This window comes from Elaeis guineensis, chromosome 2 (genome assembly GCF_000442705.2).
Source record: "Elaeis guineensis isolate ETL-2024a chromosome 2, EG11, whole genome shotgun sequence".
Classification (NCBI taxonomy): Eukaryota; Viridiplantae; Streptophyta; class Magnoliopsida; order Arecales; family Arecaceae; genus Elaeis; species Elaeis guineensis.
The window spans coordinates 101,753,387-101,897,565 of NC_025994.2; the positions used below are offsets into that span (position 1 = coordinate 101,753,387).

The 144,179-nt window shown below is 37.6% G+C and overlaps 6 protein-coding genes, 1 long non-coding RNA gene and 2 pseudogenes across 9 annotated transcripts; 2 read left to right on the forward strand and 7 right to left on the reverse strand.

Moving 5' to 3' along the window:
• Window positions 1-4,608: 4,608 nt before the first annotated feature.
• Window positions 4,609-8,686, reverse strand: LOC105032198 (sugar transport protein MST3). The gene is made up of 4 exons (XM_010906580.4): window positions 8,431-8,686; window positions 7,998-8,320; window positions 5,682-6,311; window positions 4,609-5,292 (listed from the first exon to the last, which is right to left on the reverse strand). The coding sequence occupies exons 1-4, from the start codon at window positions 8,561-8,563 to the stop codon at window positions 4,816-4,818; spliced, it is 1,563 nt and encodes a 520-aa protein (XP_010904882.1). The 5' UTR covers window positions 8,564-8,686; the 3' UTR covers window positions 4,609-4,815.
• Window positions 8,687-17,930: 9,244 nt separating this feature from the next.
• Window positions 17,931-38,475, reverse strand: LOC105032204 (sugar transport protein MST3-like; annotated as a pseudogene).
• LOC105032804 (sugar transport protein MST6-like) lies at window positions 32,759-33,319 on the forward strand (annotated as a pseudogene).
• Window positions 38,476-55,676: 17,201 nt separating the features above from the next.
• LOC105032211 (uncharacterized) lies at window positions 55,677-64,141 on the reverse strand. 3 transcript variants are annotated; one of them, XM_029260882.2, is made up of 3 exons: window positions 63,828-64,141; window positions 56,557-58,323; window positions 55,677-55,985 (listed from the first exon to the last, which is right to left on the reverse strand). In XM_029260882.2, exons 1-3 carry the CDS (start codon window positions 64,139-64,141, stop codon window positions 55,955-55,957), a joined length of 2,112 nt encoding a protein of 703 aa, XP_029116715.1. In that variant the 3' UTR covers window positions 55,677-55,954. The 3 variants fall into 3 exon arrangements, with proteins under 3 accessions (XP_029116715.1, XP_073108503.1, XP_010904903.2); XM_073252402.1 differs by lacking the exon at window positions 55,677-55,985 and adding an exon at window positions 56,006-56,211; XM_010906601.4 differs by lacking the exon at window positions 55,677-55,985 and adding an exon at window positions 56,294-56,433.
• Window positions 64,142-64,277: 136 nt separating this feature from the next.
• Window positions 64,278-64,823, forward strand: LOC105032225 (uncharacterized). The gene is made up of 2 exons (XM_010906613.3): window positions 64,278-64,415; window positions 64,519-64,823. The coding sequence occupies exons 1-2, from the start codon at window positions 64,278-64,280 to the stop codon at window positions 64,708-64,710; spliced, it is 330 nt and encodes a 109-aa protein (XP_010904915.3). The 3' UTR covers window positions 64,711-64,823.
• A 4,266-nt stretch (window positions 64,824-69,089) lies between these two features.
• Window positions 69,090-69,637, reverse strand: LOC105032818 (uncharacterized). Its single transcript, XR_012138921.1, has 2 exons — window positions 69,507-69,637; window positions 69,090-69,387 (listed from the first exon to the last, which is right to left on the reverse strand). It is a non-coding gene; the product is annotated as an uncharacterized lncRNA (long non-coding RNA).
• Window positions 69,638-100,698: 31,061 nt separating this feature from the next.
• Window positions 100,699-106,252, reverse strand: LOC105032236 (cyclic nucleotide-gated ion channel 4). Its single transcript, XM_010906620.3, has 7 exons — window positions 105,650-106,252; window positions 104,446-104,661; window positions 103,199-103,512; window positions 102,373-102,481; window positions 102,057-102,293; window positions 101,485-101,571; window positions 100,699-101,397 (listed from the first exon to the last, which is right to left on the reverse strand). The coding sequence occupies exons 1-7, from the start codon at window positions 106,133-106,135 to the stop codon at window positions 100,882-100,884; spliced, it is 1,965 nt and encodes a 654-aa protein (XP_010904922.3). The 5' UTR covers window positions 106,136-106,252; the 3' UTR covers window positions 100,699-100,881.
• An 8,170-nt stretch (window positions 106,253-114,422) lies between these two features.
• On the reverse strand, window positions 114,423-119,380 carry LOC105032244 (cyclic nucleotide-gated ion channel 4). Its single transcript, XM_010906631.4, has 7 exons — window positions 118,686-119,380; window positions 117,726-117,941; window positions 116,968-117,281; window positions 116,294-116,405; window positions 115,974-116,210; window positions 115,214-115,300; window positions 114,423-115,132 (listed from the first exon to the last, which is right to left on the reverse strand). Exons 1-7 carry the CDS (start codon window positions 119,190-119,192, stop codon window positions 114,620-114,622), a joined length of 1,986 nt encoding a protein of 661 aa, XP_010904933.2. The 5' UTR covers window positions 119,193-119,380; the 3' UTR covers window positions 114,423-114,619.
• Window positions 119,381-124,260: 4,880 nt separating this feature from the next.
• Window positions 124,261-134,359, reverse strand: LOC105032252 (external alternative NAD(P)H-ubiquinone oxidoreductase B3, mitochondrial). The gene is made up of 10 exons (XM_010906643.4): window positions 134,102-134,359; window positions 131,223-131,487; window positions 130,794-130,997; window positions 129,999-130,249; window positions 128,087-128,303; window positions 127,856-127,960; window positions 126,201-126,473; window positions 125,959-126,080; window positions 124,785-124,904; window positions 124,261-124,603 (listed from the first exon to the last, which is right to left on the reverse strand). The coding sequence occupies exons 1-10, from the start codon at window positions 134,191-134,193 to the stop codon at window positions 124,516-124,518; spliced, it is 1,737 nt and encodes a 578-aa protein (XP_010904945.1). The 5' UTR covers window positions 134,194-134,359; the 3' UTR covers window positions 124,261-124,515.
• Window positions 134,360-144,179: the final 9,820 nt, after the last annotated feature.

Below are 144,179 nucleotides of genomic sequence, written 5' to 3' on the forward strand. Positions count from 1 at the left end.
AGAGGAAGGAGGAACAGGGTTTACCTTAAGCTTCAGCAGCGTCATTGGCTCCAATTTTCGGCGAGCACGAGTATGAGAGGTCATGGCTTCAACGGAAGAAATCAAGAGATCAAGCTCGAAGATCGCCAGTGGAGAGTCTTAAGGGAGGGAAGGAGAATTTTATAGGGGAGCTATCCTACCCTAAGCCGGACTCCATGGGTCCGATTTCACCGGGGTCGGAGAGGAAGAAGACTCTGGTTAGGAGTCTTCCTCCTCCTCCCGTCGGGCTCTGCTTGGGGCTCTTGGGCTTGGTCCAGGGCCCAAATGGGCCGGATGTTACAACCAATAAATCCAAATATCACTTTTCAGCTATTTTTTTTAGATAAGATCCAGGATCATTATTATTCCATCATCAAGAATTTTTTTCTTTCAATTAAAAATTTACACTCTAGAGCCTTTACGCATCATACAACATCAGAAGATTACGTCATCTGGTCCCACACCTTCCCATCCACTTAAGTCGCACCATGTAAATCAGCACCTTCTAGTCCTCCACTAACAAAGCCCATTCACTAAAGTCACACCATCCAGTCCAACACCTTATAGTCGGCCATCAAGAACGCAATGCGCAAGCTCATCACTAGTGCTCGCAAATCCCGCACCTCCTACGCCATGACAAAGACTTGACCGCACAAAACCCGGTCATTTTTGGTGGCTTGGACAAATCCCTCACTCATAACCTCCTCCTAGAAGATTAAGACTTGTTCTATATTTGCAATTGCCATGCAATCACAGATTGTCAGTAGATCCTCAAGCCATAAGTCAGGTGTGGGCCCAATGGTAAACTCTTAAAGTTTCATGTTCTAATGCAAGTCTGCTCATCAAGATTTACCGGACTTAATTCAACAATGTGTTATCATCTTAGCGTCTAAGTTTGATTTTAATGTCTTGGTGCAATTTGCACTCAACAACTCGATATTTTAATCGGTAGAATTATCTTTAGATCCCTAAGATTGTCTGTAAAACTTATTATTACATGTATCTTGAAGTTAGATTATTAATAAATAGTTTTAAAGGCATACAAAAGTTTGAGCTTTCCAAATGATGGTACCATTTTTATGTTTAGATTAATTAGTCCATCTGAACCATATCCAATCAAATCCAAACTTGAGTTTTCCTCGATCTAATCTCTACCTAATCCTATCGGACCAGACTTGATGCAAATCTTGGATAAATGGGTTTTGGTTTAACCTGTAGTCTGGTTCCCTCTGATGGGTCAAGTCCACGTCCAACCCAATTCAATAGGGCCCATAGAAAGTAGAAAATGCATGATTTTTTTTTTTTTTTTTTTTTGTAGTAAATAATGCACGTCTTTTTTAAAGATTGAAATTGGCAAATCTACTTTTCCATCGTTTAGCATTTATTTATATTATTCTGATCTTAAAACAGCTAGATCAGCAAAGTGACTTATACATTGTTTTTTTCCTGATTTATACGTCATTGTTTCTAAGTTTTAAAAGATATTCTTGAAATTTTCTACGAACCGTGCCGATGGACTTTCCATATTTTAAGCTGGCAAGCTACTATCAGATGAAGAGTAAATATATCTTGATGTCATCAAACTTGTTAAATAAACAAAGCAATTCTCTAGCAGATTTTTCACCAACCAGCCATTGCTTAGCTGATTCGCATCCCTTTCTGCTAAGAGACATTTATATCTCAAGACCCACCTCATTTTTTTATTTTTTCAAGCCGAACCACAATCATTTTATCACTAAAGATACCTGAACGAATATCATAATAAAATTCTATGCTAATCATCTTCATGTACCTTTGCCAATAATTTTGGATTAAAAAAAAAAAAAAAAACTCTTCCCGTTGCAATTGCATTTATCCCCAAAAGGCACATATATCAGCATCCTAACCTTGGTATCTCCAGAACTTCAACCTAATCATGGCAGCACCATAGATGTACATCAACAAAACAATAACGTTTGCAGTTTTTTCTTCTTCTTCTTCTTTTAATTTTTATTTTTTATATTTAGTTGAATCATGCAATGCGGTCTCCAGCAATCCTTTACTCCTATCTACAGGCACAAAGATCTCTCCTGCGTTAATTCTCACAACATCATGGGCAAAAAAATTCAACAGTCCCCAACCAAAATTAGACCAAAGAGATTATGTGGACAAACGGTGCAAATCGTGGCCTGTTAGCAAGCAGTAATTATACAAGGCTCGAAGCATCATCATTCATCTGGAAGGTATGGAGTAGTAATGACATCCTCATTAGATGCTGCCGATGTTTCACGAGGTGATGCCGGACTTTTTCAAGTTCAACTTTTACGTGATTGCAATGCATTTCCACGTCATTACATCTTATCCATTTTGCTATCCACACCATATATCCACAATCCAACTGGATTTGGGGAGGACAAGCCAAGCAAGCACTTTATACTGAACCTTTGCTCCCACGCAACTTTTTCTCCCTGTTCTCATTGGAAATGCGTGACAAACAACTCGACCATCATAGGCTTTTCATGAGCTTATACGTAAATATTAATCCATGCACATAACTTTCGGTTCGACATGTGAAACTTGGGGCCCTCCAGATCTGGTGTATGGCGACGTTTGTTTTAGTTAAAAAGGACGTCATGGCCTTCACAAGCTCTCTTCTAGACCATCTGTGGCGAATCCGAACCTCCTTAGCGAGAACCTTATCTTTCCATCAGATATAAAGGTTATCAAGAGGGAGTGTGGAATCAAAAAAGGGAAAAATAAAGGAAAGCAGCCAAAGTTGGATGAAGAAAAGAAAAGTGCAAAGGTTTCCATCAGAACACGAGGAATTCGATTCCATTTATGAGGAGAAAGATGGCTAAAAGACTCCTTATGGATAGGTTTGTAATAAGGTGACTACTTCAAATGTGGATTAAGTTTGCTCGCTGTTGTGCGGCATGTCATCACCCACTGGCTATTCATGCCCCATGTTTTACGTAATACATGAGTAGAAGGGAGGTAATTAAGTACTACCCGGCCTTTATTCCATTAAAGATGGTCATGGAAGATATCATGCACCATCACGGGATCATGTCATATGTGTGATCGTGTGGCTATACATCAAACCAATCAGTTCGAGACATTTCAATGATGCGGCTTAATGATTCTTTTAGTTTCAATAATTGCAGGAGCCACCTCCAAGTTATGAATGTGTGAGGGAAGTTTCAGATTACAAGGTCAAGCACATTGGCATTGCCTGGGGGTCCAAAGTTTCTCTCAGAAAGATAAAAATCTTGAGAAAGGGTCGGCATAGAGGAACAAATTGGTCATACCAACAATGTCCAAAACTAAATCCATCCTGGTGAAGGGGGATTGCACCACTTTTTGATATGTTTTCATTTAAGCCTGCAAAAGTCTAGAGAATGAATTTTTAAGTAATGATCTGCCGTGAAGATATAGAGGCATTTATTTCATGTTAAGAAGGTACATAACATCCACAAAATATAGTCATTGCATTTATATTTGTTATGATATGCATGACAGTATTCACTGTATTAACTGCTTACTTTTTTATGTAGTATTGGTAAGGTAAATCTAAAAAAAATATGTAATTACAGAGTTTGCAATAATTTTATAGTTCCATGGTTGCAAGCCATTTTCTCTTGTGGCCCTTACAACAAAATGGTACAACATTCAGAAAATTTTAAGCCAAGCAATGATTATTAGTGATTGCTGAATAAATGGTATACGGATCATTGCCACATTGAACATGGCCATTCTAATATAGCCATAAAGTGTCAGTAAACCATGATCCAGACACTTTTGTGATCTTAAAAATTGATAGTGCGAATGGTGAGCAAAATGCAAGGAAATATATATATATATATATATATATATATATATATATATATATATATATATATATATATATGTATGTTGGAAGTTAATGGTGAGGACAGCACGCATGACAGCACATGCTCTGTATTTTGGACCGTTTGGTGGTGGTCTTGACAAATTCCCTATTTCATGATATCCAGGTTTCTTAATGCTAAAGAAAGCTAACATGATATTTGAATGATTAGGATGTATACCTATAAAATCATATATATTGGATAGCTAAGAAAATATGAGAAGAAATTTATGGGAACTTAAAGATGCAAAAGTAGAATATCTAGAAATACCTAATGAAATGAGGGATTGTTAGCCATTGGTTGGCTAAAAATATATATATATTTGGGCCGTCAATATGAAATTTTCAAAAGAATGTAATTATGAAGAATCTCTGCTAAGAAAAGGTTATGATGACAATTAGTATTCTTCTTACCTTCCAGGCTTTTTCCTAATATTGTTGAATGAAGCCTAAGGGAGAGAGGGTGTCAAATATTGGACTTCAAAATTTTTGCTGAATCTAGCGAAGAAAAACTTCTGTTCTTGCTGCATATTGATGTAGAAAATTTGTATTTTATTTATTTAAAGTTTCCTATATTTTATTGGTACTAAATTCAGAACGCTACCTAACTACAACTACAACATCTAATCCATCAGCAAGAATTTTTCCATGTGCAACAGCATCTGCAATGGTTCAGCCAAAAGAAAAAGATACAAAAAAAAAAAAAACAGCAAATTCACTTCCGATTACAGAAACCACTTCTTATCATTGCTTGAAATCTTATACACGATCAATAAGAAAACATAGTCCCAAAAGCAAACAACAAAAGTTTCAGTTGACAGAACCAAACCATTAAATACCATTTACAACCTATGTACCACAACTGGCTTTTAATCAAGATCCAATCCATACCCTTGATCACTTATCAAAGGATGTGCTTGATTTCAGATCCATCACACGGACCCAGCCTTTGACTTACCATGGCCCATCTCAATGTTGCCAACATGTATGTCTTCATCAGCAATGAACTTGCCCCAGAACCAGTGAGCCTTCCAGACCAGAATCATCTCTTCAATTGGCACATTCTTAGTCTCCGGAAGAAAGAGGGCGACAAAAATTGTCATGATCACAACCCATCCACCGAAGAAGTAGAACAAGCCAAATTTCATGTGGCAAAGCATCGTGAGGAAAGCTTGGGCAATGATGAAAGTGAAAAGCATGTTAACAGAGACATTGATACTTTGCCCAGCTGACCGAATCTCTAATGGGAATATCTCACTGGGCACCAGCCAACCCAAGGGGCCCCAAGACCATGCGAAACCAGCAACATAGATACAAATGAAGAGCACCACAAAAGCTGCATAGGTCTTTGAAAGATTTGCCTCACCATTGGTCCCAAATTTGATTGCAATCAGTGTCCCCACAATGATCTGCGCAAGAAACAATAATGCATCAGCATTTGCATCAAGAACAGATAACATGTGAGAACTAATTTGCCTACTTGTGGAATAAATGCTAAGATTATGTTTTCTTTGCACAAATAAAATAAAATAAAAATACTGTCTTTCTGAAAAATTTAACCCAATAGGAATTATGCTTGGAAGATCATAGTAGCCATTTTCGAGAAAGAATTTAGGAAAAACAATAATCTAGAACTGATGAGATGATAGGAGGAAAAAAAAACTACCTTCGTAGAAAATTTAATCTTAAAAAAAAAAAGGATACTTTTTAAATTTGGATAATGGACATTCCTAATAGTAAGGTTGACAACAAACTTTTAAATCCATTTCCAGGTTTCAAGAATAGGTTGCTAATATACCTGGCAAACAAGCATCTGAGATCCGCCTTGCAGGAAAAGCTTTCGTCGGCCAAGCTTGTCGACAGTAAAGACAGAGACCAAGGTAGCAAACACATTAACTAGCCCTGTGATGACAGATGACATAAGTGATGCATCGGTTGCAAATCCAATCGTCTTGAAGAGCACGGGAGCGTAGAACATGATGACGTTAATGCCAGTTAGTTGCTGGAAGAAGGGAATGAGGATGGCCATGGTGAGTTGAGCACGGTACTTTCTCTGAATAATGTTTCTCCATGGGTGCACTACGAGCTTCGACTCCTCACTGGCAGCAACAAGATCATTGTACTCCTCATGGATGTCATCAACTCCACGAATGCGGCGGAGCATGTTCTTGGCCTTCTCATCATAGCCACGCTCAATGAGGGAGTTGGGAGTGTCGGGGAGAAATAGAGAGCCGAGAGTGATGATGCCAGCAGGGACAGCGGCAAGTGCAAGGCTCACGCGCCAGCCCCATCCACCCTTGATCTTGGATGTTCCATAGTTAATGAGATTGGCTGCAAAGATACCGATGGTGATCATCAATTGGAAGCCAATGTTGAGCATCCCTCGCAGGCGAGCAGGGGCCATCTCTGAGAGGTACACTGGAACGGACTGTAATCACCATCAAAACAAGAAGGGAATCTAGTCATTTCATTCATGCCAAGATGCATTAAAGAAATTAAAATATTATAATTTTGAAGAAAGAAAAGACTTGAGAATCTAATTCTTGTCGCCATCTGTGTCAAAAGAGATTAAAGAAGCGTCCTCTAAACTCTACAGCAGGAATCTTTTGGATGCAAATGATGTGATTGTAATTTTTGAGGATAATGCACGAAGTGTTAATATCCATAAAAGTGACCAAAAGATTGGAAAAAATTGGAATTTAGAAGATGTAACGACAGTAGTAATAAGATAACCATTTCTTGTTAACGTAACCAGTTGCATCGGAGGGCATTTTAGTCATCGTCTAAAAAGGGGTCGCTATGTCGCTTCTGGGCTTCTGGCATTTGGAAGCCCGTTATTCTCACGGCGACAAGGGATCGAAAAGGTACCATTCATCTGGGGGTAGAAGCTGTCTCTAGACATACGACAACAATAAAGCCCTCTTTAACAAATATATTTCAATAAAGAGTAAAGGATACTAAGACAAAGCAAAAAGATTGTAGCTTTATTCCAAAAAAAAGGTTATGGTAAGTGTAACGTCTTAAGAATTAAAAGACAAGATTCTTAAAACAGCATAAAATTAGTTAACGACACAAAAACAAATAAAAAAAAGATTATAGCTTCATCCAAAAAAGGTTAGGATTATAAACGTAATATCCCAGGAATTAAGAGACGAGGTTCTTCAAAATTGGGCTAAAAAGAGCCCTAGATTTGAATTGCAAAGCCCGATTGACAGATTCGACTCCAAAATAGATGGGATCCCTTTTTTATCGTTTGGGATTTGGGCTCCATTTTGGAATGGAGAATATGTAGGAAAGCAGCCAACCATGAATCGAACACGAAGAAATTCAAGCGGGTCCCATCAGATATTGCTCTGAAGAGAGCTGCATCCATTTGCTAGAAGAGTATTGGATGTTCGATATAAAATATCAGATCCCTGGCTAAACGAGTCAAGTAATGCGACAACGCTGCCTAGAGCGATATTTCTATGATGAAATGATGACAGCGCTACCATTAGAATTCAAGGAGTTGGTCACTAAATATAATAAAAAAAAATAATACAAAACCCTTGACTTATTTCTTTGTTACGGTATTATAATAGAATTCAAGTATGTGACGATACCGAGATGACTATTTGAACCCACTCTCTAGTCTCTCGCTTGAGTCGTTTTTATTTTAATTATTATTCTTAATTAAAAAATAGTTATTGTAACAGGTGTATCTCTTATCCAGTTAGAACAATAAAACTCTGCCAATATAAAACCGGTTTCGTGAGCTCGTTTTGCTTGCGACAAGGGACGAGCGATGCAAAATTTTTTTTTGTCAAGTACGCCAAGTATTTCCTTAACTATATCCCAAAAGAAAATTCCCAACATTTCTACGCTTCAAATCACGAACCGGAGCATTGTTTGTTACTCTAATGTCGTCAAATATATATAAAAACAAAAATAAATCAAAGAAAAAGCTTCGTAAACTGAAAGAATTTTACTGCGGAAAAATAAGATTATAGAAAGGGGAAATTGTGACGTCTGCAAAATCCCGGAACATTTTATTTGCCGAAGGGAAAAGATTCCAAGAAGTACTTTTGCTTCCGTTGCTGTTTATTTTTACATTTTTCGTTTTCTCGAATAATACCTGATTGGCGAAGCCGACGCCGATGCCGAGGAGGATGCGGCCGAGGATGAGCATGAGGACGTTCTTGGCGAGGCCGTTGAGGGCGGCGCCGATCAGGAAGGTGATCCCGCCGCCGAACATGGACCATTTCCTGCCGAACATCCTCGTCACCGCCGACGCGAAGAAGGACGCGATCAGCGCCGCCACGTACAGGGACGACGTGAACAACTGCAGCACCTGGCTGTCGAACTTGCAGTACTGATTCGTGCTCTGGTCCTCCTTCTCCTGCCGATACACCGTCGGAAAGAACTTTTTAAGAAACGAATCCATGGAAGTCACTCCACCTACCAAAAGAAATTAAAACGCCCAAATCTCGTCAGATCCAGCCACACAAACCCCCCAAATATCCCAAAAAAATATCCCAAAAGAAGAGAGCATATTTTTTTTCTTCTACCGGAGATTCCGATATCATAGCCGAAGATGAGCCCCCCGGTGGCCGCGACGACGCAGGTGAAGAAAACGAAGGCGGTCAGCTTCCCGGGGTAATCCTTCGTCACCCCGGTGCTCACAATCGCTCCTCCCGCCATTGCCGAACACCTCCAACCTCTTTAGACTACACGAGCCCGAACCCAAAACCTAACCCTCGTTTAGACAGAGAAAGAAAGATCGAGAGAGAAGAATGAGAGAGAGAGTGGAGAATGGAAGAGAAGCGGAGGGGAGGCACGGGTATTTATAGCGGGAGTTAAAAGCGAGGTAGAAGATTACGATGAGCTGGCGGGTCTATCCGGTAATGGCCTACGGAAACGCTGATTCAGGAATGTGTGCGGTGACCGTCGGTTGAGATCATTCAGTTATTCCGTCGACCCGCTATTAAGGCAATAAACGATAGTGTCGATAATATAATGCATTAATTGATACGATACGGGGCATACCCCTCCTTATCGTAATTTGCCGACTTGCTAACTTTAAGTGGTCGGTGACTCGCGACATTTGAAGTTTCTTAAAATGGCCTCTTTGTAATTACTTTTTCTGCGACTCTACCCAAAATAATAATTATTTTTCATTTATGGATAAAAAAAATTTAAAAATTTATATTTTTTAAATAAATATTTTATAGATAATATTTAGATAAAAAAATAAATTCTCATATCTTTTTACATATGATAAAGTGACTTTGAAATGTATTATCTAAATTTTTTTATATTACTATTTTTTGAATAAATTATTAAAATTTATTCATATTTTTTATAATATTTTTTTAATTTTGGAGAAAATGAATGATTGAATTATTGGATATTGAATGATGGAGGTATTGGAAATAAAGATGAAATATTTTAGGTATAAAATTAAATACCTATTTTATTGACAATGATTTAGCTACTCCGTAAATGGATGAGATTTTTTTTATTTTATGAATAAATATTATCTATGAAAAATAATTTATTCATCTTAAAAAATATAAGAATATATTTATCTACAAAAGAGTGGATTTTTATTCTTCCAAAATTATTACAGCAATACTCGCAAACCTTAAATTATAAATCATATCACAGGAACCTCCAATTGTATATCATATCACGACCGTCCATCTGATAATCCCTCCTCTCGTGTGACGATTCTAAATGCTTAGCTTTGTGTTGGTTTGAATATCCTGTGTGACAAGTCGTTGCATAAATTTATTCTACAACAGCTGATGGCGCTTGTTTTTATGTTTGATTATTGATTGTATTTGACTTGGTTTTGGGTGGAATTGTATATTGAATTCTGCAATTAAACAAACTTTGCTGACAAAGGTTAGATTGAACCAAATTTAAAGAAAGAATTTGCCAATAACTTATGATTAAAATAAAGAGATGTAAGGAATTTATCGTACAAAAGTATGCAGAGAGAAGAAGTTTCCCATGTTCACATGATGTCCATGCAACATTAGCTGGAGACAATGGAGCATGATAGAAACCCAACAATCCTGTGGACAAAAGCCTTGAGAGCTACTTTGAGTTTAGAGTCTAGACCCCGATTTAGACTCTAGGGTCCCGGGATAGAGTTAGGGTCAAGGAAAACTGGCTTCCTCGAATACCTTCCATGGGTCACCGAATCATGATCATATCCTTCTCCCATTGCGAGGATAGGTGAGGCATTTTGGGAATCAATCTTGCCCATTATAACGTAGGGATGCAATTCTAAAGTATAGCGGCGCATTTTGGGAAAGCTACAAAGCAGAATCCTTTGATACATGGTAGAGTCATGTAAAAGGAAAGCAGAATCCTTCAATCGACCAGAAGAAAAGAAAAAAAAAAAAATGGAGGAAGAAGAATCATCTTTTCTCCACCTCTATGGTTACTTTGCACAGTCAGTTTCGAAAGAAAAGATGGACACAGATTTTTGTGGGTTCAATAATTTTTTTTAGACATCAACCATTGGATAGCATCTTGCACAGATTTTAGAGCACTTCAACTCCTTCCTTTCATCTCGAAGCCTTCATTATGCTATCTGATGGTTGGTGTTCAAAAAGAAGGTGAATGCTTATTTTGGGCGAAAGAAACAACCTGTACCCATATTTTTTTCACTCGGATCTTTCCTTTCCAATTTGGAATTGATCACAAGCTTCTTTTCCTCCTAAACTTTAGTTGCACTGAAAAAGACAAAATAGAGAAAAAAGAAATCAAGCATAGAAAGAAAGATATCAAATTCTTTTGAGCAAGGGTGGTGTATCAGAGCCGATGAAGATTTTTCATGAAATAATTACATGGTATTTGGTGGGCTTGACATAGAGTTTACCATTTTCAGTGTTTGGGCTCGAAAACACCACCGCGTTTGAATACAACAATTGATCCTTCGATTGGTTCTGTCACCGTCCTTGAAAAAAGTTATTAGAAGGAGCTCAGCCTATGGGCCGATGCGATCGTACAGGTTCATAGCAAAACTTCTACATCAACTAGATGTAATGTAAAACGAGAATTCCGTAAGATGACCGTCATCGAAGCGAGGGAGAAAAAGAAACGAGAAAAATCCAAAACAGATGAGTCAAGCCCATAAATAACGTAGAAACTTGACTCCCTGCTTTTTAGTAAATAGTATCTTATCTAATTCCTCTTTTTTCCTTTTTGAACATAAACATTTAAATAAACTACATCAAATTGAAAAACAAAGAGTTAAATCTTTCTATACATTTTACCAAAAACTCTTGCTAAACAAATCCGGAATCCCAAAACAATTGGAACCTTAACTGGCGCTCTTCTTTCTTTAAGAATATAGAGAGTCCTCTTCCAACTTCCGACTCTGAACACTTTTCATCCCATTTTCCCTTTCTTTTGTTGAGTTAAAATAATTTTGAATTGAGTAATCATGGTGGAAAGGAAAGGTTTGGCCAACACTTGGTTTGAGAGGATTGATTAACTTGCAAGAATTTAATTGGGTCATAAATTGCAAGGTCCATATTAGTGGTTTCAAAAAATTTTCATATGCACATCTTGCAACTTCTCTTTTTTTTTTGATACTTAGAAGGGAGAATCCCAATGATCTATTTTGCATTTCACTTGCATCACAAATACTATTGAAAATGTCAGTTATGGATGGCTGATTAATATCCTAATGCAAGATCATGTGTCATGTTGCATATTGTCTCCAAATTGAAGTCATTATTAGCATCGAATGATCAACTGTGTATTAAGATCTAATTATCAGCATCGTGTTGATAGCATTCTTAAATCACATAACGCAACTATCACATGCATGAGTAGATTTTTATTTGGGAAAAGGAAAGGGCGAAGCCCACTTGATTCATGGAGACAAATGCACAATGTGTTGCTTACTAAAGTACAGTAGAAGTGATTAGGAAGTCGAAATCACGCCGAGGGACCACCATTAGATTCAAGATGTCGAGGACCACATGAACCTTAGCATCAAAGTTTGGATCCGTAGTAACATTTTCAGCATTATTGGGGTGTCTCCCGTCATCTTGGACGATTACATGTAGTACAGGGAGTTTACATGGGCCCTCCGCAGCACAAGCCTAGTCCCATTAGGTCAAACAGGGTGGCAATCAATTTTGGGATTCCCAATAGGGATGGCAAAATATGATTCGATTCGTCAATCCGATCCATATTCAATCTATCATAAATAAATTTGGATTTAGGCTAAACAAGTTTGGATTGTAAACATATCGATCCATTTGCTTTGTTTAATAAACGGATTGGGTTCATATTTCAAATGGCTGACCTCTTTAACCCGTTTAACCCGTTTGATAAATGTGTTGGAATAGATCAGATCGAGTCGGGTTATAACTCATAAATTCGCATAGCTTAAATCCTTTAGGCTTCCACATATATTTGATATTTTTCTCTCTTTTGGTTTCGGTCTCTCAATCTCTCAGGCGATTTTTTTTTCGGCCTTTCAACTCTTTCGGTCTTTCCACATCCCATCCTCCGGTCCGTCTTATAGGGTTTAGTTTTTTGATTTCTTCCTTCACTCCTCCATAGCTCCACTCCTCCTTTGATGCTTTCAGCCTCCGACGATCGAGACTCTTCTACTCCTCCTTGGCTCCTTCGATAGCCACCTAGCCGATGCTCCCGGCTTTCTTCCAATGGTGATTGATTTTTTCCTTCGGTTCTTCTTCATTGCCCATCCTTGAGAGAAGAGCTTGTCGGTACTTGGTCGTCATCGATCCTCCTCCATCACCGATTCTCGAGATCTAGAGTTTTTCTCCTCCCTCTATTTTTCTCTTTCGGTGGCTGATGCTTTTTTTCCCAACCAAAAATTTGAACATCTTTTCAAATAAAAATCTTACATGTTGTTGATCTATTTTTTTTTAGATTTTTTTTTATCATCTTATATCTCTTTATTTTTTCTGACCGTTGCTTTCTATAGTTTAATAGTTTGCTTTAAGGTTTGTATATGGAGGCTATGATAATTTTGAGATATCTTTTTGCTGATTCAACTATTTCTAGCAGCAATAATTTTGAATGGCCTTCTTCTATAGACAATCAATTATTGTTGTTATAATTTAGTTGCAGATTAAATACTAAATCTGAGTCTCTTCTTTCTCTTTCTTTTTTGATGTTCAACTGTCACAGCTTGTTTGGCTCAACTCTGCTGTGGAACATTTTGCTATACTCAAAGAACTCTATTCTGTGCCACTATATAGAACATTGTATTTTCTTATAATTTTGGTCTTTGTATTTTTTAATTGAGTTGTTGTGTATATTTTGGTTTGCTTTTTGTATAATTTATACATGGTTAAGTGAATGAAATTACAGTTTCCTACTAAAAAAATTTATTTATTTTTTTATGTCTGATTTTGATATTTATATTTAAGTTTGTTGTTAAGATTAAATCAAATAGATCAAAATTTAAATAGTATTGGGTCAAAAACAATCAATTTTTTTCAACAATCAGTTTAAACAGATCGGATCGGATTGGACTTAGTAAAGAGGTTATGTATTTAATAAACGGATTAAATGGGTTGGATCGGATCGGTAAACAGATTATCTGTTTAATAAATAGGTTAAATGGATTGGATCGGATGATCTGTTTATTAAACAGATCAGATTCAGATTTAAAAATTTGATCTATTTAATAAACAGATCAAATTTAAATTTAATATTTTCTGATTCGATCCATATCTAATCCACTTATAATCTGATCTGATTCAGTTGTCACCTCTAATTTTTACGCAATCAAGACAGAGGGACTGTGTTCGCTGGCTTTACTGATGCACGGTTTCAAACTAGCAGGTGGGTCTCATCCGTTCTTTACTGCTGTTGTGGTCTTCCCAGGGTTCCCAAAACATGGATGTGGAGACCGGCCGTCGACCTCGACTCGTCTCATTCACACGCACATCATCTATCTTGGCTAACTTGGCTCGGCACATAGCAGGGACTCACGGGCAGTTCCAAGGGACTTTATTGCGCCCACGGCACCCACACCACCAAGATACGTACAAGCTTACTTCGCTGTCTTGTTGCATTCAACATTATTGTATGAGCAAGTCACTTATACTACTCTTCCAATCGGTCAGAATCCATAGTTGGATCCATGTAGATGATTTTCTGTATCTGGTATCTTAAAGATGCATTTGTTTTGTAATTGTAATCAAAATCAAAATTAAAATAAATTTAAATAAAAATTAAAATGATCATATTTTTTGATATATTTGATTTGTATTGAAATTAAAATTAAAATGGATGATTAGAATTTTAGAAAAGAGTCGAAATTGAATTTTAGAAGTGATCGGACTATTTCTATTTCTTTTTATAATCTAAATCGGAATAAAATTTTTTTTTAACCAAATGACTGGAGTGAAAACCATCTATTTCTATTTCCTCTCTAGATCTCGACTCTCTCTATCCAAACATATCCTAAGCTTATTCTTATTTTCTAACATATTAATTTATTTTCTTCTTTTCAAATATGAGAAACTATCCACGGATAGTAATACAGTAAATTCACTTAACTTTTAAAGCTGCCAAATTTCTCAAAGAAGAAAAAAAACTCTAAAACAGGGTATTGTTTCAAAGAAACTTTGGACCACAAAGGAAGCCTGACATACTTTATTTGCACATTACAAGCATAAATCAACGGCAAAGCAGAAACCTCCATGAAAGAAAAATAAATTGATAAGCAAATAAATAAAACAAATAGATCAATAATAGTTTGACTTGTTAAGGTCAAGTTGGGGTCCAGGAAGTTTGATGGATGCAACCCGAACAGGTTGCTTTCTCTACTGGACCTGCCAACTAGCTTTGTGACCCTACAAAAAGTCAAAGAAAAACCTATTCAATTAAGTGCAAGCTCATGTACAGCAAATGATATTGCTAAATGGATCACAATTCACACACTTGCTTGGTTCCACACACAGCCAGGGAGAACATCTTCCCTTCAAAGCCATGTATTTAGGTGGCCATCCATAAATATATAGCTCTGACTCATACCTGATGTGGCCAAGAACTCATCTACAAGGCATGCTGCCGCATCAAGTAGCATATCATTTTCTCTTCCTTATCCTCATTCTTGACTACCTATATTGTAGTATTTTTCTTTTGGTGGTTTCCCATCACCCTCTCAACCTTCTATTGACAACAACCCATGTGTGAGACTCATCCAAGGTGGCCTGCTTGGTAGCAAACATGATGAAGAGAACTTGCCTTCTAAGTCTCTGGCTTAGCCGACCAAAACAAACTTACATACACCGCTATGGATAATTCAAATCATCCACCCTCATATTATTTGGGCAACAGGATAACATACATCTCTTTATCGAATAAGATGACCTACATTGGTCATAGCAGTTACGACTTATGACATGTTCACTATAACAGGTTACAAGCAAAGACAAAACTCAAAGATGACAGCTGCATTTTTCTAATTTAAGTAAATCACAAAAATATTTCTGATATTTTCATTTATTATGCTTGCATCTAATAGTTTTGTAAAATGTGCACATACACCTAGTTAAATTAACAATATCAATGGAACCATTTATATCTCATATAAATAGTTGAAATTATTCCTGAGTGGAGAGAAATATACACATATTTAGTTATACAACAGCCAGGCCTGGGCAAAAACCACCAGCTCCAGGCCATTGACCTGCCATGAACAAACTGAACCCGGCCCAAAGATGGACTTATTAGGCCAGCCATGGTTCGGAGGCAGGCAAATTAGTTCTTCTTACAATTATGAACATGACTTAACTCACTTGCCTAGCATAAGAATAATCTAATGGAGCCAAATTTCTCCGGTGCATATCTCCATTCTGATCAGACTGGCCCAGCCCATTGATACCGCATATGGTATATAGGGCCCAACTCATTGTCACAATGATAATAACAAAGTTGACACAGTAAATAGAATCACATTAGGCATATATATCGAGAGACGAATATAGCAGTTGAGTGGATAACTATATTTATCGCAAGAGAACCCCAATTCTTTTTGGAATATTCTGATGTTTGATTATTATGATTGTATTTATATCAGAACGATTTGATTGATCAGTCTGATAAAAATAAATAAATAAATAAATAAATAAGAACTACTTGTTGATACCGCTTGCATTGGTGGGCAGTCCACTCCTCCCGTTACCAGAAGGTTATCCGCCTCCACGTAGCTTGGGGAGAAAAACAAAGATCAAACTAGTGGGCAGTATATTCTAAATTTCAAAACTTCTGTTAACCTGAAAAGTATTTGTTTACAATATAGACAAGTGGGAAATGGGGATCCAACAATCCGCAAACTACAACTAAATGAATCTGGAGAAAGAGAGATGTCAATAATTTACGAGCTGCATACGTAGAGGTGATGTTTAGGAATATCGTTCATGCGGAACGTACACGAGACAGTGACATGCGACCAGCGCCAGTTATCAATTTTCTCGAGCGCAGAGATTGCTGCCCTGCAAACTGAGGTGTCTCTCTCTCATTCTAATCATCTCATCCACTTCTTGGCACCATTCAGCTACGATGGGTGGTGGGAAGACCTCCTTGCTTATCAGGTACAACGACATGGGAATATTATTTCCCTAAAAAGGGGGGAACAAAACTTGGGCATATAATTATTGGCTCTAGTGTCATTTAGCTACGAGAAGAACCACCTGATAAGTTAAAATATCACTGTCAGGTCCTGCAATAGAAAAGAAAGAAAAAAGACCTGCAGCCTTTCTTCCTTTCTTATTTTGTCAGAGCCCATGAACTATAAAAAAGTAGAACATTGACAAAAAAATTTGAAGAGCTCTCCTCTCCCTCTGTGTAACCATTCTCATATTTTTCCCCACCACATGATCAAACACAGTGCCGTAACCATGCTATCTCACTCTATGTTGAACAACTCCTTGGACGCTCATGAACCTCCACCCCAACTACAATGTCTTTCATTACAATCCACCGGAAATGACGCAATGTTTGATTTTCAAAGGAGAACGCATCACACTCCAAATACGGGTAGACAGAGGAAGAAGTCAAAAGTGTAATACTATTCAGTCTCCTTAAATTTTACTTGCAAGCATTTTTTCTATTTATAGACATATTTTTCTCTAAATTAATGGAAAAGCAAATCAAGAATTTATTAGTCAAAATTATAATATTATTTGCCAAGTGTCTAGTTCGATTTTTCTAGTAAGCATTTGGTTGAATCCAAACAAAAGCAGAACAAAGATAAAGAAAGAGGTAAAAAGTATAATATTATTTTCAGTCTATTTAATTTTTAGTAATAAGTATTTTGCTCGACAACAACCCAAACGGTAACTTCACTTGCATTTACCCGGAGTTGAATGCGGGTCTGTTGCTCCGTAGTTTTTTTTTTTTAAATATACTAAAAAAAAGTAAAACACTTCTAGGGATAGTAAAATAGATCTGACCTGATGAGTATACATCCTATCCAAATTCGGTCAAACTCGAAAAATAAGATTTGATCGGATTTGGATTCAAATTTGGATAAAATCTGAAAACCATAGTACGGATATGGATATAGATAAGATATAGATAGTACTGTTTTTTATCCAAATTTAAATTCGAACCCGATCCGAATCTATGGATATAGGCAATACTCGAATCCATACTCGAATATATATATTTATAATTTTATTTTTATTGATAATATGCATTAAATTATTTTGATTGTTTATATATTCTATGTTAACTTGTAATTCTATTTCTATGTTAGATTTTTATAAATCTGAACTTATAAATTATGCTCTATGTTGAATTGGTAATTCTGTTTTGATTAATAATATGCATAAAATTATTTTGATTATTTATTTTTTTAGATATGAGATGGATATGAGACGGATATGAGTTGGATATGGAAAAATAGATTACTCGTGAGTATCTCCGAACCCATTGACTATGGAGATGGATATCTCTTTTCTTATCGGATCGGATATTAAGTAGAATTTGGATATAGGATATTAAGTTCGGATTTGGAGATAGATAGTATAATATCCGATCCAAACTCTATCCGTTGCCATCCCTAGGTACTTTCCCAAAATTAATCTAATGTAATGATTATATACAAGGAGAGATGTTGTATGATTGCGTTGGACTAATGTGCACCGAAACGTACCACCGGTGAGAGAGCTGTAAATCCTCCTATGACCATCGATCACCTTCTCATTAAAACGATTCTCCCAGTGATGAAAGGTTTGCTGACAATATTGTGGAGATGGAGCTATTTCTTCTTAAAAGGATTCTCGCATTCTATTCTTGCCAAATTTCCCAGCTTTATAGCAATCATTAGCTGGTGTCATGCTCTTCTTAAGGGTGGCTGGAAGTTTATCCTCTTCGTATGAAGGTTGGATAGCCCTGCTCTCGAGGTACGTGAAGGTTAGACCAAATGCTTCCTGCAAATGGGCATTTACTAAATAGATGGGCAATAGACTCCACTTTGGATCCATATAAGGAGCAATCAGAACTAACCATCCAACTTTCTCTAAGCCTCCCTTATGTACAATTTGTTCTCCAAGGCCAATCATAGGAGTAATTCAGCTTTCTCTAGCAACGTAACTTCCCATATATATAAATTTGTAGTGAGGACAAACGGGGCCACCATTATTGATAATCTGCAGTAGAAGTCAACCGAGAAGGTGTCATTCTAGATGAGCTTCCAAACTGAGACGTCAACCATCCTTGATGGCCTAAAAAATGAGAGAATTGCTTGATAGGCTTCCTAACCGATTGAATTGATCGTGAGTGGTCCATATAGTCAGACCTTCCACATCATATATATCTCCAACTTCATTGAGAGGCAACAAAAATAATGTCGACTCTCAACACAGATCCTCAAAAAGATAGAAGAGTGGTGCTGAGCTGATCCAAGAGTTCTAAAATCTGATATTAGAACCATTCCCCATAATGAAGTACAGTTCCAAAAGGCGTCCAGTTCCTTGCTGACAGAGGAGAAAAATTGATAGGGCAGTGCTTCCTCTCAATCCAAATTTTCTTTCAGAACATTAAGTCCTTCTGATCTATTTTTGTCCACGGGGCATCAGGTCTTTTGATCAATTCCCAATCCCATTTACGAAGGACAGCCCGATTCATGCTGTTAATATAATTTAGGCCCACTTCTCTCCTTCCTTTTGCCGGCAAACACCATCCCAAGGAAATCTACAGATAGAGCCCTTCCAATTCCAAAAATGCTAATCTCATTTGATTAATTCTGTTGGCTATCCATCTTGATACTGTTAGGACTGCATTTGGTCTAACTGGAATGAAACAAAAAAAAAAAAAAAAAAATTAAAAAAAAAAAAATGAAAGAGTGAAAAGATAGAGGAAAGTAAAACGAGACAACACCAGCCCAAACCGAAGCTTCATTTGCATTTGCCAAGAGTTGAACCGGGTCTGTTGCTTGAAGGCAATTGTCCCAACTACATAACTGTAAAAGATAAAATAAAAGGAGAGAGCACTAACCACAATAGAAACTTCATTTGTGTTATCGTAACCGTTGGACTACAAAGCATTTGGTCCATCCTGGATTGGGAAAATAAATAAATAAATAAAAAAAGAACACCAACCAAACTGGAACTTCATTTGCACTTGCTGGGAGTGGAGCACGGGTTTATTGCTTGGAAGGTAATTATCAACGAACTATAGGTGAAAACATATTAAAGAAGATTATACACATACAAATGTATATATACATATCATATATATCAATTTTACTTATACATCTTTAAGTTAAAAAAAATAAAAAAATAATGGCATTTTAGAACTTATTTTCATATTTATACTTGATTTTAACTAAATTATATTTTTCTTAAATCTTTAATATATAATTATCATCTATAATCATCAAAGTACCTGTTGTTCATAATTCTAACTTGTGTAATATTTATTGGATGTTTTATTGACAACTTTTTCAAACCATGGATTATTTATTTAGCTTCAATAACCCTCCGATATGTAACATATGATATCAATCAGGTACCTGGATCTGATCTCATCCTTCAATGGATTGTGGAACAAAAGTTATATTCGAAACTTAAAAGGGTGCGGATATGGGTTTGGCAAAACCCGGGCCCTACCTGACCTGATGGCACCTCTAATAGCAGAACGACGGCGTTCTGTGCTGCAGGTCTTTTGGGCGACCCATCTGGTGACCACCTTTGTATAACAACTACTGTGATTAAGGTGAAATGAACGGAGGAACTTTAATAATGCAAAATGAATCTTGCATAAACACTTTCAATATGGTCATTTGCATCCAAACTTGGCATAATACAGTATCAATGTCTAAGTATATGCTGCTTGAAAGTGAATGTCTTCATGCTGACATGGCCGCTTGTAAAGAGTGCTTTCCAAAATTTTGACAGTACTTTTTTATCTAAATATTTCACTAAATCTTAAGATGATTTATTTTCTTGCTGGTTGCTAAGATATTTTAGTTTTCTATGACAGATTTTAATTTTAAAACAAACAGATGCACCAAATAACTCTTTATACCATATGTAAAACCAAAGGGTGGAGTGCAAATGACATGCTCTGCTTTGTTAATAGGGATGGATGCCCAAATATCATATGTATTTCATTCTGACTGCAAGTTGCATCCATAAAAATTGAAGAATCTGTTGGATGGTGAGCTCAGTTTTTCTAGATGCATGTGTAGGATGCGCATTCTATATATATGAAATTCTGTCACTATTGCTGATAAAAGTTATCCACATGATTATATAGGAGTCATGTATTTTCTGTTTTGCTTATTAATCTTCAACAATAACAATAATTTTATATATAGTGATTATAGTTATTATTTTTAGTTTATATCAAATAGAAATAGATGCATGTGGGTCCTTTATGTTCACAGTCATCCTGCTATGGATTCTTACCTTGCAGAATACCTATGTAAAGCTTGGATGTACACAAGGATGGTTTTGTGCCTCTCAGATCTCTACCTGCGAGGAGTATTTTGTGAGTGTTATGTTAGTGCTATCTTCTCAAAGCAAATAATTAAGGACAAGGATTAGCTGCCTAAGCTAATTAAACAAACGTAACATTTGGATCTCACATTATATGGAACTAAATATTGGAAAGCAACTTTAAAAAGGCTAACCCACTTAATGTAAAATGACACAAGCACAATCATGGCTTGAAAAATTATTAAATATTTTGCATCTGTTAGCAGTTAATCAGAAATGAAACACCGCTGGAGGTAATTAGTAGTTTCGGTCTTTCAGAGTTTCCTCGACCCATTTGAATGAATGATTGTTGTTTCTGCTGAAGCATTCTTCTAAAGCACAAATTGGATGTTACTCTTTCAATACAATCATGTGGAAGCTGGCTTCTGCCGAATGTCATGCATGTCAGACTAAGGTTACTTTCATCACCAATCTCATGTGCAAAAATAAGTACTCTCATTCCCATGGTGGAAGTAGAGACTTAGTTGGAGGGAACTCTAGATAAAGCTCAACGGCATGCCCACCAGATGTATAGCAGCATATCAAACTAAACATTACCATATCCATCAAGCCTTGTGCCAATTACTTGGGATCTGCGCTATAGATCCTGATTTGCCACATATCCTATTTAGGATACCTATGATATTATTTTAAAATCTCCCAAATCCTTGTCAATCAACTCATGTTATTTTAGGTATTCCCCTTATCTCCCTAGATCCTTCAACAAAGATTGAAGGGCCTCATCCTAGTGGAGCCACTTCACGTTTTCGTTTTCATCATACATGCCCGTACAATCTAGCTCAGAATTCTCTTACTTTGTCCTTGATTGATGCAATTCCTGCAACTCCTCTAATACACTTCTTCCTTGCTATGTCCTTCCTAGTTTTACTGCAAATTCATCATGACATTCTCATTTCTGCTGTGATGAATTTATATTCTTAGATCCTCAATAATGCCCAAGTCATGCAGCAGAAGAAATTGGTGCATCAGAGAAGAATTTGTCTATAAGCATCTTTTGTCAATCAGGCACTCATCTATTTGCCCTGCTGTCACGCCCCGAACCCAACACCCAGGTCGGATACGTGATGGCCGCACACTCCTTAGAGCAAACCCTAAAGAATATGCAAGGCCAAATTAAATCCTTACAATCTTATCAACCATAACAATTAATTTCAATAATGATTCATAAAACTTGCATAATTACAATTAACATTCCTTCAATCCTCTGATCAGGTATCAACGGTACTCTATCTATGCATCCGCTCACTCACAAATTCATACCATAGCCAACCATGGACATCTTGTAACTCTGAGAAGAAAAAGAAAATGAAGGGGTGTGAGCTTTACAGCCCAGTAAGAATTTCCATATCACACCAATATAATAATATAATCTGAAAATAATGATAGGCAATATCACATAAAAGTCGATGTTCACTGTCCAGAATACTGCAAACATTTATAGATTATCTGTTTTATCAAAAGAGATGTATCATCATATGTTAAATAAGTGAAACAATTTTATTCAACGATTGTTTCATGTCTTATCTTTCCATTTTCTTCTATTATCACATCATCTTTAATCCTTTCTTTTTGGTTTTAGCTTAAGCTTTGGCTTTGGCTTTGGCTTTGGACTACCAGGATCATGCGACGATCTTTTATTCGGATCGATTTCTGTGATCTTCCTCGGATCGAAATATTCATGATCTTTCTCGGATCAAAGTGGCCATGATCTTTCTCGGATCAAATCATTCATGATCTTTCTCGGATCAGATTCTTCATGATCTTTCTCGGATCATATTCTTCCACACATAAGCCTGTGGGGGCTGTCCTAGGCATAAGCTCCTGGCAAGCTATTCCACATGACAAGGTCAGTCCAAACCATATTTTTCTTTCTCTTTATATTTTCATGAAACTATAATATTTGACTTCATTAATCAATTCAAATTTTGCAGTGTAATATTTCATACCCATATAATCATACCATCAATCGCTGATACATATGTATTGATATAACATACTCATGCTCAAAATCACATAAATAAATAACAGTGTCTCAGATATAACAAATTCATCGATCTCAAATCCAACGATGCAAAACCAACGATGCAAGACCAACAGTAAAATAGCACATATATAATAGTGATCATGTACAGAGATTCTTACCTTTACCGGTGACTGATCCAAGCACAGAAATCAATGTTCTTCTTTGATTTATAAATTTCTCTAATAAGATATTCCACTCGATATCTTATGCAGATAATCGTATCTCTTCATGACCCTGATCAAATATAAAAATCATATATAGAGAAAATTACCGATAATTGATCCTAATACACAAATCGAGGATCTCTCTTAGGATTAATCAAAATTAGGATTTATCTAATTATCTAGATCCTCCACTGATCCATAAGACTTTTAGAAAGAGAAAATCCATGAAGAGAGAGAAAATTCTAGAGAGAGAAAGTAGAGAGAGAAAGTGGAGAGAGAATCTTCGTATTCTTTCGATGAGGCAATCATGATCGAGATCATCAAAGGTCCTACCAGGGTGACTCAATATGAATCAAGTGTTACAAATTTCGAATAGGATCGGACTGAGATCAGATCTACCGCACGAATTTCGGAGCAATCTCAAATCATCTTATTTTCATCTTCAAGTTTATTCTAGGGTTCATGATAAAATCAGAGAGGAAGAAAAGATCCTAGAGAGACAAAATCCGTAAAGAGAGAGAAAAGTCTAGAGAGAGAAAATATAGAGAGAGAAGATAGAGAGAGGAGAGAGAAAAAAAAGAGAGAAAAAGGAGAGAGAAAGGAGAGAGAGAAAAATTCTCTCCTTCTTCTTCTTTTTATTTTATTTTATTTTATTTTTTATTTTTATTTTTCTCTTTTTCTTTTCTTTTCTTTTTCTTTTTCCTTTTTCTTTTTCCTTTTTCTTTTCTTTTTCTTTTCTTCTTCTTCTTCCTTTCTTCTTTTCTTCCCGCGGGTTCCGTTGGGCCAAAACAGGGGAGGAAATAGAGGGTGGCTCGGGCTCCGACGACTTGACCGGAGATCCGGCAACGACGGCCGACAACCGAGAGCAAGGAATCGCCGGCGGCAAGACTTGACCGGCGGGAGAGGAGGTTTCTAAAAAAAAAACAGGGGACCGCCCCTTTTTTTCTTGAATTTCTTCGGTCATTGGCCGATCATCGGCGGCCATGACCTTCGAAAAACATAGGCAGAGAAGTGGGGGTCCAAACCTAGAGGTGCGGCACCATGGATAGCGGCGCTGGTGGCTGAAAAAGGGAGGGAAGAGTCCGGCCGAAACAGAGCAAAAACAGGGGTCATCTTATTCATGGATTTTCCGGCGATCCTGACGGCCGGCGAGGGTGCACGAAGCCGTGGAAAAGAGAGGAAGGGGAAGACGGGTTTACTTCCGACTCCGGTGAGGTCTCCGGCGAGTATTTGAGATGAACACGATGAGGACATCCACGGCTTCAACGAAAAAATTTGAGAAAAATAAAAGAAAAATCCGGTGCTCGTCGTGACCAACCTTAGAGGGAAGGAGAGGGGATTTTATAGGGTGTAGGGGAGGTCGAATCCGCCTCGGATTCAACCTCTCTACCGGTGATTTGGGTGGAAGAAGACTCCCAGCGGGAATCTTCTTCATTCTTTTTTTTTTTTTTTGTTTGGGTTTTGGGCTTGATTCTGGGCCGGGATGTTACACCTGCACACTTAGAGCAACATGACACAATTATTGCAAACTATCAATGTGTAAAACATAATGCAGAAATACCAAATATGCATAGATCGTCATGTATAAACAACAAATCTAATGAATAGTGCTGTCTCTAACACCGATGCTCAAATTTAATTTGGAATACATGTGAAGTCCAAAATCAAAATTGCAACTCATTAAATAAATAATAGTCTATTAATGGGAAGAAGGATCACAAGAAGGGTAATGTAGCAGGACCCATATGACTAGAACAAGAGGTGGAGCAATTATAATGATGAGTCCAACATGGTGAGCCAACATTTGGAATAAGCACATCACACGAATGCACCAACCTGGTTGAGAAGGTGATAACAAGGTGCTGAGGTGAATTGGGGTTTATCCTAATGGTTGTACGTCTTTGCTTAGAAACCAAGGTTCCATGGGCGCCAACTTGTGCAATTAGTAAGTTATTGGGCTATGGTACCCAATGACCTGGATTTGAATGACAACACCCGGGTGTCCGTGTGGGGGAAACCCCTTCCTCCCCTTTTCTCCTGACTCCTCAAAAAAAAAAAAAAAAAAAAAAGAAGAAGAGAGAGAGAGAGGGAGAGAGAAGAAGAAGAAGAAGAAGAAGAAAAAAGGTTCTAGGATTTGAGTCTTGGGTGGTGCATCTCTAAGAATTTGGGCATCAATAATTATTATGCAAGTGGGCGTCCCTCCATTTATCTCAAAAAAGACTAAGGTGCTGCGGCAAATTCAGTCTAAGATGGCACCAAAGAAAGATGCATGAGACAAGAAAATGACCATGGTTGCAACATCATGATAATGGCCAAGTGGCGAAATGTTATTAAGTTAACATTATAGAAAGCAAAATCCAACCACGGTAATAGCCTCAAGCTATGGTGTCAATGTTTGGAGATCACTGAAGGACAACATTGATAACAAAGAATCACAACTGATATTTGTTACATAAAATAGTAACAGGATGAGTTTACCATGTAAAGTAGATTTGAAGCTTAGTGGAATGCTCCAGTGCTTCTCCACTTAACATTCTCCTGTGTTACCCCTATAAATTATCCTTAGTAGTGTACTTTAACCGGTAGCTCTTTATTTCAACAAATAGGAAGGATGAAGCAGAGAAATAATATTTACTTGAACAATCAATAGGCTCCAACAAGTAGGTTGCATTAATACCACTTTATACTTAGGTTAAAGCTCAAATAATCCTTTTCAAAATGTAAATGAAGTCAAAACCCAAATTTGGTCTCAGTTTTGATTTCCATGGAGTTTTGATTTCAGTGATTGCAGAAGTTTCACTCTAGGTTTTGGAGTTTCAGTTGAAAAAAAAAATTCAAAAGAAGAAAAACTAAAAGAAAATGGAGAAAAGTTATGACATGATAATTTGAAGTATTTTGCATTATACAGGATCTTTATTTTTTGCAGTTTCAACAATTATAGGCTGAAGTTGACATTGCATTCAAGAGATATTCATCAAGTATACTGACACATACATAAAAACACATCAAGCACAATGACATCATACATACATACATTGGTACACACGTACATACATATGTACGTACATACATTACATACTTACATACATACTTACCTACATGCATTCAGCCACTTAGCCTCAGTCTGTGTTGAAAGTAAGCTATCATATCTGCAGAACTCCATATTACTGGCCTCCCTTAGTGAAATTGGATATTACTATTAAGTTGTTTCTTCCTCAGCCAAATCTCGGCTCCTTCCTTATCGTGGCACTGTAAGTTTCAGAGTTCCAATTTTCATGATGTTAGAAGTTTCACTCGAAGTTTTGAAGTTTCAGTAAACAGAACAAGAAAAAAAAAATCAAAAAGCAAAAAATAGAAGAAAAATAGAAGACAGCATGAAAGGTTATCATATAATATTTAAAAGTCTTCTGTGTTGTATAGGCTCCTTAATTTTGTAGTTTCAACAAATCTAGGCTAAAGTTGATATTCCATACAAGAGAATTTCATCAAAGTCTAAGGCCTCAGTTGGCAAAACTGGATACTAATTTATTTCATCCTAAGCAAAATATCGGCTCCTTTCCTATCATATCACCCACTTCAAACAATCTATAGCCTTCAGAACTTGGTAAATATTAAACCAAGCTTGCGTTATAAAGCTTTTAATCTCTACCATATGGTCTAACTCAATCATTTATCTGGGCCTCCTCAGACTCACTCTACCTTCCAACCATAAAACTGAATGAGCCAAAAATGAAAGTAACGCATAGTACAATTCATTATATTTAGCAGATATGAAGCTTTTTAGTGCCTAGTACATTAAAACTTTTATTCATTTTTTTATTAGCACCAACAAATATGTTGAATTTAAGCATTTATTTTTCACATATTTGAGGTTAAGAGACTATTTAATCAAATGCATGCAGCTATGAATCTTACATTTATTTTATATATAAAAATATTATTTTTGTGAAAAGTATTGTATTAGTTGCTTATGGTAATCTTTGTATAGTAAAGGCGTTGTCCCATAAAGGGTTATAATTATTGCATATCCCCTCTTTCTAACTCAGGGAAAAGGAAAGAAAACACATTAATTATATAGCCTATGCACTTAAACAAATGAGGTGATGGCTACAATATGACATCAAACTGTAAAATAGAGCTTTAAAATAGCATCTATAGATTATAATTTCCACTGCAATTGACTGAAACCAATGAAATTTGTCCAAATCGGTCAGTTCTGATACTAAAACAGACCAAAATATTGAAACAAACCGAAAACCTGAAACTGGAGGTCAACAATTTCGTCTAGGCCAAAACTGATAAGTTTACATTTTAGCCAAAATGGATTGGTTCTGGCTGAAACTTAAAAACTCGATAAATGAAACATTAGAATGTTGCAAATAATACTCTCTTCGATTTTCTACCTCTGAATCTAGATCTTCTAAATCCTAGTTCTATAAATCATATGACTAAAATCCTTCTCACTTCCCCATATGCTACTCACTCATTTCCCTAAATTACAAATTTTTACCTTCCCTGCTTGATTTTAAACAAAAAAAATATCATGCACGCATAAGAAAAACAAAAAACCTATGTGCTTTCATGTACAAATCCTTGGCTGAAGACTCGTCACTATGGTTGCATGATGCTGGAATTGAGCAATTATGGTTACAGCATCTTAAGTGATATTCACAACATTAATAAATGCCCCCAAATGCCAAAGTGCTTCAACTCAAATAACAATTGTTTGATTGCAGGTTGGTTGGCAGTTGAGCTTACTCTTGAAGCTAAGTTACATATGAGTTTGAGCTTTCAAAAAGCAATAGCTGAAATCACCACCTGCAAGTAACTGAGCTTACATGTCGTATAATTACTTTCAATCAAAAGAGCATAAAGTAAATCTAAAATTTCTGGAAAAATAGGTACATAAACAACAGTTCTAAAGCCTAAAAAATATGTTATAGTCTATTGGAGCACCAATATTAATATGAAATAATATGGATGAATAGGAGACTATCTTACCATATTGAGCCTGTATCTGAAACACGATGAAACACATGCAGTGAATATGACAACTCCAGATGAGCAATTGGATCACAAGAACTCTGCTACGAAGCTCACTTTCACATGATGATATCATCCAGCTGAGGTACGAAATCGTTATCAATTAAAGAATTTTTCGCCTCTAAAATTAAAATGTCATAAAAGAGTGCACGCTTACTCTTGCCTTACTTATCCTTTACCAGATTCTGCAAATTCAAACCAATGAAAATGAAAAAAAAAAAAAAGAGCTTCTATGAAAACAAAGAAAATGAGATAACATATCTAACGAACATTTATAGTTCTCATCCTAAAAAGCAGGTCTCACAAGGTGCTCTACCTATCAATTTTCATTTCTCTTTCTTTCATCATTTCCTCTCGAAAAGATTTCACAGACTGGCCATCGGTGCCAGGATTCTTCTTACCCTGCGATGTAGAAGAGTGCATTTTATGAATGAAAAATAACACAAAATTCAAGAATGAGTGCCCTAATATGAATTGAACTCTTTCCTAGTCTGACAAGAATTAAGCAGTATATCTTGTTATAAGTTTGGATAGCAAACTCCAAAAATCCTCATTATTCTGGTCCAAAGTGTTCATATGGAAAGAACCTTATTTTCATATAATTGCACAAAAACACAAAAATATTTAAAGATGAATGTGTGTGTGTGTGCAGGCAAGAATCTGGATGTGTAGTGCATATGCATGTGGTCTGTCAATGACCTTGCAAACATCCATAATAGCATTCTGCACGCACTCTGCCCATGTTTCTAATTACAAAACGGATGCTTGAGGAGAAGCTGCAAGAGTAACAGAACGGGGAAAGGCATGGTTATTGTGGGACAACTCACAATGATGTGGGCCTACAAGTTCCCCCTTCTCCCACAATTATTATCTAGATTCTAGAGGCTACATTCTTGGAGTTTCAGCTTCACATGGTCAGTTCCAAGAGTTGCCATCATAAATAGTAGATTCCTGGATCATCATGAGCCTTGGTCTGAAAATAGCCCTAAATGAAAATGGAAGGTTGTTTCCAGTTCCTAAAAGCACAACCAGTTTGAGATCGCAAACTACTCCAAGAGACCAGCTTGTTGTACCATCACTACATGCAACCTAATGAAATACCTGTATGTCAAATATTAAACTAGCAGGACTGGAAATTTCAGATATATTACCAGTACATAAAGGATCAAGGAGGGATGTTTTCTTAATTTTATTTTGAACCCTTTTACTCACTATCAGTTTCAATGTCCTCTCAATTTCAGCAGCAAGACTCTCTCCCTCAGGCTTGAGTTTTTGCAAATTGCAATAAAGCTTGTGCAGCACCTTATCTGATGCTTCCTCTCTCAAATCCAAAACCTGAAAATTATACAATTTAAATAGAACCCACGCATTCTGAATGCATTTTCTTAGTCTACATTAGACACAAATTAGTTTTAAGTTTAAAATATGATCATATGAGAAAATATTTGAAGTAACAATCTTCTGTATATGAATGGTACCCATACTCTGTTGAGAAGTGCATGATATGTTGCAATCAAATCACCTGCAATTTGACCACTGCTTTTGGTGTTGATAAAAACTATCACAGGATAACTGGGAAAGATGCCCTACTCATAACTCTGGTAGCAGTATATATTTGGGGACATAAAACTCCTTCAGCAGCTGATCAGTCCCAGAACTGCAATTACAAATTCTGGTAACCACCTCCTACATTTGCATTATATCATATTTGAGGTGAATAAGATCAAAAGCTGCAAAAAAGCTGTTATTTGCACCATTGATTATGAAATGCATTGAAAGTAACAGATGTATCCAAGCTAATTTGCCAATATATAATGCAGCTAGTGCAGGATTAATCTATCTATAAAAATGGGTGAGGAAAGAAATGTAAAGGAAGTTTGAGGATGGCAACTTCTTATATGTTCCTCAGCCTGCACCCAAACACAAACTTTAGCAATAAGATGCCATTTATGCATACAGGCTTAGCCCAATGCCCTATCTGGGGCCACATTCATGTTGTTTTAGACAAAGACATGGTTTGACCCAACAGAAAATTTTGAATATGTCCAAGACTATCCTGTTCACATCCTACTTGTTTGTAAGCAGGGCCATACACCAATAATCATGGTGGTCCACAACCACCTTCAAACATATACGAGCATGCACACATGCATGTACATGCACAGAAAAAGGAAAAAGAAAAAGATAAAACCATCAAATGAAGCCCTCCCTCTAAACAAATACATGACCATATAGGATTCTCTTGTTTCTGCTGTATCAAAATTCTATATATACCAGAGAAAAGGAAGAGAAGTGATCCTCAAACCCACCTTCAACTGACCCTGTAGCATGCCAAAAGAAAACATATTCAAAATCTAAATACTTGGAATTCAAGGATTACTTATGAAAGAAATGATCAGCAGATTCCACCACATGCTTATACAGAATGTATCACTTTAACAGCTTAATGACATGGTTACTAAGAAAATCGAAGGCTAACAACAGTACATGCTCAAGATCATTTCATTAAGATGAAGGACTCAGTCTAAAGAAGTGCAAACAATTTACAATTTATGGAAAGAAACACAAAATCTTCTTGAGAGAAAATAATAAGCAAAACAAGAAATATCACAGGGCAGGATTTCAAGTCTGTTTGTAGCCCATAGTGAAAAATCTGGAATATGTTCGGTATCATCAAATACACAGATATTTCAAGTCTGTTTTTATTTGAGCATTATGTTCTAACATAGTCAATTCTATAAGTTCTAATATATCTCAGAAATTGTGGGGGAAATATTCTTTCTTATCGGTCTGCCTTATAAAAGACATAAATAGGATTAAGGTCTTAGAGTGAGGGAGATGGGGTTTAACCTATAAAGGACCTTCCAGCAATGGGAACCCAATCTCTGTGATAGAAGATCCCTTAAAGGAAGTTCCATGTGATAATAACAAATTGATTGGTTGGTTAGGGAGCACATGTGATTTATCTGGTATATGAGCCTTACACTCCAGCCCATCCCTATAGTGATTAGTGTTCCTACGTAGTAGTTAGAAAAAGTTTATTTTTGAATAAGATCTAATAGATATTCCTCGAGATATGACACTACACACATCCCTAGAGGGGCTCACCTATATGAGAGTATTCGTATTTGGCTGCGGTTAGGGATGTAGGCAATCTCTAGAAACTCTTATAAAATAATCAAGATACCTGCACACAGCCATTAATGTTCAAACCGTGACAAGAGCTTCTATGTTGTGTGTATAATACTAGAAATCTGATTTAAAAAAATGTAGTTCAAGATGTGATTCACTCCGTACCCTTCAGATTGATATTATTAATACTAAGTGAAATTAAGTCATGAAAGATACTTTACCTATTGCACAGTATATATACTTGATAGAAAATTATTTTTTAAGTTTTAAATTATTTTAAAAATTTTAAATTTTGAGGAGGATTGTTGGTGTTTTGAAGGAAATTGAAAACTCAAAATTTTCTCTAACCAATTCCAACCAAACCTTTACGATGTTTAGTCCCATATTTTATTTTTCCTTTATTTATTTTTCTTTTAATGATTATTACCATTTTTTTTATTTAATTCAGGATAAATACCGTATGATTAATGTTTTGTCCGTTGGACCAATTAATGCTTTTATACCCCTTAAAACCATGTTTAATGTGTGATTTAATGTTGCATAGAAGCCCAAAGGCCCCAAATGGCTAATCCATGGGCCTATAAATTGGGCTCATGATAGAGGGGTTGAGTGTGTAAGAAAATACTCTCTTTTCTAATCTAAGATATTTCTCTCTTCTAAGCCTTCTTCCAATCTTTTTTTAAAATATTTCTGTGATATTTCATCTACTGGGTTCAAGCTTTTGTCCTCCTTTCTACAGTCGTGCCTGCAGAAAAGGTATCCGATTGTATCTTGGGATGGATTTCTCCAGTATAATCATGCAGGAGGGTCAGAAATCACCTTAAGACAGTCCATTGCATGCCTCTGATCTGTAAATTTTTAAGTTTAGTTTAATATCAATTTTTCAATAGTATTTGATTGTTAGTTCATTTGGATCGTACTCTGCTCTCATGGGAAACGGATTTTATCATGGATCCCCAACAGATGTTTGGCAGGAAGTAGTCCATGTTCGGCGGCGGGATCACCTTCTTGGTCGGTGCCGCCGTCAATGGCTTCTCCAGGAACGTCCTCATGCTCATCCTAAGCTGCATCCTCCTCGATGTCAGCTTCACCAATCAGGTATTATTTGAGGAAAAAAAATTAGTAAATAACACAGAAGCAGAAGTACTTCTTTGAATCTCGTATTTTACTAGTGCTTCTATTTTTCATGTAATGATTTCTTCATGGAGAAAACAAACCAAAACTCCCAAAAGTAATCACACTGCAAAAAAATGTGATATGTTGTCTCCCCATTTTCGCTACATAGGGGGCACCGACAGGGCAACTCCAGCCCCTTCTTGATTAGGTTAGCGGATGTTAATATTCTGTCAAAGTAACACCACATAGAGATGTTGGAAGCATTGTACCAGAAAAAGCAATTGAGAAAAATTGTAACATAATTTCTTTGATGTGTCTTTTCACGAATGAAGTAACTAGATTGTCTAGTTCTTAATTATTTTGATGGCGATTACAGTCCACTCCGGTGTATCTCTCGGAGATGGCCCCGACTCACCTGCGAGGCATGCTAAACATTGGCTTCCAATTAATGATCACCATCGGCATCTTCACCACCAATGTCATAAACTATGAAACAGCCAAGAGGGCGGATGGGGCTGGTGTGTAAGCCTTGCGCTTGCCATTGTCCCTGCTGGCATCATCACTCTTGGCTCTCTATTCCTCTCCGACACCCCCAACTCCCTCATCAAGCATGGCCATAATGATGAGGCCAGGAATGTGCTCCATTGCATTAGTGGAGTTGATGAAATCCTTGAGTATAATGATCTTGTTGTTGCCAACGATGAGTCAAAGCAACCCTAGAGAAACATTATTCAGAGGAAGTACTGTGCTCAACTCACTATGGCCGTCCTCATTCCCTCCTTCAAGCAGCTTACGGGCATTAATGTCTTTATGTTCTACGCTCCTATACTCTTCAAGAACATTAGATTTGTAGGCAAGGCATCACTTAGGTCATCTGTTATCACAGCCAGTTAATATGTTTGCTACCTTAGTCTCCATATTTACTGTCGACAAGCTTGGCCGACAGAAGCTTTTCCTATAGCAAAGATCTCATATGCTTGTTTACCAGGTATATCAACTCTCCATTCCTAAAACCTAGTGATGGATTGCTTAAAAGTTTGTCGGCAATCGTTTATTAAGGTTGCTGCATCATGAGAAACATCCATTATCATAATTCAAAGAGTAGCCTTACTTTTAGGGTTAGATTTTCTGAGAAGGCGATAATTTTTCTATTGTCCTTTTCATCTCATCAGTTCTGAACTATTGTTTTTCACAAATTCTCTATAAAGATGGCTACCATGATCTTCAAAGCTTAATTCCAATCCTTGTTTTGCTATCTAGGTTATGTATAAACTATTTCGTGAGAAACCATAAGTCATCATCAAGCCCATCTTATTTGCACTAACCCATATCATCTACTGTTGATGCAAATGCTAAGGCATCCTTGTTTTCTTTTGTGCAGATCATCGTAGGGACACGGATTGCAATCAAATTTGCGACTAATGAAGCAGAAAAGCATATTAATAGAGACAGTAATATTTTGCCCAACTGACCGGATCTTCAGTGAGAATGTCTCACTGGACACCAACCACCCCAACAGGCCCCATACCATGCAAAACCAGTAATGTAGATGCAGTTACATTGCTGGTTTCACATGGTCTTGGGGTCAATTGGGGTGGCTAATACCAAGCAAGATATTCCCACTAGAGATCCAGTTAGCTGGACAAAGTATTACCATCTCCATTAATATATTTTTTTGCTTCATTATTGGCCAGGTTTTCTAATTATGCTATGCGACATAAAATTTGGCTTATTCTATTTTCTTGCGGCATGAGTGTTGGTAATGACAATTTTTATTGCCCTCTTTTTGAAGACTGTGTCAATTGAAGAGATGGTTCTAGTCCAGAAGACTCACTAGTTCTGAGGCAAGTTCATCACTAATGAAGATGCATATACTAGCAACATTGAGATGCATAGTGGCATGCCAATGGGTAGGTTCGTATGATGCTTCTGAAATCAGTTAGATCCACTGATAAGTGATCATGGGTCCTGAGAAGATCCTAATTAAAAGTCGGGGTTTATATGTAGGTTAGATGGTATTTAATCATCTGGTTCTAACAAAATATACCCTGTATGGATTCTTACATTGAGTTTGTACTCAGAGTCCTATAGAGATATGGACATAAAAGGCATTAATTTGATTTAGTATGATATCCCTTACTGTAACTAATTTGACATGAAGCTATTTGACTCATTTATAAGAATGTACTAAAACCTCAACTATGGATTCCTCAAACCTTCGCCTCATCGGTTGAATCATTGTAGGAAAAAATTTGCAATCATTGTAGGAGAAGATTTGTATTGCTGTCGAATGATTTAATCGATGAGGTGAAGGTTTGAGGAATCCATAGTTGAGGGTTTAGTACATTCTTATAAATAAGTCAAATAGCTAAATGTCGAATTAATTATAGTAAAGGATATCATATTAAATCAAATTAATGCCTTTATGTCTATATCTCTACAAGACTCTGGGTGCAAACTCAATGTAAGGATTCATGCAAGGTATATTTTGTTAGAACCAAATGATTGAATATAATCTAACCTACATATGAATCCCGACTTTTAATTAGGATCTCTTCAGGACCCATGATCACTTGTTAATGGATCTGACTGATTTTAGAAGCATCATATGAACCTATCAATTGGCATGCCACTACACATCTCAATGTTGCCAGCATATGCGTCTTTATCAGCGATGAACTTGCCTCAGAACCAGCGAGTCTTTCAGACTAGAACCATCTATTCAATTGGCACATTCTTCAGAAAGAGGGCAATAAAAATTATCATTATCAGCACTCATGCCGCAAGAAAATAGAATAAGCCAAATTTCATGTCGCACAGCATAATTAGAAAAACCTGACCAATAATGAAGCAAAAAAACATATTAATGGAGATGATAATACTTTGCCTAGCTGACCGAATCTCTAGTGAGAATATCTGGCTGGACACCAGCCACCCTAATGGACCCCAAGACCATGTGAAACCAGCAATGTGACTGCATCTACATTACTGGTTTTGCATGGTATTGGAGCCCGTTGGGGTGGTTGGTGTCTAGTAAGACATTCTTACTGAAGATCCGATCAGTTGGGCAAAATATTACCGTCCCCATTAATATGCTTTTCTACTTCATTAGTCGCAAATTTGATTGCAACCCGTGTCCCTACGATGATCTGCACAAAAAAAAACAAGGATGCCTTAGCATTTGCATCAACAACAGATGATATGGGTTAGTGCAAATAAGATGGACTTGATGATGACTAACTTATGGTTTCTCACAAAATATTTATACATAAACTAGATCGCAAAACAAGGATTAGAATTAAGCTTTGAAAATCATGATAGCCATCTTTATAAAGAATTTATGAAAAACAACAGTTCAAAACTGATGAGATGAAAAGGACAATAGAAAAATTATTGTCTTTCCAGAAAATCTAATCCTAAAAGTAAGGCTACTCTTTGAATTATGATAATGGTCGTTCCTAATGGTGCAACAACTTTAATAAAAGATTGCCGACAAACTTTTAAGCAATCTGTCATTAGGTTTCAGGAATAGAGAGTTGATATACTTGGCAAACAAGCATTTGGGATCCACGCTGTAGGAAAAGCTTCCACCGACTAAGCTCGCCGACAGTAAAGATGGAGATTAAGGTAGCAAACATATTAACTAGCCATGATAATAGATGACCTAAGTGATGCCTCACCTACAAATCCAATGTTCTTGAAGAGTATGGGAGCGTAGAACATAAAGATGTTAATGCCAGTAAGCTGCTTGAAGAAGAAAATGAGGATGGCCATGGTGAGTTGAGCACGGTACTTCTTCTGAATAATGTTTCTCTAGGGTTGCATTGACTCCTCACGGGCAACAATAAGATTATTATACTCAAGGATTTCATCAACTCCATGGATGCGACGTAGCATGTTTTGGGCCTCGTCATTATGGCCACTCTCGACAAGGGAGTTGGGGGTGTTGGGGAGAATTAGAGAGCCAAGAGTAATGATGGACAGCGACAAGCACAAGACTTATGCACCAACCTATCTGCCCTTGATCTTGGCTGTTTCATAGTTTATGACATTGGTGGTGAAGATGCCGATGGTGGTCATTAGTTGGAAGCCAATGTTCAGCATGCCTCACCAGTGGGTAGAGGCCATCTTCGAGAGGTACACCGGAGCAAATTGTAATCATCATCAAAATAATTAAGAAGACAATCTAGTTACTTCATTCGTGTGAAGATACATCAAAGAAATTAAGTTATAATTTTTCTCAGTTGCTTTTCTGGTACAATGTTTCCGACATCCATATTGTCTGTCTTCTTTTGCATTTTGTTGAACTTTATTCCTTCTCATATATTATTTCAAGAAGGGTGGCTGTTGTTTGGACTGTTTTATTTGTTTGTTTGTTTGCTTGCTTTTTGTAGAAGTAGGTGGAACTTTACTCATAAATCAAATGTGATGGACACAGTTTACAACTAAAGGAGCTTGCGCTATAAAGACAGAAGTAGTGCCAACACTCCATGCGAAAGGAAATATAAGATAGACATGGAATACAGCAACAGTATGGTAGAATATAAGAAGAGTACATATGAATCTTAAGACGTGAGACAGGTAATGGGAAGAAGTAACAACCCTATACCATAAGACAAAGTTCCAAACGGCAAGAGAACAGAATAAGAAGCTAAAGTACGAATGATAAAGTAGATATGGTGGAAAATATAAAACAACAAGAAATCCAGTGGCAGTCTCCTTAAATCCCACAATATACAGCTTATGGGTGATAAAGCCAAATCAAGAACCAATGAATCTTGTGACAGTCTGCTGTTGTGACTTATTGAAACAAAGCCCTGCTGAGATGACCGAAGACAAGTATGGATTGAAACATGCTGGAAAGCCTTATTGTTGTGACTGTTTTGTTTGGTTTTTAGTGTGGTAGGATTGAAGTGCGTTTGTTATGATATTGCTGGACACAGTTATCATTATTCCTTCTCTTATTATGCTTTGTGGGGCATCTTGTTTATATTTGTGTATTGAGCTACCGTATGTTTGTTTGGGTAGCAAGATAGTTTTCTCGTTTTGTAACGATGGGCTAACTGATGCTACGCTATCAATGTTAGAATGCGTTATATATAGGGGAAAAAAAAAAGTACAGAGTACCAACAGGAAGAGACCAAACCAGCTCTACTTGGAAAGCAAAAATGCAGCCACCTAACGGGGACCTGTGATACATTACTACAACATGAGGAGGATAAAATAAGAAAAACAGGTAGGAGGTGTTTAGTTTACGATCGGAATCGAAATCGGAATGGATTGAAATCAAAATCAGAATAGTCTAATCCCGTGAAGCATTTGGTTTGTGTCCGAAATCGGAATGGATGATTCCTATTATTGCTGTTTGATTCATTTAAAGGAATCGAATTCAAAAATATTATTTTTTAAAAAATAATATTTTATTTATTATTATTTTATTTTATTTTATTTTATTTTTATAAGATAAAGAGGTGAAGGGGGATTTATTTATTTTTCTCCTTTCATCTTCCTCTCTCTTCCTATGGCATCACCGCACCCAACCCCCCCAACCTCCGTCAGCGCGAACCGCGTCTCCTCTGCACTGCCCCCCGCACCTTCCGCCCGACCCCCCACGTCTCCTTCGCACCACATCCCGATCCCCCTCGCACCTCCTCCACTTCTTTGTGCGCCCCCCCAACCCCCACCCGCAGCCCACAGCTCCTCCAAGCCACCACCACCAGCCCCCCCTGACCCCCCGCGCCACCCCCTCCCCCACCCCCGCGGGACCAGCACCTTCTCCGAACCAGCCCCCCAAACCCTTGGTGGTCTGCAGCTCTCCCACGCCGTACCCTCCCTGATGGCCCGCACCTCCTTCGAGCCACCACCACCCCTCCAAACCCCCTGATGGTCCGCGGCTCCTCCATCCTCTTCCCTCGCATCCGACGCTGGCGCCTCCTCTCTGCTCTCGGTCCCATCTCCCCACTCACCTCTCCGACGAAGCCCGATGCCGTTCTCGACTTCCTCCGCCGTCACGCCGGCCTCTCCATCCCTTAACTCCGCCGCTTCGTCTGCTGCCGCCCCTCCATTGTCACTGCCGACGTCCCCTCCAACCTCCTTCCCAAGCTCTCCCTCTTCCATTCCCTCCCCTGGCCACGGCGCATGCACCCCACATCTCACGCCTAATGAGTTTTTTTTTTTAATCTCATTTCAGTGGAATGAGATTTTGACTCCCTTGAGGTCAGACTAGATTGGGCTACAGAAAGGAATAGATTATTCTCATTCCTCTCTAGAATAGGAATCGGAATAAGATTCCCCCCAATCAAACACTTGGAATAGGAGTCATCCATTCAGATTCTCATTCCAGACCTTAATTATCCCAACCAAATACCCCCATAATGTGCAATCAAAATATAATATAAGAAAGCTATGAGAGGTAGTAGAGCAACCACAGAAGAAGATGGAAGGAAGAAGATGGAAGGTGTAAACAATTTGGGCTCACAAAATATGCTGAATATCTATGAAAGCTGTAGAGCCCGGTGTTACTTCGACAGAAAATTAACATCAAGGGGCTGGAGTTGCCTGTCGATGCCCCTATGTAGTGAAAATGGAGAGACAACCGATCACATTTTTTTTGCAGTGTGATTACTCCAGGGAGTTTTGATTTGTTTTCTCCATGAAGAAATGATGAACAATAGTTGCACTAGTAAAATACAGAATTCAAAGAAGTATTTTTGTTTTCCGTGTTATTTACTAATTTTTCTATTCTCAAATAATACCTGACTGACGAAACCGACGCTGACGCCGAGGAAGATGTGGCTGAGGATGAGTATGAGGACGTTTGAAGCCGTTAAGGGCGGCGTTGACCAAGCCGTGAACAACTGCAGCACCTCGCTGGCGAACTTGCAGTACGGATCCTGGTCAGCTCCTCCTCTTTTCGATACACCGACGGAGAGTCCATCGAAGTCAGCCATCCATCAAAGAAAATAAAACGCTCAAATATTGTCAGATGCAGCAACACAAACCCCAAAATATCCCCAAAAGATCTAGAGAGAAAATGGAGAGCGGAAAACAAGCAGAGGCGAGGCATGGGAATTTATAGGCGAAAGGGGACGGGCTGGTGGATGTATCCTGTCGCCTACGGATCGCGATTTGGAAGATTTACAGGCGAACGAGAACGAGCTCGCGGATTTATCCTCTCGCCTACGGATCGCCATTTGAATGCATGAAAATCGCGTTTAGGTTCCCTCCCTACACCTGTCTTCTTGAGAGTGGGTAGAAGAAGTAAAGAGGGGATAGAAACATGCGAGCAACAAATGTACCGTAGACAAGAGTGGTGGGCCATGAGAAATTTCCAGACTTTGGAAATGTGAGCATTTAAGAGGGGTGGAAAGCGGAAGTGGACCCCGGAGGAGAAATTGTTGCATGCACCAGATCGGTTGATGTCAACCAGGACAAATATAGGAGCATGTGAACTGTGGATAGCGCGCAATCGAAAATTGCTGAAAATACAAGGGATCACGTGGAGTGTTATCAACCGTGGGATTTGGCACAATTAATTGGACCAAGTACTACTTAGACGGGCTATGTGATCTTACTGTCCACCAACTTATAAAGTGAATATGATCGTAGAGATGGTAAGACCGATTCGATCTGATAGATATACATCCTATTCAAATCGGATCAAATTCAAAAAATAAAATTTGATTGGGTTTAAATTCAAATTTGGATAAAATCCGAAAACTGTAGTATGGATATAGATAGGATATGAATAGTACTATTTTCTATCCAAACTCGAATCCGATCCGAACCTACGGGTATGGATAATATCCCGAATCCATATCCGAATATATATGTTTATAATTTTATTTTGGTTGATAATATGCATAAAATTATTTTAATTATTTATATATTTTATGTGGAATTGTAATTCTATTTTTATGTTTGATTTCTATAAATTTAGATTTATAAATTATGTTCTATATTAAATTGATAATTTTATTTTGATTGATAATATGAATAAAATTATTTTGGTTGTTTATTTTTTTTAGGTATGGGATATGCATGGGACGGGTATGGGTTGGATATGGAAAAATGAATTATCTATGGGTATCTCTGAACCCGTTGGATATGGGGACGGGTATCTCTTTTCTTATCCGATCGGATATCGGGTAGGATTTGGGTATAGGGTATTAAGTTCGGATTTGAGGATGGATAGTACAATATCTGATCCAAATCCTATCCATTGCCATCCCTACATAGTTGAACCAAATATTATTTTAATTTATAAATAAAATAATAAAATATAATTAATTTATATCATAAGCTCTATTTTTTATTTTATTGATAAGACTGGTCATTCACCGGCATAATCAACCTGACCACTTACTCCTTCTAGCATACGCTCTATCTAATCATCCTACACGGCCCGGCAGGAATAAGGTTTTCTGTTCCGCAAATCTTCTCCTTTTTTTTTCTTTGCAAAGTTTCAGTGAAGTTAGCTCACGCATATGGGTTCTCACATTCTCCTCTCCTTAATAAAATTTTATTTTCAAAATTTAAAAAATCAAGATCTCTTGAAGTTAAAGATGCCTAATCTAAAACTTATATATACCACTTTGTCCTCACTTGATATTTTTTTCAGATTAAATGCATAATCACCTGATTAAAATGCTCGCAAGCAATTCGACCCCTCGGTTAACTATAATAATGCTCATGCATATTTTTATACCAAAGTACAGAATTTTCCCAAGAATGTTTCAAAATTCGGCACCTTCATGTTAATTATGGAATTTTGCCCTTTTATTATACAACCAAAGGTTTCATCTTTCCTCGATCAAAGTCAATGCGATCAAAAGCTAGATATTGTATTTAAGATTAAGATATAGACTAATAAGATGAGCATTAATTGAGTGACTAAGACTCTGAGATTAAAATAAATGCATATTCATTTAAGATTGAGTTTAGATTAATTAAATACAAAACTCTTACAGTAAGATTGATTATCAAAATCAATTATATTTGGAATAGAGCTTGAAATAAATTCGGTACAAACACTATGATGAAGTTTTAATCCCATAAAAAGTAGTGACCCATCTTAACTAAAATCAAATAATCAGATGGCTATGAAAGTGATAATAATTATATAGTAATAGCTTTAAACAATAATGATCCATCATTAATTATAGAAATGATCTCAAAATTGAATCATAGTAATTAAATTTGAGAAGATAAAATATCGATATCATGATCCATATATTTGAGTTGAGATCATAAGGAGAGAATGAATCACAATAAATTTATTTAAATGCTTAATAAACAGATCAAATTTAATTAACAATCAATTAATCTTAGATATAAGGTGGTCACAAATTTTTTTAGCACAATCAATATAACCACATCATGACTAGCCTAGGAATCCATAGTATTCACATTTTATTTATAATAAAAAAAATTTTATTATTATTGAAAAAAATCATATCTTTTATAATAATATATTTCAAACCACAATCAATATTATTGATCAATTGAAATGACTCAACCACTACACTTTCATTGTACAACTTTGATTAATATTCTCCAAAATTTTTTAATAATCTTAGATTAAAATTCTATAAATTCTAAGTGAAGATTTTGTTGTCTAAAAATATCAGATCATAATTATCTCTCGAGATAATTATCATATTTGTACCTTTGAATGATTAAGATATTAATTTTAAAATTTGATTTGAGTCAAGCCAACTTTGGATCACCTTGACAGTTCAATTAGGCAATTTAACTCAATCTCTCTCTTTTGGAAAAATCAACTTCTGACTTATTCATCATAATCCTATAAATTGCTAGAGCATCATAATTAGAGAAGCGAATCAATTTTAGAAGATCCACTCACAATCTTTGATAAATAAAATATTCTTCTTAGCCAAATTTTACCATGATCATAGAAGTCTTCCTTATTCGTAATATCCTTAAGTAATTATTTGATTATCTTCTTTCTATTATCTTCGTCAATCAAAACAACTATTTCCTTCTAATAACTTTCAATAAATTCAAGATTGCTATCGCATCATATCCAAATTAAAATTTTAAAATAAATCCAATGCTTAAAACAATATAATATAACCAATCTATATTATTCAAAATATATATTTCTTCCTATATTAATTGTTTAACCTCGATGTCTTCCTCAAAATTTGATCTGTATCAATCTTCTATACTTCAATACGAAGGACCATAATTTATATATATAAGGAGAACTTAGACATTATGTAATAATTTAATCGACTTTAAACACTCATAATTATTCTGAGATAATCGATCATAATCCTAATTCTACAAGCCTCTTACAAATCTAAGTTCTTGTGATCTTTAACCTATGCTCTGATATCACTCTATCACGTTCCGAATTCAATATTTAGATAGGACATGTGATGACCGCACACTTCTTAGGACGAGGTCCTAAAAAATTTGCTAGACTTATCTTTTTCTCGATCATTAATCTAACTCAGATAGTGGTGAAAATAAATTCAATAACTTTCATTCAAATTAAATATAGTTCATTAATATCTCATCAAGATCAAAATATTTATTCAAAATAAATTAAGTAAAATCCTCTAAGATCTTATGCTCCTCACTTCTCGATCCCAAGTTCAATAGAATCTTCGAAATCTAAAAAAAAAATGATGATGAGCTTTACGGACTCAGTAAGTTATCAATATCTCTAAGGGATCAAGCATATTTACAAATATTTTTTTAAATAATAGTAATTTATAATAATAGATGTATAAACCAATATAATTTTGATTCTTAAAATATATCATGTGTAACAATAAAACTTAAAATCTTCTCTCAGTCTTTATTGACTACAGTCATGATCCGTCCCGTGATAAGGTCCAGGAGAGACTAGCCCCTAAATACAGAATATCTGATCTATCAACGTATACCAATGATCAGCCCTACTAGCTAGGCCCAGAAAGAAATTAACTCTAATTCACATGCCACAATTAGCTCCATGACAAGGTAAAGAGATTAGTTCTAAAAATAAATATGCGAATGTATCAACGTGTGCTAGTAATCAGCCCTGACTAGCTAGGCCCAGGAGGACTAACTTTGCTAGCGATCAGCTCCAACTGGCTAGACCTAGGAGAAATATGTTTTTGACATGTGGCTAACGATCAGTTCTATTGGCTAAACCCAGATCATAGTCTAATTATAAAATTTTTCTCATAATTTTATCATAACCAATTTCTCATAAATAATGATATTTATTTTTTTTATAATAGTATCAACTCAAATTTTTTATCTTCCAAAAGAGTAAAAAAAATATTTTTTATTTAAAATTTCATGCATAGATAAATATGTATATTTTTTTTTCAAAAATCATGCAATATTAATATAAAGAAATCATTTCTTTCCAAAATTTATACCATGTAGAGGTGAGATATCATGCTTTATCCAACTTTTAAATAATTTTTCATGCATAAATATATACTTTCAAATTTTAATAATTTTTAAATATTATATATATATAAATCTATTTTTAAAGATATGAATATATACAAAATAAATCTTAAGATAAAACAAAACTTACAGTCAGTTGAATTCTAAAATCATGATTTTTGGCATATGACCTGATCCTCAATTTTATGCTCCCCTCGATTTAGATCAAAATCATAGATTAGATCTAATTCATTGATCAAAAAAAATTAGACAACTAGATCTGATCTGATCAATCAGTAAAAGTACAAGAGAAGAACAATCAAGATCTGATCTATTTGATCAAACTCAACTAACTTGCAAAGGAGAAAGAGATGCTCAATCTAGATTGTAGTTTGGGTCGGATGTCTCGGATCTGCCTTCTTTTTTTCTTTCTTTCTTTTTTTTTTTTTTCCTTCTTCTGTTTTTCCTTTCTCTCTTTTTTTCCTCTTCTCTTTCATATCTCTCATTCTCTCTCTTTCTCTCTCTATCTTCTCTTTCTTCCCTCTTTTTCTTTCTTTTTCTCTTCAAGCCGAATAAAGGTTTCAACACTAAGGAGGCGTTTAGTGTATTACATAGGTAATGTTGCAACGGTAATATGATTATCTAATAAAATTATAGAGAATCTTATATTGTAGTATTTGTTATGTACAGTAATATTATTATAAAATTACAGAAAATTCTATATTACAGTATTTGATATGCAATTTAGATTATATGGAACATAAGTTAATTTTTCTAAAGTATCTCTATCCTTGCTAATTGATTATTGTCTATTTTTCAGAGGAACAATTTAATTTTGAGACCAATCATTTTTCATGATATCACCCATTATGTTTTTTTTCTATTTTCATCGACTGGGACCATCTTTAATTTATTTTGATTTATTTTGATGGGAGTATTTTGATCCTGAATTTATCTTATTGCAAGATTATATGTAATCACGTAGCCACCTCTTCCTAGACAATTAGATTATCTCTTTTGAGATAATTCTGCATTACATGTAATGCAGTATTAGCTGTGAAAGTGATGAAACAAACAATGTAATCTAATTACCTGTTGTAAAATTACATGTAATTCTGTCAGAATTGCATGCTACCAAACACCCCATGAGGGGGAGGATAGAACAGATAAGGAGGAGATGGGTCGAGTGGCGGTGTGGCAATGGTTCGATCGGAGTGTTGGCAGTGAAGAATCCTAACTTAGTAAGGATTAGGTAGGAAGAAGGATTTTTGAGCGACGGTGACATGATTTGATTACAGAGTCCGATTGCTGATGGAGGTGGGGAAGAAGGAGGTGAGAGGTGAGGGAGGCTACGAAGGTGGCATTGATCAAGCATGGAGGGAATTTATAGAAAGAGAATGGGAAAGAGTGGGATAAAGCCGGCTATTCACTGGCGTAATCAATCCAACAACTGACCTCTTCTGGCGCATGGCTATATCCGGTCCCAACACCCCAAGCCGCCCACCCGGCCCCACCGGGGGCGCGAACAGGTTTCTCACGGGTATGTTGTTGAGCAATTCATTTCCTGTTTAGCTGATGCTTTAGTCTACTTGTTTTGATTTGGGATCCAGACAAATGGTCTACTAATGCAACTGTTCAAAAGGTTCTCCAATCCTTTTTCAAAGCTGGTCCCATCTCCATTCTGAGAAGAAAGCGGACCTCCACCCGGAACTGCAGCGAAGTCTCCAGTCCTTGGTGCAGTCCCAAACTTGAATTCTGTTGTGTGACTAGGACATCCACCCTCTCGCCTTTATACTCTTGTCTCTCAATCTCGTTCAAATCATCTCATCCACTTCTTGGCGGCATTCAGCAACATGGGTGTTTATTCCCTAAAAAGAAAATATTGGCTCCAATGTCATTTAGCCACAAGAAGAACCAGAAGCGGCAGTATTCAGCGATATGGGTGTTTATTTCCCTAAAAAGAAAAAAGAAAAGAGGCATGTTATTGGCTCCAATGTCATTTAGCTACAAGAAGAACCACCCCATCTACGACACCTCAAGATGGAGGAGCCCATCTACGACACTGTCACCGAGGATGACCTCGACACCTCAAGATGGAGGAGCCCATGTACGACACCGTCGCCAAGGATGGCTACGCCGCCTTCGTCGCCTGTCGTCGGGAGGCCTCTCACGGTTTCATCATCGACGACGACGGCCTTGGCTACACGGATAAGGGCCAGAAGGAAGACTGGTCCCAACCTAGCTAGCTTCCCCGAGTCCTCTGACGAGAAGTCCTACAATGGCGACGAGGATCCACGTCAGAGGGAGCTTGTAGGGAAGAGAAGGGAAGAAGAGAGGAGAGCGTTGCAGGCGTTTGAGGGGCAATGATGGTGGCTCACGGGAGAGTTTTAGTATGGTGGGAAAAGCCTAGGCCCAGCTGTGCGTTTTGATTTCTTAGCTCCACTATTAAAAAACAGGAAAGAAACAGGAGGAAGCGGAATAGAAAAAGAGAAGGGAAAGAAGCTCGGAGAGAAAAACAGAGAGAGAAGAGGGAGGGTGGGGAGCTCTTCTTTTTATGCCTTGCTCTTGATAGACAAAAGGCCGAAATAAAAACAAAAGATGGCAGATGATCTGCAGCACGCATTTCCCTTTTTCTCTTTTGCGTGGACGACGATAAAAGCAAGATGCCGACAACGCTCGCTGTATTTAGCTTTTTTTTTTTTTTTTTTTAACAGTAGAAAGTAAGATTTTACTGTGGTACTTCAAAAAATATTTTAATTTATTTATTATTTATTTATTTTTAATTTTTAAATTAAATATGAATTATTCAAATTTTAATTATTTAAAATCTTAATGTATATAATAAATATTTCAAATATTATAATAATTTTATATCACAATTCAATTAAATTTTTTTTTTTGAAAAAGTTTTCTCAGACTATCAAAGACAGAGATGGCATGGAGAAGGGGCAGGCATCTTGAAGGGTAGGATGGGGGGAATTGTGGGTGCCTGCTGGAAGGATGGTGGCGTAAAGAAGTTGTGGGCCATCGGGCGTCGTTGGAGGAGGGGGTGGTAACTGAGGGTGGTTAGAGTGGTCACAGGCCATGTAGGGAGAGTTTTTTTTGTGGGGGCGGGCGGGGGGATGAGGTGGTGGTGTTGGGGTGTGTGTGTGGAGGGAAGGAGGGGGTTGGGAACCACGGGGGTGGGCAAAGCAGTCGTGGGCTGTGCAAGAAGGTTGGGAGGGCACGTAGAGGAGCCACAAGTCGCATGGGGGAAAGGGATATGGATAGAGGAGCCGCGGGTAGATGGATGAGTGGAGGAGCTAGAGGGAGGCTGGAGGGGGTACGAAAGAGCTAGGGGTGGCATCAATTGGAGGGCTGGGCATGGAGAAGCTGCAAGCAGAGAGAGAAAAAAAATATAAATATTATTTTTTAAAAAATAATAAAATATATAAAAATAATAATATATAATATTTTAAATATTTTTTATAATTAAATATTATAAAAAAGTATTATAATAAAATATTAGAAAATAATATATATATTTTATTTGCTTATCCTTGAGAGTGGTTGGTAATCGAAGATGCGTCCATATTGTTTTGGTAATATGAGGCCAGTCTGGATGATAAATGCGGTGTGATCATTGACTAAGCGTCGGCGATTTTATCTTGGCTATGCACATGCTTGGTTTTTTTTGTGTACAGTAGACTCGTGAAAGGTGCCCCAAAATATACATGCATTGATTGTTGAGGTGTGATTTAAATATAGAGGGTTTATATGGTTGGAGAACCATGACCACGTCATTTAAATAGAATGTACCAATTGGGGTTGTATTTATTATTTGAAAAAGAATGTTTGTGAATGCATTTTAATTTTGAACTTAGATGGCATTATTGAGAAAAATAAATAATATGCTGAATTTAGAATGTAATGGGAGCTGCAATAAAAAAATCTTATCAAAGTTAGTGTGGTAAGCATGGAAAAGAGCATGGTATGGTTATAAGCAGAATTGGTTTTTTTTTCCCTATTGGTAGCATGGAAGCGAAGATACAAGAGATGAAGTGATGGGCAAGTAATAAAAGAGGTGATTTCCGTCCCGTTCTCTCTTTTCTGTATTTTTTTCTTGTCTAATGCCATTACATATCTTGCCCTGTTTTTGATTTCCTGTGGGGATTTTGATGTCGTCTGGTGGAGATACGAGCATCTTTGTTTTCTTGGAATGAATATGTTTTATCTTATATTTATTTAATTCACTCTCTTTGGAGTGTGGTTTTGGTTTTTGTTAGAGCTTGTATTAGAGCCATCAGGATCTAGGATGGACCTTAATAGCTGTTCATGGATCTCAGGGTCCTGCCCACCCACAGCTAGATTTATAATAACAAAAAGTAAGAGGTTGTATTCATAATAGAAAGTAAAAATAAGAGGTAAAGAGAGAGGAAGGGGGGAGAAATCTTAATTTATTACCCAAAAATAAGATAAGATTAGTTACATAGGATTTTTCTCCTAAAAAGATTTTATATATAGTCTTATAAATCAAAATCCATGTCCCATCATAAATTTTATCTTAAGGTTATAAATCTTAAGCATCCAAATGTTTGGATCATGGAGCTTGATCCATCTCCTTGATCTAAGTCTTATTTGTGCACTACTAATGGCTGTGATTCTCTTTTCCTGTCTCATTGGAATGAAGGGCAAATTTGAAAATATTCCTATCAGTTATTAACTCTAATCTCTGGTATAAATAGATAATCGTTGGACATCAAATGTATCAGAGCCGGCGGCTGTACTGTGTAAAAGAGAGGGCATGTGAGAGGAGTTGCTTCTCCATATCTTGTACTCTTGTAAACTCTCTTATTATATAGTAAAAATTTTTTATGCAGTCGTAGACATAGAAGCAAGAGATTCCGAACCATGTAAATTTCTGTATTCTTGTGTATGTGCGATTTGCTGTTTTTTCTTTTTTTCTCTCGCTATTCTCCATATCTCGCTGTGCGTAGGACCGAGCCCAAGTTCCTAACAATTGGTATCAGAGCAAAGTTCAAGGAGAAGAGTGGAAGCGATGGTGGCAGAAGAAGGGAAGGTGAAGATTGACAGGTTTGATGGGAAGGACTTCGATTTTTGGAAGATGCAGATCGAAGATTATCTATATCAGAAGAAGCTTCATCTATCTCTTGAAGGAAAGAACCTACAGAGATGTCACAAGTAGATTGGAATTTGTTAGATCACCGGGTGTTGGGAGTTATTCCATTGACATTGGCCAAAAATGTTGCCTTCAATATCCTGGAGGAGAAGACGACAGCGAATTTGATGAAGGCATTATCGAATATCTATGAAAAGCCCTCAGCCTCCAATAAGATATATTTGATCCGCCGCTTATTCAATTTGAAGATGAATGAAAGTATCTCTGTTACAGAACATATCAATAAGTTTAACCTGATTACTAGTCAGTTAAGTTCTGTAGAAATTAATTTTGAGGATGAAGTTCGTGCTTTGATTCTTTTATCTTCTTTATCCGAGAGTTGGGGTGCTACTGTGATCACTGTAGGCAGTTCTTGTGGCTCAAATAAGTTGAAGTTTGAGGAGGTCCAAAATTTGATTCTCAGTGAAGATATCAGAAGAAAAAAGTCTAAAGTGAATTCTGGCTCTATCCTGGCTATACATGAAGACAGAGGAAGATCTATGCAGCATAGTGAAAGCTGTGGTAAATCCAAATCCAAGAAGAGAAGCCAATCAAAATCGAAGGGTGATGGCTATTGGCATTGTGGCAAGAAAGGTCACACTAGGAAGAATTATTAATTCAGAAAGAAGAATCAGAACAAAGGCCAGAATGAGGAATCCGTAAATGCAACTATAGAAGAAGCCAATGATGTCCTCATTCTCAGTGTGGACAGTCCCATGGAAGGAATGTATGCTGAATTACATTGCTGAAAATTTTGGGAAGGTTTATCTAGTTGATGATGAACTTTTGGACATTGTGTGGAAGGGTGATATTCATATCAAGATGCCGAATCAGATAGTGTGGAAGCTGAAGAATGTCAGATATGTTCCAGGATTGAAGAGAAACTTAATCTCCATTAGGTAGCTAGACAGCGAAGGATATGTCACTACCTTTGCAAGTGGCTTATGGAAGATCATCAAAGGTGCCATGATGATAGCACAAGGGAATAAGATGGGTACTCTCTACACGATCAATAACAACAGTAGTGGCATTGGCAGAGGCGGATATAAATCTTTGGTACTGCAGACTAGGACATATGAGTGAGAAAGGCATGAAGGTGATGTTGAAAAAGAACAAGCTAGCTGATTTGAAATCTGTTGATATTGGTCTTTGTGAGGATTGCATATTTGGAAAATAAAAGAAAATCAGTTTCTCAAAGGTTGGAAGAACACCAAAAGCAACAAAGCTAGAGATTGTGCATACAAATGTGTGGGGTCCTTCTCCGATTGCATTTCTTGCAGGCTCATGGTATTATGTCACTTTCATTGATGATTCCATTAGAAAAGTATGGGTTTACTTCTTGAAAAATATGTTTGATGTGTTTGATACTTTTAAGAAGTGAAAAAACTTAGTGAAAAATGAGTCTGATACAAATATAAAATATTAGAGATCTGATAATGATAGTGAGTATGACAGCATAGAATTTAAAGAGTTTTGCACAAAGAATGAAATCAGAATGAAGAAGACAATTTCGAGTACACTTCAGCAAAATGGTATAGTAGAATGTATGAATAGAACCTTAAATGAGAAAGCTAATAGCATGAGGATTCATGCTGATTTGCCCAAGATATTTTGGGCTAAGGCAGTGAACACCACAACTTATCTAATAAATAGAGATCCGTCAGTCCCCCTAGGTTGCAAGTTGCCAGAAGAAGAATAGATAGGAAAAATAGTGAGTTTGTCATATCTGAAGGTCTTCGGTTGTGTCTCCTATATGCACATCAATGCAGAAAAAAGAGATAAGCTCAATGCAAAGTCTAGGAAGTGTTTCTTCATTGGGTATGACACTGATAAGTTTGGCTATAAGTTCTGAGATGAGCAGGACAAGAAAGTCATTAGAAGCAAAGATGTAATATTCAATGAAAGAACTCTCTATAAGGACAAGAATGTTTTTTATTTTGATAGTACAAGCGAGCTGACCAAGGAGAATGAGTAAGTTAAGTTGGAAGAGATCACAAAGGAAGATGTTGCTAAAAGGGTTCAAGAAAATCTTAAAAATATTATGGTGCAACCTCAACCAAACATACCTCAGCTGAGGAGATCTACGAGAATCTCAAGATTAACTGAAAGTTATTCACTCTCTTCGTACTATCTACTATTGACAGATGGTGGCAAATCTGAATGTTATGAAGAAGCAGTGCAAAGTGCAGATTCGGTGAAGTAGGAGTTAGCCATGAAGGATGAAATGCAGTCCTTAAAGAAAAATCAGACTTAGGAGCTTAGTGCACTACCGAAAGGCAAGAAAGCTCTAAACAACAAATGGATTTACAAAATTAAAGAGACATAATGGCAGCAAGAGGTACAAGGCAAGGCTTCTTGTGAAAGACTTTCAATAAAAAGAAGATATCGACCATACTGAAATCTTTTCTCCTGTTGTTAAGCTCTCAATAATTAGAGTGATTCTAAGTATAGTAGTAGCTAAAAATTTATACTTAGAATAGTTAGATGTTACTACTGCTTTTCTACGTGATAGGGTAGATGAGGATATTTACATGCAGCAATCTATTGGTTTTATAGTTTTTGGCAGGGAGAATCTTAATTATGTGTAAACTGAAAAAAAGCCTATATGGCTTAAAGCAAGCCCCCAGACTGTGGTACAAGAAATTTGATGAATTCATATATAATAATGATTTTGCAAGGTGTCAGAAAGATCATTGCCGTTATTTTAAGGTACTTGATGGGAGTTTTATCATATTACTCTTATATGTCAATGATATGCTTATAGTTAGACCAAATATATGAGAGATTGAAAAATAAAAGAAAGAGTTGACAAGAGAGTTTGCAATGAAAGATATGGGCATAGCAAAACAGATACTTAGATTGAGGATAGAAAAAGATATGGTGGCTGGTATATTGAAGCTTTCTCAAGCTAGTTACATTGAAAAGGTGCTCGACAGGTTCAATATGTCAAATGCAAAATCAGTGAAGATACCTTTGACTGGTCACTTTAAACCTTCTAAGGAGCAATCACCCAAGAATAATGATGAGCTAGAGAGAATGTCAAAGGTCCCTTATGCTTCAGCTATAGGCAGCCTAATGTATCCAATGATATGCATGAGATCTGACATTGCACATGCAGTGGAAGCTGAGCAGATACACGGCAAATCCGGATGAACAATATTGAAAAGTTATCAAATGGATCCTAAGATATATGAATAGTACCAAGAATGTCAGCTTATATTTTTAGGAGGGGTAGTCAAATACTACAAGACTTTGTAGATGCTGACTTAGGTAGTGATGTCGGCACCAAAAGGAGCATCATGAGATATGTCTATACTATTGGTGAGACAGCAGTGAGCTGGATTTCATAGTTGCAGAAGATTGTTACTTTTTTTACCACCGAGGTAGAGCATATTGCAATTACAGAAGTCAGCAAAGAGATAATTTGACTGCAGAACCTTCTGAAAGAACTGGACAGAGAATAGAGTTGCAGTGTACTGTTTTGCGACAGTCAGAATGCTATCCAATTTGCCAAGAATCCGATGTTCCATGCTAGGACAGAGCATATATAGCTGATATATTATTTCATTAGAGTATTGCTTGAAGATGGAAGTTTGTTACTTGAGAAGATTCAGGGTTCAAAAAATTCAGCTAACATGTTGACAAAGACGGTAACTACACGAAAGTTAAGGCTATGCATAGCCTCAATTAACCTCCGAAGTGAGTTGGATGGAGGTGCCGCACAGAGTATACAAATTTATGATATGGGAGTTTGTTATTTTTCAAATGGATGCATGTTTTGATGTCTTGGTTTTCAAGTGGAAGAATTGTTGGGATTGTGGAGCCTGATCTATCTCCTTGACCTGAGTCTTATTGGAATAGAGAACAAATCCGAAAACACCCCTACCAATTATTAACCCTAATCTCTGTTATAAATAGATAATCATTGGATATCAAATGTATCAGAGCCGGTGGCTGTGCTATATAGAAGAGAGGGCTTGTGAGAGAAAGAGTTGTTTTTTCCATCTTTTGTACTCTTGTAAACTCCCTTATTATTTAGTAAAATTTTTTTGTATGGCCGTAGATGTAGAAGCAAGAAACTTCGAACCACATAAATTTATGTATTCTTGTGTGTGTGCGATTTGCTGTTCTTTCTTTTTTCCTCCCGCTATTCTTCATATCTCGCTGCGTGTAGAGCAAAGCCCAAGTTCCTAACACCAAACATGTCCTAAGTATTTTTTTTTCTTCAAGTACAAAATATGAAAGTGTTAAGATTCATTCATTTTATGTTGCACTAGGATTATATTCCTAGTTGTTATCCCCAACTATCAGTACTCCTTAATTATTTTTAGGTTATTCCAGTATTATCCCCCATAGGGTAAGTGTTTTGTCTTTTATTGATTTTTTTTTTTAGGGGTGGGGGGTATGCCTCTTTTATTGATCATTGTAGCTCGATTTCCCATCTCGATAGGTTTAGGAAAGCTTTAGAGAGGCATTGAATGGTGGGGGGAGTAGGACTCAAGTTTTTATCGTGGCCGGATAAGTGTTAAATTCTATTTATATATACTATGGTGAGGTGATTTATCATTCTCAAGTAAATATTCGTTGCAACGGTGATATCACGTCAAACTTATAATAATCTAATAAGAATACTTGCATTTCATCGATTGTCATATATTTCATCGATTTCTATGATGATACCTCATACTGTCCCGTTAATTTTTGATTTTTGATTGATTTGTTATAAATTTGATATGGTATCACCATTGCAACGAATATTTACTCACCGTCGACCTTAGTGTGGCTGGTGTCTCATAATGTCTTTACACGTGGAGAGTGCTGCCTCGTCCCTTGAATGGAGAAGACCACGAAGGTCTTTGATGTGAAGCGTGAGCACATGCCTCATACTTGGTATCTTGTGTTGAAGCTGCCATCTCCTTTTATGTGAGTCCATCCATATGCCATCCTCCATGCAATCAAAGCTAGGCTAGTTTGTTATTGTCAGGTGTTATGCAGATGTGTATAGATTTTCTACATGGCATATCAGAGCTAGGTGGAATTTTTTCATAGGGTGTCAGAGCTTGGATTTTTCTTACAGGTGTCTTAAGTGCCATGATGGCTCATCAAATTTGTGATTTGGTGGTGATCTAGAGCTTCTCTAATTCATTGTGCTCGTATGTAAGTGTCTAGATTCTATTTATGGTTCACTGAACTTTCAAGCAAGTTGATCTTGTGGGCCAACTATTGCCACACCCTTATTTTCCTAGGATAAAAAGGTTGAACGATACTAATTACTCTTATTAGGGTTCTTGCATCAAGTCATGTTTAATTGAGCAAGGTTTTTGAGAGGGTGTTAATAGACTAGATGTGGTGGTGTCACTTGATATTCCTGAAAATGAGAATGCAAGAAGAAAGCAAAGAATCAAATTTGCTAGAGCCATGTTTTCTCTTCTAGTTATAGTGGAGGGAAGAAATTTATGTATTTTCAAGATATTATAGAGTCTAAAAAGCTTGGGATATTCTTGCTCAAGTTTCAATATCACAACTTCAATAGTCTTTTTTTTTTTTTTTTGAGTAACAAATGGATGAAGAAATATTCTTCCACCAACTTTTATTAATTATGATTAAAGTATTACATTCACAATGATGGTTGTTGGAAGGAGATCAAAGATGAGAAGTACTTAGCGGTTAGAATGGTGGAAAAGGTGAAATATACCAGTCACTAGACTTTTTTCAACCGATCTCTCGAAGAATGGTAATAATTTCAGTAGAAGAGGTTAATGTCTAGTCTTTAATTAGAGTGATGGCCTATTTCGCAAGCACTGTGCAAACTAATGCTTCAAATCTAGAGATGCGATAATTAGTTTTCTCCAAACTTAATTAGTTTGAACATCTGAGATGGCCATAAAGGTAACAGATCTTACAATTGATCAAGTTAGTGAGAATATTCAGGATCAATTAGATCTGAAAGTACTTATTCTTTCGGATTTGATTGATCCTTAGTAGTGTCTTTCGAATTCTTAATAGTTTTTTTCTTGTCATCATCATCATCACCATCATCATAACCAAAAAAAAAAAAATCAAGAAAGAGCATCCATATCTTCCCCCTGAAATTTGGGATTGATCTCCAAACATTCTCAAAAGAACACCCATAACAATTCCCTTTAGTCATACTTTTCTAAAAGATAAACCTAGATGAGGGGAACTCTAGGACTTGTATAGTGTTTTTGGGTTCATGCGTTACCAATGTAAGACCTGACATTTTGTGTGCTACATAACAACATTTTGTTTATGTACAGTCGACCTGCATCCCATTTCCACACAGCAACTTTCATTTAGTTATTTTCTCAAAAAAAAAAAAGAAAAATGATAGGATCATTCTACTTAAGTCACTTTAATCTTACTTGATTCGTGGCAGGAAGGGCACCTAAACTTTGAAATGGATGGTTCACCCTTCCAAATAACCCGCTAATTAATATGACCTGATCACCAATAATTTACCTTACACCTTTGCCTCTTTTCACTGTTCTGGCAAACATATTGAGGGGCTCTGATTCTGAAAACGAGTCATGCATGTTTATTTAGGAAAATGTTCCAATTGTGCTAAGCAGTTACATATGACATAATGTTAATGATGTTTTAGATTATTAAAACACTAGTTTTCATTGCGGTCGTTGGAGGGAAGGAAAAATTTACAGATAATAAATGTTAGAGAAACTGTTACATTCCATCACTTATTCATGGAGAGTAGATCATATGGACGGAAGAAGAGACAACGCATCAGAAATTTATTTATTCACTTCTAAATCTCTTTTGTAATACGATTGAGTTATAAAATTACATGATTTCAGTTGAATGTAGGATACTCTCTGGTACTTGCAAGCTATATGGTTGCTGAAGGAAAGGCCAAGGAATATTTTCTTTTGAGGAAAAGCCAAGATTGAGTTGCCCTCCGAGACCGGTTACCAACTGACCGAGCGTTACATCCAATCACCTTTTTAGCATGAGAGAAGCTATATTGTTACAGTTTAGAGATGTATCTTTTCACTAGAGAAGCAGCCTGGCCGTACCCTGGACCCTGGTGCAAACATTAATGGGAGCAAGTCAATTGAAAAAATTAAAACCTACTCCACATGTCACATGTTGGTAGACCTCATTGGTCCTACAATGCTTGGGTAACAAATGTGAGTCGGTCCCACATAGCCTCATTCTTTTTTTTTTTTGGGTAGAACATTCTGTTTCTGTTTAGATGAAGACTACATTCTAATACTGCTGCCGCTACTACTGCATTACTTTCATAAAAGCTGAGGAAGAAAAGGAAAAATAGATTAGATTCGCACACCAAGTGCGAACAGATAGATCACCATGACAAGCAGTCCCATCTCATAAAGGAACCAAAAGAAGCGCCATTGGATGCACCTTCTTAATGGACATCCCAACATTTCTCTTTTACACTCCTCACGAACAATTTACAAACATAACGTCGGAACATTTCTACATACTTTTGAGACTATGAAGAAGATCCTCTGAAGCACAGAATGAAACAAAAAGCTGCTCTAAATCATAATGAAACAAAGAGAGAGCAATGATTGAAGGAAAAAGTTTGAAGATATCCAATGGATAAGGAAAATACTAATAATATTACTCACCAGCTCCAAATTCCAGTCAGTAAACTCCGAAATCTGTTAGCGGAAAGCTTCTTCACTATCTTCTTTGCATCTGTAACATCGGTCTCTGCAAGCTTTTCTAGATGCTTCACATACTTGGAAGCCATGATCTTTTTCCGCCCGCTGTTGCTCTCCACTAAGGACATGAGAGCAGGGAGCAAGAACTTCTTTGTCACCGTCTTCTCTTCGAGATTGAGCAGCTGGAGAATCCGGTTCACGTTTTGGTCTTCTTGAATGAATCTTCTACGGTTTCTCTGAGTTGAGACCATGCCGCAGATTGCCTCGGCCGCCAACTCCCGGACCTCAAAAGATCTAGCATCAAGTAGCTTTACAAGCTCTGGTATAAACCCGACGTCACCCATTGCCTTCTTAGCCTCTTGAGACAGCCCACAGAGACGAGACGCAACTTTAAGTGCCGATTCCTGGATGGAGATCTCACCATTTCTCAAAAAGAAGAGAACTCGACGAAGAAACCCAGAGGCCATAAACAAATTTATGGAAGTTGGAGATGAGAAACACAATGCATCAATAGCCCTGAGAGCAACATCTCTTGCCTTTGAAGAATAATGAGAATTTGGGTCCAAAATCTTGGTAAGTGACTCGACCACCCCTGCTCTTACCACCTTCTCTTTGATGGGGTCATCCTCACAAGTAATGGCAGTTAAGAATTCTATAGCTTGGATTTGGAACACCTCCTCCTTGGATCCTGACAGCTTCATAAAAATAGACACTGCCCCTTCTTCCAACATGAACCTCTTGATCTCATCGACGCTGCTGAGGCTCTTCAATATGCCACAAGCCGACTGAATCAATTCTGCGCTGCTATTGACATTGTCACAGATCTTTAGCAGTGTGGTAACACCTCCTTGAGCTGCGACCGACCATGCGTTGTCCGAATTCTCTGTCAGTTTCTTCAGAGCTTGAGCTGCTCTCTCCTTCCCCAATTCACTTCCTGTTTCCAGAATTTGAATTAGAGGTACAACAACATCAGCCGTTACAAGAGCTCCACGGTAGGCGTCGAACCCGGCGATCACTGAAACTGCCAGCAGGGCCTCCTCTGTGATGCCCATATCCACTTCAAGCAGCCTCACCAGTACACTAACACCATCATCCATGTCAACTACTATAATCCTGACATATTTCTCATCCTCCAAAAGGATCTCATTCAGAGCAGCCAAGGCTCTAGTTCTCATCTCCAAGTCTCCAATCTTTAGTCTTGAGAACAGATCCTTCACGTAGAACCTCATGTCCTCATGGCTGGAGCCAGCACTTGGCTTTGACAGGATAATGGCTTGGGAGTGCCTCAGAATTCCAGAAGAATATATTTCAGTGAGCTGCTTGATGTGGAGCTCCAGCTTGGCAGTGACGACAGCAAGATCACTTCTTAGGAGGAGCTTCCCGCCATTGTAGGACTCATCACTGCATCGATGTGCAAGCACTCGGGCCTCGTTTGCAGTCGATGCCACGGCTTGCAACAGTTTGTTGAGCTCTGAATTGGTGTTGAAATCATCGCCATCGGCCACGGCGGTTAGGCCGGAGTGCAGCTGCTCGAGCTTGTCCCGGATCAGTTGCCATTTCTTAGGGAAGAATTGGATGGAGTAGGAAGAGAAGATTAAAGAATCTAAGAGCTCCGGTGCTTGGCAGAGACTAATATCTTCCTCCCTTTCTTTCATCTCTGGCTTCATGGAGATGGAACCATCTTCGTGCAGCTTTGGTCGCCAAGTTCTCTTGGAATTTTGGAGGTTCTGGCTGGAAATATGAGAGGATTATGAGGCATCCTTGGTAGGAAGAGAAAGCTATATGGATTTTGTTTGCTATTATCGGTCAATCCCTGTCATCCACTCATTTGTGACTCTCTATCCGTTTGTTAATGGATCTTTCTCCTTTGAGCAGTGGTAAATGAACTTTTCAACGCTGACATTTATGTCTCAACAATAGGTTATTTTGGTCCCTAGAAGATGGAGGTTTGTTTGGCCTGTTGAAGATTCTGGTAAAAAGCGGAAATCTATGATGAAAGGTTTGTCCGGAACGTGAAACGGTGAAAGTAACAGTATCAATAAGAAGCTAGGTGCTTGCTCTGTTTGATGATGATTGGAATAGAGGCATCTTAGGAGAGATGAAAAACTAGTGAGTATCTTGGATTGGGAAGAACAGATAGATTGATAATAAAAGATTTCCTAAAAGAAAAAAAAAAAAAAAAAAGCAAGCTAACTGTTCATAAAATTTATTCAATTATTTTTACACATTTCCTTAGGGATTGTATTATATATTCCACATATGCCCGTTCTCCTCTTCATTGTAATACCACCTATGGCAGCTGATTTCTTTTTTTTCTAAAGATTTTAGGAGAGGTTGATCCCCACATTTTTAATTTTTTTGGTTTTTGTTATATGTTCCTATGAGTAGAAAACATGAGTGACCTTAAGAAGAATGTTATACATGCATGACCTCAAGAAAATGTTATAAGTTTAAGGTTGCAGCGCATCTTTATAACTCCATTAAAACAAAATTTGATATTAAGAGTGTGAGGACCACGTAAATACATATTTAGTTAAACATTAGCTATGCATAGGATAGATATTAGATACTTATATAGGATCAAGAAACTTAAATAATACCTTATGATTAATCTTTTTAGATGAGGTCTTAGATTATTATGAATGGTATCAAAGTAGATCCAATTCAATCCATATTCTATATGGACTAGGAGGGTACTATAGCATAGGTTCATTAAGACCGACAACGACTTGATCATAGTGTTTATAATTACATTTGAATCCTTAGCTTGACCATGAGTTAATCGTAGTATTTGTGTTAAGATTTAAATCCTTTGTCTGGCGATAATGTCAAAACTTAAATGATGGGAGGTATGTAAGTATATTTGATTCCATATTATCGGATAGATATTGAGTACTTATATAAAGCCAAAAAATCCTAATAATACATTTGGATTTTTTTTTTTGGATTAGACCCTAGGTTATAATTACAAAGAGGAGAGCTAACTATATGAAGTTCTCCAACTTCAACAAATCATGCTTTGATTTGTATGACTTACCTTCACAGATAGTATCATGGTTGCAGGTCCGGATGAAGGTTTGGTATCCTATCAATACCTCAAAGTTCTATGAGAGTTCTACAAGAATAACATGAATTCCCATTGTGTACCAACCCAACATCTCAGTAAAAAAAGATCCCGATCTGACTAAGATCTAAATCCATACATCCAAATATAAATGCTACGATTGGCTCATGATCAACCCCAATGAATTTGCACTACAGTATTTTATAGTTCACGTAGGCTATGGACTAGATCGACTCTAATATCATTTGTAATGATTTAAGATCTCATTCAAAATGATTTGTCGAAAGATATTATTTGAATTTTTTAATTTTATATAAATATTTGAAATATTTTTTATGAATAATCGATGTGGAACAAAATACAGGACCTCACACATTATGATATCTAATATAATAATAATTATTATTATTATTTTATATTGTTCCCGTAACTTTTTCACTGTATTTTTTTATTAATTTATATACTCGCTGAAAATGGATTCTGTGCTGGAAAAAAAACAATTATAAGGGGTGCTGACATTAATTACCTCTGTCCATAAAGAAAAGTTAACATATGCCTCAGAATACGAGGACAGTCCTTTTAGGTTGCTAGCTGTCCACGAGTAAGAACAAAAGGTGAAAGGCCAATGAGCCTCTTCCAGCGTTAATGCGAAGGAAGAACAGTTGCAGTCATGGACCGCTAAAAGCACCCATGAAGGCTACAGTGTGGCATATCTAATATTCTCGGCAAGGCGGTGCCATTGTACCCCATGTGAAACCCTTTGTTTGGGAGCGCTACCCTTGGCCTATGGTGCCTTGTTTTAGAGTTGGCGAGAGAGAGAGAGAGAGCCTTTATAACTTGGTAGGGCACGTAGGAGAGAGAGGCTATCCAAAGGGCAAAGTTACCCATATAAAACAAAGCTAGCAGAAAACACTAGGGGCATGGGCGTTGCGACCCAAACAAAGAGGACAAGCTTTACGAGGAGTGCTGAAGAAGATGGGCGTGGGAATGATGAAGACCTTCGGCAATTAAACATGTTTCTTCACGAGATTTCCACAAAGCTATAGTGATAAAAATGACCAACAGATGGTCCTATATATCAATAGGTGTTCATTTTCTTAGTATTATCATGTTTGTAAGGGACAAAGTGCCTCTATGTTTGTATTCGCTCTCTTCTTTTATAAACAGCTTCCCATTTAATGACTAGGACAGTGTTTAAAATATGCCAAACACCATCAATAGTCGTTCTTCCATGTGGCCTTTCACTAAATTTTTAAGCCTTAACTCTTCTTTTCTATTTTGTCTCTTGTTGTTATGCATAACACTTGAGACAGTTGATCAAACCCAACAAAATTGTATGGAGAGCCACTGCATGGATCAGCACATGGATGCAAATTTTATAATCAAAATATTCGTGATGCAAATTTGATGTGTAATTTGGATTAGAGATCCACAGAATCTTAAAAGATTCATTTCACCTTGGCCTGGAACAACTGTGAAGTAACATAGTACTAACTATGCACTGAACTTATTCCGAACAAAAACACTGGATTAAAAACTGCTTTGAAAGTAGAGATGAACTAATGATGATAGTTTAAGTAAAATAACTGGTTGCTGTGTTATCTTACAATATATAGTAGTACAGGAAACTCGCCAGTAGTCGATTTGGCTTTGCAATAGAATTGTTTCAGGTCACGACCGATTTCAGTGGACCAGAAATGACGGGCTAAAATTATGGGCATCTTTTGTCTCAATCATGCAGTTATTGGCTGCGGCTCCAAGGAGGAATAAGATTTTGATTAGCTACGGAAAAAATAAGTCTGAATATCTTTCTTTAGTTGACTGGTTCAACATGATAAAATATGTCAAAAAGGACAACTTTTAAATTAGGTACAATGAAAGGTCCCTTTTGTGATGGAGAAAGGTGTTGATCGCTTGAGTAGGGATGAACAGAATTCCAGGTATATATGATAAAGTTTCCTCAGTTTGGAAGAGAGTAGATGTAGATTACTAATTGTTTCATGTTGATCTGCTAAATATTGTAAAATTATGTCTGCATAAAGTTAAGAAGATCTCTACAGTAGAGGGATGGTCATTGGTCGCTCTTTACCAGACCAAAACTAAAGACTCCCCGTCAGTGTCCTGTAGGATGTTGATCCTTGTCATGTGACTGCATGACTTGTTCTGGATTTAGTTTCCAAACAAAACACACAGGACTGTGCGATCGAACTGAAAGCATAGGCTACGTCACACGCCTGAGTCCTCTTGCTTCCTGACATGCTTCCTTTCTAGACTAGCTAGATCCTTATTCAAGAGTTTCACCTTCGATAGAAACAAATAGCAGAGACCTGCTACAAGCAAACTCCTTTCCATGAGGAGAGAATACGTTTATAACATAATAATAAGCCTTGTTTCCTTGATTCAAATAATAGAGCTACAAGATTTGGTTTTAAAGGTATTGATTAACCAAATAACAGTACTAGTTCTAGAATAACATGAACCACATTCATGATGCTATAACCATGAGAAAAGGACACAAGATAAACACACACACACACACACAGAGAAGGGCATAAGAGAAGGGAGAAGATCTAAAGAGAGATACTTCAATCATTAGATTTTCACAATATCAGTTCATCTAGCTATTCTTTTTTCTCTGATGAAGAAAAGCAAGTTCAATTCGCAGTTGATCATACCATCTCATCTGGTATTGTCTCCTCAGCACTAGTGTGGGAGATATCATAAAGATACACTCACGCATGTCTTTGGATGTCCAAATGTTCTATTATCCATCAACCAGCAACCAGCATGAAGGAATGACTTTCCATTTCCTCAGTGGCAGATTTCTTGATCTAATTTGGATACCTTAGAGTTAAGAATATGCAAAACAAAATACTTGGCAACTCTTCCTTGGCTTTGTCTGTTTGGATTAATTTCTCCTACTGATATGGATTTTGAATGCTTACATGATCATAACGTGTCTAGGTTTTTGATCAAGAACAGATTTAGGTTGCCAGTGCTGAAGGTCGGTCTCGGTACAATAGGTTGAACAGATTGATTTTTGTTCAAAAATCATTGTATGATACAAAATTTAAAGATTGCATCAGAGATAAGCCAGGATGACATGAGTTTTGATTAAAAAGTTATGGTAAATTAAGTTATAACAGAGATTGCAATACTAAATCTCATGATTATCGAGGTGTTCCCACCTACAAAATACAAAAGACCGTCTTCCGCGACGGGATTTATATCCAACATGGCTTGTTCCAACATCAAATCCGGCCTTCTCTCATACAACTTTACATACTATAAATTTTTGTCCTCACAATTGTCAGAGATTTTGTTCAAATATTTGGAAAAAAAAAAATCTAAAAATTCCTACTTGGCGCTATGTTTGGGGACCAGAAAGAAACATGAAAACGATAGAGCAATTGCCGCTCGATGGCTCCACACCACTTCGAAAAATTCAATTTCAACCATACTTGGAGCAAACAAACAACTAGAAAAAAAAAAAAGGAGAGGAAAGAAAGAATTGAAAGCAAGGTCGCTAAGCAGACTCACAAACAATGTTGAATGGTCCCACCTGCAACAGTCCAAGATCCCACAATTTTGGTCATCAAACCATAAATTAGACACTTCTCAGCCCCTTATCATTAGCACCTTGTGGAAGAATTCTTTCCTGCGGCTTGTATTCACCTAAAGGTTCTGGCTGACAGAATTCAGCATGCCAGTAGGTTGTAAGTACTCTCCTATGTCTTTAATATTGCCACAAGAACTCTCATCCACATTAGCCCTATCGCTTAGAAATGATACAGCCTCCTCCAGCCTCCCATTCACCAACCAAATAATAGAATGCTTGCCCTAGTCATCCATCACCTATAATTTTTAAAAGACAATGAACCACATCCTCAAAAAGAAAAAAAAGGAAAAAAAGCCAATGACCGATCTAACCAAGCTTTTGTGAATTGTGGCTAACTTGTCAATACCCTTTGTGGATCCAAATCAAATAGCAACAGAACGAAACTTAAAATGTTGAGTCAATCCAAAGGTGGCAAACTAAACTAATTTATTCTATTTACCAGACAAAATGAAACAGAATACAAGCATATTGTTTTTCAATGCATTAGCTGTTATTTTTTACATGGCTAACAGAAAGATTTACCGAAGAAACATGGGTCGAATTACAGCCTACCTCACTCTGCAGCCTGATCTCTCCCATAAGGATAGAAGATGGATGCGCCAGTGCAGGGCAAGGAGAACAATGCACCAGAAGAGGAGGAAGCCGGCACTGACCAGCATGTGCCTGATCCAACCACAAATCCAGTGCCACCTGCCAAGCACCAGTCTGTTCCCACCATTAGTCCACACATGCTGGTGGCCCATCATATCTCCAGCAGCTCGAGTGCTCCTAGTATATTCCAGGACATCAGCTCGTGGCCACAAGCCTGCTACTTGATTGACGTGGCCTGTCCGCCAGCACCCACTGCTGTCACTTCCCTCTCGCATCCATAATCCAATCCAAAGCACCCCTTCCCTTCATCCACACTCAGTAATCCATTCTTTCTTTGTCAGGAAACCAGCACTGGCATCAGAGTTCTCAGTGTGCTCATCCTCCCTGATTCCAACAGGCTCACAATCAGCAATGATGGAAAGACAGGCAGTGATAGGAGAGGCTGACATGCTGGAGACCATGCAGCAAGATGCACTCCGCTTGGCTGGGAAGGCCCTGGATGAATTTGATGCCACAAACTCCACTCAGATAGCTCATTTCATCAAGAAGGTACATGTTCATCATCACTGAGGAAGAAAAGAAATAACAGAAACTGAACAATTTCCTTTTCTTTGTTCTTTTTCCTATTATAAATCGGGTTGCATGGCTGCAGGAATTTGACAGGTCATATGGCCCAGGGTGGCAATGTATTGTGGGGACTGACTTTGGTTCTTTTGTGACGCACCACTCTGGCTGTTTCATCTACTTCAGCATAGGAAGCCTTGCTATCTTGCTCTTCAGGGGTGGAGTGGCTCCTGAATCAGATAGAGCTCAGTTATCAGCCACTGATACAGTGAAAGCATGAGAACTCCTCGATTTATCTCCTAGCATCTGCTGTTTGTTTAGGGCTTGGTGTGTAACCGGAAGAAATTGTTATCACAAAGAATTATATATGCAGTCCTCAATTCTGATCTTCCATTCACCTGTGTGGTTGTTTTGTTATAGACCTTCATTGCAAAACCTGCAGCAATGAGAAAAATTTTAGATCTGAGTGTAAGAGAATCCTGTAAGAATGAGAACATGCAGATACATGGATTAAATAGCATGTAATGATGCCCTTAATAGAAATTAACTATTATCTGGAAGCATAATTCAACAGGATGGGTTGGATGCAGAGGAATCAATTTTCCAAATGATGTAAAACTGTATTACATTCGATACAGGACAATATCATTTATATCACTGCTAGAATTTGCAGCCTGATACCATATATAACAGGACATATATACCAGTTGTATACAGAAATATTCCTCGATCAAGTTAATGTCCAACAATATTGAGGCAAGCAGGCCCTCTGAACATTTGGGACTGTGATCGAACTGCAAGTCTCTTCTAAAAATCTAGGGTACAGGGATTGAGAGCAACGATTCAATAAACCAAACCAAACATGTAGGCATTGCTTCTTTAAGAGCAATTTTAACTTTACACTGAAGCATCGCCACACGGTTTGCCTGGTGACAATTAATAGAAATATGCTTTATAAATTGAAAGATTTGCAACTTCCTATCATAATTATCTTCAGATACATTGAACTCAAAACAATTTTAAAAAGTCAGGCACATGGAGATTTGAAGGTGAAGATACCATATGTTGCCACCAAATATTTTGGTTAGGAGGGAAAGAGAAATTACCAAGAATCGGATGATCATCGGAGAGTGAGAACAAAGGGAGGGGCATCCCTCCTAGGCCCAGCAACCGACCGGTATACATAAACCTTCTGAGCATGCATGTCATCATTCTCATCCTCCTTGATAACCTCCACATTCAACCTTGGCATCTCCCTTCCTAGGAGTTGACATCCATTCACTGTCAAGTTGCAAGCGGATATCCAAAGTGACCTCATGGACTCGTACCTCTGAAGCCCTGAGTGCAATAATGCATTCCCAAAAGGACACTCTTATTTCCAGCTTCCGCAGCTTAGGGCATCCCTCTAGAACATATTGCATGCCCCGATCACTGCTGCCTGCAAAAGCCACTGACAGGGTCTCAAGGTTCTTGCCATAGGTACCGATATACTCAAAAGGCCCGGTCAGTCAAAAGCCCTGAAACAGCAAGCCTACAAAGTTCACTGCAAGTCTTTACAACAGCACCAAAGGCTTCATTCAAGGGTTGATTGGTCAAGTAGTCAGGCTGGCGCATGTTCATCATACAGAGACGGAAGTGGGTGAAGTTAGGGCAGTTGCGTATGACAGTTGCCACTGCAGCATTTGTCATATGACATCAAAAGTAGAGAACATAGTGAAGATTGCAGCAGCCCTCTGAAACAGAAACAATTCCAGATTCAGTGACACCACTGCCACCACCTTCCAATATAACTTCCTGATCAAATGGGTCTGCTGGAAACACTAGGAGTTCTTCTAGCAGATGACAGCTGGATGCCACAGCTTCTAACCCTTTGTCTTCTACAGTATGTAGAACCTGTTATAAACAATGTCCAAAAAATTAGGATGGTGGAGGTAGTAGTCAATGGTGCAAGATTGAACAAAGCCAAAGTGCCCACTACCGGTGCATAAATCTCAGTCAGAAAATAGTATAGGCATTAATATATTACCCTACATATAATACTTAGGCTGACTTAAACATTAAGCAAATGGTAACAAGGGCTTCAGTAGTTCAGCATAATTGAATAACAGTCATTATTACTTTATTCAATTGTGGAGATCTGACAAGGAGAATGCTTTTTTTTTTTCTTTTTTTCTTTTTTTGTGTGTGTGTGGGGTGTACAACCATACAAGAAAATAAAATATGCTTTTAGAATTTTATGCACCGCATTTTAGCCAATTTTCCACCCAAATGGACATTTGAAGTTGAAACAGAGGACCGAACAGCACTTTTTTTTAAAAAAATAAAAAGAAGTTAAACAGCAGTCTACTGCACTGAGTTCTTTAGTGGGCCACAAAACAACTTTCAACTTTTCTAAAGAATGTAGAATTTTTCCATTCACGTGATCTTAAACAGTATTTGACCTCTCAAGCAACAGAAAAAGCTGATCTTTGAAACTCAGAATGATAGAGTGAATGAGAAATATGCTGAAAGGAATCCAAGAAAAGCAGTCATACATTTGAGGGCTGGAGTACAGAGAAGGAAGGCTGCAAGATTGGTACGGTAGAGTAATTTATCATCTATATCTGAAAAAGAACATTAGAGTCAACAATATTGTCACTTAAGCAGGAAAATGAGGACTATACATAAATTTGAGATATAGATTTTTTCACGAGATCTGTGCAAACTTGCCAAAATGATTCATCTTTCTGCCAATTTCAGCATATTTTAATAATTGAAAACAAATCGAAAGAAATAGTTAACTGAGAGCCACTTAATATCGATATCATATCTGGTTGTGAGACAAGTGATGCTAACATCCCAATGTAAATCTTAAAACACAGAAAAAAAGGGGAAAAAACAACAAGGAGAGGAAGAAATCAGAGATTGCCCTATTTGGTTAAAAAATAATGAACAAACACAAAAACAACCGACCAACTGATGTACAAGAATAGCGAAGAAGGACAACAAAAATAAGAAAGCCAATGAGATTTTTAAGCTTTTTTGGTGCTTACCCACAGTTGGAAGAGGACAATTTGGCAGAAGTTTTGCCAGTTCTGAACTGCGCAGAGCTGCATAGCTCAAATTCAAGAAAGTTAAATTTGTGCAGGCAGGATATAATGCTGGTAGACATGTGGAGGAAACTACCCACAAGCCTGAAAGAGTGTCCAAGTTCTTGCAGTGGCTGAGTGGACTTTCCAGCTCTGCATGTGATTGGAGTTTGTGATCTTGTGAAAATGAACCAGTTCCAAGTTCTGCAAGCTGAGGAGCTCTCATAAGCAGCCTCCGAAGCTGCTCCAATGTGACATGTTTATTTAGTTTTAATACTTTTAATGACTTGCACCTTGCTGCTAGTCTCTCCAAGGCATCAAAATTTACTTCAGAATGCAGATTTGCAAAATTAAGTGCTTCCAATGATGTGAAGCTTTCAGGAAAGCAACTTAACCAGCTCCCACCAAGGTCTTCAATCCCACTCTCCTGTATGTCAAGCTCAGTCAAGTTCCTGGAACCAAGAACAACTTGTTAGCTTTTAGAGGTAATGAAGAAAGAGATTTCACAACCAACAAAAGACAAAAGGCTGAATCTTCCCAGACAAAATTCACCTATTCCTAAGTCTTCGAAAAACAATAGATATGAAAAACAAAATACAACTAATCAGACATTCAATATCTGATATCAAATAGAATATCTTCATTGGTCATTCCCAATATAGTTATTTTTACTTCAAACAGACTCTATGAAAGCAAATGGCTTGTTTGCTTGGAATTTTTCTATCAATGCATGAACCATGACACTGCTCAAATAAAGCTACTTGACAAAACTTCAGCATCCATATTGCTAAACTATTAGTCACAAATTTGGATCATCTAACTCACAGGCCAGTGGGCCAGTCTAAGCAAGCGGTTCTCTCCAACCTGATCCCAAAACTCTCAGCAATAAGTGATCGTTCATCAAAGACATCTTTAGGAGAAAATTCTAAATAACAAAATAGGATAACCAGTCAGATTTTTTCAGTAAAGGATGTATTAGTTAGAAATATTGGATAGCTGCTAATTTCTGTAACTGGACCTAATCACCAAGAACGAAAGCTACCAGCAGTGGTGCTTGCTCTATAGAACAATATGTAGAGATGGAATTTCATAAAATCCAGTAAACCAAAAAAGCAAAAAACCTATGTAGCAAAGGGAGTCGTTTGCACTCAAAAGCCACTGAACTTTCTTTGTACTGAATAACTGCATGCATTTATCTTGCATGGCATATTTACCTGAACTACTGACTTATTTGCACTTGATCTGACGAACATTATGATATGGCCTGAGTAATGAAATGACCAAAAGGAGCTGGATGATTCCAGTGGTGAACCACATTTAACATGTACATAATCCATATTTGGGATGACACCATGTGCATTCATGACAAAGTTCTGTAAGGCAGAACTTCCACCTGTAGGAGAGAAAATTTGCCAAAATATACAGTAACTTGTGTTTTTTCTTGGCATCGTTCTTATAGCTTAATCATCAACCAGAATGAATTGCATGTCACACCATATTTTACTGTTAATAACAGTCTTCCATAAATATTAAAACGAATATCCATTTGTATCCAAAATATCTACTTCCAGAAGATCTAGACACTCAACCATGAAGATAATCATCAACCACGGTACATTTAGATGCTTGACTGCATGAGCAATGGAATTTAAGTGCTCATTCTTCAGTTACAAACAAAATACTTACAAGTGAAATCCGTACAAAAGGAAAGTTTATTTGTATGCATATGTTACAGCTTCAGCAGTCATATTCAAAAGGGGTCATACAATTGCAGTTCCATCAACAATCTCTAAAATGAAAACATTCACCCAGAACATCCCAAATCTAAATATGGGACAGCAGCTCATATCTTCCACAAACAGCAAAAAGGAAAGTCTTAATAGACCTACCTGGGAAAAGATGCGATCAAGAGTAAATAAATCAGCTCTTCTCCAATTTGGGAACGTTTACGACAGAAAAATTTTAAAGAAAATAAGGCGAAAATTCCAGTGATTAAATAAAGTCATACGTGCAGTAGGTTGCAGTGCAGGCAAGACCATCAGTGCTGGACCCATCACAACTGACAAGGGAAAGAGCTTTAAAACCAGGAAAAGATCGTGCCAAGAAATCAAGGCTCTCGTCTGTAACAGTCATCCTTTTAAGACGGAGCTCCTCAAGAAAAGGATATGCTGAAGCAAAAACTACAAGCCATGAATGGATGTCAGCCCCCCAATTTGGTGGAACAAGGTTGAAGTCATAGAACCGGGGCTTCCCCTTCAAAGTGACACTCCGGATGTTTGGAAATCTACGAGCTACCATCTCCAGAGACACAGAGTAGCAGTTCCCAATAAATATATGCGTCCGGCTCCATCGCTCAGCATGGTACCCATCTTTGCAAACCAGAGAAACGGCACTGCGGTCCATGTGAGACTTAACAAAGATTAGAACACGTTCCAAAACTTCATCAGGAAAGGACAGCTTACGATTCTCTGGAGACTTGTCCTCAATATCCAATTCCTTCCTTTTCTTGATAGCCACATGCCTTCCAATTCCTGCCTCGAAGATCTTAGCCTACAAAAGGTCTAGATCTCATTTTATTCTGAAACGGGATATTTCTTCTTAGACTGAAAAACCTAACCCAGGAATCATCCATGATAAAGAGGGCTATTACATCTGAGTTGTAACTTCGTCCAAGATTACAAAATTTGAAATATTTCTGACTTTGTTCCACTTCATAAAGTTATGTTTTTCCGTCAAATCCAAAACTTAAGAAAACTACGTCTTCAATCTTCCACTGTTAAATGAATATAAAAACCAAGACCTAGAGCATCCGCTTCAAAGATCGGATCTTTTCCAAGGTTAAAGAATTATTCTATCCATAGAGCCTTTTTTTATATAACTACCTCAAAGCCTAGAGATGAAAAGGGGAAAATGATCCCCTGAGGCGCCCTAACCTGTCTTGAGCTATATAGATTCGTTTTACCGCCAAAACGTCATTAACCCCTTACTTCCTAAACCAAAAAAGAGAACACTCCCAGTTAAAAGCCGGCAGGGAAAAAAGGGGGGAAAAAGGAAAACTAACCCTAAAGCACACTTCTTTCAAAGGTACAGAGACGAAAACCGCAATGCCAGTCCCCAAAGTCCATGGAGATCCGCCGCGAGCACTCCGTACCACGTCCGAACCGGCACAAGAGTACAAAAAAAGAAGAAAAGGAACAAGCTTTTTAAGAAAAAAGCAAGCTTGATCAATAGACCCTCAATCCCCCAAAACCCTAGCTGGAAAAGAAGACGAAAGAAGCGTGCAGAACAGCGTACAGAGAAGAACGAGGGGAGAATCCCCGTGTCACCTCAGGAATGCAAGCAGAGGCCCTCCATGGTAGCCGCCTCTGAGGGTTCTTGGGATCGAAATATAGGGTTAGGGTTAGGTGTTCGAGAGCTTACGGAGCGCTGGGGAGAGACAAGCGACCAACAGAGCGGAAAAAATAAAACCGATAACATAATAAAATATTATTATTATCTATTTTTTAAAAAAATATAAAAAATATTTTAATACATATCCATCCTCATGAACAGATTTCTGTCACCATACTGAATGATAATTTAAAAAATAAAAATAATTTAAAATTATTAATACACAAAATTATCATGATACAACCAAATAAAATAATTTCATCATCTTTGTTCACATTATTTTTGATGTTGGATGAATAATCCATATTAAAAGCGAATAAATAGAGAGTTGTTTACTGGTTTTGGGTAATATAATAATTAAGAATCACCCACAGAATAATGCTGAAGACGGACATGCCATACGGCAAAGTTTTACACCAACTTGTCCATCATGTGGCATGCTCCGCTATCATCCAGCATTGACGTACAGCAATCTTAACTAATCATAAGTGAGAGCTTTAGATTGAGAGGACTATTTGTTGATTCATGTTCTAACAATAGATGATAATGAATCCTTCATCTCAAGTTGTAAAAGTTCCATGTAATAACCAAAACCAGGCTTTTTAGAAGGGCAAAAGCCTGAACCCCTGTTACTAAATAAGAAAGCTTGAAGATGTACAATATTTTGAATGCAGGTTTACTTATTTGTTGGAAGTAGAATATTCAATAGGATAAACTAGTGAAAACTCTCCATTTACATTTAAAATTAAAATTAACTTTTCGGTTGAGTTTCACTTAAAAACAGCTTTCCTATTGACATAAATAACCAAATTATCCCTATAGTTATAAATCAATACTAAAACAATACTGTGATATTAGAAAATAATGCTGTCTTATTATAAAGTAATACTGCCTCAGTGTAAAATAATACTGCTTTATTATGATGTAAAGATATTACAAAACAGTACTTTCTTATTATAATATTATAAAATAGTACTGTCTTATTGTAATATAACACTATTATAAAACAGTACTATTTTATTATAAAACAGTACTGTCGTATTATAAAACAACACTGCGATATTAGAAAACAGTACTATCTTATTATAAATCAGTACTGCGTTATGTATTATAAAATAATATCGCGATATTAGAAGATAGTACTATCTTATTATAAATCAGTACTACATTATTGTAAAACAATACTGTTTTGTTGTATAACCATACGAGGATATAAAGGTATAACGGTCATTTCAGTTAGAAATGAAAAATTATTTTTAATTTATGTTTGGAATGGAGAGCTATTTTTAATTTAAACTCAAGTGAAGAGCTGCTTTTAATTTAAAATATAAAATAAATATTTTTATCTAGTTTACTATATCCAATACATGAAAAATGCTAACAGGAATATAGGCAAAAAAAAGTGATTAAAAAATTATTGATCAAGGCACATCATAAATGCTATTTTTAAAGAAAGATTTTTGAGACAAGATGTTTGATGATTTTCGCAAGATATAATGACCATCATATAAAAATATGTATATAATATATGATATTTTAATTCAAACAGTATCAAGGTAGACACTCAAAAAATATCGTGATGGAAAGAGAAGAAGATAGCTCAAAAACTCATACATCCTCAAAGACATCAATCCTCTTTTACAACCCTCCTAGAACACTCAATAAAGGGACGCCAATTAGGGGCGCACATGGTAAAATGACATATTAAATGTGTGACAAAATCAAATCAAATAATTTAATAAAAATATGATTAGAAATATAAATAAAAAAAGTATAGATGAAGTATATTGGTGCGCAAGACATGATAAGAACATGCTTGAGTATATTATAGAGCACTATATTCATGGTTGTGCATGTCCAAATTCATCATGCCATTATGTTCAAAAAAAAATCAAAAAATAAAAATTTCCAAAAGATACTATAAAACCTTAGAAGTATAAAATTTTTAAGGTTTCTAATGGTCTTGTTGTACATTTGGCATTAATTGTGTAACTATACAGCACCTTATCCAAATATTCTAACCAAATAATAAGAATTCTTAACATTGCGCAAGTAACCAAAATCTCGACATACACGGAGGTGGGGCTAAAGGCATACCTGCGCAAGTCTTCTGAACATAAGTATTGAAGACCATTTTCAATTGAAAAGACAGTCAAATATCATATAAGAACTTATATAGTCCCTTTAAATAGTACAATAGATCTGAAAAGAAAAATATTTTCAATTCAAAGATAATCAAAAAATTGTACAGAAGTTAATGATGAACTTATGATCCCTAGAAACTAACTACAGCTAAAATCGTCAAACGATTCAATAGTCATTTGCATTTTTGTTTTTATAACCCCGAACTCTTTCCATAATGACATTTTACTCAATTTTATTTAAAAAAAATATTTTCTATTCCTTTTTTTTATTTATTATTTTAATTTTCTCATGATAATAATGTTAACCTAACGATTTTTTATTGTATGAAAAAAAATCAATTAATTTGCATAAAACAACTCTAAAATAATTTTTTTCTTTGAGGCATCCGCAAAAAAAAATTTATTGATTTTTTTTTTTTGCTAATGACAGGCTCTTCATACAATTTATATATATATATATATATATATCTCAAAAAATTATCTCAAAATGCTTTTGAATTGATCTACAATAATTCTTTAAGAATGCTTAATGACAAATGAAGCTACTTAACCTTTGGTCTTCCCATATACACGTCTTATAGTGGATGACCTCCCTCGTCCAATCCCTTTTATCTTATGTTTGATTGGGGTTATTAGAGAGTGGGTGGATGGGATTGAAAAGATGGATAGCTTTCATTCACTGTTTGATTCAAAAAAATTACAGAAAGCATAGATAAAAAAAGAAAGATTGTCCATCTATCCTGACCCATCAAATTACATCTTCTCAAATTAGAAGGACAAAAAAAAGAAGGATGGATTTTTGTCTGGACAAAATTATCCGTCATTAATTTTTTTATAAAACCATAATATCTCTTCACTTTTTTCATTTATATAATTTATATATATTTTAATACATATTATTAATCATATACTATTAAACTTTATTAGTCATTATTTTAATTTTAGTATATAATTTTCATAATTATAATTAAATAATTAGATATCTTTTATTTCTTTTTTATATTTATTATTTTTAATTAATTATTTGTATAATATTAATTGACTATTTAAACTAAATTATAAATTAGTTAGTTATTTATATTAATTCATTAATAATTAATCTATAAAATCATGTATTAAATTAAATATTTATATAATTATATATTATAAAGATTATTAGTTTATATATCTTTTGTTTGTTTAGTATAAATAAGTGTTGTAAATTGATAATAATAATATTTTTTATAAAAAATAATTTAATAAAAATATTATATTAATATCATCCATCTTTTCTCTCATTTTTCTTGTACCAAATAGATGAAAGAATCATTTTCGTCCATCTTTTTTTATTTCACTAAATATATGAGAGGATAGATGGACTTCCATCCAACCTTTCTTCTTTGTATATCCTTCTTTCAATCCATCTCTCATATCAAACAGAGGGTTAAAAGTATTGTGATGGAGAGAGAAAGAGAAGCCAATCACCGTCTGACCTAATTGGGTTTGAATAAAATTCCAACCTCCCCAAATCATGGCAACTAGCAAGTAATCCGTGCTATGCAGCGAGCTCTACTTAAATGATGTTAAAAAAATAATAAAATATAATAATAATTATAATAAATTAATATTTTACTTGAAACACATAATTTATTTTCTAAAAAATTATTGTGGTCATATTTCTACTCTCTAGCAACATACAATCATTCAATATAAAGTAGTTGTATTTAACAGTGGTACAACAAACAGCTACGTACGTCATATATAATATAAGTCATTAAGTATCATCCCTATCTAAAACTTTATTTTTGATTTTAAAATTCTATTTTAAATTAGCATCAAGACAATAATAAATTTTTTAAACTACTAAATAATAATAAAAAATAATCTATAAAAAATAATATATTTAAATAAAATTCATTGATAAGAGTAGAGAGAGTTATCTCGATCACTCTAAGTCTCTCATCCGATTGAGATGGATCTAAATTTTTATATTTAGCTACTCCAAGCCTCCCACCCAATTGAGACTCCTGCAAACAAAAAAAATAAAAAAAAATTAGAAAAAAATACATGAGAAAGCAATAAAAATAAAGGAAAAATAGAAAAATTAAAAGGCAAAGACCTTTTCCTGCATTGACTTAAAATTTATTTTACTACAAAGTAAAAGTTATAAAAATAGTAACATATTCTTAAAATATAATAAAAAATTAATAACAAAAAAAGATAATAAGATTTATAATCTTACCTGCTAAGTGCGGTCGATAACTTCATTATATTGTATCAAATCTCAAGTTCGTATATTGATTTAAGTAATTCTAGTTTTTTGATTATTTCTTTCAAATATTTTTTTGATGAAATTTTAATAATATCCATTTATACAAATATAATTAAAAAAATAAATATTTATAAAAAATTTTAAATAACTAATTAAAAATAAAAATCTAAATATATTTTAAAATATTTATAGGATGAACAACTATAGTTAGGGCTATGAAGCTAAAATCACTAAAAATATCTTATCAAAAATTCTACAATTTGAAACCTCAAGGGACGAATTCGCACTGCACTGCCACAGCTCGCACAAAATTTTTTATGAGGAAACTCCAATTGGCACCTAAGAAACCCCTTGGATCTTCCTCAGGTGCCCTTCTTCCCATAAATCTCCAAAAGAGAGAAAGAAAATGAAAAGAAAATGAAGCAAAAAGAAAAGAAACAATCAAACTATGGGAAAAGGTCTTACCTTATGGCAAGAAAACCTCGGCTCAGACAATCAAGCCATAGTTATAGATTTTATAATAATTTCAATTTTACTATAAGATAAATATATATTAATTAAATCTCAACCTTCGAACTTGAAAACCCTTGAAAGTTTCTTGTTCGCGACCTCCACAACCCTCGGCCCCAAACCAAGACTTCGCCACCACCGATTTCAATCGGTCGTCGAAGAAATCGTCATAATTTGATCAATTTTTCAATCTATTTTTTGCTTGCTGGATGGTGAGAAACGCCATTGATTTTTTTTTTTTTAGTTCTTTTTTATGTTCGGATTTACCACATTTTGCTTGCAGTAAGTGGAAATCTCATTTTTCTCGAATGATTTTTTCAATTTTTGTTTTCTTCGATTTATCTTGAATATGACTACACATTTGTTCAAATATTGGGTATTGCAAAAAATGAAAAAAAAAGTCCAGACAACAAGCACGTAATTTTGTTTAAAGTAAAGATTGAAATGTCATACTACTATATTTTTGTTTAAATCTAGTTACTTGCTCTTTATTTTTATCCTCTTAAACCCCCACCACCCCACCACAAAAAAAAAAAAAAGGGAGATAACAGCAGCTCTGCCAGCAAAGTGGAGGACCATCGAACAATGAGCAATAGAATTGCTTAGAATTTCAAGAAGAGCCTCATGTGCGGTCTTCTCCTATCTATGGTGTAAAGGAATACATCCATATATTTTTTTTTCTAATCCAAAAATATGATATTTTTGTCCTTAATTTTCTTAGATACTCATGAATACAACAGATCTATTTGAAATAAAACCATCTATTTTACTTGTAAATTATCATAGACTAAGCTTAGTCTTTAAGAATCCCAACCAAGTGGGATGCTTGAAGAGACCGAATGAAAAAGCTAAGATGATGGCTGGGATTTTGCGTTGGGTTTTTTTTTCATCCTCAAGAGTGCCAACCGGATGGGAGGCTTGGCGCGGTCGAATAGTGAAGTCAAGATGGTAGTTAGGGTTTTATGTTTGTTTTTTTCTTTCCATCCTTAAGAATCCCTCCTCCTCAAGAGTCTCAACTGAATAGGAGGCTCAGAGCGGCTGAATAGGAAAGCCAAGATGAGAACTGAGGTTTTACATTTTTTTTTTCATTTTTCCATCCTCTAGGATCCCAACTGGGTGGGAGGCTTGGAGTGGCCGAACAGAGAAGCCAAGATGATGGCTAGGGTTTTGTGTTGGTTTTTTTTTCCTTTTTTATCTTTTCATTTTCTTCTCTTTTTTCTAGATCTATGGGAAATAAAGCACCTGAGAGAGATTAGAGAAGAAGATCGATGCTCGTGACGATAGAGAGGAAGGCGACAGCGAAGATCGATGGAAGATAATAGTGGAAAGAGAAGAGAGAAGGTCGGCATCTTTTCAGAGATCTGTGGAAAAAAAATGTGCATCTAAAGAGGATTGGAGTTGGAAGTTCGATGCTAGTGACGATGGAGAGAAAGATGATAGTAGAGATAGATGGAAGGTAGCAGCAAGGAGAGTAAGTTGAAGGAGAATGTCCGTGAGAGATTAGAAAAGTTTGAGAAGGTATGAAGATGTTCGAGAAAATAAATGGAGAAAAAAAAAATTCAATCAGGAGAGTCCTGAGCTCGCAACATGTGATGCATCGGAAGACCACCGACTTGTCCTTTAACGTATAGTATAGATATGAATTTCCCACGTCCTTGTCCTGGTTCTTTACCGCATATTCGCATTTACATCGAATAAAATACTAAATGCCAACTATTACGTTTCTTTTTTGGATATAGAATGCCCACTTTTTGGTCCATTAGATAATAGATATGGGCCATATGGCCCTCACCATTTAAGAAATCTCGGACGCCCACGGTTTGGACCTGTTTCCATAACCACAGCCATTCGATCTTAGATGGATGGGTGATCTTTGATTATATATTGTTTCACTTTCAGCCCCGAATTTTGTCATATTTGCCGCAGATGCCTCCTTCTATGACGTCAGCTTGACCGGAAAAGCCGAAAAGGGCTCCGCATCGACAGAGCCCAGAAGAGGCCCACGTGATCTCGTCAGCCTTCGTCTCACCCCCATGAATTCCATGTCCGTAAGAAAGCCTTTATGCACGGTATACGATGTAATAAAATGACGTGAAACATACGATAATCATTTTTTCTATTTTATATTTATTAATATATTTAATATTTATAATTTAAAATTTTGAATCATAAAAATATTTTTTTATTTTATATTATGAGATTTTACGATCAATATATAATTTTTTTATAAAAAAATTATAATTTTATTTAAAAATTATAAAAAAATATATTTTAATTATTAAAAATTTATAAAATTTTGAGATAACGAAAATATTTTTTTATGATATTTCATAGTTCAATTATAGACAAAAAATTACAATTTAATCATAAAATATCATAATATAATTATAAAATATAATAATTTTTTAAAATAAAAATATTTTCAATATTTAAAATTTTAAATAAAAAATAAAATATTAAATATTAAATATATATTAAAAAATATTGACTTGACTGAAATAAGACCACTCTATATGATGTGGTGAGGATATTAGAGCCTTGTCAATTGTAAAACCATGCAACTTTAAAGATGATAAAAATTCAACTCTCTTGTAAAACCCATGCAAGCAAATTAAAATCGGAGGATGCACACAAACAATTCAAAGAACCAGTAGGACATCTGTGGGCATTGTGCTGCCAGTGCACTGTGCTCCTCATGCTGGCTAGTTAACCTCTTGATTAACTAAATATAAGAATATTGTTCCATCAGAAACTATTTTTATATATTCTCTTTCCTATGGCCTCAACAACTAGAATAAACTAAGGCACGTACGTCATCATGCAGGCAAACGAAGCCCTAAATCTCTGCTTCCAAGTTTCCACATTTGTTTTTTGTCATCATGCCAAAAAAAACATTTGTTTTCTCTGTATGAGAACTAAAAACTATGTTTCTTCTATGTAGGTTTGGGTTTCTTAAATCATTACCATGCTCCGATGAAGCATTGAGCCTTTCTTTTTTTCCGGATGAACTACCGAGGACCATGTGTGGCGCACCTCTAGGGAATAAAAAACCAAGTTTTTGTAGAACTGCGAACCGTGGAATGGGAGTCAGTCTATGGGGTAGAGGTAGGCATATCAAAATATATATAGAGAATATTTATAGAAAACTGCGAAGCTGTAAGTCGCAACCACATGGATGGGAATTTAAGGATAATGCCTAGTCTATCAAGTGGTGGGTAGATTTCAACTATTTGCCACAGCCATTGGCACCCCACCTCCAGGTTTTATCATTCATTCCAAACCAATACCGTCACTTATTTTGGTTATTGCAAAAGTTACCGTTGGGATATACCGATCGGACCCCCTCACACCGACTCACCATCGGGCCTACATGACCGGTGCCCGACTCTGCCGACCGACGTCAGCCGTCGCCAACCGACCGAATATACGTCGGTCGGACAGACCTTCTTCGCTCTCGATCGGCCGAACTATGGAGCCCGATGTCCGACTCCCACAACGCACCCGACGGACTGTCGGAGGGTTTCCGGACTCCCGTCCGACGCCCCTCAACCAGCCACCGATCTATAGTCAGTCGGCTCCTCCAAACGCCGTACGACTGCTGGAGGTTGCCAGTCCTGACACCGGCATGCGGCACAGCCGCCTTGGGGCATTATCCCATCTAAGGCATGGGTCAACCCTAATGATTTGACAGCCCCACGACGATTTGACAACCTCACGGTGGCTCTGACAGTCCTCGACGATTTGACAATTCTTCCATTGTCTGCACCATTAATGACGGCGCCATACCGCACTCCACTATATATATCGGGGAAGGCAACAGTACTAGGAGGTCTTTTTGAACCCCCTAAATCCCTCCTCCTCTCTCTCTCTCACCCTCTCTCGTTGAGTTCCTTAATTCTAGTCTACTGTTGTCTAGTCTCCTCTCTGACTTGATCGTCGGAGGGTTCCCGTCGGAGTCACCTCCGGTCAGTGCGGACTTCTTTTGCAGGCGCTCGTTTCCGACGATCAGGCGACGAGGGGATTGGCCGCAACAGTTACTATCAACTATAATCGCAAGAACAAATTAAGCATCTCCTAGTCAGTTTGTTAATGGATCATACTTGGATCTTGTAAATGCAAAAAAAAAAACGAAGGATAAAAAATTTTGGTAATTTTTTTAGAAACTATGAAGTTCAGCTCAACACTAATGCATGCATTTGCACCCTAAATTTTAGATATCTTGAGTGGTATTATCTAATCATCAAGATATATGTAAACATATGCTAGCTTCATCTCGCTTTAAAATTTTCATCCCTGCTAGTGTGGTTTTGCCCAAAGCTGTCTCGGTCTCAAGTTCAGCACCACCTTATCGTAGTTCTCATAAAACGATACAATTTTCGATCCAAAGAATTTGCCTTGAATTCTGTCCTTCATTATTTTGATCTTATTGGGTGCTTCATTTTGTAGTTTTCAATTATTTTATTGGTCAATATTACAATACCATCTTTTTTTTCATAATCTAAATTCATTCACATAACTTGACATAGAAAAGGCATGCTTCTTTTTCTTTTTATCCTTTTTAACGTCATTATATGATAACAACATTGTGATTTTTTTTTCCGCCATCATTCCAACAATAGTGTGGTTTTGCCCAAAGCTATCTTGGTCTCAAGTTCAGCACCATCTTATCGTAGTTCTCATAAAATGATGCAATTTTCGATCCAAAGGATTTGCCTTGAATTCTGTCCTTCATTATTTTGATCTTATGGAGTGCTTCATTTTGTAGTTTTCAATCATTTTATTGGTCAATATTACAATACCATCTTTTTTTTTTCATAATCTAAATTCATTCACATAACTTGACATAGAAAAGGCATGCTTCTTTTTCTTTTTATCCTTTTTAACATCATTATATGATAACAACATTGTGATTTTTTTTCCGCCATCATTCCAACAAAAACATCTTAATTGCACCTCCATTTCATATCTTAAATACATTCATATTAATATATAAAACCTAATTTCCCTAGTGCCTATAAAAGCAATTCTATTTAGCCATCCAACCTTGATGATTTGAACCATAGAGAGTGCCTTCACATGTGATTAAGACCGCTCATCTTATATTTTGAACTTAAAGTGGTAAATTGATGAATTGCATGCATATTTGCTCGAATAGAATATGATACTAAATGGAATCAAATCATGGACTCATCCACTGATCTTTAATTTTCCACTTGATTTTTTTTTTTAAAATGATCCGATTGAGTTAAACTAGATCATGGATTGTCCCATCTCATGCTGCAAACCTAGCATAGGTGCATAAATCTTATCAACGTTCTATATCTAAATTGTCGTCAATGTGTTCATTTCTTAAACCAAAATTTCATTGCTGAAATTGACATATAATGAGACTCTATCTCCTATTAGTTGTACGATATAGAGATGGGCAATGGACCGAACCATGGTCTAATTAGTTGTATGATGTAGAGATAGGCAACGGGTCGGGCCGCCCATGGCCCGATCCGATCTGACATGGCCCATCAGCTACAGTACCCATGTCGGACCTAACACGGCTCATAAGAGGGGGGGGCCAGATTGGATTGGGATTTTCTGACCATCAACTTAGGCCTGGCACAGCCTATAAGGGCCTGGGCCGACACGACCCATGGGCCAGGCACGGCACGGTCTGCATGTCAGCCCGGGTCCTCTTAAAATGGATCGTGCCAAGGCACGACACGTTTGGCATAACCCGTTTAAGATTTTTTAAATTTTTTTAAAAAATATACATGAATAAATTAAAAAAAATTGAGGACTAGGGATTTAAATATAAAGCCACCTTATTAGGTGGGGAGTTTGACATGAATATCTATCAGTTTATTAATAAATATCAAAATGGTACAGGAAGGAAGGAGGCTAGGCCTGATCTCCAGAGTATAATGAGGAGAGAGAAAAAAGAAATAAAATTATAGAAGTGACTCACCTCAACAATTAAAAAACTTAATACAATCATAAAAAAAAATAGATAAAATCGTACTAGCTTATCTCTGCTCTTATTGAACTCCTTCAAGACCCTCTCTCTGCTCCTTGCTCTTCTATGCTAGCTTGATAAAAATTCTACTAATTGTTGGTCTCGTTTGTGTCATCTTCATCAGAGGATGTAGTAGAATGTCTACCTTTATCTTGAAGTCTCATCTCTACATCCAACTAATCTTTAAAGCAGAGTGGCATCTCCACCATCTCGCTGGTCATCCGGCTTCTCTTTTCATCAAGAGCACACCGATATGTACTGAAAGTGGATTCCGATGCTACTGTGGACATCGGTACAGCTAAAATATCATGTGCAATTGTAGACAAAAATAGAATATTAATTTTTAACACTTCTTCACCAAGCTAACAATCTATATTATCTATTTGATTTTTATCATATGCAGAATAAAGATCATTTTGTAAAAAAAAATTTAGCTTACTACTTAAAGCAGATGAAGAAGATGCAGGTGAACTTGAAGCATGTATCTATCTCTTATGTACAATAAAACTAAAAATAGATGATGAACAAGAATTATTAGAAGAAGTGATAGAGCTTTGTGCTGGTAATCTAGATCTAAAAATTTTATCATATAACGCATAAATATCATAAAAAAAATTTTATTACCTCAGCTTTAGTGGGTTCAAGATTCAATATCATATTTTCATAATATACATCAAATAAAATTAGCACACCACTCAATTTAACTCATGGATCTAATACAGTAGCTAAATTATGTATAGGATATATCTTGTTCCAATATTCATTCCATTTAGATTCTATTTGTTCAATAATAGATATTAAAATATCATCAAATCTATATTTTATAAATTTTTTATTAATATCAAATACTTGTTATAAAAATGAATATGAAGTTGGATAATAAATACCAGAAAGAACGTTAGTAGCACTATAAAAATAACCAAAAAATCCTCCAAAATTTTAACTTTAGTCTAATTAGTTTTAGTCAATACAAAATCTAATTAACGGTCATTAATATATGTACTTAATAAATATCTATATAGATATACATCATGTATCATGATATATGTTGAATTTCAATGAGTTATTACATCAAGTTAAATTTTTTAAAATATTTATCATGATCTACACACAGTTGTTGGAGGAGATAAAAAAATAAAAAAATAGAAAAATAGTTATTTTTGACTGTTATGGACTGAAATAAGTTTGGGCTGGATCGTATAATGATCTCAAATGGATCATGCCAGACATGATCCGTTTGTATTTTTTTTTGTATTTTTTTTTAAAAAAAATCTATGATCTAATTGATATGGCTCACCATCAATCAGGTGCAGGATCATGTCGGACTGAGATTTGATGTTAATCATGTCATATCTAGGACTATTTAGCCTCTGATCCGATAAGCTTGGATCGGGTCATGTCAGGCACAGTTTAATATCCGTGTCCAATAGGATGTACCATATGTATAAGCTGATAAAGTGATGTATTAACTGCATCCCATCACAAGTTGTCCCGTCAGTGCTTCTATGTAGTTGTCTCCACGTCATGTGAGTACGGCTTCACATGATGACATGACCTCTATAACTTATAAATGATAGCGACTTCTCAAATTACCGTCAAAATTGAGTCTATTATCTAAATAATATTAAATTTTTTTATAAAAATAATATATATTTTAATTTATTTATAAAATTAATATAAAATTATAAAATATTATTTAAAATAATATTTTTTTGATAGAAAACATCATTTAAAATGACGATTCTTCAGTCCATATCACCTCTCCCATCACCTGTGGACCATCCCACATAGACCTCCCCCATCCCCTGTGGATCTTCCCGATACGGGTTTCCCAATGCTCAAAAATATCAATCTAAATGGTATTTTTAAAGACACCATTCGAAATAGCATTTTTGAAAACGCTATTCCGAACGACGTTTTCAATCCTCATACTCTCCATAGGGAAAAAATGAAGTTAGCCATAGACAAAAAAAAAAGACAACACAGGAAAAAAAAAAAGATAGAAAATAAAAAAAAAACTATCTCATTAGGACACATAGAAAAAAAAATAAAAAAAAAAATTAAAAATGAGAGAAGCACTATGTGAAATGGCATTTTTGAAAGCGCCATTTACAATGGCGTTTTCAAAAATACCATTTCTATCTTCGTTTCTCCTGTATATATAACAAAAAATCATACAAAAAAAAATCATACCTCTTCCTCCTCTCCGGCAGCGACTTCTCCCTCTCCAGCGGTGACTGATCTCTCCTCCTCCTCCATACCGGTAAACTCCTCTTCTCCTTCTTCTCTCTTCCTCCTCTTCTCTCCCTCTGCCACTGCCGGCGGCAGCCACCTCGAACCCCCCCCCAGCCACCCCCAAACCCCCGGCCCAGGCAGCTCCACCCCCCCTTTGGCCCGGGGTGGTGGCCACACCCGCCCCAATTTGGCACCCTCCCCCCTTTGGCTCAAAGGCAGCCCCGCCCCCGATGGCAATCGCCGTCCCCACCCGCCTCGCCTCACCCCCAGGTGGCAGCTCCGCCCCCCGGCGGTGACCGCCCCTCCCCATCCGCCTCCCCTCTGTCCCCGACGGTAGTGGCCCGATGGCAGCCCTGTCCTCCAGCGGCAGCCGCGCTCCCTCCCGACCCGCCTCCCTTCACCCCTACTGGTGATAGTGGGCTGGTAGCAGCCTCGCCCCCTGGTGGCGACCGCCACCCCTCCCCTCCTGCCTCCCCTCACTCCCTTTGGCCGGCAGTTGCCCCGCCTTCGGCACCCGCCCCCTTCCCCACCTGCCTCCCTCACCCCCTTGGTAGCGGCAGCAGTAGTGGCTGCCCCCTTGCCCCCCTCACCCCCTCTGACGATCCCTCTCCCGTCGTGAGACCTCTCCCCTCCCACCCCTCGTGCCTCCGTCCAGAGCCTTCAACTAACCCCCTATCCCACTACTACCATATTTTTTTATTTTTTTATTTTTTATTTTTTTATCTGATTAATATTATTAATTAATTTAAGAATTTTAAATATTCTATGGCATCCGACATCCGACATCTATAGACCCATCAGTTGAGCAATGTAGAATATTCTACGACATCCGTAGATAGAAATATATGATTAAATTATAAAATTTTTTTTGATTAAGGTTAGTTCAAAATTACCACATAAGTTCAAATGTACACCTACATGTCTAACATCTATGAAAAATCTACACATTAACCCCCTAAGGTGGGGATTAAATGATAGATTTTTCGTAAATGTTGGGCTGTAGATGTATATTTTTTAAAATACTAGACTTAAGTATAATCTCGACCTAAACTCAAAAAAAAATTTGTAATTTAATTATATATTTTTGTACGAATACCGTAAAATATATATATTGATCAATTAATTATCCAGTTTGGATAGTTTGAAAATTGTATTTAATTTTATAGGTAATTACAGTAATTAAACGATATGCAGAGAGTTCGAAAGAAATTTTGGACAGTATTTTTTTTAGTTCTCCTCACACATTTTCAGCCGTAGGAGAACTAAGAAAAAATATTATCGAAATTTTTTTCTGTCTCTATTGCGTATCATTTGATTACTGTGATTAACTTACAAAATTGATGCAATTCCTGAATGAGATAGGATCTATCTTTGCCTATTAGTTGATGATAGGATGCATATTTATCATGTAAGTCATTTGAAATGATAAAATAATTATTAATATAAAATTTTTGATTTTGATATTGTCATAAATTTTTGTGAAAAAATGGACACTACTCGGATTCGTCTACTATTGTATTATGATGGCATAATACAGAATGACAAAGCTGGCATGCAGTATAGTCACCCTGCAAATCGGATGATTAGGGTATCTTCATCATTATCACGTCAAAAATTATTGGACCATTTATATAGTAGTATTTCTGTAGACAAAGAAAAATATGAACTCAAATTGAAATGGAGATCTCCTAATATGTTGGGGCAGTTAATGTAGAGCAAGTATATCCTAATATCAATTGATGATGATGAAGATGTCCAAAAAATGCTGACATTTCTTTTGAAATATTCAGAATATCGATTTTTAAAATTACATATTGAAAAAAAAGATATACCGAGTTTTGGATATTATAGTCGGCTTTTAACCCAAGACGGCAATATTCTTGGACCTTCCTCTCCTTTAGTAACTCCGATGGTGCAAATGGATAGTGTTGAGACCATGTTTGCAGAACAATATTCTACTACTGCTGGTCTTAGTTGTCTAATTATTCAAAGTCCTATAGTGACTTCTCCTGTGATATCTTCTACTATGGTGACTTCTCCTATGATGAAAGTAGTAGTAAGTGCAGGATACGAAACTCATATAGGGGATAATAATTGGGTAGGCAGTGGAATAAATTCTGATAATCTAGTTTTTGAGTCAGATAAAAGTAAGGATGAAGATTATTGGATGGATGAGGACAGTAGCAATGATGATGATGATGATGAAAATAAAGATGGTGATGAAGATGATATCAATATAGAAGAACCTCAATCTCGTTTGCACGAACTTCTATAATTTTTTAACAATATAAATTTAGATGATGGTGGTTATGTTAGCGCTGGTCGAAGATTGAATTCTGACTATCAATTTTAGAACTCCTCGATGACTGAATTTTCAAAAGATCTAATATTTGAGAGTAAAGATTATCTAAAGAGAGCTGTTGATCTCTATCACATTATGAAGCATTGGATATACAATGTGGTGCAGTCACATTCAAAGTTGTGGTCTATATGATGTGCATCATCAAGTAATATATAAAATTATAAATGGAGGCTTCATACTGCATTGTTGAAAAAGCATAGATATTTTCAAATTACAAAATATGAGAGTCCTCATACTTGTTTGTTTACGGGATTGAGTCGAGACCACAAACATATCAGTGAAAGGATGATTGGCATACTAGTTCAACATATTATTGAGAAAGATCCCAATGTTAGAGTTGAAGCTATTGTGGCAACCATTAATAATCAATTTTAATACACAGTATCTTACAGGAAAGCATGGTGTGAAAAGCAAAAGGCATTGATTGATATTTATGGAGAATGGGAGCCGTCTTATGCAAAATTATCTTATTATATGGCTGCACTCCAACATACAAATCTCGGTACTGTTGTTTCATAAATTTTTTTTTCAAACTGTAAATTTCGATGTTCGGATTTTAAATTATATTTTTTGGACTTTCAAACTATCTGTCTAGGATTTTAGGCATTGCCGTCCTATAATCAGCATTGATGGCACATATTTGTATGGAAAGTTTAAAGATAAGATGTTAATTACAATAGGAATTGATGCAGAGAATGTGATTTTTCTCTTAGCATATATAATTGTGGATGAAGAGACGACTGCCAGTTGGAGTTGGTTTCTTTTCCAGCTCAGAACACATGTCGTCAAAGACAGAAATGGAGTATGCTTAATTTTTGATAGGCATCCAGATATATTAAATGTCATTGTAGATGAATCTATTGGATGGAGTTCACCATGTGTCTATCACCGATACTGCTTATGATAAATCTGCAGTAATTTTAATACTCATTTTAAAAATATGCAGCTTAAAAGAGCAGTATGGCAAGCAGGAAATACTCATCAAATTCGTAAGTTCAATTTTATCATGGGTAGGATCAGAACAATGAACGAAGAGGCTTAGAGTTGGTTGTTTGATTTAGAAAAAGAGAAGTGGACATTGGCACATGATGATGGTCTTTACTTCTAATAATTTAAGATTACAAAATATTTTATATAGTTCCTTTTATTCTCAGTTTTACAGTATATTGCTAATTTTATTTTTATTATGTAGACTGATTCTATGTCAGATCTTATGTTGGACTGTCGTCGTATTTTATCTACGACTGATGAGGACGAGTGGATTCGGATAGTATGTGAGATGGAGAGATCATGTTCGAGAACATTGGTGGTGCTTGACGTTGACCCAGATAGGTGTGCATCTTGGCATGGAGGAGTCGATGCGCTAGATATGACATATACACCGTCACCATATATTTCACAAATGCCATCACAGCATATTCCGCAGATATCATCACTACACGCTACACAGATGCCACCACCATTTGATCCACAGATGGCATGGCCTTCTTCTTCCTACATACCCCAGATGATATCATCGGATCCTAGTTGGTCACATGAGTATGACACTCTTTTTCAAGCCCATCCTTATATCCAGATGAGGGGGTTGAGAGGGTCACTCAGCCTGCAGATGCTCCGACAGTACCGATTATTCCTGAGCAGCATGATGATGATATGGGGGAGGAGCCATCACAGCAGATACAGGAGCAGGAGCGATCGCTGAGAAAATCCAAACGATCATGACGATCTCGACGTCCTTGTAGGACTTAGTATTTTTTAGATTTGTACTTAGTATTTTTGAGACTTTTATTGTACTTTATTTTAATATTTTTTTAATATTTTTTTATTTTATTGTACTTTATATTACTCTATATCATTCTCATACCATAAATCAAAAGATATATTCATACCATAAATCAAAGATCATAAATAAGAAAATACAGTACTACATTAGCACACTATACAATATATATACACCACAGAATACATAAAATCCTCATAATTTAATCATTCGGATCAGCTTGAACAACAGGGCGATAGCGACGAGCTGATAAGGATGGACGAGCTGAGGATGGCTGACTAGGAGGAGACTGACTGGGAGGTTGACTGGATTGATCACTTGAAAGATTTGAAACAAGAATATTCATCTGCTGATCAATCCGGACAATATTCTGTAAAACTGTAGCCAATCCAGTAGAAAAAATATTTTATCCTTTTATTCCACCTGATTCTCTCTGTATTGCAGTCTGAAGCGCTCTAAGAGTACAGATAATCTCGCATAACTGATATTGTATATCTGTATGAGGCAAACATCTCTCTAATTCTTCGATATGACAGACTAAATTACGAATATCCTATTTGATATCCTGCACAGCTGAAATAAGATTGTTCACTTTTTGCTCAAATAAGGAAGAACTATGTATCTCACTAGCATCCATACGTGCAGTGCTCTCTCTTGAAGACGATGATTGAAAAATTAATACAACTTCTCGGATAATTGCACTGACCATATTTGGAGCTATCCTCATTTGCTTAACAGATTTCGTACCCTCTATAGGTTGAGAAAGTCCTACTTCACTCTTCCTAGAAGGTCCTGCTTCACTCCTCCTCCTAGAAGAAGGTCCTGCTTCACTCCTAACTCTTTCCTTACCTGAAATATCTTCATCTTCTCTCCTTCCATCCTTTCTAATCCACTCACTATCAATTCTAAACCAATGCATTTTGTGCAAGGCTCCTTCATTAATTTTGCTACCTCTACCTAATTTTGTTGATTGTTCATCCTGAAATCTTACTCCATAATATTTTAATATCATTGCATAAGGCAGAAATGTCTGTATCCTAGCGACAGCTTCTTGCATAACCTTGATTATCATTCTTAGAAGGTTGAGTGGAATGCATTTCACTACATGATACATAATTGCTAAATCTCTCTCAGTTACAATGTCAAATCCTCCAGTCCGAGGTTGTATAATCCAGTAAATAATTATATGCAGTAATCTCATTTCAATATTTAAATATCTTCCATAAATTCTCTGGAACTGACCATTATCTTCTATCCGAATAACAGTTTCGATTCTTGTACTTCTATCTCTTCTACTATCTTGCAACTCACCTATCGTCAGAAGTTTTAAAATTTTTTCTAATATTTCATCATCTAAATAAATTTCTTCTCCTTTCACTGAAGATGATACAGTATGTTGTTCAAATAAAATATTTTTATAAAATTTTTTAACTAACTTCATAAATATCAGAGCTTCAGCAGTGCAAATAAACTTTTATCCCATGACTCTAACTAAGTTAGCAATCTCAAATCCTTTTGAATCTAAAAAATCTATATCAATAACACGGTTGGAAAGAATGTTTTTGTCACTTACAGGTCTCGCAGGAGGAGATGATCTTGAGGTAGGAGTTGTCGAAGGAGGAGATCTTGAAGGAGGAGGAGGTGATAGTGCTTCGTTTGCTTCTCTTCCCCTTCTTCTGCTTTCTTGACTTCTGCTGACTTTTTGACGTTGGGGAAGATGCATCTTCGGAGTCATTGGCCGAGAATGAGATGGAGGAGGTTGATGTCGAGAACAAGATGGAGGAGGTTGATGGAAGGAGGTTTTTAGCAGAAAGAGAAGGGGAGGAGAAGGAGAAGGAGAGGAGATGGTTGTGAAGATGATAGCTAGGATTCTGATTGAGAAGGAGATGGAGAAGGAGAGGAGATGGTTAGAGATTCTGGTCAAGAAAAGGAGATGGAGAAGGAGAGGAGATGGTTGTGAAGATGAGCTAGAGATTCTGAAGGTGATGGAGAGAAGAAGATGGTAGACGGTTTTATAGCAGAGCTAAGGATGGAAGGAAAGCAGAGAGCTAAGGATGGAAAGAAAGTAGATAAAGATGAAGGAGTGTTCTATTTCGAAATATATAAAGGTCGAACAACCCAATGTAGGTGCCTACATTTGGATTGTAGGCGCCTACAATCTAATTATCCATATTTAATTAAAAAATTTTAAAAAAATTAGGTGCCTACATCTGGATTGTAGGCGCCTACATCTGGATTGTAGGCACTTACAATCCAGATGTAGGCGCCTACATCTGGTTAACACCTTATTTTTTTAAATAAAATATCATTATTCATATTTAATTAAAAAAATTAGGTGCCTAACCTGGATCGTAGGCACCTACAATCCAGATGTAGGCACCTACATCTGGATTGTAGGTGCCTACAATTCAAAAATACTTAATTTTTTTATTTTTTAAAATAAAATATTATTATTTTATATTTAATTAAAAAAATTAAAAAAATTAGGCGCCTAACTTGGATTGTAGGTACCTACAATCTAGATGTAGGCGCCTACATTTGGATTGTAGGCGTCTATAATCCAGAAATATATAATTTTTTTATTTTTTTAAATAAAATATTATTATTGATATTTAATTAAAAAAATTAAAAAAAATTAGGTGCCTAATCTGCATTGTAGGCGCCTACAATCTAGATGTAGGTGCCTACATCTGGATGTAGACGCCTACAATCCAGAAACATCTAATTTTTTATTTTTTAAATAAAATATTATTTTTTATATTTAATTAAAAAAATTTAAAAAAATAGGCACTTAATCTGCATTGTAGGTGCCTACAATCTAGATGTAGGTGCCTACATCTGGATTATAGGCACCTACAATCCAGAAATACCTAATTTTTTTATTTTTTTTAAAAAAATATTATTTTTTATATTTAATTTAAAAAACTTAAAAAAATGAAGCACCTGGATTGTAGGCGCCTACAATTCAAAAGCACCTAATTTTTTATTTTTTTAAATAAAATATTATTATTTCATATTTAATTAAAAAATTAAAAAAAATTAAGCAAATTGTAGGCACCTACAATCCAGATGTAGGTGCCTACATCTGGATTGTAGGTGCCTACAATCCAGAACTACCTAATTTTTTTATTTTTTTAAATAAAATATTATTATCTATATTTAATTAAAAAAAATTAAAAAAATTAGGCACCTAATCTGGATTGCAGGCGCCTACAATCCAGATGTAGGCGCCTACATCTAGATTGTAGGCGCATACAATCCAAAAATATCTAATTTTCATTTTTTTAAATAAAATATTATTTTTTATATTTAATTAAAAAAATTAAAAAAATTAGGTACTTGGATTGTAGGCGCCTACAATCCAGATGTAGGCGCCTACATCTGGATTGTAGGTGCCTACAATCCAGAAACACCTAATTATTTTTATTTTTTTAAATAAAATATTATTATTTTATATTTAATTAAAAAAATAAAAAAATTAGACACCTAACTTGAATTGTAGGCACCTATAATCCAGATGTAGGCACCTACAATCCAAAAACATCTATTTTTTTATTTTTTAATAAAATATTATTTTTTATATTTAATTAAAAAATAAAAAATTAGGCACCTGGATTGTACGCACCTACAATCTAGAAACATCTATTTTTTTTTTATTTTTTTAAATAAAATATCATTATTCTATATTTAATTAAAAAATTAAAAAAAATTAGGCGTCTACAATGCAGATGTAGGCGCCTACATCTGGATTGTAGGCGCCTATAATGCAGAAATACCTAATTTTTTTATATTTTTGAATAAGATATTATTATCCATATTTAATTAAAAAATTAAAAAAAATTAGGTGCCTAACCTGGATTGTTGGCACCTACAATCCAGATGTAGGTGCCTACATCTGGATTGTAAGCGCCTACAATCCAAAAATATCTAATTTTATTATTTTTTTAAATAAAATATCATTATCTATATTTAATTAAAAAAATTAAAAAAAATTAGGCGTGTAGGCGCCTACATCTGCTTAACCGCTTTTTTTTTTGGGCGCCTACAATCCAAATGTAGGCGCCTACATGGGTGCTTAATTTGGATTGTAGGCGCCTACATGGGTGCTTAATTTTTTTGGATTTTTATCAAAATTGGATTATAGGTGCCTACAATCCTTGGGAGGTGCCTACAATCAGATGTAGGGACCTACATCTGGTTAGTCTTGTTGGATCACGGGTGGCTCACTGGGTCACGGGTCGGTCAGATCACAAAAATTTTAGGTCGAGTCATAGTATCCGAGTGCTTTACGTCAGGTCACACAGTGTTTTAGGTCAGGCAGGTTAGATCATACTGAACTTTAGGTTAGATTAGATTACAGTGTTCTATCCACATCAGTGCACATCACAAGATTGGTTGGACGTTAGCGACCTCCGGTTTAGGGTTTAAGGTTTAAGATTTAGGGTTTGGGTTTAGTGTTTAGGGTTTGGGTTTAAGGTTTAGGATTTAGAGTTTAGGGTTTACTGGTCAGCATCCATACACATCCATGATGATAATGATGGCTTGGAGATCAACCATGACCTGCGATGAGAGCTGGGAGGATCCTATTAGCTCGGATCAGAGGATGATCGGAGGATGAGAGTTGGGAAGATCTAGATCCTACTAGAGGATGATCAGATTCGGGGATGAGAGTTGGGAAGATCTGGATCCTACTGGAGGATGATTAGATCCAATGAGAGCTGGGAGGATCGAATCCGACTAGAGAATAAGAGCTGGGAGGATCCGAAGATGACCAAATCTGACTTGAGGATGAGAGCTGGGAGGATCGATCGATCAAATTCGACTGGAGGATGAGAGTTGGGAGGATCCAGATCCATCGGATGAGAGCTGGTAGGATCCAACTGGAGGATGATCGGATCCGATCGGAGGATAAGAGCTGGGAGGATTCGATCGTTTTGAGCGAAGGATAAGAGCTGGAGGATCTGATCAAAGGACGACCAAGGATGATGAGAGCTGGGAGGATCCGGATTTGATCAGAAGATGAGAGCTAGCAGAATCAGATTGGAGGACGATCGGTTCCGATCGGCAATGGATTATTTTCATAATTTATTTTAAAATTATTTTCATAAATTATTTTAAAATTAATAATAAATCAGTAAAAAATTAAATTTAATAGGATGGTGGTGGATTATTTTTTTTAAAATTAATTTGAAAACATCATTTCAAATGGCACTTTCGATTTTTTCTACCAAGATGACGTGTACCGAAGTGCCACAGAGGTGGAGACGTGTAACGAAAAAATATCATTTCAAATGACGCTTTCTGTCCAATAAACGACATTCCAAATAACATTTTGTGGTTTTGCATTATCTCTATAAATAAGTTAAAAAATGCATTACTTTTATAATTTTTTTTTAAAAATATTATTTGGGTAAAGAACTCATCGAAATTCTTATGTTTAGGTAGCTCGCCGTCCTATCGAGGTCGTCCACCAAAGAAATTATTGCATGCATTAGGTGCAAGTCAACCAGAGCAAATCGGAGCCCATGCACGATGGAGAGTGCGCAATCAAGAATCGGCGAAATACAAGGGTCGCATCGCATGTTATTCACCATAGGATTTGCACAGTCTAATTGCATCTGCTGCATGTAATACCGAGGCCGTCCACCGGATCAGTTGTACTGGGCCCCAGCGGCCCTGGCCCATTCAGCCGTGGGCTCATGGCCCTCTCACAGATTGTGGATCTCATATTCATCTTCGAATCGGTGGAGAAAAATTATTGAATAGAATAGTTCTATCATATATATATATATATATATATATATATATATATATATATATATATATATATATATATATATATATATATATATCTTGTACCACTCAATAACAAACCAACACATCACTTATAAATTTTTTTTTTTTTTTTCGGTGAGGTGAAATTTAAAAGTTATCAGCTGGTCAATCATAATGTGGTGAATTTTTTTTATTTAAAATTTTTAATTAAATTTAGATAATAATATATTTTTTTTGAATAATAAGTGATATGCTGGTTTGTTATTCGCTGATGTAAAGCATTCGTGGTAAAATCGGTTCTAACCAATAAGTGATATGCTCCCAGATTCGCCCTGGTTCTCTGGGACCCGGTGCATGCAATAATTTCTCCAGGGAGAGACAGTGACGTGGGTGGAAGTGTGCGACCACAGCCACAGGTCGGCTAGCTCTGTCCCCAAATAAACTAGGTTCCGCTTCAAGCAGGTTGGTGCATATTAGCTACGATGGCTAGCTTTGCTGCAAGTCAGTCAAGGATATAAACCTTCAGTGTCTCATCCATTGTCAACGCAATTCATCTCTTCAAGTTGGGACGTTGAAGAATTTTAAGGATATCACAATTCATGTTTAACAATGGAACATCAGAATATTTAATTTACCAATGTATAAAATCCAACGTAGCTTCCAGTCTACCCATTCATTTGTGTCAACGCAGCAAAACCTATAATAATTATATAGAAAATAAAATAAAGAAAAAAATGATGTACAACATGATTAGAAATGTTTTGCTCATAATTCAATATATGTTAATTTGTTTTATCTTATTAATGAAATCTAATTTTGATATGTACAGGTGATATTAGCTTTTTTTTTTGGGGGGGGTAAAGGCTGATATTAGCTCATTGAAGTTTTTGTTAGGATTTGATATCTCGAGATTCGATCCATATTGAGTCCATAGCGAGGTCCGCGATAAAAAATAGAGTCCAACGAGATCAAAATCATCTCAAACGGAGTTCAGACGGAGAAGATACGCGTGAAAAAAATCGGCATGAAATTCGGAGTGGCGGAGGATCGCTGGCGGCCGGCGGAGCAGCGGCGGTGCGCGGGCTGGGCGCGGCAGCACGCGACCCAGCACGCAGCGCCCGGTCCAGGCCCAGGCACGTGAGCGCACGGGTCGGCCCAGGCTCGGGCGTGCGGGGTGCGGCCTAGGCCCAGGCGCGCGAACGTGGGCGCGACCCAGGCCCATGCACACCCCTGGGAGCCCGTAGCTCGATCCACCGTGGACCGGACGGTGCACAGGGGGTTTTGTGGATCGAAGGGGCATTTCCCCTCGGTTTCTCGTGGTTCATCGTAGACCGCATGCCGTTTTTAGCACGTTTCTCATGGTCCATGGATTATTCCGTGGACCGATGCGCGATCGAAGGGCGTGGGTTATTTTCGATCAAGATCCAATGGTCCAGGGGTTTTGTTTGATTGCTTTAAGGATTCCTTAACCTAATCTAACTGGTTTTTTAAGCCTTTAAAAGGCTGATCTCATGAACAGAGTGAATGTGGTGGCTCGATGTCGCACGACTGTGGAAAAACCGAACCCTTGGAGAGAGAGAGCACGTGACGCTGAGAGGAGAAGGAGCAGGAGGCTCCTAGACAGCGGATAGCGATCATTTCAGGGGTTCAGAGGGGTCTTTCTAGAGAGATCTTTTGTAAGGAAGAACTTCCTGTGAGGGAAAAATTGAGTGTACGAGGGTTGAGGATTAGATCTCCTCTTGTAATTTTTTTTTTCTCATAGTAAAGTTTGTATGCTCTGTGGAGGTGAGTTCTTTTTTTACTGATCCACATATTTAATTATTTTTATTTTATTGCTTCTTTCTTCCTGCTGCATCGCGTGGTATCGAAAAGGTCCTGCGAGGTGGTATTCTGGCCAGACATCCATCCAACAAGTGGTATCAGAGTAAGGCGGTACAAGGATGCAGATTGTAGTGGTGGTGAGCAAGACTAAAGATGGAGAAGACATGATCAATCAAGATGGAGATCAACAAGTTTGATGGAAAGAACAATTTCTTCTTGTGACAGGCAAGGGTGAAGGAGTGTTCATCCAACAAGGGTTGATTGATGCTCTCTTATGTGAGGAGAAGCCGACCATCATGGAGGTGCAGGATTGGAGATGGCTACAGATGCAGACGGTGAGTACTATCCGCATGTACCTAACGGATAAGGTGGTGATCCATGTACTTGGTGAGACTTCCCCGACGGTACTGTGGTCGAAGCTCGAGGAGTTGTACATAGCGAAATCTTTCACCAACACTCTCTTTCTTTAGAGGCAGTTCTACTAACTGCAGATGACTGAGGGACAGAGTGTGCAGGAGCATCTAAGCTACTTCTAGAAGATCCTCACTGACCTCCTCAGCATTGGCGAGAATATTGAGGAGAAGACCATGACGCTGGTTTTGCTAGTGTTGCTTCCTCCTTCGTATGAGTACTTAGTGACTGCTCTTCTAGTGGAGAAGAGTACCATCAAGATAGATGAGATCACCACGGCGATACTTCAGAACGAGATTCTCAAAAGGAAGAATCTGACTTCGAGTTCAGGTGGCGGTAGCTCAACTTTGATAATTTCTGAAAGAGTAGGAGACGGTAGATGGAGCGACAAAAGATTGCAACGAGGGCGGTCCAAGTCCAGGAGGGACTTAAGCCAAATCAGGTGTTATCGGTGTGACGAGTTAGGATATTTAGTCAGAGATTGCCCTCAACTCAGAGATCGGACGATGGCTGCTGTAGCGACGGCCAGTAGTGATTCAGAGGGAGATGCCTTGGAGATATCTGACGAGGTATTTACTTCTTCCCAGTAGTGAATTTTAGATCTGCATGTACCTATCATATATGTTGTAGAAAAGAGCAGTTTGACTCCTTGGAGAACAGTGGGGATACTGTTTATCTGTCAGATGGATCATACTATGCGATCAAAGGCATCGAAACGATCAGCTGGAGGACACATGATAGTACAGTGAGGAGATTGGTGGAGGTCTGATACATATCTGATTTCAGACAGAATCTTATCTCACTGAGTACACTGAATTCGAAAGGCTACAGGACAGTAGTTGATGGAGGAATCCTGAAGGTGCTATGTGGTGATAAAAATATTTTGGAGGGAAAAAAAGGAAAGGAGAGAATATTATTATCTGACGGGGAGCCTAGTGTGAGGTGGAGCTTCGGGAGCCAGGAGGAGTCCAGAGCGAGATGGAGCTCCAGGTGGAGGTGGATCAAGTGCGAGACAGGAGACTCAGGAGGATGAAAGACGATATCGCAAGGTAAGATTTCTATTGCCGCAGGATAATATCCTGAGCAGATTTTAGATCAAGAGGAGCACAGCATACGACAGAGATGGGATCGAGCGGCCTAGCTCGACTCCCATATTTGTTCATCTGTGATCAGCAAGCGATTGCCCCAGGGCATGGGGATGAGAAGATCCAGAAGCTTTTGGAGTTAGAAGGAGGCCGAATATCGAGTCGAGATGGAGATTATTAAGATTTGATACCTTAAAATTCGGTCCATATTGAGCTCATAGCGAGATCCGCGATAAAAAACAGAGTCCAACGAAATTAAGATCACCTCAAATAAAGTTCGGACGGAGAAGATACGCGTGAGAGAAGTTGGCATGAAATATGGAATGACGGAGGATCGCCGGCGGCCGACGGCGGCACGACCGCACGCGACAGCGTGCGGGCTGGGCGCGGCCCAGTGCGTAGTGCCCGACCCAAGCCCAGGCGCACGAGCGCACGGGCCGCGGCCCAGGCCCAGGTGCGGGCGCGGCCTAGGCCCATGCCCATCCCTAGGAGTCCGTAGCCCGGTCCATCGTGGACTGGGCGGTGCAAAGGAGGTTCTGTGGACTGAGGGGGCATTTTCCCTCGGTTTTTTGCAGTCCACCGTGGACCGCGTGCCATTTTTCGCACGTTTCTAGTGGTCCACGAAAGGGATGGGAGTTCGTAGCCTGGTCCATCGTGGATTGGACGGTGCAAAGGGGTTCTGTGGACCGAGGGGGCATTTCCCCTTGATTTTTTGCTGTCCACTGTGGACCGCGTGCCATTTTTCGCACGTTTCTAGTGGTCCACGGACTATCGTGGACCGACGTGCGATCGGAGGGCGTGGGTTGTTTCTGGTCGAGATCCAATGGTCCAGGACTTTGTTTGATTGCTTTAAGGATTCCTTAACCTAATCTAACCGATTTTTTAAGCCTTTAAAAGGTTGATCTCGTGAACAGAGTCGATGTGGTGGGTTGGTGTCACGCGGTTGTGGAAAATCCGAACCCACAAAGAGAGAGAGCATGCGACGCTGAGAGGAGAAGGAGTAGGAGGCTCTGGACAGTGGATAGCGGTTGTTTCAGAAGTTTAGGAGGATCTTTATAGAGAGAGTTTTTATGAAGAAGAACTTTCTGTGAGGGAGAAATTGGATGTACGAAGGTTGAGGATGGGATATTTTCTTGTAATATTTTTTTTTTTCATAGTGAAGTTTGCATGTTTCATAAAGACGAATTTTTTTTGATTGATTCATGTATTTAATTATTTTTATTTTATTTTTATTTTTTATTATATTATATAGTATCGAAAAGATTATGTGAAGTGGTATTCTGATCAGATATTTTACCCCTACAGTTTTTACATTAAAAGGATGTAAAACAATTGCTAAATGGTAGGAACATATTCACATAAATACTTCATTGGTTCGGCACGTTGACCCCACCATATCCGACAAATGATTACTTGCACGGAGGCTCGAAAAGGCCAATCTGGATCCTCTAAACCACATCACTCGAATGATGAGAGAGGGGAAGAACAATTAAAGTGAGACGGGTCACGTCTCCAATTGACATGATCCTATTCGGATTTGGGACCATGCTGATTAATGATTGGATAAGATGTCCACTACTCTTGTCAACCCACAGCCTAAATCTCCCATGTGTTCTTCCAAAACCTCTTTTACTTCGCAATTCCAGCATCACACAAATCCCCCCAATATGGACAGAAGATAGAGGATAAGTTCATGCTAAGTTTAAATCCTCGGTGCCGGACGAACGTTGCTTTTATTCCTTTTGCTTTCTTCTTTTGGATTTATCAGAACTTTCTCTTTCAAAAGAAATTTTTTCACATTTGTAAAACAAAAGAAAACAAAAAAAAAGCTTGAAGTGCAAGATATCTGCTACACAAAGCATGGAAATGTCCAAAATATCTGCTACACATTGCTAAGAAGCTAACATCTTTGTGGCAAAGAATATTGGATTGCATATGCTCAGCATGAATACTTGGATACCTGGAATCCAATATTTGAATGGGTCCCAAACTTAAAGGACATGAGCCGCCCCCAAATGTACATCATCTTTCTCAATCAAGTTGGGCTTTAAGTCTAGAAAAATTGGATCGAGCCAATTAGTTTGGAAAAAGTTAAATAACAATTAAAGAAAATTTAGAGAAAAATGTCCAGCAGGAATGGTATCCATGGTTCAGATGTCTGGATCAAGCTAAAAAAATAAATTAAGACCTATTAAAAACCAAATTAGTGAGTGAAATTACAATTGAATGGTAGTAAAATCAATAATGATTTAATAACAAAAAGGTTAGATGGTAGGAAGATTTATTAATAATATGCTCACAAAACAGAATGACTTATTATATGAGATCTCCAGTCGTATTCTCGATGTAAGCCAAAGGAAGTGCTACTTAGGAGGTTGCTCTAAGATGCATGGAGCACTTAAATGCAAGAGTATGCCAAACTAGGGAGTGAGGGAACGATCTAAATGCACTTCTTCAAGAACTTCGCTACAAGGGGACCAATGCTAAAGACAAGATCTGGCCCATCAATATGCATGGGTTCTCTTTTTTCTTTCCTTTTCTTGTTGGTAAGGATGAGTTCTTTTTCATTTTTTGTTCAAGAAGTAAAAGAATCGCTATAGTTACACGAAGCAAAGACATACTATTTATTTTTTCCAATGCAATACCAAATACATTATGTTAGTTTCATGTTTTAACTACGACACATAGGTTTGGGTGCTACCTAGCACCAATTCTACTTATTTCATCTAATTTTGGGGGGGCAGCGGTGTGAGCAAACCAAAGGAGGGTTTGGATCATCTGTGGCGGAATAAAAACACCACATAGGGTAGAGTGATTGTGCAAATTAAAGTCTGTAATCTCTATGGTATGTGTTTTGTACCGTAAAAGATTGTACATATCTAGATGGCTGCCACTTATCTCAAAATAAAGGGTGTGGTGTTAAGTTGCCAAACATGGAGGGTTATAAGGTGATTAATAGCTGTCTATTTTTTTGATGGGCAATAGCAACTATCCAGGCATGTACAAAACACGTGACATAGAGAATCTCGATCATATAATCTGTATTGTGCGAAGGCTAGTGGCTTTGCCATCTGATGGAAAACTATATTAATTCAGCTCAACTTAGAAAATTGGATCAATCGTAATTGACCACATAACCTAGAAACAGGCTCAAATGGCTCATTTGAATCCACACACACACACCTACTTATTGACTTTCAGGTCTTAGGTGCTGTTAACCTGTTGGTGCGGGCTTGTTTTGCATTCAATTAATATTGTTCTTGTTCAGGCTAGATTGGGCTTAATCACTTGCAATAAAAAGGGAACCTGCAAGTATATGACATGACCTCCAGGGGTACTCTGGTTTCTCTGTTTTAGGCTTTCAGCAATCCACCATTCCTAATTCATAAGCAACTAAACATTCATACACTCCGGAAGAGTCCCGAGATATAGTACTTCAAAGCAATGGCGGAGTCCAAGATCTTATTGTTATTGTAGTTATAGGAAGGCAATCATTCGATCCATCAACAGACAAAGTTCTACACAAGGACCTTGTCTGAAACAAATCAAGAACCCTGCAACTCCAAGTATCTTCTCCTTTTCTCTACAAAATTAACTAAAAACTGAACCATCTCAAAGCAAGAAATCGTCTTGGTTGGGCTTTGGTGAGGTCAAGAGAGCAGTGTAGAGCCGAAGCTTTTCCTCCCCTAACGAGTTACACCGTGAAAGGGGCCTTCTGGGTCGAATGAACGATAGAGAAGTAAGCGTCTTCCGGTGCTTATACCTCCTCCATGCAAGCTGGATTGCCACAGCCGCCCATGTCCTCCACCCAGGTGAGTAGTATCGTGCGCTCCTTCTCAACTTCTCGCTCACAAATGTGTACCGAAAATGCTGTGTCACGTACTTCACATCGCTAGCTTCAAGCCCAAATGCTTCTGTTGTCTCGACTGTTACCAATGTTGACGAAGAAAGAGGCAATCGTTCTATGAATGGTCGTCGAAGGCACCATGACAAGAGCTCGTCGCCAGTGAAGTTTCCAGGGCCAAGCATGCAGCAGCTCTGGACGCCGTTCCGGAGGACTTGGCTGCTCTGTAGATGGCCTCTTACTATGAATAGCATCCTTTGCACCGGGTCACCTTCTCTGGTTATCTGAAAGAAGCTTGGAGAAGTATTGTAGAAGAGAGACATGGGGGGTGACGAAGAACAGAGAGAGTTGGTTAAGGTAGTCGGGCTTACAGTTTCTCCTTTGGGAAAGATGAGGGACTTCACCCTGTCACATATGTTCTCCAAGGCTAATTCATCCATGTGTTGGAATAAGGGGACCTGTCATGCATCAAGAACATAGGATCTCACGTTATAGAATTATAAGAAGGGTAAGTCATGTATGAAGCCCCACACCAATTCCCCTCTTCATTAGATGCTTACAGCTCATACCAAGGGATTTAGGCTAGAAGGTCAAGCAAGCTCAAGGCCTATGATCCTTCTGTTATCTGGAGCTCTTTTTCCCTTCATTTTTTTCATGTTTGCAGAGAACGGGACTTCCATTTTTTTTTTTTTTTTCAATAAATAAGAAGGCTCGTGGGGTCAAAATGAGTGTGACAACTTGAAACTTGAAATGAGACAAACACAATGGGTTGAAACAGAGCAAGGACTCTTGTTCAATTACAGAAGCCTGGATAGCCAATTAGCTTCTTTATGGCTCATGGACATAAACCAAGGCTTGCATCAATTCCTTTAAATTGCTTCATGATCTCTCCATCTCTATTCAGCTTTAAGGAAGGTCAAAGGAAAGAATTCTTATACTGCACCTGGCGGACGAGGTCAAGGCAGAGGTGGTACTTGATGTCTCTTCTTAGACCCTCTGGGAGGTTTCGGATCATCTCACATTCGTCCACGCCTCTCATTGCCGCCCACCGTTGTCTCTCATACTGCCGGACCCTTTGCCTGAATCCCTGGGGCAGGCGCTTTCTCTTCATCCACCACTCCACGCTTCGCATCCTTAGGTGCATTGCCTGCTTCTTTGATGTAGTCGCATGCAAGAACACCTGCAACACAGGCATTTAGACCACTCGACCATGTTAATTTTCTGCTAATAATCGGTATCACAGAGGTTGGATTCTTTACCTTGATGTTTCCGATAAGCATTGTAACCAATATGAGACCACTCGTTATAATAATGATGTTGAAAACAATTTCAAGCCATTCCGTCGTGCTCTCCAAGTTTCCAAAGGTGCTGAACGCATAGATCATTGGAAAGATATCTTAATTTCAATTGGAAATATATCAGTAAAAGATACGTTAAAGCTAAGGGTGGTATAACTTTTTTTTTTTTTTCCTCTCCTTTTTGCTTTTATGTCTTCCTATAAAGATATTAGCATTAAATGAACGTAACTTAACATTCTACGCATGCATTAATTAAACAGAATAAATGGCTCAATAGCCATACGTTGAGGTACCAAAAACCAAAAAAAAAAGTCATTTTCAGCAGTAACTTATTTTCTTCTAGAGGACTTATTAAAAGAATTGGTACATAGCCCCTTCACAAAAGATGAATTTTCACAAATCCAAAAGTGGACTCCATGATCGGTAGCTGAAGCAAGCAGATGTAAACAACATAGAATTTTGAAGGCAAATTTTGGTATCTAAAGCTGTATATTGTGTTCGAAAGAAAAATCCCCTTCATAAGTCTGTTATAAGGGTATGTGGAAGAAAGCGTAGACCTAAAACAAAGATAAATTAGGTGAAGTTGTGCAAATAAGCTCTTAAAAAAAAAAAATTTCAATGTGGCATGGAACAGGGCAAAACTAATCATGTTTCAGTTTGCTTCAAGTTTAAATTTGCCATCAAATGGTAAAATCAGGTAAATCAAACCCATTGCATAAATTAGATGCTAAACGCCAGTGAAATGCTGACTTCAAGAATTAAGTTTAAGGAGATGGACAATGCGTACCTTAGAGTCATAAGACCCCAAAATATTGGAAGGAGTATCTTCTCTAGCCTGCTTGTGTTGGTAACAAGAGGTACTGTCCACTTATAGGCTCCATATTCGAAGTTATCACTGCTATCGAGACACATTTGCCTTGCGTGCAAGTTCTTAGCCCAAGCCAACCTATCCCCATCTCTGATGGATGTTGTTGTGCCATAGTATATCGGATTTACACAAGCTACCGTCTTTGGGCCACATTCTGTTGTTAGCTTGCACTGCCTGTTGAGGCATTTTGCTGCCCTTTGGATCCCCAACAAGTACCAACAGGCACCCACAGCCTGCGGCAAGAAAAAGGTATTAGGGTGGCTTCTAAGTTAGAGCTCAATATATATGGCTGGCCTAGCCCAAAATGGACTTTTGCTTTTGTTGGTGGGTTGGAAATCCGAGTCCAGAGCCATTTCTTTTTTTTTATTATTATTTTTTATTTTTGAGGTATAGGAAAGCTGAAGGCCACCCGACTTTTATTAAAGCGGGAATATGTACAGAGTGGTATTAACAGTTGAAAAGAAAATAAAAGCTAAGAACACAATTTAACAGAGTCAGAAAATCAAAGAAGATGAATCTCCAGAAAACTTCTAAAGCCAACCCCTTCCACTCCTCCCAAAATGCAGTTCCTCAATCAATCCTAAATATCCAAAGATCTCAACCGCAGCCATAGTGCGTTGTGCCCTTCCAATGTTTTCTTGGAGCACAAATGCTTCCAGAGTTTAAAGGAGAGAAGAGATTTCTGAAAGGCCAAAATAGCAGAGCATTTTTTTTTCAGAAAATTTCTCCTATTTCTTTCCGGCCATACATTCCAACATAGCGCAACAGAGTCCAGAGCCATTTCAAAATGGCAATATATTTGTCAGAGATCTACCTTGGAAGGCAGCTCAAGTGAAGAACTGGGATAAGTAACAGTAAACATGTCTAGCTAACTATTCCTTTGATAAGTGAAAAGCATGCTTTATACACCATTCCTGATAACACCCAAGTCATACCTTTCCATTGACATACAATGTCACCCCAAATGAACACACAAATGGGTGGAAAAGAGGGGATTTGGGTGTCGCAGAAGTAAGGAAATTGCTCTTCGTAGAAGAGACTAATAACTTAAGATATTATCCTTTCCATTTTCTGGTTTGCTTATCGAGTTGCTAGAAAAATGTTTCTCCGCACACACACACATACACAAAAAAAAAAAAAAGGGTTTTGAGTTGTGGTGTACTAACATGTGATGCAACGAAGTAGGCCATCAGATTTAGAGCTATCCCCCACCAGATAGTCCCAAATATGTATCCAGAGAAGTTCTGCATGCGGCGCAGGGAACAGACAGAATGGTAGATCTTCGGTAAGTACTCAAAGAGAAATGTGACCAACAAGACGGTCATCACTGTTGTAATCGATCCTTTGGCTATTAGGGCTGGAGCAGCCACCCACATGACAACCTACACCATTGTTGCAATTCAATGTGTCAGTCCCACAAAACACATATATTTCTAATATCACTTCCTTTAAGCATGTTAACTTCAATAGCTTATAGAATTAGACTTTTAGATGCGGAAAAAAAGAAATGCCACTTTAATCAATCTTTGGTTAGACGATAGCTGCTTAGCCAATTGTTTGTGATCAAGACTTGTGAAATGGAAAGCTCCACCTGATCACTTTTCCAATCTTTGTCTCGATCCTTTTGGATCTTCATTCTTTTCTAGACAAATTTTTTTTATTGGAGATTTTCTCTGACCTATCTTCTCTAGCTTCCTTTTTCGTACATGTCCTAATCATCTAGGCTTCTAACCAAGTCCTTCCATTTTAGACACCCATTGTACTCAACATACATAGTGCTCATCTAATTTTAGACCTGATCAGCATACGATAGGAATTTGGAAATCATTAAGGAATGATGCAGTTGGTTCTTCTATGGACACACTGGATGTAAATTATGGACCAGCAAAAATCTTAAAGATCCAACTACCTTTCATTTAATGCCAGGCAGGAACATCAACTCTTTCCAATTTGCAGTAGAGCCAGCCCATGCTCCTTAAATATCACCCAGTTTCTTTCAATTTATTATGCAAAACTCAAATTTCGTTTGCCAAGAAAGTTGGGCATCAAACTGAAATGTTATGCAGCGCGTAAAAACACAAGCATGTATGGTGAAAGATTGAAAATATTTCTTCCCCCCAATAATCCATCCAGAGAAGGCTTGTTGTATATGGTTCGTTTCGGTAGTAGACAAAGAAACATCCGAATTATTGGTTTGACAATGCGTTGACGTATCCTCTGCTAACAATAATTTAATAATTACGTCTTTAAATATCTTTTCCCTCAAAATTTTGTCTTGTTCCGAATAAACAATGATGGAGGTGACGATGGTAACGATTACTGTTAATTATGCTGGAAAAAAATTAAAAAAAAAAAAAAAAGAAATCTCACCTGCATCACGGGGAGGATGACAAAGAGATCCAAGAAGAAGCCCTTCTTAGGTTTGAAGTAAGCGAGCACCGCGGCACCTTGCTGTCCCTTCCGGGCGCCGCCGTCCTCTTCCCCATCGGAACGCCTCACGGCGGCGGAGGTCATCTTGAGCTGCAACCAGATGTTCCACACGTGCATGGCGTCGACCATGCACCGGAGAACGGTGACGGTGATGGCGAACCAGCCGTCGATGAACACGCACATCAGCGGGCCGCTCACGGACAGGGCGTAGAAGAAGAGCGGGTCGATGATGAGCCCGGCGGCGCAGGCGAGGAGGTAGGCTCGGTTCCACTCCCGGACCCATTTGGCACGGGGGTCCAAGGCCAAGCCAGGGAGCCATCTCCCACTCCGAGGATCATAATTCTGGTTCGCTTGCTTGGGACCTTGTTCCTTCCTCTCTTCCTCGTTTTCCTCATGGGAGGTGGTGAGGGATTCCTCGCTCGACATGGTGGTAAAAGAGGAGAAGTGGTGGTGGTGGTGGTGGTGGTGGAAGGGATGGGCTATGTTGGGTTGATGAGCTCACAACATAGCGCTGGGAGAATGGGGATGGCAGGAGAAGGGAGTGGTGTCCTATGTGGGTAGGTGTAACAAAATTTGTTTGCTTTGCGTCCCTTCGAGATGGACATAGTTTGGCGAACTTGCCCTTGGATATTTCTCCAAATGCCTTTTTGAGTCCCCCGAATGAGTTCCGTGTTTTATGATTTTATCTGGCACGGGCCGTGACTCGCATGAGGTCGTCCGCTTCTTTAATTTATATCATGAATGGATACAGTCTCAAGATTCAGAAGCTTTGTTGTCATAAGGGAGGTCTTAAAATTGAGAGGACTAGCTCATTTATTGAAAGTAATATGTGACTTTGGTTGAGCTAGATCTGGTAAACTTAATTTGTCAGCCGTATGAGACGTAGACGAGAGGATGTTACGAAGAAAGTCGCTTATTTTGAATTCATCCATACATTTAACTACTTATGTAGATAAAGTCCTGGAATCTATTAAATCATCTGGCCTTTTCATTTAAAGGTCAGTTTGGTGGAGGTTAGTCTAATATGAAAATATGAATCTCATGTTTGTTATAAAAAATGAAAGGGAAAGATGGCAAAAAACTTGATGGATCTCATATTTATTTTTTAAAAAGAGAAGATAAAATAAATATAATTGAAGAATTGGTATTTGGTAGATTTTCAAATAGTGATAATCTATACTCTCCAATACAACTATATATATAATCATTGAACTTGTTTTTATATCTTCCCAAATTCACTCAATGAAGAGTTTTTGCAAAAAAAAAATTAAGATACAAAAGACATTATGTAAAGGATTATGTGATTATAGTCCTTATGTAAAAATTGATTGGAGATGACAATACTGTAATAATATTAGAAAATTATTTTATATTGAAAAAAATATTTATTATTTTTATTATATTCTTATATAGGATTACCTCCAACTAAATATAGTAATTCCTTTCCCGTGTTATTTTTCAAGATAATTTTTTCATTAACCAAATATAGTAAAAATTATTTTTTTCATAATTATTTTTTTAAATAAATAATTCTTAAGAATCGTTAAATTTTCTCGTAATTAGACACATCTCAATTAAATAGATCCTAAAAAAGAATGATTTTCATGTCTTCTTATGAAGATACAAACAATGGATGTGTAAAATATCTCATAGGAGGTGGCAGGGAGTGCACTCCTACAAATTAAAAAGGCTCATGCATGAAGTTCTTCTAAGAAGACAATGCAGATATCATGTCTAATTATCTTTCAAGTTAAAATTAAATTAGTCTTGAATGGCCCGGTTATATTGGTATCATTTGGATTCTTTAAAATAAATTATTATATTCTACATCATATGCACCATGTCACTAGTGCACCACAGGAACAAGTGAGGAGAGTGCAAATCCATGAAATTTATAGACTGATGTCTGGAGTCTACATATAAATTTTATGGATCTATATTTTTTTATTTATTTTTATAATGTACCGTTGATACGATGCATATGGTATAGAATATAATTTCATCTTTAAAAATGAAATGGGTTTGGTGAAGGAGAATTTATGATCAAAGAGATCAGTCCAAATCATAAAGCACATATAGTGTACAACAGGCATTCTTCATCCTATCTTAAATTATTTAAATATAAAAAGGTTATGTGGCCAGTGACTAGTGGACCATGGAATGAATCCAATGATCACACCCAGTGATGAAGGAATCCGAGTCCAAGAATTTTCAATTGGCAGCATTAAAATTTTCCTGAAAGGGCAAAAGAGTCCATAGAAAAATGATATATATATTTTTTGATAGTGAACACACGAATCGTTACCCGCTAAGACCAAACAATTTCTGCAAGTAGAGTCGGCCTCCTCTGGCTTTCTACCTGTGAGTGGCTCTGAAGCGACCCCTCGGACAGAGAGAACGAGAGAGAGAGAACGAGAGTTCGTCGGGGCTGTGCGAAGCCGGTTGCTCCAATGAAGCCAGTTTCGCAGCAGCTTCCTCCTTTGTTTGCATGCGAATCAATGATACTTCCTTGTCACAGCCTCTCACTAAAGGCAAAATAGATGATGGCTAATCGCGACCCAACATGGTCCACCACGGTAGCCGTCCATCCCATCAATCATGATCATTTGCTGCTACAGGAATACATCAATATACATTGTCGATGAATACCAAAAATGAACGTCTGTACTTGATGGCATGGATGGCCATATGATGCTCCAGCACATATGAGAGAGAGTCCAATCACATCCAATGAGATTTTCCTCTTATTTATAAATTTATTTTTTTTAACTCTACTAGCGAATAAATTTAATAATTTTATGAGGATAAGGTCATGTTTTTTTTTAAAAAAAGATATATATAAGGGCTAAGAGGTACACCAAGCTTTGCTTGAGATGATGAAATAATTTACAAAACCTTGCCTCCCTTTTTCTTTCCAATCGGAAAACTTGAATAAGCTGTGGATGTCATATTTACCCGTTTTCTAGGAAGTCTAGTAGCGGAAGTTGTCCCTGATGCAGTTTATAGGTATCTTGGAATCTTGAGCAGTAATGTTGAGAATTCTGTCATTTGTTCCATCCAAATTTGCCTGGTCAGAGTAAGATCGTATTCCTTTATTGCCATTAGATTTCAGATTTCTTAACAAAAGATATTTGGGCTTGTTGGTAACCATGGTTTGGAATATGTTAGCCAAGTCAGGATTTGTCATGAGAGGATATGTAGCTGTTTGGAGAACAAACAGAGAGAATGTAATGGCTTATATGCAAGTCGTACAAAAATTGCATCAAATTTTTAGAATCTATCTTTAGCTTTCATTTTTTTTAAAAAAAAAAAAACTAAAATTAATAAATTGTACCGAAATATTGTCAAATTGCTTTTGCTAAAAAAACTAAATTTGTTTGTCATTTTTTAGCATGAATTCCAGGCTAGGCATTGTTCCGTATTTTTATTCTTTAAAACTAATTTGCGGCGAGGTAACTTGTGATGTCATTGTTTCTATTTATCGTCAAAAAGAAGATGTCATTGCTTCTGTTGAGTGTTAGCACCCCCACCCAACCCAAACCGAAGGAGAGAGGTTGGAGACTTGGGTGGTCTTATATCGCAAAATTTCAGCAATTTAATCGGAAGATGTTTAAGATACAAATCCTGAGTTCACATCTAAAACCAACCCAGTTACTTGCTCTTGTCTTATGGGTGGACCCAAAAGGAACAATAATCGTTGACATTATTATTTGGCCACCAGTGGAAATCACAACCAAATAGACCCTTCGAATTTTATTGTAGGATTTTCCTTTTATTCAGTTGGACTTTATGGGGTAGCTGGAAAAATGGGATTTTTAATGGTATATTGTGTGTATGTATATAATGTAGGTAATATAAATGAATTGCTTACAACATTATTTAAAAGAAATTAGCCTCAAAAAGTTCCTTTTGTTTGGCATTTATGCACTTTCTAGATATATAAATTCAGTTTCAAACATAGAGTTTTATCCTTTTCTATATTTATAACTTTTGAATTTATAAGTTTTTTTTCTGGTTTTGATGAGGTGTGTCGCTGTTAAAAGGGGTTGGTTCATTAATTTTAAGGTTTTAACTCATGTCTATATGTTGGCGATTAATTATTATTATCCAGTTAAGGTACTCATCCAGTTTGTTTTATTTATGCTCAAGACCATGGGTGCAAATTGGCTGTTACGGGAGTGTCAACACGATGTCATGATTGAGGTGGATTTTACTGATTAGGTTTGACGGATGGTTTACCTAGAAAAACTATGTTCAGGTATGGTTAATTGAACCAATTCGGCATGCAATGTGTTGGAACTAGTTCAAAACGAAATTGGCTTGTTAAATATGGTTTTTGCCATGAACTAAAAAGGTGTTTGGATAGAGGAAGTTAGAGAGTCTGCAATCGGAATGAAAATGAGTGACTCCTGTTCTAATTATTTGGTCGGGAGGAGTCCCATTCTAATTCGATTTAGGGACCTAATAGGAATAGTCCAATCTATCTAAATCTTAGGGGGTATTTGGTTCGGGAGAATGGAGGTCTGAAATAGAAATCGATTCCATTCCAGCCGTTTCGTTGGAGGGAGTTTCATTCCGATTCTAATTTTGTGATGGAATGAGAATGACATAATCTACCTAAAATTCAATCTCCACTCTTCCCTGTAGATTCAAATTTTTATTCTGATTTTGATCATAAACCAAACATTTCAGGAGATTTGATCATTCCAATTTTCATTCCAATCCATTTTAATTTTAGTTATGAACTAAGCATTCTCTTAATCCTTACTCTTCCTTAAAGATTCAAATTTCCGTTCCGATTCTTGTTACAAACCAAACACTTTTGGGTATTTAGCTATTCCAATTCCGATTTCAATCTATTTCGATTCCAATTCCAGTTTTGAATCATACACTCTTAAGTAGAGTAGGGAAGAGGAAAGTAGAGATTAAGTTTTAGACAGATTGGATCATTTTCGTTTCGTCCTAGAATCGAAATCAGAATGTGATTCCTTCCAATCAAATAGCTAGAATATGAGTCATCTATTTTTATTTTGATTCCAAATCCCAACTTCTCCTAATCAAATATTTTTTAAATATAATATTGATATAATATGTATATATATATATTAAAAAAAAATCTTAAAGTATCATAAAGGGGCTATATATTTAATATGAACGGCTGACGAAACTAGGCTTGTTGGGGCTATCTCAAAAGGTAAAGTTTTCCTGTGAGAGACGCTGCATATGACAAACCACTTTGCGATATCATGCCATGGGGCGTTACTCAAAAATACGAGATTTATTATTATTATTATTATTATTATTATTATTATTATTATTTATTTTTAAAAATATTTTTTTCAACTTATTTTTCAAATTACGATTCATGCTGACATATTTTTTATTTTTTATTTTTTTTTTTTTGACAAACGAAGGGTGGAGGGCCCATGGGTGCGCGAGGGTGGCACGGAGAAGCCACAGTGGTGGGGGGCGGAAGGGGTGGGGTTTGGGGACCGATAGGGGATGGCACGGGGAAGTCACGAGGGGGCAGCAGGAGAGGGGGGCGGCGTTGGGGGGGTTGGAGGTGCGGAGGAGCAGCAGGTGGTGAGCAGATGAGCCACGGGTGGTGCCGGAGGGGGGTTGGGCATGGAGAACCCACCGACAGAGGGAGGGGTGGCGCGAGTAGAGGACGGCATGCTGGGTGGGAAGGGACTGCGGGCGTGTGGGGGGCCGGGGGGTGGGGGGTGTGTGGAGTAGCGGCAGGCTTGCAGGGGGTCGGAGGGTTGCGCGAAGCAGCGATGGGCAGCGCGGTCGCAAGAGGGGGGCTGGGGGGTGGGGAGGCGTAGAGTAGCGACGGGTGGCACCACGGGCCGGGGGAGGTGCTTGTTCGGTGCAGTGTCAAGGGAGGAGGAATAAACCCAAAAAAATAAAATAAAATATTAATTTAAAAAATAAGTGCCTTCCAACTGCAAATCGTCCATCGAGGAGTGCGCTCGAGAGCCATTGGGATGAGTTCCTTCAACTTTAAATATTTTTTTCAATATTATTTTTTAAAATAATATTTTATTATTATTTTCAAAATATTTTTTCTTGGACCTTAAGTATTTTTCAAAATTATTTTTTAAAAATAATATTTTTTTAATATATTATTATTTTTTTTCCTTTTTCCTCCCACAGCTCTATGCTGAACATCCATCCCCTCCAAGGCCACCCGCGGCTCCTCAGCACGGCCACCTCTCCTCCCCACCCACCCGTACATTTTTTTTAAAATTATTTTTTAAAATAATATTTTATTATTATATAAATTTTCATGCCCACCTGCATATTTTATTATTATTTTAAATTTAATATATATATTTTAAAAATAATTTGAAAAAAAAAAAGAGTAGGTAGGTGCGGAGGAGCGGCAGCCAGATGGAGGAGTGATGGGTGGTATTGGAGGAGGGGTGGGTGTTCGACACAAAGCTGCGAGAGGAGAAGGAAGAAATGAAAAAAATAGATTTCTAAAATAATAATAAAATATTATTTTAAAAAAATAATTTTAAAAAATATATGAGTGGACGTGGAGGAGCGGTGGCTGGGTGGAGGAGCAGTGAATTACGCTGGAGGGGGGTTGTCGGTGTTCAGCATAGAGTCATGGAAGTTTAAATTTTTTTTTAAAATAATAATAAATTATTAATTTAAAAAAATAATTTAAAAAAAGGTCGTGAGATCCTCCACTCCGACCGCCACTCTCTTGCACTGACCTTCACATTTTTTAAAATTATTTTTCAAAAATAATATTTTATTAATATTTTAAAAATCTTTTTTTTGTTTCTTCCTTCTCCTTCCCTCTGCGCTGAACACCCACACCCCCTTCCGACGCCATCTACGGCTCCTCCATCCATCTGCTCCTCTGTGCCCACCCATGCATTTTTAAAAATTATTTTTAAAAATTAATATTTTTTATCATTTATAAATTTATTTTAAACTCCTGCGGCTTTATGCCGTACACCCACAATCACCCACAATCCCCCTCCGACGCGACCTAGACTCCATGTCCACCCACAATCCACATATTTTTTTAAAATTATTTTTAAAAATAATATTTTATAATTATATAAATTATTTTATTATTATTAAAAAATCTTCGTTCCTTCGTTCCCCTCCTGCGACTCTGCGCCCAACCCCCTACCCCCGGTGAACCCCCGCACAGCCACCAACCGTACATGGCTTGGGCCCGTTGCGCCTTCGGCATGACCACCCGGTCCCCCGCGCCACCCGTGCCATCCTCCGACCGCTGCTCAATGCCTCCTCCCACTCTCCCGCACCGCCCCCGATCGTGCATGACTTCGCCGCCCTCCCCATCACCTGCTTCGCCACCCTCACCTACCCGCGCCGCCACCCTCACCCACCCCACGATCCTCCGCACGCCCCTGTCGCTCCGCACACCCCACCCCCTACGGCACCCCGCTAGTTGCGCCTTCGACATCGCACCCGAACCACCCGTGCCAGCTGCAACTCCACGGCTCCTCCCAACCTCCCACACCACCCCCGGCCATGCACGGCTTCGCCGTCCTCACCCACCCATGTTGCCCGTCAGTCGCAAGCAAACAGGGTAAATCGCGGAGCATTTGGATGGTGGGCTGAGAAATCACAGGCTGCACTCGCGATTTCACTGAAACCGCTGGCCTAAGTGGTGATTTCAGTGATACTGCGAGCTAAGTGGTAATTTCACTGAAATCATCAGTCCAAATGATGATTTCAGTGAAATCACACGTCCAACTAGTGATTTCAATTTTGTCCACCTCATTTGGCCAACTGGGCTCGAGGTGGGCTTAGGTGGCCATGAAATTTGAGTTGAAATGGTGATTTCATGCATCGACGATAGGTTCAAAAATAAATTGGAGACGGAGGTATTTTAAGAAATAAATATTAAAAAAATAATAAAAAAATTCCAAAAACACGTATCCATAATTTTAATTCGTCCCGACATGCTGCCCGCCGGGATTAGTTCAAAATGTGAATCTACCTGTAGCTGGTTTATTCGACGTATAAATATATATTATCAACATTTTATAAGGGCAAAGATGCATGATAAGAATTTTAAGATAGAAAATTTAGGTCTGTTGGCAAGAATTGCTTAGTTTCTAGCTAACAAGTGAGATGGAAGTGCAAGGGATGGATGACCGCGATGACTATATATTAATTAAGAGGTGATGGCTAGATTTATTTATTTAAAATAATATATAGATATTAGGCGGTGAATAATCTACCAAATAATCCAACCCATCCTAGCTCACTCTAAACTAATGAACTATTTTTAATAAACTTACGACTTCATTGTACGCATATGAAAAGTTGTTGATTCTAGAATTTGGGAATTACAATGGTAAAGTCTAACACTTTTTCGCTAACAAATGCATATCCTTGTAAAGCTCATTAATTCAACTGATCTTTTAAATCCATTCTTATCATGCTACCTTGCGAATGCACTATTTATGCTGATTAAAAAAATTAGTTCAACTATTTATTTCGTTAGCTATCAGCAAGAAATTATCACATTAAAAGAGATTATGTTTCCTTTCTCACTCGCCATCGCGCGAAAAAACCACTAGACATTAAATCGAAGAAGAATGAGCAACATGGAATTCACTTCATGTAATAAGACAGACAATTGAAGTAGGCTAGCTAACGAAATCAGATATATAAGTATAAATGTATTATAATTAATTCTAATTATAGTTATGTTTATATGCACTATAGTAAGAATAATTGAATTCATGTAACCTCTCACATAAGGGGTCACCAAGATTTTCCTTCTTACATTCACTTAAGCCACCAAGCTGCAAATATAAGCATCATCATCATCACAACACGTTGAAGAAGCCTATGAAGTAACTCCAAAACCTACAACCTCCGAAGTATATTAATATGGGATCCTTTTCATGATCACGGGAGATCATCCTGGTTAGGTTTGGGAGAGGTCAAGAGAGCAGTGTAATGTCGAAGCCTTTCCTCTCCAGGCGAGGAACAACGCGAAGCAGGCCTCCTGGGACGTATAAACGAAAGAGAAGCGAGCGTTAGCCGGTGCTTGTACCTCCTCCATGCTAGCTGAATCGCCACCGCTGCCCACGTCCTCCACCCAGGGGAGTAGTATCTTGCGCTCCTTTTCACCTGCTCGTTAACAAATGTATACCTGAAGTTCTGTGTCACGTACTTCACGTCGCTGGCTTCCAGACTGAATGCTTCGGTGGTCTCAAGGGTCACCAAGGTGGAGGAAGAAGGAGGCAGCCGCTCGATGAATGGCCGTCGAAGGCACCATGACAAGAGCTCGTCGCCGCTGAAGTTTCCGGGGCCTAACATGCAGCAGCTCATGATGCCATCTCGGAGAACTTGGCTGCTCTGTAAGTGTCCCCTGACTATAAATAGCATTCTTTGTACAGGATCACCTTCTCTGGTAATCTAAAGTCAAGTTGGCAGGCAGAGTCATAGAGAGCTTAAAAGAAGAGGAAGAGAGAGCTGCTTGGATTACAGTTGGCTTACAGTTTCTCCTTTGGGAAAGATCAATGACTTCACCCTGTCACATATGTTCTCCAGGACAAGCTCATCCATATGTTGAAACAACGGAACCTGTAATGGATAAAGAATGTTGATCAGCTTGCAAGGATGCATGACAGAAGTACGTATCATCTTCTGACCGAAATGAAAGGGTCGAAAGATGTTATTGTTCGAATTCGGACTTCAGCTCATTTATTTACAGGCATCACCAAGTAACAGAGTCAATTGACTTGGACTTTGAAGATGAGCCGCCCATGCCTATGTCAACTTTGTTATTTACCCTTTGAAGTCTCCAATGACTACTAATCTTTGAGTTGAACTAGTCTTTTCTTTCTTTCAACCATTGGGCCCATGGGATATCCATTCAAAGCCATGGTTGCATTCAATCCAACTATCTCAGAAACTGTAGTGGGCCGGTCATAGTATTTGGTCTATGTCTCTAGTGTTTATCAGATCCAGATATATAGTACATATGCCGGCTGCCATGAGCTGCTTTTATCACTATGAAATGGTTCTAAAGTTTTCTCAAACTACATACTGAAGCACATCTCTAAGATCAGAGAACTTGGTCCAGATCAAACTCCTTTGAGCAGATCCGTCACCCAACCAAACCCAGGCACCATGGTTCCCTAGAAGTATTAGAAGCACCACCTTTTGGGTCCTGACATCAGAATTCTAATACCTTTATGCACAATATATCCTATGGTTTTTGAAGAAATCTAGGAAAAGAAGCCAGCTTCAATACCTGGCGGACGAGATCAAGGCAGAGGTGGTATTTAATTTCCTTCCTCAAGCCCTCGGGGAGGTCTTGGATCATCTTGCATTCATCCACACCTCTCATTGCTGCCCATCGCTGCCTCTCGTACTGGCGCACCCTCTGCCTGATCCCCTTGGGCAGCTGTCGCTTTCTCATCCACCAGTCCAAACTCCTCATCTTCAGGTGCAACGCCTGCTTCTTTGATGTTGCTGAGTGCAAGAACACCTACAGAGTCACAAAGCTTCGACATGAACAAGTTCAGTCCTGCTGTATTTGATGTTAAAATCTGGAATCATCACATCCTTTACCTTGATGTTTCCAATTAACATTGTGACCAGAAGGAGCCCGGCTGTTATAACAATGATGTTGAAGAGAATTTCATGCCATTCGGTTGTGCTCTCAAGACCCCCACCAAAGGTTCTGGATTCCAATATGTATATTGTCAGAAGTGCTAGATAGTATCTACTAAATTTCTTTACGTTTGACATAGTAAGAAATTTCACGTAATATAACTAAGAAATAATTTAAGCCAGATATCTTTTCCTTAATCTTGTATATTACATTGGATACAATGTCTGTTGAGAGGTTAGTTCCAATGGTACTCGGGGGAAAAAATGGTTAAAACATTTTTAAGACTACTTCGAGAATGATGGATGGCATGGCCATCATGTTTTATAGAAGAAAGAGTCAAAGAAGCAAGAAATAATCAAGAGAAACCATTCATAGATTTAAATTTTTTTGTGCAACATGTAATTTTGCCATGCGAAAGCAATGAGCTCAAAGCTGATTACTGCTGATATCGTTATAAAGCACAATCAGCTAAGAGTTTTTTTCCGCCTTTTGGTAATTCAGGCCAGAATTTACAAACTAATTAGCCATAACATATGAGTCAACGAACTATGATTAGCTATTGAGAGAACCAAGCAAACAAGAAAGAACAGTGAGCCCTAAGTAGCTTTACTAATCGAAAAGCGATGCTTACGTTAGATTCATTAGGCCCCAGAAGATGGGGAGGAGTATCTTCTCCAGTCGGTTTGAGTTTGCAATCAGGAGGACTGTCCACGTATACGTGCCATAATCGAATTTATCTTGGCTGTTGAGGCACACTTCCCTTGCGTTCACATTGTTAGCCCAAGACAAAATCTCCCCATCTCCACTTGCTGTTGTAATTCCATAGTATATAGGATTAGCACATCCCACTGTCTTCAGACCACACCCCTTTGTTGCAATGCATTGCTCATTGAGGCAATTTGTAGCTCTCTGGATCCCAAGCAAATACCAGCAAGCGCCTATAGCCTGTTGTTCACAAAGAATAGGAATTATATCATATTTCACATCAAAATGTGAGGGTGAGGCTCTGATTGTGAAATGGTGAGCGGTAGAAACTTGAGCAGGCGTTAGGAGACACTGATTAGGCAACACTCTTGTCATGGATATTTGAGGCTTGCAGCTAATCATAACTATTAAAACAAAAATGGAATCAGAGAAGGTTTCAGAACTGCGACTTTATAAAATTTTTCCAATGGTTCAAGATACTATTCATCTGTTAGAAACTCTAGTACAGTATAATATCGAACATAACCGAGTTGACCATGTTGGCAAGTAGGGCATCTTAGGAACTGTATCTAACAAATTTACACCTTCAAAAGATTGATTTTCTAATGATGCTTGTAAATTTGTTGCTTATTCCCTTTAATGCTGATGAAGGAGTTTGGTTTAGATTGTTGAAACAATACTTACATGTGCAGCAGCAAAATAGGCTATCAAGTTGAGAGCAATCCCCCACCAAATAGTCCCAAATATGCAGCCCAATGAGTTCTGCAAGCGACGCAAGAAGCAGATGCAGTGGTATATCTTTGGTAGGTACTGGAAGAGGAACATGATCAAGAAGACAGTCATCACCATGGTCGTCAATCCCCTGCGTATGAGAACAGGGGCTGCCACCCACAAAACAACCTGCAACAATAGGTGCATTCGGTTACAGAACTTCATGCAGAGAACGCACTAGTACTTAAGGTGGTCAAGATATCCTGATGGTGAGGCTAATGTTCAAATATTCTTAAGGAGGCAGGAAAAGAAAATGGCCTCTAATCACGTAGAGTGAGGATTTGTTGGATGATTCCCTTGTCTTGTAGAGAACATAGTTGCTTTTGATTTCTTAGATCTGTTTCCCCTGAGCCCATGCAGGTGGTACAGAGCACGAAACTGGGGAAATGAACTCGGACATGGAAAAACCCTGAGGATATTTGGCTTTCTGAAGCCTGAAGGCCGGGTTGAACCCTCCACGAGGGATTGGAAAATGGTATTTCCTCTGGTCATACTATATTGTAAATTTATTTTTGACCTTCACAAAGTCTCTTTAGGTACGCATCATCTCGGCTTCATGTTCAAAGACTATATATGCAGTAGTGACAAAATCAAAAGAACCGCCCAAAATTTGGCTAATGGTTAAGACAATCTGTCTACTTCTGGTTCTGGCTCATTCAGTGCAAAATCATATATATTTTCATGAAGACAAAGATGTACTCTGTATTTTTACAAAAGTAGTTGCTATGAAGAAAAACCTGCCTAATTTGGTTATGCAATACAACCATAGAATCACATCATATTTCATAATGGCAGTTGACGATGACAAGGACGACAACCACACAAACAACAATGATTAATGATGAGGTTATCTTGTGGGAAAAATTATTTCACCTGAGGCACTGGGAAAATGATGAAGAGATCGAAAAAGAAACCCTTCTTGGATTTCAAGTAGCCGAATGCTGACGCCCGAGGGCTCATCGGAGCCTGACCTTCCTCCGCGCCACGCAAACGTCTCGTGCTGTAGGATGTCTTCAGCCTCATCCACATATTCCAGACGTGCACAGCATCGGTCATGCACCTGAGCGCCGTCACGGTGATCGCAAACCACCCGTCGACGAAGAGGCACATGCGGGCGCCGCTGATGGACAGGGCGTAGAAGAAGAGGGGGTCGACGACGAGCCCCGCCGTGCACACAAGGAGGAAGGCACGGTTCCACTCCTGGACCCAACGCGACTGAGGGTCAACCACCCCGCCCAACGACCAGCTCCCCTTGCGGCGGTGGCCTCCCAGCTGGGAATGGTCGTTGCCATTCCTTGGCACATGCGAGCTGCTCTCCTCATCAGATTCTCCATCCTCCATGTGGACGTAAGAGGTGGAGGGGGGTTCTTCGGTGGCCATGGTGGAGGAAGAGGGTGGAAGGTGAGCATGGAGTTCATAAGCAAGAGGATTATAACGCAGCAAGACTGGAGTTAGAATAATAGATTAGAGGCTATTAGGAGACGGCATCCAAGGAAGCTACCGAGATGCTGTTGCGTGGCAGTAGGTACTCATCTGTCCCGAGCTTGGGGAGTGACGACTATAACCCTGCCATCATTTGGGTGATCATAGTGATGCTTCAACACAGTTCCTTCTAATCAATTACTTATATGTGTGTTGAAAAAAAATGCCTTACACAACCTTTGTATGTAACTCTCTTTCTTTGCATCTTTAATAAATGACAGGTTGCTGTCCCTTTTCAGCCACCTTTGACCTCAAAAAAAAAGAAAAAAAAAAAGGAAGCCTTGCACGACATGATAATTTAATTAGTAGATAGCTTGTCGATTAATACAGCCCTTGATGATGTAACAAGTTTAAGACTTGCGAAGAAAATGGGACTAATACAAGAACCAAAATACAAAAATCCTGGGCCACCTAGAAACGATCGGACTTGTCGAATTTGTGGTTGCATCGACCATTGTTAGGCGAATCATATGAATAATAAGTTTTTTTTTCAATTAAAAAAAAAAAAAGAGCAGGCAACCGTGGGGGCCGCCGGCGAGCTCCGAGCCGCTGAAGCATGTGGCAGAGGCAATGATGGGCGGCAGAGGAACCCTGGAGCGAAGTGGCTGATGGCGAAGATCTTGGTAAAAAATCATGTGGAGAAAAAGGTTTTCGCTTGATGAAATTGACGACATTATCTGTACCTGCAACCCGTACCTGTTGCTCTGCTAGCAAATCAATCGGTATTTCTTGGATAAAACAAATTGGAGGGAAGTGATGAATGCACGGCAAGATGTGTTGGAGCTTCAGCTTGCGTGAGAAAAGGCTTAATGATTTATTACTCCGGCTTCCGGGAACTTTCTGATGTCATTCCTGCTATTAATACTGCTGCTTCTGATGCAAGACAAGTGAGGACGGAAGTACTTGATGGCATCTATTGCAATGAACTATGTAGTGTGTAAGCACTGCTGGACGCTACGGGCTGTGTGGAGCCATTCCTTGAAAGGCAGCGTTACTATAATTTTTTTTTTTCAGAACGAGATCCTCCTGCTTGCCACAAGTACAAGATGTTATAATCAACATCAAAAAGTGATATGCGATGGCTACATTGCTGGTATCCCCAAAAGAAATGAGGGGAAAATGATTTCCAAATTTAAATGCAATCTTGGATATCCGAATGTAGTCCCTCCTGCATCATTTTTCAGGTTTAAATAAGACGGAGAACCCATGAGCAATTTTTTTTTTTTCCTGGGACTTTGTTAAGTTTAAATCTCCCTCCCATACAGTGTTAGGAGAAATTCTTTGTACACCACCTGCGGTGCAAAAAATCTAACGTAAAACCCGTCATTTTATTTTATTAGGTCGTATAGTCATCGCTTTCTAATATATATTTAATTTTCATAATTTTATATTTTTATTTAAAAATTTAAATGAAAAAAATATTATTTTTTTTGAAAAATTTATGATATTTTATATCGATAGTATGATTTTATGTATTGAAATTATGATTTTTTACATAAGATATTATAATTTTTTTATAGGATATCATAATATGAGCACATGATGTCATATTTTTTTGAAAAAAAAAAAGAACATTTTCATCATTCAAAATTTCAAACGAAAAAGTAGAACCGCAAGTATTAAATGTACATTGAAAAGTGATAGCTACATGGTCCAATCGAAAAAGACAGTGTGCTCGACATCAAATTTTCTACACCGCAAGTGGTGTACAAAAAATTTCTCATAATGTTAGTTGTTTAAAAATTAAAAAATTCAGATTTGAAATTTAATGAAGTTGAGTAGATTCAAAGACTCAGCCAATACCCAGTAAACCTTGAATGCATGTGTATTGTATGTCTGCATGCATACAATAAGTGCATCCGCTTGGATTAGATCCAATCAACTCTCTGTTAAATGATACAGATTTAATAACAATGATCTGAGTTAATAGATTTGATCTACTACTTGTGAAATGCTTTAAACTATGCATCAAATGATCCAAGAATTAGATAGGTCTATTTTGACATCTTCTTGATTTAATATTTGTATAGCATTTATGCATAAAAAATTATGTAATTTGAATACTTCTAGCTTGCATCAAATCATCAAAACTTGAATAGTTATAACATGAAATATTATATTTTTTATGACTAATTTATGCATAGGTTACAAGTTTCTAAATTACATAATTTTTTATTTGTAAATAGTTTAAAATAGATCATGTCTATTAGCTAGGATCGTGATATAAGACCCCAATCACCCAATCTAAACATGATCTCTCTCTATATATCTTTTTAGTAATTTTTAAGAACACAAATATACATGGACACTTAAGAATCCAAAGTCTATGATTTATTATTGTCATACAATTAAATTAATTTAATGAAAACAGTAAGAATAACAAATCCATGGTTATTTGAACTATTATCTTATCTATACATTAAAGGAAAGTTCGGAGCTCTCCCAGCATGCCATGTGTCAAGCTTCAAATTCTTTTTTTTTTTTTTGATAAGAATGGAGCATTCAATTCCTTCCAAGAAAATCAAAAAACAAAATATCCTGAAGAGAAATAGGAATCTCATGTAAATCAGTCCAAAGGTGCAATCTGGAGTGCTCCACAATAAACGCAGCTACTTAATCAGCTGCAGTATTAGACTCATGAAAGATGTGTTTGATAGTGTAGTATGCACAATCTGCTAACATGGATGCTATGTCATATACTAGGGGGTGACGGGCATCTCCATGCAAGAATCGATAAAGCCAAGGCACTACGGTGACTCAATAACCCTCGATAGATAGATGATCAGCATGTAGAATTCGACGTGTGTAGGTAATCCCAGTCCACGTGGCTTGAAGCTTCACAGAAGGAATGGTCGGATAACAGAGACGACTACCGTCGGGCGCTACAAAAGCAAAATCACGAATTACGAAGCCAGATCAACCACTTCCACCTCTAACACTTCTGTTGAAATTAACCTTAAGAAACCTTGGAGGGGGGCCCTCAGATGACAAACACACCTTGCACCACTACCCGAGCAGGTTAGGAGTCCCAGATCTTTAAGGGTCTCAAGACCAAATCAATCATCTTAACAGCCAAAGCCAAAGTTCGCTCCAAAATGAATCTGTCGGGCATCTTTTAACCTCAAACATCAAAGTATTCCTAGCAAGCCATATCTGCTAGGCTATATAGACTGCTTGGATACCAACCAGCTGTAGTACTCCAGCAGCAGCGCACCGCCTCAACTGCTCCAAGAACTTCTAGACCGACATGGCCTCTTGAAGAAGAAAGCTATGAAGCCTGGCCATATGCCACACCTGTACTATTCTTGGACAACAGAAAAATAGGTGCTCATCGATTTCTTCCTCCCTGCTATAGACCAAGTAAATAGCTTGAAGGTCCATACCTCGAGCTCTCAGGAGAGACTTGATTGGGAGCTGTCGCCATGCCACCTTCCAAAAAAAGAGGCTAACCCACAATTGCAGTCTGATCCGATCCACCCAATGCTATCGGAACAGACGATAAAAATCCTTGGTTAGTGTCTTTGGCACATAGAAGGACCTTCAAACTCTGACATTTGTAGTGGTGTGCCCCAGAATCACTAGCGACCGCACACGCTTAGCCAAATTTTCCCCAGATAGCTGGGTTATAGTCTCAAAGTCCCAGCTCTTACCATCTCGGACGAGCAGATCACACACTAATAGAATCCCTGATGTCCATATTGATGAATATCGGCTAACAGCACAACGAGCTCCAAACTCTCCACGGTGTTTTTTTTTCTTTCCTCGTAGTATTTTTTTTCTTTTTCTTTCCTTCGAACCAGTCTCGAGCCCTCTTGAACCTTCTCGAGCGCTCACAGATGTTTGCCTCCTCCCTAATTTCCTCGACACTATCTTCTGTCGGTCTCCGTCGCCCCCTTCCTCCCCATTGTCACCAGCGTCTGCCCTCCCTTCTGATCTCCCTTAGGCACTTTCCTTCCCACAGATCTTCGAAAAAGAGAAAGAAATGAAAAGAAAAAAAAATTGAACAATCTATACAGAAAAAAAATTTTCTTTTTAAATTTTCCAACTTTTTTTATTTTTATTGATTTTTTTATATATTCTTTTGATTTTTTCTTGATTTTTTTCATTCTCAAAAATCTCAATTGGATGGGAGACTCTGGACTCTTCACCCTATTCTTCTCGACGCCACCTCTCGCCGATTTCCGTCATCGCCTTCCTCTCTATTGTCACCGGCATCGACCCTTTCTCCGATCTCCCTCAGATGACCAAGATAATATTTAAAAAAATATATATATATTCTACAAAAAATATTAATTTTTTTATTATTATATTTTATTAATTATTTTTTATCATCATTTGAGTAAAGCCCGCGCTATGCAAGGGTTACTCACTAGTTTTCTATTATTTGCATGTCAACTTGGAGGGGCGGTCAACAAAACAGGCATGATAATGAGCATTAGAAATGTTAGGATTGTTCAGATGTTTGAGAATGTTCGAAATAGTGGGATTTCAAATGGTTAAGGATAGAAAACTCCGACATTTCATATTCTGTTTGTATTTCCATATTTTTAAATCCATTGAAATGATTGTAGTCAGTATTCTGCTAAGTCAACTCGAAAACTCGGGGAGTGCAATTGACTTGGCCAAGTTTCGAGTTGAGTCAACGAGTTTTTGAAACCATGCCCTGATTCTGTATCAACTGAATACAACATATCCCATCAATCCATGCATCAAAGGAGGTGAAAATAAAAGATGCTTAAAAATTGAAATTATTAAAGATAAATCAATCAAAGAGGTAAGATAGCTAATGATACCACTATCACATTTCGAATGAATGATGTTTAAAAATTGAAAATATTAAAGATACATCAATCAAAGAGGTATTTTGACGTCATCAGTCATTAATCAAACTAAGACGACACACAATTGCAGCACTGCCGCACAGCATTGAAAGTGTGGCCCGCTCCGGGGGCAGATAGCACCTCAGTTTACCCCAAAAGAATATATTTGATAGCATTCATCTGTAGTGACCACTCCAGGTCACAAGTGCAATTAGAATGAAGGCATAGTGATACCCAAAATTGACAGCAAAATGCTCTCTTGCCGTCACAAGAGATTTATTTACAATTCAATCAAAGAGAGGAAATGGAAATGGAGTGTAATGAAATACGAATCTTAAAGAAGCCCAGGAAGTTGTGGTCTGCCCAGGCTGTCTATATAGATGGCTTAGCTTTCTCCCATCTTAAAGGCAACTGGAGTCCCGCCCAAAGATGAATCTTCTCGTCCAGTCGCCAATCACCATAACCCTTGTGCGCCAGCTGACTTGCTTACTAGATGCAGTAAGAAAAAAAAATATGACCATTAGTACCCACCACAAGACAAACCTTAGAAATAAGAAATAAGAAGCTAATTGCCTAGAGAATTTTGCACAGCATAAGAAATCATGAAGCATCGAAACAAGAGTGTTACCCAAAAAAAAAAAAAAAAAAAGGAAACAAGAGGGTCATATACCTTGCATATACAGAATACCAAAGCCCCTGGGCGCCGTGGCCTATAGAAATCCAGTCTCCAGGCAGCTGTGCAGCCGTTTGCCCTCCACCCAATGGGGCAAACTGACCAAGATGTTTGTACCTAATGGCAAAAATTAAAAAATAAACAAGCAAATAAATGAATATTAGTAAAAAGAATGCATATCATTACATTCAGAACTTCTTGCTCTATCAAGGCTTGGACTGCTCAATTCACAAATAGGCCCAAGAAATTCATTCTAGCAAGGTTCGTTGTCTCGATAACAGACTTCACACTACCATCCATCTTATTACAATATTGGTACACTCGGTACAGGGCCGACCAGCATACCAAGTATTGATACATCCCTTATAATGCATATCAGTTCAGTATTGGTATGGTACAACACTATTGATATGCACTGATATTGGTTGGTAATTCAACCTTACATTCTAGAGTCTACTAATTAAATTTTATCAACATCTCAGAGATTCATACTAAATAACAAGATAACAAAGTCCACTTGTAGATTTATTGTGTACATCAGATTCCACAATTTTTTCGGAACTATCAGAGACCTGTCGGACAACTAAACAAAATAGCCGGCCTCTTTAAGATAATACTCATGAGATTCCAGATGCTTCTTGCTCGCCAATCTTACACAATCTTAGTAAGACAGGAATACCATTTTAGGGCTGAATGTGGGTGGTATCTCCAGAGCCTTTATACTAGCATAGGGCATGTAGTTTCATTCTCATGGTCAAGGCTTCCTCACTAAATACATAAAGTTGATCGACCATGTGGTAACAAAAAAGAAATGCTACAGATCATACACCCTAGGGTTGGATGGTGATTTGAAGAGTGGGGGTAATTTAGGATAACTACCACGTATTATCACCACGGTGCTCCCAAATATGGTAATCTCATCACCTCCACACACATCACCCTTAATCTTGGGACAACCATCTTATACCCAACATCCCCTTAAGGAAGATGAAGCATTTTCCTTAAATAAAATATAGTTGTTATCTAGTGCCAGGTAATTGGAGAAGATGGAAAGCCTAAAATGGTGTTTGATGAAAAGTGATATGTGTCCATATGCTGCTCTGTTTCAATTAAAGTACGTAAAGCAACTATAAACACAAAAACCAGAAGCATAAAGATAATTGATAGCTACCGAAAGGGTTGAAACCGATGGCGACCCGTTCCTCTGATACGAAGAGGACCTTCAGGGTGTTCTTCACTTATGTTCATCTTGTTAAAGCATTGAGCAAGATAATAACCTTGTTGTGCAGCAACCTGCAACACCATGACATGGAAGAAAACATTGGAGAATCTTCCAGGGAATGTTTTCTTATAAATAAATCTCTTTCCTCCAGTTCCATGACCCACAACTGTCATGATAATTAAAAAAATTACCTGAGCTGTTGCAGGGAGCATTTTGACCTGTGAATCCACATAAGCAAGAGCTTTCTTAAAGTCTTCTAGGTCCAGTTCTTTAGATTCTTTGAGGGAATTGCTTTCCAAATCCCTCAGGAGATCTACAGAGTTCTTCATTTGTTTGCTCTTCATATAAAGTTCCACCTGAGGATACCTTTCACAGATGTCATCTAGAACATCTTTGATTTCTTTCGAAGTTAATTTTCCCGAATGGTCTTTGTCCACAATCCTAAATATTTCAGAGACATCTTCCTGAAAGCATTTTGAATGAAGTAGATATTAGTGAGCCAGAAATCATATTAATTCATAAACAAGGTACAGCACATGAGTTGATTCTAAGTAACAGTAGAACAATGGTCCACCTAAGTAATGATTTTAATTACTTCTGTGACATTTACACTATCACCATAGGAACCTACAGAGAGCCTCTTGATCTAGAAAGTATGCATACAGATGATTAAACACTTCAAACAATGACTTTGAACAAACAATCTAGTCCTTGTGGAGGTAACTAGGTGATGAATATGCATTATATTATAAGATTTCAATGGAGACATGGGTATTCTCAAGTTTATAATCATATACAAGCTAGTCCATGAATTGATTTTACACACCTCCCATACACTACAGTATTAAGCAAGGTTCGCCGTTTTAGTACTAGACCCCATATCAATAAAATCCTGTTTAATATTAGTATGCGGTTTGGTATGGTATGGTAATGTCGGTATGCTCCGAGATGGCGTACCGATACGAGACTAGTATGGTACGGTATGCTCCGTACCAGATGGTATAGGTGGTACAGTATACTATTAAGTGCAATGTAAAAAAAAAAAAAGCCTTGGACATAATGTACCTGTCATCCCAAATGACTTAAGATGTCAGACAATAGATTATCATGAGGTCAAAAGCACAGCAGCATGAATTCTGTTGTGAATGTTGATTAAATTAGGCAAGACAAGTATAGAAATACATGCATTGAAGTAAGCTCGCATAGAAGTAACCAAGTTGGAGTTGACAAAACCAATCAAATGGTTAAGACCTATGTATGAACATAATATATATTACCTAACTACACACCAACGATGAGAAAATAAGCTTCAGAGGAGAAGACTAGCAATATCATATATGTTTAAAAGTCAAGTAACAGAGGTTACAGAATGTTTCAATAAGCAAAGCATCATTGAGGACATGCTGGTAAACGCATCACTATGTAGTAAGGCAGAGTAATAAATTAGGACATCACAAGAAGCAGACAAGTATAGAATAAGAATCAGAGACAGCAAAAAGTAGATTGCTCTGTAAGACCATGCCTAATAAGACATCGAGGTTACAAGAAAGAAGATGGGCACAAAGACTTGAATGGACTTAGATAATCTGATGGACTGTGGACCTTTCAAGGATCATTGAAGATGACTCCTAACTTGAACAAAAAATTTCTAGCTATTCACGTATGCAATTCAGTAATTGCTGGGTTGTTCAGACTGCAGATTAACTCAAAGTTCAGACAAATTTCAAATAAGCTCAAACAGATGCTACAACAAACTGAGGGTCTGATGGCTTATCTACATCCTAGGACAGATAATTTTAGCAAAGGACAGCACAATACCGAGTTACCAAAATTTGGTTGCACTTACCATGACTTTTCTCTGGCTTACAGTGGCACAGTCACCAAGTGCATAAACCCCATCACAGTTATGAACTCTGAGCCATTCGTCAGTTGCCAATACACGCCTATTGCCCTAAAAATATAAAAACAATTTTGGTTTAGATAACAAAGGAGCACTATTTTTGAGTAAACATGTCAGCATATGCTGAACAAACCAAATTCACAAAAACTTCTGGAGCATGAGTCTGAACCAATTGACCTGACCGACTTGTTTCATGAAGTCCATCATGAGAGGACGGGTCCCAATACCAGTAGACCAAACAGCCATCCCATAGGGTACGTTTATTTCTCCAGTAGCTGCATTTGTCATAGTGATGGCTTCATCAGACACCTTAACAACCTTAAAATTTGTTTTCACTTCAATACCATCTCGCTGGAACTTCTCTTCAGCAAATTTAGTGATTCTTTTGTCAAACCTGTAAATTAATGCTTACAACATGTGAAGACAAATTCTGGATGCTAGACAAGGGGCTAGTTAAGAAAGAAGACAGAATTTGCAAACATGTTAAATAAATATAACTAAAGAATAATATATATATATATACATATATAGAATGAAAAGTGGATGAAGTAAGAAACTTCCCGCAATTTATTATAATAGTATTAAAAAAATTACAGTGATGTTTTACAAGAGAAGATATTACAGATAAAGTAGAAGATATATTTCCATACGCAATTCCTAATTATACGGCCTTAACAAAATTTATGCATGGTACCACTTGGGACTTTATCAACCAACATCACCAAACCCTTTTGGCATCAAAAAGGGGAATCGGCCATATATCAGAACTCAAAGTGGAGAAGGCCCCATGGAGGGATTCAGAGCTGATGTCAACCCCTCTAATATTCAGTGCCAAATTCCAGGCCAAGGCAGATTTAGGCAAGTGATATCAATCTGGGACTCCATGACTAACTGCAATTACTGACTGTGCCGTTATGTACCACATGCTCTTCATCAGGAAGCATTCAAGTGGAAGTAGATAAAAATTCAGTCACTATGTTTTTTCCCTAAAGATTCAGATCATTAGACAGAAAAGGCAAGATAGACCCTGTGATTGTGCTTTGACATTGGCTATACACAGCTATACAACTAGGCTAGAAGTGCTGAAGCAATTTCCAACAATATCTAAAAATAACACATCAGTTTCTATACCCAGGAAACACTGATTAAAGAATAGAAAGATGCATAAAAAAGAGATAACAACTCAAATAAAAGCAGATGTTGGAACCTTCTAGGGAAACTAAAATTGGCAAATCAAATCATTACTAGGCTATACATTTATTATGAAGAAAAATACTTCCACTTGCTAGCTTGATTATTAGTTACAAAGTCCCAGTGCAAAGTATTCTAGTCACATGTACAAGAGAATCAGATTATTCAGCAGAAAGCTGCAACCCGACCATTTCAAGGTTTAGCCATCAGCATTAGATATATCCAAATAGAGAACAACATGATGGAGATTCTTTTTTGACTGAACTTGATGGAGATTCATTTATAAGAAGCCAGCCCTCCGTCAGTGAGAGAGGAGTATCTTGAACTTTTGCCATAAAATACAGAAGTTGTTTTTCTTATAGTGAGTGTAGACAGCCATATCAAGATTGCACATATTTTCATGTAGTAATTACACTTATTGCAGTCAAGTTCATTTTGAAGAAATTAGAGCAGAATTGCATACTATCATTTATCTAGCTGTACTTAACATTGTAAATCATCTCAATGGCATCCTTAACTACTTTTCCATTCCTCAGATATTATAAACAGAAATTCTCAACCTTCCATTATAATGCCATTTATAATGCCATTTTAAAATGGAAATATAAAACAATCTTGATGAGTTCATTTTACGGAACTGGTGAAAACTAGAAATTAACAGCTTTCACGTATTTGATGAACAAAAGGAATCTATACTTTCAAATAATAACTACAAGAAAGAGGACCTGAAGACCACTAACTTAAACAAAAAAATGCAAGCATTTCAAAGAAAATGATGAAAGAAAAATATAACAAACATAACGAGAAATATGCATATCCAGTTTCATGGCTTCCCAGTGATATGATGAATAAAAAAAAAATGCAATAAAAGGTGTGGTTGTACCAAGTTCTCTCTTACATGCTTAAAATATGCTCGCCAGCCTCAATTACTGATATCTTCACCAAATCTTTACAGGTAGGATACAACTTCGACAAATCTTCAGAGACAAAGTCATGCAGCGCAGCAGCAAATTCCACGCCAGTTGGACCACCACCAACAATGATGAAGTGAAGATTTTTCCTTTTCTCTTCTTCACTAAGGTTCGGAAGACTGGCCTTTTCAAAACAATTCATCACACTCCGCCGAATTTTCTCGGCATCCTCTACTTCCTGCACAAGGATTTTTACCTTCATTAAAAATCTATTTGGGCTGAAGATGAATTTTACAATTCAGGAGGAGGGAAAATCACAAATGCAGCAGATGCTGCATAAAACAAGCGACAATGGCATATTTCTGGAAAAAACTATATGAGCTTTTTCTTAGAGTCTGGTCCACGTAGGAACCGGTCATTATGTTCTGAAAAACTATATAACGATGGCATAACATGGACTGCATAGAACATCTACAATCAGCTAACCACAAATCAGATGATGCTGTAAAGGACCGATGGGTATATTCCAATGAGAATTTGCACAAAATAAATTGGCAAGCGAGGATCCAATAACTTCCATCTTTCAGTGTGCTGAAGTCCATCTAATTCTGAAGTGCAAGTGTTATATTTGCTCATAGTAACAAACATTAACACGCTTGGCTATCATTTTGTGCAAAACATAGAGAACCACGTAGGAGTATTGTTTCTTTCTTTTCTTTCTCCTTTTGGAGACATAATATCAAATAGGAATTTTTATTTGCTGACAACAGGTAGAGATGCACCTTCAGAAAATGACAATGCTCCACCACACCAGGGGTGTTGAATGTATTCGGCCTAGCTCCAATTGCAAGGACCAAGTAGTCATAATCGACCGCAAATTCACCATTTCCACCCATGTTCATTCCACTATTAGATCGACAGTGAACTTTCTTGTTTACTGGATCAATGTTAAAACATTCAGCTTCCCAAAATTTAACTCCACCCTTCTGCAAAATAAATAATTGAACAGCTGGAATTAATTCATCAACTGAATGAAATTATTTCTTAAAAGAGAGAGGTGCAAAGTAAAAATAAGTATTGCAGCATAACAATATCTGTCACATCAACATCAACTTCAAGGTGTTTTCTTTTCTGCTTGAAATCAATAAAAGTATACTAATTTTTCACATAAGAAACACCTGGGTGCTTATGATAGAATCCAACACTCCTACCTTTTTGACAATATTGCGGATTGGCTCAATGATACTACGTGATTCCACTGTCCCACATGTGACGCTTGGCAGCAAAGGCGTAAAGGCAAAATAATTACGAGGTGATACCACCTGCACATCATACAAGGAGGTATCGAGATTTTTCAAGAAACTCATGCCAGCCCAGCCAGTTCCAAGGACTACCAACTTTTTCTTGCCAGATACTTCAGATGATTCAACAACATGGCCTGATTTTGCATCAGCATATGCCACAATACCTCCAGCACTGAAAGAGGGGAACAATAAGATGAAAAATGATGTAAGCGAGGATAAAGAACAGTTGAAATAACATACAAAATTATAAAGCTAATGAATATATCAGGATCGAGTAGGTTTTCTATTGAAAGACTAAAAATACTGAAATCAGTGACAATGATATAAATCTATATTATTTACTTCTAACAAAACAATTATAACAGAAAGAAATACTCAGATAGGGCTTTTAAGTATCTCTAGAATGCTGTCCAGGAATTTGAAAGAATAAAACTGGCATATGATAACCATTACATCGTCATTTCTCAGTGGGTAAAATATTAACTTTAAGATTCTAAACAACAGAATTTAAACTAACAAAAATGCTGATTTCCTTTCAGAATACATATGTCCTCTCTATCAGCTTTAAATCCAACAGAGGTTAGTTTAAAAGCATCTTTCATCCCATTGTTAAATTCATCTTTGAACCACACCAGCCTCATAATTCATTGTGCCTTATATGGAAATGGGAGACAATTAACTGCCGGATGCCTTTGCTTAAAATCCTAATCTGGAATATGATTATCTAACAATGAAGTTTACCCAACCGTGATCTGTGAGTCATTATTATAACTATTGCAGAAAGATACCCCTTATGAAAATCTGTAACAAGCAGCAAGAAAGAACACTAGAAAGTTATCTCATTGAGCGGAAAGGTAACTGTAATCGGATATCTAAATAAGACAGGGGATGGCTATTTTCTTGTCTCGTCTGAAGGGTGTAGTGACAGCAAGTTCTTCCATATTGATTAATTCTTCAAATATGAACTGCGTTAGTACTACCATTAAGTTTAGCCAGCTACAGATGCTATTTTCCCTTCTAGAATGTAAAAAGCTTCGCAGCACCACTCCACTCCCCAGTCACAGCACCTGTTTGTGATGATTGTTGGGATGGCACACGGGACCAGCCTACACCCATGTGACCCTGTGTGTGCCTCGGGTGCCGTGAGCGGAGAACAGAGTGGTGCTGGGAACAAGAACTCTTTTAGAATGTAACAGCTTCCTAACAAAATGGTCACTACGATATTCTCATCATAGTTCCCAATCTATGCTTCTGTGCAAAAGTTAGACGCTTGAGCAGAAAGATTATATTTAACATTAATACAAGAACTATATTTTTTTTTTTCCCTAACATAGTGCTACATGCCATAATGGACAATAATTACTACAAACCAACTTCAAAACATGGACTGCAAATTGTAAAAGACAAATTAACTCTTCATAGATATACATAATTGAAAGGTGTAATCTGCTAATAAGTCTTTGTCTAAGTCTGTACACATGGAAATTGCAATTTACTAGTTATAAGTAATGTTTTGTAGGAAATAAAAGCTCAGATATAACCTTCATCTGAGATGATGGAGGAGAGAATGGAAAGCTCTCGTAACCTGTCTTTGTTAGTTGATAATAGTGAAGCTATCTTGTGGTCAAACAAGTACGCGGCAGGTCAGCTATTGGGCTGGGCCTGGATGAGCAAATTCAGAATCCCCAATATAGGCCAGGAAGCCTGAAATTGTGCTCTGGAAAACATAGAACCCGGGCCTGCAGGGCAGCCCACTACCATCCTCGATATTTAATGGGAAGTTATACCCCTTCCTGATCATAAAGCATGGGAATATTGAGCGGGCTGAATCCATGGTTAGGTAATCATTTTACAAAGTAGTTGATTTCGATTTCATAAACTAAAGGCGATATCTGATACCACTCGAGAACCATGCTTTTTGCCTGAAAGAAGGATTCGCCTTCCTTCGCATGAACCCACCGTTGGATCATCCATTGTTCACTTTGAGATCTGTGCAGGCTGATGAATGATGAAGTCCAGAGCGCTTTGGGAGCTGCGCGGTGAATGATCTAACGGTGGATTCTTGTGCTGGAAGGTGAATCCTTCATGCGAAAGATGCAACCCGGATCCATCGTCAACTACTTGTTGGTCCACGTTTCCAATAAAAAAAATATATATAAAGAACAAAATCACAAGTTACTAGAATTTCTTTACAAATTTGTATTATTCGTGATCAGTAGCATGGCAACCATCACAAAATACTCCAAAAAGGCATCCTCTTCATCTACTTCCCAAAACCTTTGAAAAGACACCATAGCAACAGCTCCGCTTCGTGGCAAGTCGCGTTCTTTTTCATGGATCAATCATAAGACCGTACCCGCACCAACACGAATCCTTTCTTAACCATTCACAAAGCACTGAACCTAATCATAACACACGTTTGACTGACAAAAAGAAAACCATCCCCTATTCTTTACCACCTTATATAAGTCAAAACCTTTTTTTTTTTGTTTTTGAGAAATTATATATATCCATCACAAGTTCCACCAATCACAACAAAGAAAAAGTAGAAAAGAAAATAGGGGAAAAACCCGGGGTTCTGATACGTTCAAACAACGCAAGGAAACAATTTCAAGACATGCTGAAGAAATCCAGGTGCAAACGATCAAACAAGACACAAGAATTGACAAGAACCGACACATAAAGAAAAAAGCGGAAAAAACCCAACCAAATCGTGGAAAACTAAGAAGAAACGCAGAGCCGACATCTAGGGTTCAAGAAAATCTGATAAAGGAGACCAAACGTACCCGACGGCGAAGATAACGAGCAGCTTCGAGAATTTGGGACTCCGATGGAACGCCTGCGATGCCCGATCGAAGAAAGACACCGAGAGGCTCATCGTCCCTCCTCCTAGAAGAGATCTGACTCCAAGGAGAGAAAGAAAAGAGAAAAAAAGAAACGGAGCAAGAGAAGAGACGGAGAACCAAGAGGAGAAGGTAGGGCGATTTTAGTGCTATGAGGGCATTTATAGGGGCAGCCTCCGATTTTTTTTTTTTTTTGTTCCCTCCCCGCTCCATTTTGACTAGGTTTCTAATTAGAAGGCTTATAAATGCATCTATGTCCCTCGGAGGTGCACCCTGCACCCATCCCGTGTGCTAGCTGGTGCCAGGTTGTTGTTGAGACAGTAGGTCGAAGGGGCGTGAACGATTAGAGAACCCGCGGTGTGTATTTATCACCCAACTTTTCGGGGTTTCGATGTCAAAAGAATCCTACCAAGCTGTGGAGAACGTGGAGAACGTGGAGGTTTCCATGAGGGGCGAGTTTTAAATAGGACACGGAGTTTTTGTACCGACACGGAGTTTCACCCACCAGATAGATGGGTCATGGGTCCCGCAGATGGTACATTGATGTGAGATGGGTTAGTGATGGGGAATTGTAAGTGGGTGTATGGAGGACAGATCGCTTTCTCCGCGTTTTCTGGAAGGGGAGGGTGGTCGGAGAGGGTTGACGTTGGAGGCGGCGGCGTCGAGAAAATGGGCCCCGGAGGGGTAGTGTCTACCAAAAAAAAATGAGGGAGGAAGGGAATATGCGATCACTTCAATTCTTCCTTGGTTGATTCTTTGACTCCGCGATTATTGGAGTCATTACCCCTGCACTGAACCAAAAATGTGGCGTGTCCTCTCTTTTTCTATTATTATTATTATTATTATTTTAAAAAAAATATAAAAAATTAAATATTGATCAAAGAAAAAAAATTCCTTTGCCCTCTAACAATTTTTTTCTAAAAGACAATTTTCATAGTTAACAAATTCCTAAAATAATTACTAACTTTCTAGAGTAACTTTAAATTTTTTTTTTTTTTGAATAGCCAATAATTTTTGTCTAAAAACTTAAGAAGAGTTCCACTCAGAATCAAAATTATTTCAATTTTTTCTTTTTATGTGAGTAAAATTGGTTAACGACTTTCTAAAATATTCTTTTTTCTTGTACATAGATAATAAATGATTAATAATTTTTTCTAAAATAATCAAGAAGAGTCCCACTCCAATTCAAATTCTCCCTAACCAATTTTCTCAATAAGTTGTTTGCAAGATTAACATTAGCTAATTAAGGATATTTGCTATTTTTTATGTTGCATTGAACAATTCCTCTAAAGATATCAACAAATTTCATGCATAGAAGAAGCGAGTGAGATAAAAATACGGCTCACATGCTGCATTGTGAATTTGTGATGAAGCCTTAGGAAGGCAAAGCATCGAAGGCTTAAATATTAGAAGTTTAGAATTCTAGAAATATTTTGGTTGCTATATGTAAGGCGTTGCTACATACTATTTATCCTATTTTTCATTTCTACAACACGCATATACTTGCAATACTTTATTTTACTGAAAAATCTTATCATGTTTCTCTGCCTGAATTTACTATATATACAAGCCAAGGTGTAAACAAGGTGTTACTATAGTCATGAGGCTAAATCTTGTATATATATTTTTTAAATTCTAATCTGTCAAATTGTATTGATTGAAGATTTTAGATGAACCCAACTTGGTCTTCCCCCGTTGATATCCATACATATAGACCAATCAATTAGGTTGTCATTACTCATTGGTCTCTCTTGCTTTATTGGTCACAGATAGAGTTCATAGCCTAAGAGTTGTCTTTCACATAACTTCACCCCATGGGATGAGGGAAACCGGCTGCGTCAAGTCTCCTCTTTGCTGGAGCCTAGCCCAAAAATATTTTTTGGGACCGTGGGCTGGGTCAAAATCCAAAAAATAAATTACAAAGCTCATACTTGAGTGCCGCTCAATGCCCAAATGAGCTAGACCCAATCTAAACTCCATGAAAGAGATCAAACCTCCACACCACTCCCTGGTTTTCTCCACACACACACACAGAATGGAAGATTGATGGAGAGTAGAGAGTGATGGGAGATAAGGAAAGGGGAGAGAGAGGTTGTTGAGGGAGATGAGTGCGGCACCTAAAAACTCTATTCGTCTTCGATTTCCCAGCCCGAGTTTGACCTAAACATTCTCAGGCGCGGCTTAAAACCAACCATGACATCGGTATGGCCCAACACGGCTCGAGCCGGCCCTGGCCCATTTCCATCATTGGTTAACGTTAGCCTTCAACATGCCAAACTAAAGGATCTATCAAATGGACTAGAAGTAGTTTTTAAGACTACGCTCTCATACTCGGAATTGTTAAGATTCTCAAGATGGATTTAAGTAGAGATGCAAATGGGTTAGTCCATAGGTCGAACTTTAGATTGCTTAAATTTCTGCATCACTGAAATTTTTGAACTCCTCAAATTAGTCCTGGCCCATTTTCTTCTCTAAATATAGTATGACTGCTTCTATTGGAGATATTTCACCGAGCCATGCATCATACAAGTGAAAACACAAAATTAATCTCCATATACACTTGCATGAGTTAGTAACAAGTGGCGCTGCATGTGCTTCGTTATAAAATAGATGCGGATGCATGACCGATTACAACATTCTCTAATACATGTGGATTATTAAAAAAAAAAAATCCCACCCTACCCCTCATGATGCATGCTTTCTAAAATTATACTTGAAGTCAAGATCAAATTAAATAACCTTAGGTGGCGTCTGGTGCATCACATAGATAATGTTGCTATGGTAATGTGATTACAGAGGGCATGTAATTATCTGATAAAATTACAGAGAATTTTATATTGCAGTGTTTGGTATGTACAGTAATATTATTGTAAAATTTCAGAAAATCCTACATTACAGTGTTTGGTATACAATTTAGATTACATGAAATATAAGCTAATTTTTTCAAAGTACCCTCATTCTTGTATATTGATTATTGTCTATTTTCTAGAGAGACAATTTAATTTTGAGACCAACTATTTTTCGTGACATCACCCATTATGTTTTCTTTTCTATTTTCACCGATTGGGACTATCCATAATTTATTTTGATTTATTTTGATGGAGATATTTTGGTCCTGCAGTTATCTTGTTGTAAGATTGCAGGATCGTAAGATTACATGTAATCACATAGCCACTTCTCCTTAGACAATCAGATCATCTCTTTTTAAGATAATGTTGCATTACATGTAATGTTGCATTATCTGTGAAAGTAACAAAACAAACAATATAATTTGATTATCTGTTGCCAAATTATATGTAACTCTATTAGGATTACATACTACCAAATATCTCCTTAGTATCTTTTTTTATAAAAAAACCATCCAATTTATTAAAAAAAATAACATCAATTTCACTGCAAAGGTCCAGTTAGCGATGCACGTAGCACCAATGGAACTGAGCTACAATCTTTGTTTCTCTCTAAAATGCAAGTGTTTCGTAGTTTTTCTCTCCTCTATTCAACACCTTCTTAGCTCATCTACTTGCCCACAAATGTCTTGCATCAGTCAAGCGTTCTGCAGCTTTCCTCTTCTCTATTCAACACCTTCTTTGCTCATCTATTTGCCCACAAATGTCTCGCATCAGTATCTTTCCATACTTTCACCATTATGATAAGCAGTTTTGTTACGGTTAAAAGATTGGCACATAAGGTATTATCCGCTTTAACCTACGGCCCATAGTTCAAAAATTATATAGATCATTTTGGACAGTATTTGAGGTATTGTCCACTTTGATTTACGGCCTATAGTTCGAAGACTGTATAGGTCATTTTGAACCTCACGATTTTATCCTTTAAAAGACGTCTCATATGGAAAAGATGGTTCTTTTCTATATAATAAGCTAAATTCTTTTTTGACTCCAATTAATGTAGGACCAATGATGCTATTTTTTCTACATCATAAGAAGTTTTATTTGAAAATTTTAGAGAATCAACGAGTGTACTTTTAGAGGAAAAAATTTGAATAATATTTTTTTATATAAAAAAATATTTATTTTTTTATAATATTATTCATCAAATTATATATTTTATTATTTTTAAAATATTATAATATTTTTTATTATATATATATATATTAAAATAAATATTATATAATCTAATGATTGATATCATAGAAGAAGAAGGACCATCCTCTCGTGCCCTAGATACAATCAGAACTCGGGAGAGAAGCCCAAGTCACCTCAAGCGGGTGACCTTCCCACCATGGTATCTTGTTGTCATCCATCATCCCACTTTCTTGATTAGACATCAGTGTCGTTCAGATGTAGATTATGAACTAGAAACTGACCAATCTATACGCAGCAAGCGTTTGGTTCGGCCTGTCTTAATCTACTCTTGTGACTTTAGGCTCTATTGTCCACTGCACCTTACAGGCCACAATTAGTGCTTGATATTTCCGTAAGTTGGTGACATATCATAAAGAGAAGGTAAGGACGTCCCTTTCTGCTAAAAAAAGGGACGAATAAGGTAGCTTAAGTCTTTTCATTGCATCTAAACCAAAGCCAAAATGGATTTGGACAAAGTGTTGGTGAAAAAGTGACTTTAAATGTTTCATCTTTTTTGTTGCAGTAGTTTCACTCCTTTCCCACATAGCTCCCTCTCATATCACAGCAGAGGCATGTCATGTAATTTTGAAGGTCTACCTATTATCTAGGAAACTAATGCCCAAATTTGGCATGCATCAAAAAAAAAAAAAAAAAAGTTCTACATTAAGCATTTTTGACTATTATCAGTTTTTCAAATTATTCATGATTTTTTTTTCATCAGAGGGATGCTCAGTGAGACAAATGTTTCAAAGTCTGAAGTTGCTCCAATCATCAATTACTAACTCAGATTATGCTGAGAATTCATGGTGTTTGCAAAATTGTAAAGAGGTCAGATAATTTTATTATACTCATATTATTGCTTTTGCTCTAACATTGTTCATAGATTTCTATAGCTAAGATCGGCAAAAATATGATTCTATCTATTAGTCCGATCCGTGTTCAATCTATCATAAACAAGATTTAGAGACTATACAGATTTAGATCATAAGCAGATCAATCATTTTAACATGTTTAATATTTGAATTGGATTTGGATTTCTAACATTTAACCCATTTATTTTGTTTGACATTCAGATTAAGTTGTGATCAGATAACCCATATAATTCATTTAACCTATTTAAAATTTACTTAATTTATTTATATCTTATTTAATCTGTTAAAAATTTATATAATTTATATAATTTATTTAATTTAATAAATAAATTATATAGGTCAGATTTAGATTTAAATTTTTGATTTATCTAATAGATAGATTGATATTTTTTTTGATTCGATTAGCATCCGATCTGATTTGTATCGACTTGACTAATTCGGTTGGTACCCCTATCTATAGCTAAAATATTGATATATTATTTTTATTTTTATTTTTTATTTTAAATTCTTATCCTTATTATAAAATAGGAATACATAAAGGGGAAAAATTGGTGGACAGCTAGATAGCAATGTCCTAAGAAGAAAGAAAAGGTCACGTACCACCATGCAGTCTATACTGGATCAATCAAATATCCAAATCCATTCTCTAACTCCAAGTTGACTGTCGATGCTTGACCCCTATATCTGGACATAGCTTTCTAAAAATTAGGGGCTCATTAGCAATTTCCATGTTATAATCTTATTTTTTTTGATAAATCGGATACGTTAAACCAATTCAGAATAAATACAACTATGAGAATCAGTAAATAAAAAATTAAAAAATTTAGTAGAAATATCTGGCAAAGTCATGAATCAAGTAGATTTAATATAATTATTCACATTTGTCCCCGTTCACTCTGCAGCATTGTTTGTTTCTCTTCAAAGATATGTCTGAAAAAATGTGGAAACGTGTTGGGATAAATCGATTGACCTCCATACATCGATTAATCTCTGATGCAGTCCAATCGACATCCGACTCTGACCCACTAAATAGAGACGACTCTGAAAGTGACTACCGACTGAGTATCGACTAGATAAACTGACGCTATCCTCAACCGACCAACCGAACACCCCTCATCGAATTCAGATCGATAAGCAGCCGATGTTCGAACTCTACAGACAATAAACTACTTCGGTCGTCGGTATTTCAGAGTTACTAACCGACGGTCGATCTCTGACGCATAGTCGATTGACTCATTCAAATATATCATAACCATCACGAATGGTTACTCTACTGATATCACGCCGTAATCTATGGGGATTAATAACCCACTACGAGATTACCATCCTATGATTCTACACCACCAAATACAGGACCATATCCGATGGTTACGACCATCTACTCTATAAAAAAGAGGTAAGACAACAGCTTCGGTAAGCCACTGTTACGCTGTGCTCTGCCACCATCTTCATTCTAATTGCTATTGCCCCATCTCCCTCTCTGACTTAAACATCGTAGCGTCCCCACCGGAGATAACTTCGATCAGCGCGGACTTCATTTTGCAAGTGCTCATTCCCGATGATAGGCGATGAGGGAGTTGGCTGTAATAGATTGGCATGCCAGGAGGGGGAAGACAACTTACGATGACAAAAATCAGAGCTCAACGATCAACAGCCATCGGATTGGCGAGACACTCTTCCCATTGGGAAGAGGCTCCTCCCCTCTCTCTGATAGCGGAGCCTAGTTCTCCACATCCCGTAGTCACCACGGACGTCCAGATAGCTGCGATAGTGCAGCAAATGAATATTTTCACGAAGGCGATCAGAAATCTCCAACAGCAGCAGACCCAGCCACCACAACTGCCGGCAGAGCAACCGACGGAGCATTCAATGCCATTCAGGCACAGTCGCTGCCATCTGCGGCGATCTCCATCTCCTCCATCAGAGCGGCCGTCTCGGCTCTCTCATCAGGACGAGCAGTGGCACTCGCGACGTTCTTGACGTGCCACCCATTATTCACGACGTCCCTATCTTTCTCAATTGGATCGGCCAGGAAAGGAAAATGACCGCGAACACCATCTGTCTCTCCTTCTAATTTATCGGAAGGTTCAACCCCTGGAGTCCCCCACCATCAGCAGCTTGATGACTATGAATATAAGTTTGAGAAAATCGACCGCTGACTCTCCCAGCTTCAGATGGACGATCAGAAGTCTTCGAATGACTTTGACTTTCGTACCGCCCAACCACTCTCCCGATTTATTTTGGATGAACCGATCTCGAGTCGGTTCAAGATGCCACACGTGAAGCCCTACGACAGTTCCACTGACCCAGTTGATCACCTTGAGAGCTACAAGGCTCTCATGACGATTCAGGAGGACGTCGGGGGGCAACCAATGCCCTTCTATGCATCGGTTTTTTGGCCATACTTCGGAAAGCAGCTCGGGCCTGGTACTCCAGACTTCGATCGAGAAGCATTCACTTCTTCAGGCAGCTGGAGCATTCTTTCATGGCCCACTTCAGCACTAGCCGGAGGCCGTCACGAACTTCGAATAGTCTCTTCTCTATCAAATAAGGAGAGACCGAAATACTTCAAAATTTTATGGCCCGATTCAACGCGGCCACATTTGAGGTCAGGGACCTCAACGAAGACATGGCCATATCAGCCATAAAAAGAGGTTTGAGGGGGTCTAGGTTCACGTACTCACTAGACAAGACTCTCCCTCGGACGTATGCTGAACTCTTGGAATACGCGTATAAGTACATGCGCGTGAACGAAGAAGCTTCTGACCGACGTCAGACAGAAGGCAAAAGTCAGAAGAAGAAGAAACAGAAGAAAGAAGAAGCTCCGACTGAATCAAGTCGGCCATCTACCGATAAACGAGCTTCGCCTCGACAACAGAGTCCGAGGTCAAATTATGACAGGTATGACTCCTACACTCCTCTCTCTGCTCTCCGTGCGCAGCTCTTCATGGAGATCGAAGGGGTGGAATATCTATGGCACCCTCCACCGATGAAAATGAGGAACCGCGATCGAAGGTAGTATTGCCGGTTTCACCGTGACCATGATCACGACACCGAACAATGCATCCAGCTCCAGGATGAAATAGAGGTCCTGATATGAGGAGGCTACCTCAAAAAATATTGGAGAGATCCGCCGACTCAACCTCCAGTCGACTGAGGAAGCTGTAAATAATCAGCCGACAGCGGGAGTCATCAATATGATCTCCGGACGACTGAACTGAGGGATAAGCCCCGAAGAAGAGTCGGTGACATGACAACAACTCAATGTAATAACTTTTCGGAAAGAGAATGTTCGGAGAATTCAAACGCCTCACGATGATGCTGTTGTTGTTCAATAATTAGTTAATAAAAGCATGACGGATATTTTATTCTATTCGACTTCCTTCCGAATGCAACTATTCAGATAATGAACTACTTTAGTATTGACTATATTTCGGTCCTCTTGCAAAAATCGACGTCTCGACTGTGATTTTAAAGCGGCATCAAGTATGCAAGCAAAACTGTAAAAGCCAAAGGATCGACTATCTCCACACCGAATATATTTTGGCTTTCACTGTAAAAGTCAGAGGATCGACTATCTCGACACCGAATATACTTCAGTTTTTACTGTAAAAGTCCAAAAATCGATCATCTCGACATCGAATATACTTCGGCTTTCACTGTAAAAGCCAGAAGATCGATCATTTGGACACCGAATATACTTCGACTTTCACTGTAAAAGCCAGAAGATCGATCATTTGGACACCGAATATACTTCGATTTTTACTGTAAAGTCAGAGGATCGACTATCACGACACCAACTACATTTCGGTTCCCTTGCAGAACCGACTTATCGACTTTAACTGGAGGCCAGCGCCGGCGATGCAAACTTTCTCCACAAAAGTCGTGCTATCCTCATAGTTGGCTCTCCATTGAAGCAGCTGGCTAATTTGCCGACTTAGTGTCAACTAAAAAAGACAAAATGCCAAGACAACCAAGGTCAGATTGGAATCATACCGACATGGCCACGGCCAATCGAGGGGTATTTGGCTTGCCTCCATTTATCAGACAACACGACGTATAAGCCCAATCAAGGTCTGGATGATGGATATTCGACTTACCATCGTTATCCTAATTAAATACGTCAGACACTACACGACTAGTAGATTTCACAAAGTTTACGAAATAGTCAGATCTACGAGCTATATTCAGAGATTGCTCTACAGACAACGTGACGTATAAGCCCGACCAAGGTTCGGACAATGGATATTCGACTCATCATCATTATCCTAACTAAATACGTCGGACACTACTCGACTAATAGATCCTACAAAGTCTGCATAATAGTCGGGTCAATGAGCTACATCCAAAGATCGTTCTACAAACAACACGACGTATAAGTCCGACCAAAGTCCGGGTAATGGATATTCGACTGACTATCATTATCCTAACTAAATACGTCAGATGCTACACGACTAGCGGGTTCTGCAGAATCTGTGAAAGTCAAATTTGTACTCTACATTCGGAGAATACTTCACAAAGTAGACACTACAAATTCAACGATACAGAAAAGCATTTCAGAAAAAAATACTTTCATTATCAAAAAGAAAGATTACAAAATTGGACTGAAATTCGATTGTACATCTTTCTTTATAAAAGAAAAATCAAAAGCACCAACTAATCTTCATCGCCGCCCTTCGAATCGACAAGCCCACCTTGGATCAGCTTCTCCGACAAACTTCACCTTCCAGCTCGGAGATGGTACAACTCGAGTTAGGCCGTGAAGATAATTGATCGATCGCATTGCCCAACCAACCCCATCAATAGCCTGATCCACTTCTATGAGACCGCACCCTCCTCGTTGGAGCCTGGTCGATGACCGTACCCTCCTCATCGATGCTCGAGCGAGATCGCACATTCCTCGAAAGAGGAGCTAGAGGCGGACTTCAGATTTTCGTCCATCGATGAAGATGACCTTGATCGCGCAGTTGAGACGAGGACGCGGGATATACGGTAACGGATCGTTGACCCCACCATCGACACTAGAAGTGAAAAGTTGATATCGGCCCGAAGCATGATGCCGCTTTC

Excerpts from the sequence above, each read along its gene's own strand:
- LOC105032198 (XM_010906580.4), bottom strand. The coding sequence starts at position 8,563 with ATGGCGGGAGGAGCGATTGTGAGCACCGGGGTGACGAAGGATTACCCC. Across the intron at positions 6,312-7,997 it reads GCGTCGGCTTCGCCAATCAG|TCCGTTCCAGTGTACCTCTC; the intron begins GTATTATTCGAG and ends TGGTGATTACAG. Across the intron at positions 5,293-5,681 it reads CTCAGATGCTTGTTTGCCAG|ATCATTGTGGGGACACTGAT; the intron begins GTATATTAGCAA and ends TTTCTTGCGCAG.
- LOC105032225 (XM_010906613.3), top strand. The coding sequence starts at position 64,278 with ATGATGGAAAGACAGGCAGTGATAGGAGAGGCTGACATGCTGGAGACC. Across the intron at positions 64,416-64,518 it reads TAGCTCATTTCATCAAGAAG|GAATTTGACAGGTCATATGG; the intron begins GTACATGTTCAT and ends GCATGGCTGCAG.
- LOC105032252 (XM_010906643.4), bottom strand. The coding sequence starts at position 134,193 with ATGAGCCTCTCGGTGTCTTTCTTCGATCGGGCATCGCAGGCGTTCCAT. Across the intron at positions 130,250-130,793 it reads AGCATTGTCATTTTCTGAAG|GAAGTAGAGGATGCCGAGAA; the intron begins GTGCATCTCTAC and ends ATCCTTGTGCAG. Across the intron at positions 126,474-127,855 it reads TAAGCCAGAGAAAAGTCATG|GAAGATGTCTCTGAAATATT; the intron begins GTAAGTGCAACC and ends AAATGCTTTCAG.
- LOC105032244 (XM_010906631.4), bottom strand. The coding sequence starts at position 119,192 with ATGGCCACCGAAGAACCCCCCTCCACCTCTTACGTCCACATGGAGGAT. Across the intron at positions 117,942-118,685 it reads TCATTTTCCCAGTGCCTCAG|GTTGTTTTGTGGGTGGCAGC; the intron begins GTGAAATAATTT and ends CTATTGTTGCAG. Across the intron at positions 115,301-115,973 it reads GCCTTGATCTCGTCCGCCAG|GTTCCGTTGTTTCAACATAT; the intron begins GTATTGAAGCTG and ends TATCCATTACAG.
- LOC105032211 (XM_073252402.1), bottom strand. The coding sequence starts at position 64,141 with ATGCGAGAGGGAAGTGACAGCAGTGGGTGCTGGCGGACAGGCCACGTC. Across the intron at positions 58,324-63,827 it reads AGATCAGGCTGCAGAGTGAG|CCAGAACCTCCAAAATTCCA; the intron begins GTAGGCTGTAAT and ends TCATATTTCCAG. Across the intron at positions 56,212-56,556 it reads CTGACTGGAATTTGGAGCTG|CTTTTATGAAAGTAATGCAG; the intron begins GTGAGTAATATT and ends TTTCTTCCTCAG.
- LOC105032236 (XM_010906620.3), bottom strand. The coding sequence starts at position 106,135 with ATGTCGAGCGAGGAATCCCTCACCACCTCCCATGAGGAAAACGAGGAA. Across the intron at positions 104,662-105,649 it reads TCATCCTCCCCGTGATGCAG|GTTGTCATGTGGGTGGCTGC; the intron begins GTGAGATTTCTT and ends ACAATGGTGTAG. Across the intron at positions 102,482-103,198 it reads TGGGGTCTTATGACTCTAAG|CACCTTTGGAAACTTGGAGA; the intron begins GTACGCATTGTC and ends CTATGCGTTCAG.